Raw genomic sequence first — 144,179 nt, 5'->3', positions numbered from 1 at the left:
GTATGGGTGGACAGAGGACACAGAGACTCGACCGACGCACTAAACCCGACCTCTCTACGACTATTCGTTCAAAACTTACGAGTGATCAAAGTTTTTGGGAGGGGGTGGGCTAACTTCTTACCCCTTGACCCCAGGACCACCAAAACTTGGTACACGTATTCTATACCTCCAAAATCGACAGGGTGGCCGTATGGGGGTGTTTTTCGATATATTTTTTCGATAACTCTTACCATTTTCGAGATATTTGCAATTCAAGATTTTTTTAACGCTGGACATACCTGAAAATTATATTCACAGTAGATTGATTTTTTTTTTTGAGTTTTGTAATCACCTGAAGAAATTCTATATAAAATAACATACCTGAAAATTGTATTCACAGTAGATTGAATTCTTGAGTTTTTGTATTCGCACACAAGAAATTCTATATAAATAACATACCTGAAATTCTATTTACAGTAGATTGAATTTTTGAGTTTTGTAATCACTCCAAGAAATTCTATATAAAATAACATACCTGAAAATTGTATCGCTATATACTAGACTTTTTGATTTCTGTGATTTTGGAGAAAGCAATGGCATCCACCACCAGTTTCAATAATAAAAATGATAAAACTGAATGTGTTACTTGCGAAAAATTAATATCTAAAACTAATATTAGCAAACACAGGGCAAGATGTAGCTAAACAGGTTCGAGAATTAATCGTTCCTTACCTTCTAAGCCTTGTGCTCGATGCGGAAAGATGATCAGCATTGCACATTTAAGTAAACACCTCAAAATTTGCAAACCATGGACCGGACAAGCATCGAAAAGGAAAATCGATAATGCAGAAACGGAAGCTTCCACTTCCAAGCAAATTAAATTATCTAATGAACGCAAACCAATTAGATCTGCATTCAACGACCAACTCCAGGATTTTTCAATTAAGTCAGAACCAAGTCGTGACATCCTTAGTTTCTTGCATGAAACGAAAACATCTGTACTAAATATTTTGAAAGATAAACTTGAAAACAACTCTATAAAAGTATACGTTGTTCTGTTTTCCGAATACGAGAAAGTTGATGGCTCAACGAGTATTTTTTATCATCGTACAAAAAACCAGACTCTTTATTTTGCTGACGTCGAAAATTTAGACAACTTTTATTATAAAGTTTCCAACGAGCTGGTTAAGAAACACGACGATTTCGAGGCTAAAGGGTCGGGATGGTCTCTGTGTGGAAGTCCTCACACGTTAACTGTTTACGTGAACCGATTCTCGCCTCTTCGCGCTTCCAGCTACGTTCCTCTTCCACCGAACATTTAACACAAGAGAGCTGTGTTAAATATACAGAACAGCGATAAAAAATGTTTCCTTTGGTGTATATTGGCTGCACTGCATCCTGTTTATTGCAAAAATAATCCACAGTGGGTTGGACATTACAAACAATACGAGTCCGACTTTGAAAGTGTAATGTCTGACATTGAATACCCGGTGACATTGTCGGATATAACAAAGTTCGAAAATCGTGCAGGAAAACGCATCGCTATTAATGTATATTCCTTCACGTCAGATAAACATGTCGTGCATCCAGTCAGGATAAGCGATATCGACGATGACGATGCTTGTGTAATAAATCTCCTTCTCATTTCCAACGAGGATGTTCATCACTACACGCTAATTCGTTCTCTATCACGGTTGGTCAGAAGTCAAACTACCAAGTATAAACATTGCATCGAAGTTTGCCCGAGATGCCTAACCACGTTCGACGATCGTGACCGACGTGATCATCAAAATCTTCATAGTCGTCAAATTGCTATCGATAAACTTGCCGAACATAAAATTTATTGCGGTGACAACAGACCGGCTAGAATGTTGATGCCCGAAACGAACGAAGTCGAAGAATTCAAAATGCACAAGGCATTGTTAGAACATCCCGCAATCATCGTCGCAGATTTCGAGTCTTTCCTGAAACCACTCTCCTACTGCGAACCGGATCCTGAAATTTCCTCCACAACGCCGTACCAGCTTCATCAACCTAATAGTTTCGGCTATGTTGTTGTGCGACGTGATAAAATAAATGAAGCATATATATACCGCGGGCCAAATGTAATCGAACACTTCCTGGAAAAAATGGTGGAGGAGGTTGAGGTAATTGGTAGCGTACTGCTTACATCAAAACCGATGGCACCTTTAACTGAAAATGAACTTCAAAATTACAATTCCACTGAGGTGTGTCCGGTATGTGATCAAAGTTTCACTGATGAGAACAAAAAAATATTCCACCACGATCATTTCAGCGGAAACTACATAGGTGGAATTTGCAACACGTGCAATCTTAAAATCCAGAAACCTAAATTCATCCCCATATTCTTTCACAACGGAAGCGGATATGATTTTCACAACCTGGTGAGACATCTTGGCTACAATCCGAAACGTATAGGTGTCTTGGCCGAGAATGAAGAACGCTATATTAGTCTCAGCAAGCAAGTGTCGATTCCGGGAACGAAAAATACAATCGAGATGCGCTTCCTGGATTCGTATAGATTTCTCTCTGCAAGTCTGGATGCTTTAGCGAACAAACTCACCGACGATCAATTTAAAATAACTAGAGCTAGTTTTCCCAACGTAGACATAGAACTCGTTAGACGTAAAGGGGTTTATCCTTACGAATATGTTAGTGATGGTTCTAAATTTAACGACGACGCTCTTCCACTTCCAAGAGAATTTTACAGCAGACTCACAGAGAAAGGAATCACGGACGAAGAATACCAACACGCGCAACTCATGTGGGAGAAATTAGAATGTAGGACACTCGGAGACTACCACGACGCATACTTAAAATTAGACGTGACGATACTCGCGGATGTTTTTCAAGCGTTCAGGAAAACGGCAACGAATATTTATAAATTAGATCCAGCGTATTTCTACAGTCTACCGGGATTAGCGTGGTCGGCAATGTTATTCCAGACAAAGGTCAAGCTGGAACTGATATCGGACGTTGACATGTTGCTATTTATCGAAAGAGGGATACGAGGTGGAATGGTGCAATGCGTACAGAGACATGCAAAAGCTAATAACGTACACATGAAAGAAGATTACGATTCAAATCGAGCATCGAATTACATCTTCTACGCCGACGTTAATAATCTCTACGGACATGCCATGGTTCAGAAACTTCCTTACGGGGGATTCGAATGGTTAGATCCCACTTCGATAGACATTATTCATTTCGACGATAGCGAGTGTGGTTTCTTCGCAGAGGTAGATCTCCAATTCTCCGACCACCTGCACGACACGTTTTCGGATTTGCCTCCGACTCCCGAAATCAAATGTCCACCCGACTCGGTTCAAGACAAGCTTTTGTTAACATTGGACCCTAAACAGAGATACGTCGTCCACTACAAGAATCTCCGGTTTTTGATTGGGAAGGGTGTTCAGATAGTAAATGTTAGAAGAATACTAAAGTTTAAACATTCCACGTGGTTAAGACCTTACATAGAAACTAACACACAACATAGAACAGCTGCCACTTCCGATTTAGACAAGGACTTCTTTAAATTAATGAACAATGCGGTGTACGGAAAGACCATGGAGAATGTTAGAAAGCACGTAGACGTGAAATTAATTTCCGATAAGAATAAATGTCGGAAGTGGATAGCCGATCCTAGATTCAAGTCGAGAAAAATTTACAACGAGAATTTGGCACTTTTCAATCTAGATATAAAATTGATGAAATTCAGAAAACCAATTTACGTTGGCGCAACGGTTCTCGACTTGTCGAAACTTTACATGTTTGAATTTCATTATGACGTGATGAAACCCTTCTACAATGATAAAATATCACTTTTGTACACGGACACCGACAGCTTTATTTACAGCATACAAACACCTAACCTATAAGAAGACATAAAAAATCCTTCCATGCTTGAGTATTTCGATACTTCTGCGTATCCTCAACCCAACAGATTTGGAATTCCATCTCGTAACAAAAAAGTCCTAGGTAAACTGAAAGATGAATGTAACGGTGATATTATTGTCGAGTTCGCGGGTTTGCGTTCGAAGATGTATGCCATGAGAACAGAGAGTAGCGTCACGAAGAGAGCAAAAGGTGTGTGCAAGAATACGGTGGAGAACAAACTCACCTTCCACGATTACATCGATTGCCTTTACTCACAATCGACGATACTAAGTATAGAACAAAGAATCCAAAGTGTAGACCACGTGATTACAACAAACAATGTTAGGAAAGTAGCATTAGATCTGCATGACGATAAAAGATGTATTTTGCTTTTTTGGAATCCACACGTTGCCTTGGGGACACTATCGTTTAGAAATTAGTAAAAATTGTAGGCATTTAGTATTCTTCTAACATTTACTATCTGAACACCCTTCCCAATCAAAAACCGGAGATTCTTGTAGTGGACGACGTATCTCTGTTTAGGGTCCAATGTTAACAAAAGCTTGTCTTGAACCGAGTCGGGTGGACATTTGATTTCGGGAGTCGGAGGCAAATCCGAAAACGTGTCGTGCAGGTGGTCGGAGAATTGGAGATCTACCTCTGCGAAGAAACCACACTCGCTATCGTCGAAATGAATAATGTCTATCGAAGTGGGATCTAACCATTCGAATCCCCCGTAAGGAAGTTTCTGAACCATGGCATGTCCGTAGAGATTATTAACGTCGGCGTAGAAGATGTAATTCGATGCTCGATTTGAATCGTAATCTTCTTTCATGTGTACGTTATTAGCTTTTGCATGTCTCTGTACGCATTGCACCATTCCACCTCGTATCCCTCTTTCGATAAATAGCAACATGTCAACGTCCGATATCAGTTCCAGCTTGACCTTTGTCTGGAATAACATTGCCGACCACGCTAATCCCGGTAGACTGTAGAAATACGCTGGATCTAATTTATAAATATTCGTTGCCGTTTTCCTGAACGCTTGAAAAACATCCGCGAGTATCGTCACGTCTAATTTTAAGTATGCGTCGTGGTAGTCTCCGAGTGTCCTACATTCTAATTTCTCCCACATGAGTTGCGCGTGTTGGTATTCTTCGTCCGTGATTCCTTTCTCTGTGAGTCTGCTGTAAAATTCTCTTGGAAGTGGAAGAGCGTCGTCGTTAAATTTAGAACCATCACTAACATATTCGTAAGGATAAACCCCTTTACGTCTAACGAGTTCTATGTCTACGTTGGGAAAACTAGCTCTAGTTATTTTAAATTGATCGTCGGTGAGTTTGTTCGCTAAAGCATCCAGACTTGCAGAGAGAAATCTATACGAATCCAGGAAGCGCATCTCGATTGTATTTTTCGTTCCCGGAATCGACACTTGCTTGCTGAGACTAATATAGCGTTCTTCATTCTCGGCCAAGACACCTATACGTTTCGGATTGTAGCCAAGATGTCTCACCAGGTTGTGAAAATCATATCCGCTTCCGTTGTGAAAGAATATGGGGATGAATTTAGGTTTCTGGATTTTAAGATTGCACGTGTTGCAAATTCCACCTATGTAGTTTCCGCTGAAATGATCGTGGTGGAATATTTTTTTGTTCTCATCAGTGAAACTTTGATCACATACCGGACACACCTCAGTGGAATTGTAATTTTGAAGTTCATTTTCAGTTAAAGGTGCCATCGGTTTTGATGTAAGCAGTACGCTACCAATTACCTCAACCTCCTCCACCATTTTTTCCAGGAAGTGTTCGATTACATTTGGCCCGCGGTATATATATGCTTCATTTATTTTATCACGTCGCACAACAACATAGCCGAAACTATTAGGTTGATGAAGCTGGTACGGCGTTGTGGAGGAAATTTCAGGATCCGGTTCGCAGTAGGAGAGTGGTTTCAGGAAAGACTCGAAATCTGCGACGATGATTGCGGGATGTTCTAACAATGCCTTGTGCATTTTGAATTCTTCGACTTCGTTCGTTTCGGGCATCAACATTCTAGCCGGTCTGTTGTCACCGCAATAAATTTTATGTTCGGCAAGTTTATCGATAGCAATTTGACGACTATGAAGATTTTGATGATCACGTCGGTCACGATCGTCGAACGTGGTTAGGCATCTCGGGCAAACTTCGATGCAATGTTTATACTTGGTAGTTTGACTTCTGACCAACCGTGATAGAGAACGAATTAGCGTGTAGTGATGAACATCCTCGTTGGAAATGAGAAGGAGATTTATTACACAAGCATCGTCATCGTCGATATCGCTTATCCTGACTGGATGCACGACATGTTTATCTGACGTGAAGGAATATACATTAATAGCGATGCGTTTTCCTGCACGATTTTCGAACTTTGTTATATCCGACAATGTCACCGGGTATTCAATGTCAGACATTACACTTTCAAAGTCGGACTCGTATTGTTTGTAATGTCCAACCCACTGTGGATTATTTTTGCAATAAACAGGATGCAGTGCAGCCAATATACACCAAAGGAAACATTTTTTATCGCTGTTCTGTATATTTAACACAGCTCTCTTGTGTTAAATGTTCGGTGGAAGAGGAACGTAGCTGGAAGCGCGAAGAGGCGAGAATCGGTTCACGTAAACAGTTAACGTGTGAGGACTTCCACACAGAGACCATCCCGACCCTTTAGCCTCGAAATCGTCGTGTTTCTTAACCAGCTCGTTGGAAACTTTATAATAAAAGTTGTCTAAATTTTCGACGTCAGCAAAATAAAGAGTCTGGTTTTTTGTACGATGATAAAAAATACTCGTTGTGCCATCAACTTTCTCGTATTCGGAAAACAGAACAACGTATACTTTTATAGAGTTGTTTTCAAGTTTATCTTTCAAAATATTTAGTACAGATGTTTTCGTTTCATGCAAGAAACTAAGGATGTCACGACTTGGTTCTGACTTAATTGAAAAATCCTGGAGTTGGTCGTTGAATGCAGATCTAATTGGTTTGCGTTCATTAGATAATTTAATTTGCTTGGAAGTGGAAGCTTCCGTTTCTGCATTATCGATTTTCCTTTTCGATGCTTGTCCGGTCCATGGTTTGCAAATTTTGAGGTGTTTACTTAAATGTGCAATGCTGATCATCTTTCCGCATCGAGCACAAGGCTTAGAAGGTAAGGAACGATTAATTCTCGAACCTGTTTCGCTACATCTTGCCCTGTGTTTGCTAATATTAGTTTTAGATATTAATTTTTCGCAAGTAACACATTCAGTTTTATCATTTTTATTATTGAAACTGGTGGTGGATGCCATTGCTTTCTCCAAAATCACAGAAATCAAAAAGTCTAGTATATAGCGATACAATTTTCAGGTATGTTATTTTATATAGAATTTCTTGGAGTGATTACAAAACTCAAAAATTCAATCTACTGTAAATAGAATTTCAGGTATGTTATTTATATAGAATTTCTTGTGTGCGAATACAAAAACTCAAGAATTCAATCTACTGTGAATACAATTTTCAGGTATGTTATTTTATATAGAATTTCTTCAGGTGATTACAAAACTCAAAAAAAAAAAATCAATCTACTGTGAATATAATTTTCAGGTATGTTATTTTATATAGAATTTTCTCAGGGCGAATACAAAACTCAAAAATCCGAGACAGTTCAGTTTTAACGTGTTCATATTTGAAAAAAAAATGCAAAATACGCCTTGGAGATTTCAACCAATCCACTTTACTAGAATGGGGAAACTCTAACTATTGTTATTTGGAACCTTTAACCTTTTTTTTGGTGACGTAGAGTACGCGTAGAGAGTTTGGGTTTAGTGTGTCGGTCGAGTCTCGGTGTCCTCTGTCCACCCATACCAAAATAAACATAGGTCGTCATGGAACCAATTTTTTTCATCAATCGAAAATTTTCTAAGTCCTGCGTTAAATTGCAAATATCTCGAAAATGGTAAGAGTTATCGAAAAAATATATCGAAAAACACCCCCATACGGCATCGTTAGATGTCCCCCTGTCGATTTTGGAGGTGTAGAATACGTGTACCAAGTTTTGGTGGTCCTGGGGTCAAGGGGTAAGAAGTTAGCCCACCCCCTCCCAAAAGTCCTGCGTTAAATTGCAAATATCTCGAATTTTTGACAAACAGAGGTGTCCCATAGGACCTTTGAGAAAATAAAACACGTGAAACTCTACAGAGGTGTGGTTATCTAACCGCAGCCCTTAGAATTTTTTTTTTTTTTTGTTGGGGCACCACGCACATTGGCGAGGTTATAGGGGCCAGGGATCCTAAAAAAACAACAATTATTATTTCTTTGTTTGCGTCACAATACGGAAATAATGAGAGGCACGCGCGCGCGTGTGTGGCACATCGTTCCCCCGAGAGGTTTACAAAGGTCACGATATATAAACATTGGTCCCGGACTTGGACAATTACGATAAGGTGCATTCATCCTTCAAAGGATGAGAGGATGAGAGAGTGAATTTCACTCATCACTGCTTTTCTGCGCCGTGAAACATCGTCAGCGCAATAAATGAGGCGCGGAACGTGGAGAGAAAGTGAGTTTTTGAGGTTTTGGTGGTCGTGGGGTCAAGAAATCAGAGTTGCAGTCAAAGGCATATTTGTGACACTACTAACCTATGTTCGGAAATCGAAAATAGCGACCGGAAGTGGGGTTATCTTGGAAACGGTAAGACTTAGAAAAAATCTGTTTGCGGATTCGTCATGTACACCTATACGTGAGAAAAAGTATGAATAGAACTTATGTTCGGAAATCCAAAATGGCGACCGGAAGTGGGTTTATCTTGGAAACGGTAAGACTTAGGAGAAATCTGTTTGCGGATTCATCATGTACGCCTATATGTAAGTAAAATATGAATAGAACCTATGCTCGGAAATCCAAAATGGCGACCGGAAGTGGTGTTATCTTGGAAACGGTAAGACTTAGGAAAAATCTGTTTGCGGATTCATCACGTACGCCTATATGTAAGTAAAATATCAATAGAACCTATAATCGGAAATCCAAAATGGCGTCCGGAAGTGGGGTTATCTTGGAAACGGTAAGACTTAGGAAAAATCTGTTTGGGGATACATCATGTACACCTATACGTGAGTAAAAGTGTGAATAGAACCTATGTTCGGAAATCCAAAATGGCGACCGGAAGTGGGGTTATCTTGGAAACTGTAAGACTTAGAAAAAATCTGTTTGCAGATTCATCATGTACACCTATACGTGAGAAAAAGTATGAATAGAACCTATGCTCGGAAATCCAAAATGGCGACCGGAAGTGGGATTATCTTGGAAACGGTAAGACTTAGGAAAAATCTGTTTGGGGATTCATCATGTACACCTATACGTAAGAAAAAGTATGAATATAACCAATAGTGTCCGGAAGTCATGCGGGTTTGGACGTGACGACGCAGTTCAATAACATAGGTTAGACCAAGGAAAAAACCTTGGTGATTTTATTTCGAGTAAGGTGTTGGCAACACTGCGAGAAAATAAGGCTTATGCCTTACAAGAGCAAACCATTAAGTCGAGCCTCACCGAGCCTCACTCCGAGCCTCATTTTCGGTTTGTGAACTGTCTATTTGGGTCTACTACAAGTAGGTCAAAGCATGTAGAGGCTCTCGTGTAGTTTAGCACAAAAAAAAATGAATAGGTTAAGTTATATCACGTAAGATCGTGGCATTCGTACCAAGTGTGAGGTGGGAAAAATGGGAAATTTTGCTAAAACATCGCTAAGCGCTAAAACATCGACAAAAAATTGTCAATATATGTCAAAAAGTGATATTCAATTGATAAAAAAAGAGGCTAAAAAAGGGCTCGTACCAAGTGTTATTTTGAAACGCTCCAATTACACTACTGACATATGAAAATAGCGGGAGTGATATGCATGTGAGGAAAATTTGGTCCAAACAAACCATGATCCTTGTAGGGGGGGAAAGTTAATGGCGTACAAATGAGCCCCCGCACAGGGACCCCCTGGGGGGCAGGGGGGGCACGTTGTGTTTTTCAAATAGGAACCCCCGAATTGTATTTCATTTTGGGATTCGCGGAGTCAAAATAAATAATAATTATGCTTGACATGGGTGCAACAACATGCGAAATAAAAAAGATATGGCCATGTGTATGTTTGGAAGCACGTAAATGTCGTGCATGGAAAAACAGTAACAGGCCCCTACGAGAATACGAAGAATGGCGTGTGCAGAAGAAAATTTCATTGCTGTCGATGGTGTCATTGAAGAGTGGAAGAAGTACCAAAAGAAGAGTGCGGAGGGGATAGGGGGAGGGGGCAGCATGCAAGGAACAAAGTGGAAATACATCTGCTGGATTAATGCAGATGGCATCGAGATGAGGGAAACACAAAAACGTATTCAGGAATGCCAGAAAAGTGTAGGAGATGGGAAGGATGTAATGCAAATACTATTACCCTCGAACCTGTGGGGTGCTTGTTTCAAGGGAGTTTCCTTGCTTCTCACCTGTGGGTTGCTTGTTTCACGTGAGTCCCCTTGCCTCTCACGTGTGGGGTGCTTGTTTCAAGTGAGTCCCCTTGCCTCTCACCTGTGGGGTGCTTGTTTCACGTGAGTCTCCTTGCCTCTCACGTGTGGGGTGCTTGTTTCACGTGAGTCCCCTTGCCTTTCACCTGTGGGGGTGGGGTGGTGCGTGGGCATACATGCCTTACCCAAGCAAATTCTCGAAATGGTGACCATGAACGTCGATGCATTTATTTATTCTTGCATGAAATGACTGTTCAGAACGCAAGTGTGGCGGCATCAATTTGTGTGCAAGCATTTCGTATTCGTTGCATCATGTCGTTGCGCGTTGTGGGTACAGTTTGATACACCATTCCTTTAAGAAAACCCCACAAAAAGAAATCTGGTGCAGTAAGGTCTGGTGATGTAGCCGGCCAATTGACAGGACCACGTCGTCCGATCCAGCAATGATGGAACTTGCGCGTTAATACTTCCCGAGCTATGGCAGCATAATGCGCCGGACAACCATCATGCTGATACCACATGGCCTGTCGCTGTGCAAGGCTTAGATCCTCCAGCAATATCGGTAGTTGGTCCTGCAAGAGATTGCGATACTTTCGCCCATTCAATGTACCGTCAATGAAAAACGGACCAATGAGTTTGTCACCCATGATGCCACACCATACGTTCACTGACCACGAGCGTTGATGTTCAACTTCACGCAACCAGTGTGGGTTGTCGGCACTCCAGTAGTGCATGTTATGCCGGTTAACCTGGCCATGGTTTGTGAATGTTGCTTCGTCGGAGAACAGAACGTCCCGAAAGAATGCCGGATTTAGATGTATTTGTCCACGTGCCCATTCACAAAACACCATCCGTGCACAGAAATCATCACCATGAAGTTCCTGGTGCAGGGACACATGGTACGGGTGAAACTTGTGCCTCTTGAGTATGTTCCAAACACTGACATGGGACATCCCACTCTGGCGAGCTATGTTACGCGTGCTGGAATGGGGATCATACACCACTGCAGCTAATACAGCGATTTCATTATTTTCCCCAGTGACAGTTCTTCGACGCCGTCTTTGTTGCGGATACACGCTTCCTACTGTTGCAAATTGCTTGACAACCCTGGCGAAAGTCGACCGCGAACGCACTCTGTTCGGATAGCGTCTGGCATATTCGGTGACAGCATTGTCCACATTCCGTCGACATTCACCTACATGAATATCATTTCAATTCTGTCTTCCACAGATACACGCTCTATCGTCCTAGGTATACCTGCACTTTTACCCTGCACTCACTTCGAACACGGGCACGTCAACTAACCTTCTGAAGCACTCACGACCAATAACCACCTATTTCCCCAAGCAAACACGGGCACAGAGAGCTGACTTCAGCGCAAGGTCAAATGGCCTAGTTTGTACCTTACGTGTGGCTGGCGTCTGATAACACAGCTGATCCGACAACGTCGGTGGCGATAACATACTCTTCGCGTGAGTTCTGGAAACACGATTTACATCCCCTACCCCTTCACTTTTCTGGCACAGGCACAGTTCGTTATTCTGTTTCCCTCATATCCTTGGCATCTGCATTAATCCAGCAGATGTATTTCCATTTTGTTCGTTGCATGCTGCCCCCTCCCCCTATCCCCTCCGCACTCTTCTTTTGGTACTTCTTCCACTCTTCAATGACACCATCGACAGCAATGAAATTTTCCTCTGCACACGCCATTCTTCGTATTTTCGTGCAGGCCTGTTACCGTTTTTCCATGCACGACATTTACGTGCTTCCAAACATACACATGGCCATATCTTTTTTATTTCGCATGTTGTTGCACCCATGTCAAGCATAATTATTATTTATTTTGACTCCGCGAATCCCAAAATGAAACAAAATTCGGGGGTTCCTATTTGAAAAACACAACGTGCCCCCCTGCCCCCCAGGGGGTCCCTGTGCGGGGGCTCATTTGTACGCCATTAACTTTCCCCCCCGACAAGGATCATGGTTTGTTTGGACCAAATTTTCCTCACATGCATATCACTCCCGCTATTTTCATATGTCAAGTTAAAATTAACACCCTGATATATATAATATACATGCATACACACATATATATAGTGTGTGCGCGCGTGCGCGATTTGCAATTAATGAATACACTTACAAGGGAGGTCTAAGTCTCGCCCTCCGATTTCCATGAAACTTGGCAGGTGTATGGAGGGGCCCAATGGAAGAAATACGTATTTTTGTGTTTCAGCTAAAAAAAACTGTTTTAGGGGCCAAAACCCTCAAAAGTCAAAATGAAGACAAATTGACGCGGCTATCTGACCCCTGTGTGCCACTCCGATTCCCATGAAATTTGGCAGGTGTATGGAGGGGCCCAAAGGAAGAAGTACGTGTTTTTGTGTTTCAGCTAAAAAACCGTTTTGGGGGAACCCCCCTCAAATGTCAAGATGAGAAGAAATTGAATTTGCAAAACTGTAACTGCAGAAAAATTGTATAATTTTTGTATAACATTTCTATCTTGTTCTATGTGTTAAAGGTTTCATATTGGAATGGAATGTCTCACATTTATGTGTGTTTCCATTTCCAATGCATTCGAATGATTACATATTCGTTTCAATGGCATTTACAAAATCACCTAACATTTTATGTTAAACAAGTAAGACTATTTTTTTGCAGCCGATGCGTAGCAAGTATTTTAGGAACAACACTTGAAAAAAAAATATTGTAGGACTAACTAATGAGAAATTTCTTTGTAATCGAAGATCATACCTTTTAAGGTGTGGTAATATTATAATGGGATTGAGATACGAAACTCTCGGATCCGGATCCGGATTTTCGGATCCGGAACTTTCGTATCCGGATCCAGATCCGTAACTTTTGGCCATCCCTAGTCCAAACTATAACATATGGCAGAGTTGGATGTCTCCCCATCGTCTGGTGTTAAGCATGGCTCCAACAATCAAGTTGGACATATCCTTGCCGTCTGGTATTAAGCATGGCCATGACAACCAAGTTGGACGTCTCGTAGTCATCTGGTATTAAGCATGGCTCCAACAACCAAGATGGACGTCTCCTAGTCGTCTGGTATTAAGCATGGCTCCAACAACCAAGTTGGACGCCTCCTAGTCGTCTGGCGTTAAGCATGGCTCCAACGACCAAGTTGGACGTTTTCAAGTCGTCCGGTGTTAAGCATAGCTCCAACGTCAAAGTTGGACGTCTCCCCATCGTCCAGTGTTAAGCATGGCTCCAACAATTAAGTTGGACGTCTCCTAGTCGTCCGATATTAAGCATGGTTCCAACGACCAAGTTGGACGTCTCCTAGTCGTCTGGTGTTAAGCATGGCTCCAACGACCAAGTTGGACGTCTCCTAGTCGTCTGGTGTTAAGCATATCTCCAACAACCAAGTTGGATGTCTGTCTCCTAGTCGTCAGGTGTTAAGTATGGCTCCAACAATCAAGTTGGATGTCTCCTAGTCGTCTGGTATTAAGCATGGCTATAACAACCAAGTTGGATGTGTCCTAGTCATCTGGTATTAAGCATGGCTCCACCAACCAAGGTGGACGTCTCCTAGTCGTCTGGTGTTAAGCATGGCTCCAATGTCAAAGTTGGACATCTCCCCATCGTCCGGTGTTAAGCATGGCTTCAACGACCAAGTTGGACATCTCCTAGTCGTCCGGTGTTAAGCATGGCTCCAACGACCAAGTTGGACGTCTCCTAGTCGTCCGGTGTTAAGCATGGCTCCAACAACCAAGTTGGACGTCTCCTAGTCGTCTGGTATTAAGCATGGCTTCTAACAACCAAGTTGGACGACTCCTAGTCTGGTATTAAGCATGTCTCCAACAACCAAGTTGGACGTCTCCTAGTCTGGTATTAAGCATGTCTCCAACAACCAAGTTGGACATCTCCTAATCGTCCGGTGTTAAGCATGGCTCCAACGAGCAAGTTGGAAGTCTCCTAGTCCGGGCATGGCTCCAACAACCAAGTTTGACGTCTCACAGTCATATAAATAAATATTGTGTTCATCTTGTACCCACCCTCCCCCAATATTTATATGAAGTTGCCGCCTCTGGGCAAAAACCTTGATGAAAGTTCAGTCGGGAAGGAAAAACCTCATTCCATCTGACCGTTTTACTGTATTGATGGGTACGTACGAAACAGAGCTGTAGGAGAACCCGGGACAAAAAGGCTACAAATTTAGGCACATTTCCTTTGAACATTGACAGACATTAAAATAGAAATTACACAGAAAGAAGCATTACACACAAAGAAAACTGGAAAAAATGTATACATGGAAAGTGGTCCCAGAATGTGAAATATTATATAATTGGTGAACATTCGTTTAGAAATGATATTATGTGGTAATTATCTTTCTCACATTCAAAATAAGTTTTTATTGTGTGCAAAGTTCACAAACTAAAATTGTTTCATCATCGTCATTATCTATTCCAGCGCAGGAGTTGTGTGCCCGCTTATAGCAGCTTGCACAGGATACTAATTCTTCGATGGACTTCGAATAAAAGTCATTGCAGTAGAAACATTGTGTGTCACTTGTGTCATCCTCACTTGATGACACTGTTGTTTTCCTTGTTGATGGTCTGCATTGAGTTGTTGATCCTGTACTCTTCCTCGTAGGAATGAACCTCCTTTTTGCCGTCAAGGTTGCTTTTTTTGTTTTTGTTTGCAAACTGGCAACTGAAATCTCCAGATCTTTCTTGTATGGAGAGAACGTAAGGATAACTGCTCGCCCGCTTTTCCTTGTCGTCTTCCGCTTTTCCTGTGCCACTACTTTTGGAATAGCAAGAATTATTCCCGGAGATGCACACGGAAATGCAGTGGAAGTCGATGGAACGAACAGCTATGGCTACTGAAGTCATGTCCCGTTTGCTTGTTGCTGCTATTGCAGACATTTGGCTTGTTGGTGTGGAAGGACCTACGATTTGTGTTCTTTGTTCTGGCGTACCAGGTCTAACCAGGATGTCAGTGAGGCTTGAAGGCAAGAAATCAACATCTGAGAAAATATCCATGTTAACAGGCCAAATTCCAGTTGCTTCAAAACCTTTGAGTGCAGTGCGCATAGTTGCTGCTTTGACAAATGCCCTACCGAAGAGAGTGGAAACTTGAAAAAGAGTGATAACTTTCCAAGGATTTGTTCGTAGCCAAGCTCTTGTTTCATGTTCGTCATGGGTGCTGATTGGTTTCATCAGGGACACATCAAGAGGCTGTAAGCGATGTGAAGCATGTACGGGTAGGCATAGCAATACAACACCATTGTCTCTGGCGAAGTCAATGACGTCAATGTTTTTGGTGTGGGTGGAGTGCTCATTCTTTGATGCTTTAGAAAACAGCACAAACTTCCTAAACCACCTTGAAAATATTTCCGATGTCATACAACCAGTCTCATGAACTTCTGCCCATGAAGCAGGAAGCAAACCTTGTTGAAACTCCTGTTGCATCCTTTTCCTCGGAAACACTAACATGGGAGGCATATATGCGCCAGTTCCGGAAAAAACATAATTCCGCTGTTACTGTTTTCCCACGCTCACCGGAGGTCAACACTTCAATCTCTTGTTGCCTCTGGTGGCCAATATTTTGGTGTGTCCTTTAGGATTAATAGAAATGCCAGTTTCATCACAGTTGTAGATTTTATCAGCAGTTAATTTATGTTTATCTACAATGTCAGTGAGAAGTTCGAAAAATTTACTGGCATTAGGTCTGTTAAATCCAATGGCTCGGACACCTGACGTAGCTTAAGTAGACAGTTCTGGGTCCTTTTCAAGAAGAGTTTCATCCAGTCTCTGGAAATCTCGAATTCTACACGTCATTTTCACTTTAAGTGATTGTTTTTGCATTTCTAGTACAAAAAGTAACAATTTTCGAAAAGTTCCAGGCATTTACAAAGCAGAAAACGTCGAGAATTAACGACTTTTTAAAATGACCATTCGGTGTTTCCCCACTGCTCGGGATCCCGAAAAGTCGGGAAGTCATTTTCCGAAGTCGGGATCGGGACGGAAATTTTTTTTTCCGATTCCGGTTCCGACTTTTCGGGATCCCGCACACCCCTAGTCTTGTCGATTAAGCCTACCAGAGTTTCATTGCGTTCATACTTTTTTACATATCGTTGCAACTTTGTTTTTGGTACACTATACTGTTTTGCAGCCTTTTTGAGTCCTATCACTTTCCAAACTACTGTTTCTACTGCCTTCTGCATGTTTTCCTCCAGCCATTGTTGACGCGTTGTTTTCCTTTTATAATCTCTCACCATCTGTGGCAAAATAATAAAATGAATAATATTAGATGTGACGGTACTTATATTTATTAATATACACATGCACGCGTATGTAAACACACATCAGACAACGGTAGCTATAAACGGAATAATGCAACAACATACCAACATGGGAGAGAATGGAACCCTACTCCGTTCTGCACCGTCATACATTGTTAAGCTACATGAGGTTATGGCGGAAAATGCCAGGGAAATATTCAACTGTTAATATACAACACTGTAGTACCCACCACGTCTTTATCATGCAAACTAGGGAAACCATGCATTACATGTGAAAATGTATCTTACCTTGAGAGTCGAGACGTCCAAAAGTTACAAGACAACCTCAAAAATCCACCAAAACCTCGTCAACATGACATTGATCACTCAACATGGTGTGAAACTACCTACCAACACCTCGCTATGGATAGTTGATTAGTTCCAGAGACTTCCGCTAGCTTGCGCCACCTTACGCAGAAATTAAGAGGGGGGGGGGGATTCCGTTCTGCTCCGTGGTTCCATTCCGCCCCGGGTTCCCCTATATAGTGTGTGTCCGGACCAAGCGAAAATCCCCTTAGTGTAATTCTAGGCGCGTTATAGTTCAATTATGCATGAAATAATGCATACACCTCCCTCGTATCGTTTAATAACGGCGATAAGATAGGTTCCTCTACGCTAAATATCTAGGTGATAGTATATAGGGCATGGACATCATGAAGAGGTGGCCACATCTCCCCCTGGAAAATGAATGTTAACCTAAAAATACATATTTCACACACATGATTTGATTTCAGTCAGTAAGTGAGGGCTAAAAGTGGTAAACGTTGTAAGTGCCAAAAGCGAAAGTGTTGGAAAATCTCATCGTTCCGCACATAAGCCCGTAAGAACGTTCACACTAGTGACCTCTTTACACGCCCTTTGAACTACTTAGAGGGCTACCAGCCACTTTTCACGTTTACCACATTATAAAGCATGGCACACTTTACAGATTAACGTGGAAAACGGTGTTTGAATTATTGTGGCGTTTACCAATTTTAGTCTTCAATTTACATTAATTATTCTAATGACGATGCAGGAACGTGATAATTTCAAACTCATTTTTTTTTAGAGGGCACACTATTATGAGTGCAATATGCCTCCTTACCCCCTCTGGAAAAAATGCCTTCCTTGCCCCTCAATGGAAGAAATCTGCGGATGTCCATGATTAGGGGGGAGGCAATTGCCACTCCTTGCCCTCCCGTGCACACGCCTATGAGTGCTGCTTGAGGGCTGTCTATCGAAACGTTGAAGACACAATCAATTGACTTGTTTGAGTAGTACAGGCTCTAATAATACAAAAGATCTTGGGGATCAGCCATATGGTCGCGATTGATCAAGTGCAATTCAGTAACTCACTGTCTATTTCGGTTATTTTACGTCGCTTTTCAAACTCTTGGGTTGACCGCCATGGTGCGAATGAACATATTAAATGTATGAATGGAACAAACACAATGACACAGCCATGCCTAAGTCAGGATTAAAATTCGGGATCTCTGCTTTCACAATGCACAGTGGCGGCGAATGGGTTCCATAATTGGGAAGGCAAGATGTCAAACTCGAGGTGCAAGGACAGTTCACTTCCCCATGGTACTTAAGGTTTAACATAGTGCGAGGGCAAAAGTTGCAAGAAAGTGGGGTGACAACTGCCCCATCCCCACCCCTAATCGCCGACACTGCTTGACGAGGACCACTCTGCTACAGAAGCGGGCCTCATATTGTTAACAGTGCATACAACAATGTTTTTGGGTTTGCTATTTCTTTAGTTTTTAAGAATCATCAACAATGATGTAACCAATTGTTATAATATTCCGTTGCTATGTTCTCTGTACAAAAATACAAGGATCCTGAAGTGATATGTTTATCCATCTGTTGGTTACACAAAGTAGAATTTCCTCAGTTGTGAGTAGTTTGGATTGTGGACTGTCAGCTTTACGGCGTGAGTTATAAAACTTTATAATATTGCCTTGAATTAAGCGCTGCTTTATATCTGTATTGTTCGGCGTTGTCCGGGTATTTATTTAACCCATTCTTCTATTAGACAGGAAAATGATGAATTATAACTATAGTGTAAAATGAAGTTGGAGTTGAACGACATTGAGAGTGTCACTATTCATCTTAGTGACCCCGAAAACTATGGATTCCACACTAATATCGTTCGTTTTCGATTATTTTTACATGTCGCCCCTTCCCATCCCCACCCCTAGGGGTGCCAGGAGTGTCTTACACCCACAGTATTTCTTTCGAGATTGCAAATGATGCGTGTAGCAAGTTTGGTTGAAATCGCTCCAGACGTTCGAGAGTTATTGCTGAACAAACAAACAAACACACACATACATGTATTTTTATATATAGAGAGAAATGTAAGTGCATTATTGTGGCAGAATATAACAGATAAACAGCTTCTTGGTGCTTCTCTTCAGTCCCTCCAGATGAATGCTAGAATGAGGCCTTTCATCTTCCTTTTTCTTCATTCTCAATCTCAACATAATGACAAGAGTGCAGATTTTTGCCAATTTTATTCCTTTATATTAAAATATTGGCGTAGCGAGTTTTAGGTCTACAATTAGGGAAATTTATTTTTCGGTGTTATTTTTTACTTTACCCTGTTATTTTTTTTAATTCGCGTTTTTATATTAGCACATTTTTCTGACATATACCTAACATTATACCATTATTGTGATTTTATTTTAAATTATATGTCACAAGGCCTACGTCCGTTCGTAAGAGTTTGATACCTTGAAAATGATTTTTGGGGAAGTTATTTTCCATTATTTCGCTTCCGACCAACACTGGTGTGCGCGCGCTCAATCTCAGCCAAAATCTCGCCGCTTCGCTCGGTAACGAAAAACTTTTCTCGCCCGACAAATTCCGATGCTACAGAATCCTGCTCTGCGATACAAAGCGTTCCGGTAGACGGTGAAAATTGATACAAAAAAATTACGTATGATTTCGTGTTCCTGTCGGAATTATCCATCGTATAACAAACATAGTTTTCTCTGGAATAAATCGGTGGAAAACGTGATCGTTAAACGATCACCTGCATAAAGATGGTATTTTTGTAAAGCCTAAAACAGAAGAATATTGAGTATTCCCGATATTTTCATTGTATAAGCAGAAAATGTGTTGGCACTCGGTTGACGGTTCACATTGTGTTCAGTACATGTCACAACACATTCATAATTACTATTTTGGTAACAGTTCGGTATATCGGAAACACATTTCTTCATATTTACAGGAGAAACTACTTACGGAAATGAGTTTCTGCAAGCTTTCCGACGTTCGTCGAGGCATTTTCTTTCATCGTGGAATATATTTGACCCGGAAATCATGTATTTTTCAAGAGAAATATCTCACCGACGCACAATTGCCATTGCTTTCGCTACGTGAACTGCATGCTGCATACGTTTGATGCGTAAGCCCCCGTCAGTTTTTCCAACCCCTTTTTCACTATGGTTGCCTAACCTAACCTAACCTTTTCGGAAATTGTTCGTGGGGCTATCCGTGAATGGTTCGTGGGGCTATCCGTCAGCTACTGTGCATAATGGTTCGTGGGGCTATCCGTAAATGGTTCGTGGGGCTATCCATAAATGGTTCGTGGGGCTATCCGTCAGCTACCCGTGCACAATGTACAATTTCCACCGGTGAGGAACACGATAGTAGGTATTTTTCGGTGAAGAAGGTTGGAAATACTGCATACCTACAACATGAGTCAAGATGTGGCTGCCATAATATGTTACGGAAGCGAAGAAAGGAATAAAAAAATCACTCTGAATGTGAAAAATTGTGTTTGTTTTCGTGTAAAAAGCATAATGGCACCTTGAACTATGTTCCACAATACGCAATTGGTAAGTACGAACCATGCGAAACACAAAATATCCGATTTTAATGTGTTTCCGATATACCGAACTGGTACCACTATTTTTTGCAGCAATTAACACGTGTCGGTTTTGTCGCTTTTGCAAAAAATCAAGGTCCTGTTTGTAGCACATATCTACTTACTTACTTACTTATCCGGCACTTCAGTTCTGGATGAACCTTGGCCTCCATTCTTCTCTATTCTTTACAGCATTTCTCCAATTTCTAACTCCCAGGGGTTTTTCAGATCACTCTCCACTTCATCTAGCCAGCAGTTTCGTGGTCTTCCTCTTTTTCTTCTGTCTTCCATCTTGGCACGGTGAATAGCTCTTTGGATCCTTCCTTCCTCATTCTCTCAACATGTCCAATCCATCTTAATCGATTTCATTTTACAAATCTCACAATATCAATATACGAGTATGTTGTCTATTTCCATGTTATTGCGTATTCTCCAGATATTTCCATCTTTGGCAGATCCATAAATTCTTCGTATTATGTAGCACATATCTACAGTGACTGTAAATGCATATTCTACATAGACTAGCCTATAATTTGTATTTACCTGCTACCTTTGGCTGCTGTGGAAAGTAATTCCTCGTTTTGCGAATATCGCCTCATAGGATTCATTTAATCACCATTCGTCGCAATTATACCCCATGAGGTCTTAAAAAAGATCGCTTCGCTGGCTTGCAACAGACGACAATATGGAGGTTTGTCTGCGAGAACCAATCAGGTCCGTGAATGAGCGAGCCCGGTTGCCACAGCTACGTAGCTCGCTGCACCCTTCTGGAAGGGTGAATGACCTCTGCCTCTTGCTACCTTGGTCTATTTGTTCGGCTGAGGAGCACACGACACGAGAGTATCGGCAATAGTGTGCGAGCTACGTCTGCTGTTAGACCGCGAAGCGCTCTTTCTAAGGCCTCCTGCAGTATAGTAAAAAGTAATAGGAGAGTAATGTTGTGTGGGATGAAACATGAGCAGTGCTTGGAGAGGGTGCGGTCAGCCGCTGGGTAACATTTTGAATATACTATTAAGGATGAAAATGGAGGATAATTAATTGTATCGAATTCTTTTATTCTAAAATAAGTTATTCCCTCCTTTCGTAATCCTCCATTCGGTTCACCCTGCAAGCAAGCCTCGCTACACGTATATACTTTTTTTCTTCTTAGCGTTTAGTAAAAAATATATATTAAAAATAACAGTAAAATCGAAAGAAACGCTCCAATTCCGAAATTATTGCATTTCTTAAAAAGCAGCAACATTTATTTATTTGTTTCGATTTTTACTTGCATGGTAAAGTTAAGGCTACAGGGTAAAGTTTTCTTTTAACTGTATTATGAACTTTACTACTGAGGAAGATGGCGCTTCTAGCTTTATAATTATAAGGCTGGGATCTTGAATGTGTGAAGCCCATTCACCTGTGTGCCTTCATGGCACCTTGCAATGAACACCTTTGCCTTATAATCATAAGAATAGGAGGAGAAAAACCCAGAGGAGGTGTGAGGCTTTATTAAGTCCCTAGTTTATGGTAACAGAAAGGCAAGGTGATTAGTGTTGCAGGTTTTCATATGACTTTGGTTCGAATCCCACCTTCGCCCCTCTTGGGTTTCGCCGCAGGTTTCCGTCTCTCCCGTTGGAGATGTAGTGATTGGCTGCAGGACACGAGTGTGTCTCGCGCAGTGTTGCCATATCTCCGACTGAAGTGATGGAAACCTTAGGGCAGTGGAGAGCGCAAACTTTACTTCCTTCAAAAGGGGAGTCAGAAAACGACAAGTGGAAACTTCCATTGAAGAATTGTTGCTGAAGATTTGTAGGATTAAAACCTTCGCACAATAGTTTGGGAACACTCACAGAAAAATGAGAAATGAAGAGATTGGAATAATCTAAGGATGCAAAGATTGCCTGCTCTGACATCAGACGCGGGATATGATGAAGCAAAGACAACAGCACTGATCAGCTTGGCAGATTATATGTATTTTCCACTGAGCACAGTTATCTATTGAAAGGGTCATGTCGAAATCTGGGCAACGCCACTCTGGAAACCGAGTGAAGAGGACGCATTTTGTTTAGCAGAGACGTCACAGCAACGGAAGTTTCCATTCATCATCTAAGAACGCAATCTAGCTGCTGCCATAATGCGCTCTCTACAAAAATACTCGTATTACTAGGAAGAAAATCGTAATGAATGATCTTCTGCACTTAATTTATCTGAATTAAGAATAGAAGAAAATGCGCCATCTACCCAGTTACTAAATACAAGTAAAGTAAACTTCCAGGAATTGTAATTTTGATTTTGCTGTATCACGTACAATATTTTGTTAATATATATTTTGAAAATAATATCTAAATGATACCTAAACGTTTTTATTCAATCAGAATTTCAGAATTAGCGAAGGAGGTACCATCTCTAGTTGAAAATTTAAGTTTCTATTCAAACATATGAACAAAAAGAAGAAAAACACCTTAAGATTTCATACAATTTGCTTCTAATGACCAGAAAATTTGACATTTTTTGGAAATATTGTACTATATTAGGGATAAGCTTTAAAAACGTGAATTATGATATTGTGAGTGTAGGCATATACTAATGGAAAACCTGACATACCCCGAAGACTAAGTTTGGGCAGTATGTTCGTGTAGATTACATCTACAGATGGCCACTTCACCTTTTGCAGTGTTCGTAGTCTCTTATATGTTGTTGATACAGAGAGAGCCAAAATATAAAATGCTACTGGCTAATCAATGGTCATTAACTTATTACTTTTTTGGGTGTTTATCTCCGTAATTTTTACAATAACTTAGCAGATGCTTTTTCTTGTATCCGGTCTAATTCGTCGTTCTCAAGTATCAAGTGCGGTACGACGCTAGGGGTCCCGGGTTCTAATCCTGGCCTGGGCATGGATATTTGTGAGTGTCCATTCATCAATTTCTTCATATCATCACTAATCCCTATCTTCGCAATTTAGCCAAAAAGGCACAAAAAAAGCGAAGTAAAATAAAGCAAATCAATCAATCTAGTATCAAGTTTCGGAGAAAGTACTGCGTCGATCTTATTTGTATTTTTTGTAGTTTATCGCCACTTTTCTGCCACTTTTGGCTAATCGCGACGATGCAGATGTGTGTTGCTGTACAAAGAACATAGCAACGGAATATTATAACAATTGGTTACATCATTGTTGATGATTCTTAAAAACTAAAGAAATAGCAAACCCAAAAACATTGTTGCCTGCGCAGTTAACAATATGAGGCCCGCTTCCGTAACGGAGTGGTCCTCATCAAGCAGTGTCGGCGATTTGGGGGTGGGGATGGGGAAGTTGTCACCCCGTTTTCTTGCAACTTTTGCTCTCGCACTATGCTAAACCTTAATTACCAAGCGGGGGGGTCCCCGATGGCGCAGTGGTAGCGTCGTCGCCTTGTAATCAAGAGGTCCCGGGTTCGATACCCGGTTGTCACGGGCTGCTAATTTAATAATAACTAAATAATTAACTCAACTAACTCAACTGAGCTAGCCGGGCTTAGCAACGCAACAACGAAGAATCTCTCGCCTCACCTGCTGGGCGAATTAAACATTACATGAAATATAATACGGTCAGGATAAGTGCCTAACAGTCGGAGTTACCGAGAATAAACCTAGGAGGATTTGATTTTAAATACCTGAAATGACGTTACATAATACTACGGTGTTTCTGAATATACACATATATTAAAGCACAGATAAAAACACAGTACATCTTGCCCTCTTTCACTCGTTCTCACATTCATACTCTCATTCCATGGCATATGGCGACAATATGACAATTACAAAGGTTAGATTAATTACTACTTTGACCATACTCTTGTTATGTCTGGCTACATTGCCTTTTACAATTTATCGTTTAGGATTTTAAGCATAAAGTGAATAATTGTTCCTTGTGCGAACCCCTTCTATCTTTTCTGAAGGTATAAATATATTTCATGAACTGTCGTTTGCGGCTAACATTAACTCTCATCTTTAACATTTGATTACTCCGCCGGAAAACAGATGTCTAGGGATGCCATAGCACTGATTTAAGTTAAGCAATGATTTGATTTACGCAGATTCGCGGTAGATTGTCGTCATCTCTCTCACACACGCACATGGTTGGATCTTACCTTCGCTGCATTCCCTCTGACCTGGGTTGGGTGAAAGTGGTCCTACAGTTTTGGAAGGCCTCCCCACACTCCATCGTTGCACCTCGCGGTTATCCTGGTTGGCGAAAGTGGATCAGTCGGCGGCTCCATCTGGCCTCATCGGATCCTGGCTTCACTCGTTCACTGTCGACTCCATACACAACTTGCGCAATAATAGGTCAGTTCTTCGCGGTCACTCGTAAGTACAGATACGTGACTTGGGCGATGAGACGAACATACGCGATGAGCCATTCGCGGTTTCACATGGATATCAAATGTTATTAACTTTCACTACTTAGGACGTTGTTTCGGACGATTGACACGGGTGGACGTGTCTGGCGTTATTCTCACATAACCACACGTATGTGCACGGATGCGTTGACGGCAAGGGGGAGTAACGACCCCCTGGTTCTATTCTGCTCTACTCCATGGCTCTGAAACACTCACTCGAGGAAAAACAAATCCAGACCTCGAGTCTGCTTGCAACTCGCAGCTCGGTCGCGCGTAGCTCACACTCCGGTGGCGATTCTAGGCAAAAACTGTGCAAAACTGTTTCAAATCATCCCTTTTATTCCAGATTTGAACATAGTGACGCGCTACCCTCTATGATCAGGTGCTTGTTTATTGTTTCTGGTGCTTTGACCGTTGTCCTCCTATCCTGGTCAATGATCACTCCGGTCCTTAACCTTTGGTAGCAGCCCCTCGCGCAGAGATTAGGCTAACTCTTTCTCCATTGTAGTCAGTCACGAAAAGCAAGGACATCTCAGTAGGGTAGCTTCTCCCTTTCAATTCAGCGATGAATCTTTAATAATTCATAACTCCCGTAGTTCTGTTCTGATTAGGCTCAAATCTTGGAATCAGTACTTTCATGATGTGTTCTTCCGCTGGTTAAAATCTCATCCAATTCGGTCCATTGGTTTAGAAGTTGCATTTTTCTTGTTATTCCCATAACAATGCATGTAAATCCGAATTCGGGCTAAAAACGGTGGTTGAGCAATCTAGTGTTGGCTAAGGCAGTTCGCTAGACACCTGTATTCGCGACGGATATTAATATTACCAATTGCAATTAATTCCTACTAACGGGCAATTAGATTAATTACTTGTCACTCAATATTTGACCGTTATACGGTGGAGGCACATAGTGGTTCGGATCCCACTTTAAAACTCTAGGTCCAGTCCCAATTAGCCTTACTGTGCATAAAGTGGACTTAAAACACCAAATCAATCAATCAATCAATCAATCAATTACCATGGGGAAGTGAACTGTCCTTGAACCTCGAGTTTGACATCTTGCCTTCCCAATTATGGAACCCAATCGCCGCCACGGTGCGTTGCGAAAGCAGATCCCGAGTTTCAATCCTGACTTAGGCATGGCTGTGTCATTGTGTTTGTTCCATTCATACATTTCATATGTTCATTCGCATCATGGCGAGATCGAAAGCCTGCCACTTAACGTGCCGGTCCGTTGCGCTTTGTCTTTAACGGAGCTTTAACCCATACTGCGATCGAAGGAAGATGCATACCTTTAATGTTTTCTCATCTTTGATACGGTGTTGGTTATAATAGAACAATACTGATGATGTTTTCATTCTTGTTTCTCGATGGGTTGAGTTCTTCGACGCATCTTGGGATCAGACCGGATTACGAGCTCCGCATTGTGAATGATCTTCAGGAGGGAACAGTGGTGCCAACAGCAAGATGCCCGACAACCGAAGAGATGCATTCACAAATTCATCAAAATCAGGAACAGGGAAGAGGAAGTTGGGCTCAGGACAGCCTCCTTGTGAAGCAGCCTTTTTCGATTCTTCAGTGGAAATCTCTACTTCCCAGTATTGGAAAGTTATTGTTTCATGTAGCTAACCCACTTCTAAGAGATGTATTAAAACTTAGCATGTTCAGATACGACTTACCTAATTCTCATTAATTTATTTGCAACCTATGGGGCTAATGAAGTATATGATTTATCGTACTTGTAAGGAATATATTACAGTAGTATCCTGCCTTTTGTTATTAAGATGTAATTAGATTTCTTACATATGAAACAGCGCAGTCATCTTGTAATTAAATCAAGTGTTCAGTCTTCTTTGGAGGCAGTGGCCGGATCTGTCTTAAACTATAGGGCCAGTTCCGATTAACTTACTTGTGCACAAAATAGGCTTAAACAAACCAAACGCTAACTTTAGCATCCAGAGGAGACATGTGTTGAATGTGATACCGTGCCGTGCAATTTTTTGTGCATTTTCTACCAACATCCAAACTGCTTCTTCTTATATAGATAGTGAACTGTAGAAGCCTATAGCGTATTCACTGAGAGGTGCACGGGCCCACGGAACCCTTCCATAAAAGATAACTAAGTATTATAAAAAGTATTGATAGCATCATATTACAACGAACAAAGATAACATTCCAGGAATATTTTCTTCAGTCAGTGGAAAAATTAAACAAAATTTAGCACAAATACAAGTAGGTAATATTAGCCTATAAAACAGTCATCATTTGAAGAGTTTTCATCTTATGAAGAAGAGTGTGGCCTAATTGTTAGGAGCATTCTGATTGGCCGAAAATTTAACCAGGGCACAGTGAGCCAGAATTCTGAAAATGGTGACAAAAATTGAAATTCCTACTTTAAAGCACAGACTTTAAACCATTTGTTCCCTGTAGAAGAATGATGGGACTGTCTCAAAGCGCAAATAGTTTCATCCAGGTGTTAACATAAATGAGGATTTAAGGTGGGCAAAACCCATGCATTTGCCAAATGCCATTTCACAAACGTCTCGGACACAAGTTTCACCCATTGAGACTTGTGTTGAATTATAAAAACAATATCTGTGTGGGCTTCTGTTCCACATATTCTACATATCGTCAAGGTGGGTGGAGTGTGAATTGATTTACTGAATTTTGGGTATTGTTATACGAGCAGGTTCATATGTTGCTGTTTTCAGATGAGTTGCAATAACGTATGTTTCTTCCCTTTGACTTTCAAAATTTGTGGGATGTGGTGGGATGAAGATGTTTTTGCCGAATGATTCAATAGGTCTTCCAAATGCAACAAAGAGAGAACTGGCTGCCAACTCGTGCCTATCCGCAGATACGAATTGAAAAAAGAATTTCAGTTGCATGCGGCTTCACTCTGACAAATAAGCCTGCATTGAAATAAGAGTTGCATGAGAATGTAATATTTAACGTAAACCGAGCAGAATCGGAGTACATTGGATACCAGATACAGCATCCTAGTACAACATACCTCTCAGCTGACATTCAGGATGATCTTGACAGTTATCCACATATTAGTTTGCAACAAAGTGAGCGGTACGTCATATACTCAAGTGTGTTACATTTGTGGCGCTTGGCCGACAGAGATGAAGAATTTTGACGAGGGCACTCAAAGAGCAGCAAATACTCAGTTCTGACTGTCAATCCTATGCGTACGGATTCAGTTCTTTGAGTTATTCCTTCACATGTCGTATCGACTCAAATTCAAGAGGGGCAGTCTCGTGGAGAAGTCAAAGCAAAAACGAAAGCCTGAAAAACAGATATCGAGATATCCAAGAAAAATTCCAATGCTCCATGGGCTTTGCCGTTGACAAGCCTAAACATGGTTGTAGTGGCACCTCCAATGATGGCAACACAACACACCAATTGTTTCAGGATCCTAAAAATCACAGACATCAACGTGTTAATGAAACGACGCAGCTATTTTGTAAACACTATCGTCAAGTCTCTGTACTAATGTTTCAGTGAATATGCGATGGAAACTGCGAAACTTCTTGTAGCAGAATATTTCTGGTATTATACGCCCGATGGCCTACACAAGATCTTGGTGCACGTTCCAGGTGCCATAGCAGCAGCTGTTCTTCCAGTTGGAAGCTCTCTGAGGCTCTCAAGAAGCAAGAATCAAGAACATTAAGAGAGTGACTTTTCCACGAGAGCTCACAAACTTCTGTCAGCGAAGGTCTTACGTACCATCTGATCTCCTAATTCACTAATATCAAGTCTTCGGCTTTTGCCTGCTAAGAAATCATGAACGCTATCAGAAAAGGACACTTGTATGCTCGACAGTACAGATTCCAGATCAACCCCAACAATCTGCCTGACCAATGAAAATCTTTGTCTACTGAAAGTCTATTGGTGAAGGTTAAGGTGATTAGGGCCCGTTTCGTCTTATTGCGTTTTCACCTCCCCAATACAATTTCGCCTGATTTATGTGACACTAACTTTCTAAGGCGAAACGGGACATCGCCTTACACACAGAAAAATTCCCACCAGGGAATATTGTCGATATCAAGGGTCATCATTATTAATGCATTATTAACCCAACCTAACCGACAGGACAATGGGAGCCAAGGTAAGCAACATCACAAGCTCTGCGCTCCCATTATGAATTACCCTTCAAGTCGATAAGATTCCCAGGCGGGAAATTTTTTGTGTAAGGCGAAACAGGATAAGGCGAAATGGGATGTCCCGTTTCGCCTTAGAAAGTTCGTGTCACATAAATCATTTGAAATTCTATTGGGGGAGGTGAAAACGCAATAAGGCGAAACGGGAGGACACGCATGAAGGAAAATAGGGGACTGTGGAGGCTCCATAAATTCACGATCTCTGCCATTTGTGGAGGTAATATACTTCCCCATCCCCGCCCCTCTGCCCGGCTTGCCTCCAGGTACCCATTTATTACATACTGTGTAAACCTCAGGTCCATTTTTATGTAGAAAAAAGGCCGAAAAATTCCGTTCGTAGATAACCCAATTCTAGAATTGAACCCAAGTCCCCGCTTGGCAGTCAGACGCTCTACCAACTGGACCACCGCGACTGCATTTGGTGGTGTGTTCACGTCAACAAGCACAGGAATTAACTGACTTCGTGCGAAACTTCAAACTGCAGTTTTTATCAGTAGTATTACATGAGCACAGGGATTTCTACATTTGGCGTTACTTCATTATTTTGTACTGTCATCATGTGAATAACAACATAATTTGAATCATTTTATGTTTTTTATGTATTGTTTTCTGTTTTTTGAAATACGGAGATCGTAAAGTATTCACCAATTCAGATTTTTGTTCCCATTTTCAGAATTCTGGCCCACTGTGCAGGGACGTGGCTAATAAATTATGTGATGTCATAAAACACCCTGATTGGTCAGAAAGCACGTCAAGGTGGGCGTAACCCATATTGAACGTGGTGTTCTGGTTGATTTCTGAGGTTGGTCCTCATGACACCATAAACACTCTGATTGGCTGAAGAAAAAATGGCGTCAATCCGTGTTTAAGAAGGTTTAAAGTACGAGGGCTATTTTTTTAACCTCCGATAGGGCATGCATGAAATCAAATCCACAGTGAATAGCAAAATGGGTTTATTGACAAATGTTACGTATGCGTATCATCTACTTTTCAAGTAAGTCCCAAGAGGATTGAGAAATTTATCGTATCGCAGCAACATGTTGTCGGGAATTGTCATGAAGCAAGACAATGCCTGAAGACAGCATAGCATCCTTCTCGGTTTGTTCTGGATGGCTCTGTGTAGTCTGCGCAATGTCTCACAGTATGTAGCCACATTCATTGGGGGTCGCCGGTTCCATAAAGTCAAACAGTAACACACCTCGCACTTGGCTGGAGAGTCCATTGTAGCAGACATCTTTACGCGCCCGTCATTCAGCTCCAACTGAAGCGTTGGCCTTGGCAGTGGTGGTGTGGTAGTGGCAGGGGAGACACCAATCACGCTGCGTGACGCCCCGCTTCCTAGCGCTTCACGAGCCACCTGGCCGCGCCATCGGAGGTTGAAAAAAATAGCCCTCGTACATTCGGCTATGCTTCCAGAAGCTCCAAACACATTTCATCTACGTATAACCGATTCGGAGATAATAGTAGGTAATATTGGCCGGTTCAACAGTCATCACAAATACGATGAGGCTCAGAGCCTGTGTTGTGGGAAGCCCTAGCTGTAGACTTTTACAAGCTCTTTTTTTTATTTTTTATTATGGGGACCATTTGCCAGTCCAGTTACGTAACCAGTTCATTTACAAAAAGGTTCGGTGGGCTTGACTCGGAGACCCACGTACAAAAATAAATTCCTTACCTTAAGATTTTTTTAAAGAAAGTATTTATCACAATACTATTCTTGCTTGTCAGTGGTGTTGCTAAATTCTTGTTATATAAGAAAAATTTAGCGTACTGGAAACCAATGGTTGTAAGTAACGCGTTACTTGTAGCTAGCTACAAAATTTGTAGCTGTAACAGTAGCTTTGCTATAAAATTCCTGTAGCTTGTATCTAAAATTTCATATTTGTGTACTAAAAATTGAATAACTATTCTCAATAACATATGTTGATAGAAGAAACATAAATAATTCTACCTAGTTATATTTCTGTATAGTTGTAAATCCCACAAATCCATGTGAGGATGTGTGTGTATGCGGACTTGCTGGAGTAGGTAGGTTGACGAGAGACTGACGTCACTTTTAGTGTTATCCATCGAAAACGAAACAGCGCATGAAGTTGACTTTTCAGAGGCTTGGCCACTGTTTGCCATGTCAAAGCGCGGAGGGCTCCATATTTAACGAAGTAAGCCTAGCCAATCAGAATTTTTCGTCACTTTTTTTTTCCTGTTCAAGGTGTTATGTTCCCTATTCCAGAAAGTCCTTATGCACACACACACACCAAAAAAACTGTTGATACCATCTGTGTTTGTGGTTCTGGTGGAAATATAATTAGCACTTTTGAGAAAAATCGGGGGGCACCTCCTTCAACCCTCGCCCAGGGCGGCATTTACACTAAGGCCAGCCATGCATCCAGATATCTGATTTTTACCTCATACACCTGTGCCTTCAGAATAACCCAGAGGGGAAGTCTAGTTGGTTCAGGTCAGGTGACCGTGGAGTCCATTCCACCGATCCTCTCCTGCCTATCCATTTTCCAGGAAAAGTTTCGTCAAGCCAGTGACGTACTGAGAGGGCATAGTGTGCGAGAGCGCAGTCTTGCTTAAACCACTTTAAATGAACATCTATTGAATCGAGGGCCGGAATCATTTCATTTCCTAACATGTAGAGGTAATTGTCTCCAATTACGGGTGTTTCAAAGAATAATGGACCAATGACGTGGACATCTATAGTCCGCACAATAGCATAACTTTCTTAGCTCCATGTTCTTTGTTGTAGGTGTGCCAGTGTGGATTTTTGTCAGACCAGAATTTACAATTTTGCTTATTATCTTCAACGTTGGAGTAAAAGTTTGCTTAGTCCAAGAACATCACTCACAGCAAGATGGAGTTTATTTTACACTGAAACGATTCACGCATTTCCACGCGGCAATCAGTGTCGTCTTCATACAGGTAGTGGAGCAACTGTATCTTGTACGGATGGAACTTATCTTCTTTCAGAATTTTCCAAATTCTGGTAATTGCCACTCCGATTTATGTGCTGGGATTTAGTAAGGCCCGCATTAAACTTAAGGCCGAATTACACGGAACCGGATTTCCAGTAGGAATACCTTAGTTGGCGCTGGACTTACTGTCTATCTGGCTAGAAATGATGGCTGCCTGCCTGGTTGGCTGCTAGACTGGTTTTGGCGACTAGACCGTGTTCTCATTGCAACTGACTTCTCTGCTAGATGCTGTGGTAACAGCCAATCAGAGAGAAAGTTTGGTCATGTAAGGATAATCTATCATGGCGAGGTTAAAAGATTTTATGTGATTTACAAGTGTTGTTTTTGTCCGCTGCTCGATAGAAGACAAATTAACAAATGAGGTGCATTCCTGTTCATTAATATTTAGGAATTCAGCCATAGCTATGAGATTTGTACACGACAGATGTGATTAGCAGACAATGAAAATTATATTACCACTGTAAACCAAATGTATGTTTTTAATAAATGAAAATGCTAAGAAAATTATAAGCATTATAAGTATTCTATCTTACACAATAAATGGATAAACAGTTTATTCTTTACCTTTAATAAAACATCAGAAAGAAAGCTCTATGCACTGCCACTTAGTCTCCCGCTCTAGCCAATTCGAGAGGAGTTGCATCATTCACAGAGCGGCCATTTCTCTCAAGTTATTTCTGCGGGACTGTAGGAAGCACATCGTAAATCTAGCTCCTTGAAAGTCAGTTTTAACTCCATTTAAGGTTAAATTTAGCTCTTTTATGCGCACCAGGTTTGGCAACACTGCCAGGAGGCAAGGAGAAATGCATTTGGCATATGGGAGTATTTTTTGATTTGTTATCTTGGGAATATCAAACTTCCGATGGAATAGAAAATGATATCAACAGGAAGAGGTCAGTTTGAAGAAGTGATTGCCCAGCAGAAAAGTCGAAACTCCCATTTGATTAACCGTAACTTGATGTTGAAATTGATTCCCCATAAGGAATACATGGGATTCAGAAAATTCTTATTCGTCATATTTTTTACAAGTCGTATGTAGCTTAATAATCAACTTTGAAAATCGCTTCGACCTGCCACATGTGGGGAAATTCATACTCTCTTGTACCCCCACGTTTCTCTTCAGTATCATTAGTGATGTGCGTCTACGCGTAAACAACGATAGTCTACATTCCACACGTAGACAATTTTATACACGTAGATTACGTAATCTATGTAAACAACATGGCGAAAGGTGAATTAAAAGAAAATTATACTGCGTATCAGTTGCTGATGTGTAAGAATAACTTTTCATACTCTTTCTTCCAAATTCGAACAATTTCTCATCTAGGAAGAAACCTAATATAGGAAATATTCTAGTGTTTTATGGGAAAAATACCACTCTTTGCTCACGACTGCCATCTGTTGTTTTTATTGCATACTATTTATCTTCCATAGTTGATGATGGAAGAGAAGAGAAATTTTGTTGTAAATAGGATTCTTTTCAGTTCGTTAGGAACCAATATAGTTGAAAATGTCACTTTCCTTTCATGAAAGCCTTGAAAATTAATTTTAATGCAATTTAGATTGTCTACGTAGTCTATGTAAACTACAACCCAATGTAATCTACGCGTAGATTACGTGTAGACAACGCATATAGACGTAAACTTATAGTCTACGGCACACCACTGAGCATTGCCCATTCCGACGATATTCAAATAAATGAACACATGGTGCGTAAATGTATCTCCTCGCCTTAAACGGCCAGCATAATTTAGACAGATCACGCTCTGCAACCAGTGGCGGCGAGTGGGTCCCAAAAGTAGGATGACAAGGTGCTAATACTAGGGGGGGGGGTTAAGACAGTTTACTTTTCCTTCGCAGATAAGGTTTAGCTTAGTGGGTAGCTATGTGTTCAGTTTGATTGATTTCATGTCTTAAAATACATATCTCAAACGATCGGTTATAATTTTGGAAAAGTGCTGCACTTTAAAATCCGTTCTCTATAAATAACAGTTGATACCTCATGTAAATTTGAGTTGTATACAGTTTGTTCTACAGTTTTTATTGGACTTTTTATGGTTTTCATTTGACTGTTGTGATATCTTACGCTTGACCACCTGGCATTAATGAAGAGGGTAAGTCTCTTCCGGAGCGAGTGAGTGAATGAACATTATCTACGATACGCGTGGGGAAATGCAGTTTCCAGTGTCTTCAAGCAAGTGAGCCGATGGAACAATGAATACAATGCGATGCTCGCGAAATCAGTATTGATGCGTTGTTTCCCATTGAACTAATTTCATCTAAGAGCAACGAGGCGCCTTTAATAAAAGCCACCCGCCTTTGGGGGATAATCCCTCACGCTAAAATACACCCCGTGCGCCGCTGCTAATTGCATAGTAATCGCGTCCAACTGCCAACTGTTGCTAGGGCAACCCACCAACCTGCTTTCCGAATGGTCCACGGGAGACGACGTCACGATGGGGTAGGGAGAGTGAAGTGGGATGGCCGTGATGGTACAGGAAGCATCAATGTGATTCTTTGCATTGAAGCCGAGCGCCAGGGTATGAAATTTGAGGATGTGGAATTTACAATGGAGCTAAATTGAGAACAAATGGCGAGAGGAGGATAGACCGTGGCAGGGAAACTTGTCCCGGTCGGCATATTGTCTTTTGTGTGAACCTGATCCGCAGCAAAAATAGAAATAAAGATCTAGAGATACTTTTGGGAGATTTTGCGGATTTTAGCACTATACCAACGAACCGAAAAAGACTAACCCGAAACGGTGTTTGAAGAGCGAATGAGTCCCCCTGTAGTCAAGGTCCTTTGACCTGCTTCCCGCCCGCTTTTGGGGAAAAGTAGACAACCTTCTTCTGTGGTTGCTAATGTTTTTGCCCTTTAGGGGGAGTGGTATGGATGGGATTTTTCGAATGTCTCGCCTTATGCTTCAGGAGCAGTTAACTTTTTTTAATTTTATTTATTTTATTTTACTTCGCGTTTTGTGCCTCTTGGCTAATTTGCAAAGATGGGGATGGGTGATGAAATGATGAAATTGATGAATAGACATTCACAAACAACCTTGCCCGAGCGGGATTCGAACCCGGGACCCTTGGCGTCGCAGCGCGATGTGATAACCACTCAGCCACAGGGTCCGGCAGGAGCAGTTAACTGAAAAAAATTCCTCCCACTTGAAATTTTTCAAGTAGCGCAATGAGCTCTCCTCCCTCACTAGATTAGCGACAGAAAGTGATATCGAAAGTGAACATCGCAGCACGCGACCGTGTACAATTCTGAAAGCCCAAGTGAGAAAAACGGGGCTGGGAGGGGCCAAGTTACCAAATTTCAATTAAAAAAAAAACTGGCGTTCGCCCCCTCTTCTCCCATTATTTTGGTAAAAGGGCGCAGACTTTTACATTGTATTCAAAGAATAGACCTTTTGCAACGAAGGGAAACTTTTCTCAAGTCTCTAGTCCTCATACAGGCTGAAATATGACGGAATATGTACAATCCTGCTAATTTGCATATTAGAGAAAGGCGGAAGGGGGGGGGTTCTTCCACATGACATTTCAAAGTCTTATCTCAACATCTGTCAGCGTTTACAACCTCACATACATGTATGAAGGTCCTAAAAGCACGTGCATGTTGTAATCGGCACCATGGGTCATATATGACCAATTGGCTGTTTTCGCCTATACTTTCTATGGGTCATATGTGACCCATTGGCTGTTTTGTTCCCATGATTAACGAACCTTATTTGTTCTCACCACACAATGAGTAAATTATTTGGAGATTTATCTCACTATCCGGAATAACATTTTCTGATTCTCCCACTTCTGACTTTTGTTAGCAGATATCCCACATTATTTTTACGAGACGAGACGTTACAAAACGAGACGAGACGAGACGGGACGAGACAGAAGCCTTCGAGACGAGACACGGGACGGGACAAACGAATATTTTCGAGACGAGACACGAGACGGGACAGCACTTTCACGAGACGGGACGAGACAGACCAATGTCTCGTCTCGTCTCGTCTCGTGGGCAACACTAGCCCTGTGTAAAAGAGAAACAGAAATAATGGAATTAAGTTGGTGCATGTGTGTGTGTGTGTGTGTGTGTGTGTGTGTGTGAGAGAGAGAGAGAGAGAGAGAGAGAGAGAGAGAGAGAGAAATAGAGAGAAATAGAAGGTTGAGAAAGAGAAAGGGAGAGATGAAGAAGAAATAATCAGATATAGAAATTGAGAGAAAGCGATAGAAATATAGGAGAAAACGGAAGAAGAGAAGTAAAGAAAGATACACAAAGGACGAAAGAGAAAGAAAGTTACTGAAAAGGATAGAAGAGGGAATGATAGAAGTAAGCAAAGAGAAACAGAGGAGGGAACGAGGAGAGTAAGAATTAGCTAAACGATAAAGCGAAAAAGAGAGTGAGACAGAAAGAGTGCAATAGCAACCGTAACCATCAAAGTTGGGTTCACCTGAAAAAATATTTCGTCTACCCTTGACCATGAACATTCTCTGACAGCCCGCTGGCAACTAAACTCACAAAGCACTACGGTGCGAGTGTTTCTGCTTGTTCTAAAAACGAAGGGAAGCCCGTACTAGGTGGGGATACTCCGGTTTAATAGCTACAGCAACCTGTTGCATCGTCCTAGCCGACACAGCAAAAGTTTGATCAATGCCATTCCCTTAGCAACGAGGCTTGTTGATCCGCAATAATCTTCGCTGGGGGAATCATCGACTGGCTTTTGCATACACGTTAAACACCATGGCGGAAGCTTACCTTTCTCAAACGCACCAGAAGCCAAGCATCAGCAGCACCATCAATACAGAAATTAGCAGGTAAGGAAGGCTTAGCCATTAAAAACTAAGCATAAAAAAAAAACTGCATTTGTAGCCTTTACAAAACCACCGATTCTAAATTTTTCCTCTGTAGTGACTTCTTCAAAAACATTTCCCATTTCAAAGCACTATTATTGTATTTTAAATTCTGGAAAAAGTTTATCGTATATCCAGTGGCGTGTCCAAGGGAAGTGGTGGGGATCATACCCGTTTGGACCATCATTAAAAATAAATGATGGGCACGCCACTGTGTAGATTAGTATTCCCGGTGTTCGAATCTAAAGGGGAGGGATCGCTTCTTTTCGCAGCCTCTATATTTCTAATTTCCCAATTTGAAACCGACATCTCCACCAAGCATTATGGTCCTTCGTTCTTATCTCTGGCTTGTAATCAAGGGGCCCCAGATTCGATACCCAGTGGGGACACATAGTGGTTCGGATCCCACTTTAATCTGTAGGTCCAGTTCCGATTAGCCTTCCCGTGCATAAAGTGAAGCCATCGGGAAGGCTCATTAACAATGAAAATAAGAAAACACGTAAAGTCTCACCGAAAATATTACAGTAATTATCACATTGAAATTGATCAATTCAGTAACTAACAACAACTAATTTTATTACAACAAATGACCATCTCTGCTGTTAAATTATTTTATAGGTTGTGTTAGTAAGTTCCCTTTGGCGTTTGTTTGTATAATGAGAATTATTTATTATTAATTCTCTGATTGTGTCTATGTTAGAGATTCCCCCTTTTGGTTGGTTGATTCATTGATTTGCTTTATTTTACTTCTCCTTTTGTGCCAGGGGTGTAAGGGGTGACTTCCTACGTAGTACACCCAATTGTCAACCTCACTTCCACGTTGTACACCCTGGACTGCAGACTAACGAGGCTTTAGCGACTGGTCCCATGGCCAGTGTTATTATGTGTCGTTCTGTATTTTGTCCTTATTTGTGCTGAGTGCCCCCTTTTAGCCTCAGCTTTTAACCAAGGTAAGCAGTGGCGTCTCGTCCCTTGGGGCTTCCGGGGCTTAGCCCCTAAAGACAAACGGACGTATTCACGTAATTATCAATCACCACAACGCATAACTATCACACAGTCTTTTAAAAGGCGATTTTTACCCACGTAAATTCATCGTCTGTTGCAATGGATACGACAGCGCTCCTAGCGGCATTGATGTGAATTATCGTTTTTCGGGGCACGTCGCAAAGGAAGGCGTGGCATACACCCACCTACGCTACAGTGAAGGTCACGTGCTAGCAGAGAGAGAGAAGGGAAGAGTGCAATGGATTTGAGTGCTGATTCGGGGCTACTTCCGTTGCGTCGCGTTCGATCTCGTGTGTTGTTCTGTAGTGTTTTGTTGGCTTTCATTCGCTATGTTTGAGTGAGTTTGGCAGGGTTGATGTTCGAACACAAATTGATGAAGGACATAGGCTGTCAATTACAAGACACAATGAATTTGTCCGGAAAAATAGGCATATATTAAACATAATTATTGATTCCTTAAAATTCTGTGGTCGACATGAACTTGCTCTACGAGGACATAATGAAAGAGAACAATCTTTAAACAGAGGCATCTTCCCAGATTTATTATCCCTTCATAGAAGAGGGAAAACTAAAGAGGGAACTTCGTGTTCTTTATTGTAGTGAAGAGTTGAAAAACATAAACTCTATCAGTAGATTGCATTCATTTTTTATTTAAAATTATTTAGAGGGTACCTTTTCAGAAACAGTAAAAATGACAAACATAGTTTTAATAACTCCAGTGGCAACAGCTGAATCTGAACGATGTTTCAGCACATTGAAGCGTATTACAACCTGCTTAAGAAATGCAATGGGACAAGACAGACCAAATGCCTTGGCACTTGCTTACAATAGAGATAGAATACATTTCAAACATAGAGGGCTTCAACGAAAAAGTAATAACAAAATTTGCTGAGCCGAAGAACAGGAGTCAACGTTCGTAGAAAGGTATGTTTCACAACAATACCTGTTTGTTTTTTTTGTAATCATGTGAATTGTCATTATATTTTAAATTCTTTTAAAAAAATAAGTCCAGTTTTGTAGTTTAGAAGAAGATAAATACCCGTTTTTTGTAATTCATGTAATTTGTCATTACATTTTAAATTCTTTCAAAAAAGTAAGTCCAGTTTTGTAGTCTAGAAGAAAAAAACACCTATTTTTTGTAATTCTTGTGAATTGTCATTATATTTTAAATTCTTTAAAAAATAAGCCCCGGCCAAATTTGAGGCCACGAGACGTCACTGAAGGTAAGGAAATTTTAGTTCTCAGACACGCTTTTATTTTTGTTATGATAAGGGGCTGGACCCCATATATTGTGACGGGTGTAAAATAGACGAACCCAAAGTTTTTTATTCAAATTAAACAAACAAACAAATACAGCCTCAGCTTTTAACAGAAGTCACACTCACAAACAACCATGCCCAGGCCGGAATTCGAACCTGGGACCCCTGGCGTCGTTGCGCGATGTGCTAACCACTCCGACACGGGGGCTGGCTCCTATTGGCTGAATTTACGAAAACCATCACCATTATATGCAGATAATTCCTTCTGTTGACAAGTCCGTCATGTTGGGTGTCCCAGTTGACAAGTAACAACGTGTACTGCCGGTTGCGCTTATCGCACGTACGTCAAACACCTTCTCGGTCAACCGCCGTATTTAAACCTAACAAGTCTAACCTAACTACGATCAATTTATTCAAACAATAATACCATAATCAAGGCTATTGAAAGCCAACACATTGAGGCTTTAACCTGTGGCGCAAAAGGCCGTGAGGGCCAGGGCCTACCTACCGACTGCTGGCATCACCAGTTACGAGGTGACGTGTAAGCACGACGAACCCTCTGTCATTATTGTAGGTTTCCGTGACCGGGTTATGCTACTCATTCGTAGCTCCCCAATTTCCTCACGAAGGTGGGTGGCCACCGATCCCATACACAGGAGAAAAGTTGTTACGCTTCCCTCAGGAGACTCGAACCTGCGATCGTCCCGTAGCCGGTGTCCACAGCATGACGACCGCAAGGCCACACTACGGGACGTTGAGGCTACAATTTCAAAACATAATTACATTAAGTTAAACATGTAGCATTTACAAGACACTACTTTATAAGACGACATGTAACATACTTGACATCCTTCGCAGACTCCAAAACAAGATTTTTCTTTCTTGACATACTAGTTTGCACACGAAAATGAGCTTTGATATCAGAACATTCTTCACTGCCTGTTATCTGACCTCAAAATGTTTGACACCTAAAAACTGTCTTAACAAAAGTGTGGTGCAATGTTATAAGTGAGATAAAGCTCTTTATAGAGATCGAATTAACTGAGATAAGTGTCGATCTTTTCTTTGTTATTATTGGTAACCACATAGCAACAGAGAATAATAGAATGTCTGGCCTAGCTTAAGGGTCCCCTTGATTAGCGCCAAAACCTTATTTCTAATTACATAAGTGTAGCAATTAATTTTTAGTTAATTTTTAAGTCCACTTTATGTACAAAAAGGGTAATCGGGACGGAACGTATAGTTTACAGTGGAATCTGAACCATTATGTGCCTTTACCCGGTAAAAAAGGTAAAGTGCTCCCCTGTGCTTAGCACCATGCCATGAAGGCGTATAGGGGGTGTGGGGGTAACGCCTCACACTTTCTTGATCCGGTCGTGATAAGTTACACGTGTCGCTTGTGCGTCGCTCAAACTGGGCCATTTCCTCAATAGCATGCAACATGTTGCCGTGGTTTGTTGTTCGCGCATGCGCGATGCAATGAGTGTCTTGCTTTTGGGAAATTCCGCACCAAATCGACAAGGGGCACGCGACACTTATCGCTTGAGGATTTCACCAACCGAACGCTGGCCTGTGCTTCCCGTCATGCCGCTACGATGTGAAATGTTGCTCTTGATTGGCTCGTTTCCAAGCAACATGTGTCGCTTCGGTGAAAGTTGCCTTGGACCAAAGGACCCGTGTCGCTTTGGTGTGAAATACTCGTATCGTTTGCCGCGTGTCGCTTTGGTGTAAAACGCCTTGAGGAAACGGTGCAGTCAGAGCTTGTGTCCCTACGGTTCGAAAGGCTGCATTGATTACGGACTGCTCGCTTCCAAACGATACTTGTGGTTTGTCGCCTCGGTATGAAATATCTCTCAGGATACTATTTATATTCTAATAACAAAGAAAAATAAAACTCTAGTTTTAATTTTATTTTACTTTTCTTTCCAAATTAATGTCATTTCGTGACTGCAAATCACTCCACAAATATAACTGTTTCCATCAATTCACGTACCGCCTTTCAAGACAAATAAATCTACATAATATATTCCAAAAACTAACAAAGCCGCATTACTTTCATAAGAAAATTAGCACCGACATTGATCACACTGCCATCTATGTTTCTCATCCGTCTGGGGAACCAGTTTCTTGGGTCGTTTTCCACACTACGTTATTCAAGGCGCTGTACTAATGCCAATAAAATAACTCATTGAGATTTCTTTTTTGGTAATGCAACATAGAATTTTATTTTCCTAAGCAGTATACAAGATATGGTTACATAGAACGATTATTATTTTATGTATACGGATAAAAGTAGTCAAACTACTTTCGGAGGTATGCGCTTATGCCCTGCTACCTGAAAATTAACCCAGGCCGTCAGTTCCGCGAATTTTTTACGGATTCCCCCGCTTTTCTTTGATTCATCCTTTATTTACCATTTTTTTATTACAATAATTCACTGTGACATTGGCAAGATGGCCCCAGTGTGAAGAACCAAATTTGTTCGGTTTTCCTGAACAAAGTTGGTTTTACATCATTCTACAAGGTAAGAAGATTAAGATAAAGGTTAGAAATAGTAGGAAGTAAATAAGTGTTAGTGTTTAACATTAATATTATTTATGATCACAGATACGAAATTACATAAGTGTGTAATTGGGTGGGTAATGTTTTCTTAGGATAAGTTTTATTGTGTGTCGTGTGCATTAGTGTTGATGGATGAGATGAGGGATAGACATTAACACGATTCTATGAATGTTAAGCAGGGTCTATGTTCTAGTATGTTATGTTTGAGAGTATTATTGAGAGTATTATTGGCTTTGAGATGTAAGTATTAATAGTAGGAAGGGATATGAAAGAACGAGTGGTACCTGATGCATGGAGACTTGCGGGAGACCAGCAAGAGTTGGTCGGACTGGGATGAACATCGGTACGACGGTTGGTACCCTGGACATCATCAGGAAGGAAAGAAGTAGGGAGATTTCCTGGGAAGTATCGAGTACATTAGTACGTTCGGTAGTGGAAATATGGAGAATTGTCAAGAATCAGTGAGAGAAGTTTCCAGAGTGTTTAGTAACGAGAATAAAGAAGGGGGTGTAAGATTACAGTTTAAGAAAGAAACGAAAAATCAAAATTTGGGTTAAATTCTGTTGGTTCCTGGGTCGAATCCTTGCAGTGTTATCCTTTACCTTTCTCCGGGGAGGCGTAACCTTTTTTTTCGTTTGGGCGTATCACTGTCTTGTGTATTAGTGTGTCCTTCTTGATGTTCCTGTGGGAGATTCTGCTTCATTATCCTCTTGGAGATCTTAGTTCGAAGGAGGGATGTCCTGTTGTTGAGTTTGTCGAAGGTGGATTCTTTGTGATCTCCTGTTGGGTATATTAGATTCCGGAGGTAGGGGTTGAATGGGGAGGTGAGTGATGCCGGATTTGAAGAGGGAATGTTCCTCTTTCGACACCAGGTTTGTTAAGTCGTTTAGTAACGTAAAGTGCTCGGGATTTCTTATTAACTGGTACGTGTTGATGTTTGGTAGCTTTTGTCTTAAATCTTCGATTTGTTTGTTTGATGTCTGGCAAAAGAAGGCTTTATGTTCCGGTGTGTCCGTCTCGGTTGTACATTTCAGGCATTTATCAGTCTGTCTGAGGTTGTGCTTATTAAGTGTTGACCGTAGGGACCGTGTCCCGTTAGGAAATGTATGAGACCTCTCGTGGGATGGAAATGGTCCATCGAAAGTCGTTCTTTTATGTTTGGAAGGAAGCTGTGAAGTCTCCTTCCTTGCGTAGCTTGTGTCCATTCCTGTTGCCAGACGCTAAACAAGTGATGGTAAATTTCTGGTACCGTGGCAGGGCGTATTCCATTTAGTTTATAGATTTCGTCCTCTTGTCCATTTCTAAAGTAATATTTTGATGCTCTAGTTTTAATAACGATTTCAATAGGCTGTAGGCCCGCAATCATGAGAAGAGCCAGGGTTGAGGTTGTTCTGAATGCGCCCGTAAGGCGAAGTATCACTTTGCGTTGTGAAGATCTCATTCTGTTTTTAATATACCGTTTACTGGGTTCCATGGCCCACAGGGGCGAGCCATAGGAAATAATAGCATTATATATGTGAGATGTAGGCAAATATCGAAAAACACAAACAGACCACTTAAAAGAAGAAACAATGCTTAACAATAATAATGATGAAAGAAAAGACAGCGGCCTCTTATCTTTATAGAGACTGCCGACAGTACAGGAAAATATATGCGGCTTCTCTTTCAATGCTTGGATGTTGTATACAATAACAGTCGTCTCACTACAATACCTAACATGCGGGCGCTCAATGTGGCTACGACATATGACACTGTAAGAGATAATGTTTTCAACATAGTTTTTCAATAGGGCGTGCTGAAGGGATGCGGAAAGAATAGGGTGTGTGCAAGCACCCCTTCGCGTCCCCCTGGCGCCGCCTCTGTTCTCGAACCAAACAATAGTATTTTATGTTTTATTAAGTTAGGAAATGTTTGTTAGAAGACTTTAGACGAACTAAACACTTAAAATACTATTTTTTAGATTTATAAATTTACCTTAAATAACATTTTAAAGAGAAATAGGATGGAAAGAAACACACACAATCATTGTAATTGATGACACGAAAATAGTGAAAATTATTTAGAAAATATGTTGTTATGAATTTTTATAAGATCGTGTCCTTTCTTTGATCAGATCTCAAAATCGTATCCTTCACATTCGCATAATGTAGTGGAGGCATGATTTTCCATTCAAAACTTGGAACGTCCAGTGAACTGTTTACTTGCGGCGTATTTTATGACTTCTCTGTAGCTATTACCAGCACGTAGAGAGTTATCCGAGAAGCACTGTCGCTCTGTACTCCTCTATCATAAATCAAGAGAGCTGGGTTGAATGAAAGCAAGGACACTTGCAACAGAGATACCAACCCTGTGGCTATAAGTGCTGGAGGTTCTTTCATGATACAGAATTTTATTATTCCAACATCCTCATGTTGAAAAAGTGGATAAAATAGCCCATTCTAACCATGTCAAAACTAGTAAAAACTATTGGAATGTTTCCCAATAGCTACATATTTCCTGAAGGCCTTACGATCCAAACACTTTTATCTTCATAAATTTTTACAAGAAACTAAAAGTTAAAATAAACAAAACAGTAATTTTGTCTATTATATGGATGTGAAACTTGCTCCATAACATTGAAAGAGGAACATAAATTAAGAGTATTTGAAAATAAAATCCATAGAAAAAAAATTAGACCTAAAAGAGATGAGGAGACAGGTGAGTGGAGAATACTACAGTATGTATTCCTGTGCAGATATTATTAGAATAATTAAATCAAGAAGACTTAGATGGGCAGGCCATGTGGCACGAATGGGAGAGGAAAGAAGAGTTTACAGGATTCTTGTTGGGAAACCTGATGGTAAGAGACCTGTAGGAAGGCCAAGACGAAGATTGAGGAAAAACGCTGAGATGTACCTAAAGTAAATCGGTAAGGATGGAAAAAATTGAATTGATCTTGCCCAGGATAGGGACAGATGGAAGGATTGTGTTGCTGCAGACATAAACCTTCTGGTTTAGAAATGCTAGAGAGTGAGTGAGTGACTTAAGCTCAGAACCTTTCAGCCTTCAAGATCGATGAGTTACGAACTTGAAAGTAATGAACCGCCTGGCGTTGACATGTTATGAACTGTGCTCGAGCAGATGAGTTGATAGCAATCACACTGTGCAACATAGTTTGGATACCACTTCAAAATTCAACTCATCCACGTGGTGTAACAGCACTGCTGCTTTTGTTTCTTGATGACTAAATAAGTCGCAATGATGTGACATGGGTCTGACGTCACTCAAAAAATCGTAAATCTTCCGAAACCACGACAGTTCCAATTATTACATGGGACCAACCAATATTCAAGATATCGAACTGGATCCAGTGGTTCTGGGCTAGCCTTATGGAGACGATAAGAGAGTCATCATGTTGGGAGGCTCCACGTTGAAATGACCGGCTTTAAATACATGGTGATGTTCTTGCTGGAAGAGGCTAGATACAAACTCTGAAGCAAACCAAAATTCGTTCCTTTTTGGTAAAAGGGATTAATTTCGTAAAGGTTTACATGTGAGGAAAGCAGCACGTGCTCAACAGACTACAACGTGTGTAGTCAACAAACTGCATAAGGATGTAAATCTGAGCAAAGAAGCTGACTCAAGATATCTCAATTTTGAAGATTAGTGCAAGATAGGAACTAAAAAATCCCAAAACTCCCAGTGTGACAACTTAAATGAGACAGAACTTCAAACTTTCACCTGGGAAAGAGCTTTCATGAAATAAACCGCTCTTTATACATCAAATCTCTGTGCAATCTGCAGTACCTTTTTTTCACGCTCAAGCTCACTAAAACCAATCACGAGGTACTATACTCTGTTCCGGGAATTTATGGAGCAAGCGAAAGAAAGGGTCTCTGCGCAAGTACGAATTCCAGAGGACTCGACCAATAAAAATTTGCGAGAAAACGGGATTCCATGGAGGCGAAAAGGCACTGCAGTTACCGACTGTTTGCATAGCGTGTACAGTCACGGACACTTCTGAATTCTAACGATTCCATTCAACGCAAGTGTCTGTGACTGTACGTACACCATTACTCCGCTCACTGGCTTTCTCCTCTTCTCTACCGTTATCCGTGGCCTTGATCCAGAGATGTAGTCACGGTCATGCTACTTAGTATTGATATTTCTGTCCATCTTGTGTCAAACAACTTGAGAATGTTACGATGTTTACCTGGTTTTCTTGCACTGCGTTTAAAAACAAATTTCTTTAAGAAGACTCGAGGCAAAAAATATACCTGATTTGACAGTCCCAATACAGTTTCTTATCGCAGAAATTCAGAAACTATCTGGAAATTGCAGTGTGTGGAATCACGTAATTTCCTTCCCATTCGTATCCCGTCCTATACGTCTTGAATTTAGGAGAATAAATCCGAAGACATTTTTATGAACAAGCGGATAGAACAGGTAACCTGGTAATTTTACTAAACCAAAAAAGAGGGGAGGAGGGTTTGGACCCGTTGAACACCCCGTCCTTAAATACGCCCACGCATACACACACACACACACACACACACACACACACACACACACACAGGTCAGGTCATTCCTGACGGGATTCCTTTCGGGAGAGGGGGCTGAACACCATTTTTTAAAGGGGTATAGATAGAACCTCACAATTGTATGTTTAAGGTCAGTGGTGGCAATTTGTTCCAAAACGGGCGCGGGGGTGGGGGGGCGGTGTAAGGAAAGTTTACTTTCTCTTGGTAGACAAGGCTTAGCATTAAGAGGCCATAGTGTGGAGGCAAAAAAATGGGGAGCAACTATCCTCTAAATCGTCGGCACGGTCTAAGGCTGATATTTCAATCAGAACGTGAAATCCGGACTTTTTTACCACTCTGCTCCTCAGTTTCCATGCACTAACTTTGTGGGCAGGATCAATCTCAGTATGTGTGCTTGTCCATTTCTTATCATCAGGCATCAAACCATTTGTGTACCAGAAGGGTTTTTACGAAGCTGTTACACATGCATGGGATAGACAATCCACTCGACAACGCGAAATTCAAACTGTGGGCTGCGAACTGGACACAGACAGTTCTCTATTTCTCTCTGATTCGAGCCTGAACACCACTAATGTGTCTTATCCTCCCATGTTTGCAGCTCTTATAAAAGCCGAAACCCACCAAATTATACATATTCAGGCCTTAGCATTCGCAAGTGTTCAAAATTGTCTGTCACAGCTTCCGCAGTCTTGTCACACGTCAGCACGAAACAAAGGAAGTCTTCTAGAATACAGCTGGATCGCGAAACAATTAATGCACCTTGAAAACCCAAGGGAGAGTTCGTGGGGTCATAATCCCTTTTGACCCAGTATTACTTAAAAAAAAGAAAAAAGAGAGAACGTCAAAGACAGGAAAAGATGGCAAAATGAGTACTGGCCACCAAAAATAGTATGCGTAACCCCCCTTCCTTCCAAAAATCCTGGAAACGACAATCTTTATCTCGGACACATTTTTTAATATCAAGTCACTAGAAGTTTTTATCATTTCGTATTGGAGACTGAAGTAAAGCGTCTTGTACAGTGTCTCTCAAAAGTTTTAGGACAACGACATTTTAAACTAGGCAACCCAATTTACACAAGGCGTTGGTGGGTTGCATGTAGAGTTAGGCTCAATTTCAGGGTTGCCACATGCACATTAGGTATTTATAAAATACGCGAAAGAAAGATATCCAAATATTATTGCATAAAACTAGAAAAAATCAATATTACATTTGTTGCAATACTCTCAGAAAGAAACAACATCGATTTTATAGTATTTCATTGTTGATGAGTCTTCACAAAGGAAAAGTGGAGAGAGGAAACGAAAGGGAACAAAGGAGAGGAGAAAAGAGAAAGCAAAAGGAGAAGAGGAAAAGTAAGGAAGGGAAGAAAATTGAGGACAGAGGAAGTGGATAGGAGAAGTAATGAGGAGAAAGGAAAAAGATGCGAGGAGAGATGAGGAAAATGGAGCAAAGAGGAGAGAAGAGAGGAAGGAAAGCGAGGTGATAGAAGAGGAGGAAAGGAGTTTGGAGAGGAGAGGAGTAGACGATAAGAGGGGAGTGGAGAGTAGAGTAAAGGAGAGAAAAAGAGAAGAACGAAAAGAAGAGGAGAAGAGTGCAATGGAGTCGGAAATATAAGACAGGAGAGGAGATAAGAGGAGTGGAGAAGAGTGGGATGGAGACAAGAGGCGAGAAAAGTAGGGAAGGCGGTATGAGATAAAAATAGAGGAGAAGGACGGAAGAGAAGAAGGAGAAGTTAAGAACAGAAGGGACTCAAGACGAGAGGTGAGAAGGGGTAGTTGCAGAAAATACGTCTCGGCGTCAAGAACTGATGCATTGATAAAATTATCGACATGAAACATTCATTAACATTTTATAATGTATTGGAGAATGTATTAGATCGGTGCGAAATTCCTTTTGGAAGAGTTCAGAGCAAGATAAAATCTTCCACGTAAGATCTTTGATTTTACCTGCGATTATACCACTAAAAACATGAATGTAATTTTCATATTTATCCAATTTTTCTCCTCTTCTCGGTTCGTTGAAATTTTGTTATTTAACACTTCCCCTCCCCCCATCGTTAATTCCAATCTAAATCATTCCGTTTCATACGGCGTGGATTATGAACGCAATGGGGTATGTCTAAAACGTACGAAAAGTTTCTGCCACCGAAGGGGTTTGAACCTACGACCATCAGATTATCAATCCTTAACGCTAACCACTACCCCACAAGCTTTCGCTCCTGAACACAGGTAGAAGGAGCTGACCAATGTGAAATGCAGATCCAACCCCCCTCCTACATGTCATGTGCAAAGAATACTTGTTTGTAACAAAGAAAACGAAGGTAATACGACTGGGCGAAAACATTTAATGGAGAATTCCACATGATGGAAACTTTTCAGTCGATATTTGTGAAGGTGTCTTTGCATTGAACTCGAGTGGAAAAAGGGGTAATATTAGTGTGTCCTGAATTGCCACAAATATAAATGGTTATTTCATTAATATTTGTCAATGTCTTTGAAGCAGAACACAATTATCGTTAGAGTATTATAATTCAAGATCTGATACGTGAAAATATCCCTTTAATCGTGTGTCAGTTCATTTATTTGTTTAATTTTTTTTTAGTAAATTCCAGTTTTAGGACAATCTAGCCACTATACACTATTATTACAAATAATGTTGCCATGCTCTTGTTTAATAGAAGGAGAATTAAATAAAAGAGAACACCTCGTAAGGAGGATCAAACCTCGGACCGCTTACAATGCTCTCAAGAACTCTAACCAATACACTACGTCCTTAATTATTCTTTCGCCTCAATATTATAAACGTTATCCTGCAAAAAAAAAAAAAAAAAGTTCAATACTCTCATATTGCTCTATACTTCTATAATTACTTTATACACATGTATTTGAAATCTTACTCTGAATTTATTTCTTCGTATTAGTATATCTAAGGTTGTGAATATATTTTATTTGTAATTTTATAACGGTTACATGAACATCTACGAAATAGTTCCTTATAACTTGGTATCTGTAAAGAGATACATTCAAGTTTTCAAATGATTTTATACCACTATATCCGTGTCCAGTCATCATTGCTCAAACAATCGTTTGGAAACTCTGTGGAATTTTCATTCTGAGATAAGTTGCCTTACTTGCTACATGTATGCGAACTACACTCTGTCCCACTTATCTCTGGAGCAGTTGAACAAAACAAGTATCTGAGCAGCGATGAACACATGAGAGGAACGGAATTGCGTGGAGGAAGGAGATCCACTGCAGTTGCCAGCCTTTCCAGCAGCGTGTACTGCCTCGCTCTTTCCACTCGATCCCCTTCCCCTCTTCCCCTTCTCTTCCGCTATGCTTTGCTCCAGACATGCTGGGACAGGGCACAGTTAATTGTTTTCGCAAGAAGTATCTCTGTGTGCCACACATTTAATTCTTAGTCACATGAAGAAGAAAAAACATGTTGTCAATTTGCATTCAGAGGGTAGTTTCACAGTTACAAACTATTTTGGCCTTGATAATAAGTTTAGTGTAAATAGTAATTTTGTTTATATTTTTTTTAAAAAAAATTGAGGTCTATGGTTGAAATCCTCATATTTAGGGCTTGAACTCGTCACCTAAGAGGTTGAAGACCCGTCCTGTTCTTTGTGCGTGACCTTCTTTTTATTTTTCTATTCATTATTCATCCTCATCCTCGCGATTAGCCAAAAGTAAAATAAGAAAAGTCCTCCTCCATGATCGTGCGGTCTAAGGCGCTGTGATTTGGACTCCGACTGCGGGATGGCATGTGTTCGAGTCCGCCTGGGTTCAGTCTCTGTGTTCTCGGCCTGTATATAGGACCGGTGGCAACCCACTATCGTGAGGAAATTGGGGAGCTACGAGTGAGTAGCGTAACACGGTCTCGTAAATCTCCTATGGGGGATGTTCCTGGGTAAACGAAAAATAGTCGATCAGACAATTCGATTATCGAAGGCGATAAAATAACTTCAAATACAGATTGTCTTCGAGCTTACTTTGTTAAAAAGGAGCGGATACAAAATGGATCACTTGAAATTTTTAAGTGACAGAGAATTAAAGATACCTCGAAGAAATTGACCAGTTCCCGGAGTCATTGGATGGTGATTTATGGAACAATAGAAATCTTTACTGAGACAATGTTGATCCTCTATACCAATGGTTTCGTTTTTTGTTTTTTTTGTTTTGAGTTGATGTTTTAAGTTCACTTTGTGCACAGTAAGGCTAATCGGGACTGGATCTACAGTTTAAAGTGTAATCCGAACCACTATGTGCCTCCACCGAGTATCGAACCCAATGGTTTCGTTGGTATATACATTAAACAAGAACGTTCATTCGCCTATAAATTAAGCTACAGATTTTTTATATTAAAGAAGAAGTAAATAATAATAAATTATTAAAGGTAAAAGGAAGATCAAATACACCTATGAAAAACAAAGATATTCTACTTAACCTAATAGTTAGAAAGTGCACATTTTATTTCTCATTAATAAAACCACAGATCAATTTTTACATAAACGTGTATTTTAAGTTGGTTCTAATTTATGTTTGGCCACTTCTCATTCTTTATAATTATCATTCTAATTAATCATTAACATATATAGCTACGCCAGTTGATTTTTAATTCCACGAAAAAGAAAAAAAACAGGCAATTCCACACATGATAGGAATATGCAGGAAGTTGGAGGATTCGGCAGGTTGAAATAAAGCTTACATTATTTATAAACATTCAAATACTTCGAAACCTCTCGATGGCGTAGCTGTAACGTCGCTACCTTGTAATCAAGGTGTTCCAGGATTCGATATCTGGTGGAGGCACAATGTGACTTAAACTCTAGGTTGAGTCCCGAATAGCCGTACTGTGCATAAAGTGTACTTAAAACAAAAACAAAAAAAATGAAATGTACTCTGATTATATCAGAATGGATAATTTTTCGACATTGTGTATCTACTAGAACACAGCTCTTTTAATTGTTCTTTCTTCCACAGATAATAACATGCATGGTTGTAAAAATTTACGTTTTAAATTTGTTATGCCAACATATGTTCGTTAGAAAATTATAATTTAAAAACACTTAAATATTTCATTTGGTTTATTTAACGGCGATGAAGTGACGTGTCTAGGGCGTAGTTTCTCATGTCGTGGTTCGTAGTCTTTTTGCATTACTGCTTGAATACACTGAGTTTTCGTATCTGGTGTGTCGAAAAAAGATTCACAGATACTTGAGAAAAATTATTCGTTCTGGACTTCATATTGCAACCAACAGCCACGCAATGATTGTCGTCTTTTCTGCAAGATATTACCCTTACATCTTTATAATCCATGTTACTCTTTCAAAACCAGAAGTATGGTCCCGACCGTGCCGAACAGGAACCAAAATGTAAACATCAGGTGAATAACCACCATAATGGTTGAGGGTTCGACGTGCTGATCCCACGTCACCCATCTGGTTGAAGTTCACTAGGAAGGATTGTGTGAGGGAGACTGGCAGTCGGGAGATAGGCCAAGGCCCTTCGAGAGTTCTTGAGCCATGCGTTATTCTTATTATTAAAATAAGAAAAACAAGGGAATGAGGAAAAATTAATAAAGAAAATATTTATCTATATTAAACCAACCATTCAATTTTATTTTGTTTTTCATGGATCGGTTGCCCTACTACGCGGTAATCCCAATAAGTATCTTACATGTTACACGATAAAGCACATATTACTATCCGAATACTCATTCAATAAGCATTTTTGTTTGCAGGAATCATTACTTATTGCATGTTGAGATAGTGCCCACGTAGCCGTCTCTGATGAAATCTATTATTCTTCAGATTTTCTTTAAAATTCGACTCTTTGCTGGGTGTAGACGCTGGGCATCGACGCACAATGTTTTGCGATAAGAAGCGGCTTTGTGAAGCGTGACTCATGAACGCGAACAAGCTAGGTTACCAAGCTTATCTGCCTTTGAATACCAAGTCATTTTTTAACCTTTCCCGAACGCGATTGCTACTGTAGAAGTATATATATATTATCTCAAAAGAGCAAGAATCGAAATTCAACCAATGTTCTCCCGTCGTATAAAACTAAATATTATCTATTAAACGAAAAGTTCACGATTGTCAATAAACGGTTTAACCTATCTGAGCTTTCAGGAACTTTGCACGCATAATTCCACTGTCTAGGCCAATGACAGAAAAGCAAGCAATACTTTTATTTATTTTTTAAATCAATTAAAGGAATGTGTAAGAATTTAAAAGAAATAAAGAGCGGAACGGAATGACTGTTGTTCTACCTTAAAAATTGTTGTTCTTCGAAATAGTAAAATAAGAAGAATTTAATCCAACATCTTAACACACTGTTCCACGAGTCTCTATTGACTAACACTGTCAAATGTGATGTGATTTTATGAATACAATTTTCCTCCTGTTTACGTATAACGTCTCGCACATTTAGCAGTTCGCAAACGTCTTTGCAAACGCTGTAATTATTTCATGTTACCATACGTAACAGTAAATACATTTCATAAGACTGTTCTGGACACGAGACTTGCGTCAGAAAACAATCATTTCATATGTTGCAGTATCACAAAAAGAGAACATCGACCTGCAATGTTCAAGGCTCAAGATATTTTTCATTAATAATGTCTAATCAACATAATAAGTTAGAAGAAGTAACTAGCATTTTCACAACAACTACCAATATTCTTGTTTTTCTTCATCACTTCCAAAATATATTCTTCAAGATAGCTGACCAAGAAACAATTTAAAATTAAAGTAAAATTCAACTACATGTACCCAAGGACATTTACAATATTGGAGGAACAGAATACTTAAACATTGTTGATTCAACAGAAGGTAAGGGCGTGGTGTAGTGGTGTCGGCCCCCGTGGTGGAGTGGTTAGCACATCGCACTACAACGCCGGGGGTCCCGGGTTCGAATCCCGGCTCGGGCATTGATGTTTGTGATTGTCTGTCCTGAAAAGTCCTGAAATTCAGAATTGAATGAAATTATATAGGCTGCTAGCGGTCCCAGGTTCGATCCTCCTTACGAGGTGTTCTCTTTTATTTAATTCTCCTTCTATTAAACAAGAGCATGGCAACATTATTTGTAATAATAGTGTATAGTGGCTAGATTGTCCTAAAACTGGAATTTACCAAAAAAATTAAACAAATAAATGAATTGACACACGATTAAAGGGATATTTTCACGTATCAGATCTTGAATTATGATACTCTAACAATAATTGTGTTCTGCTTCAAAGACATTGACAAATATTAATGAAATAACCATTTATATTTGTGGCAAATCAGGACACACTAATATTACCCCTTTTTCCACTCGAGTTCAATGCAAAGATACCTTCACAAATATCGACTGAAAAGTTTCCATCATGTGGAATTCTCCATTAAATGTTTTCGCCCAGTCGTATTACCTTCGTTTTCTTTGTTACAAACAAGTATTCTTTGCACATGACATGTAGGAGGGGGGTTGGATCTGCATTTCACATTGGTCAGCTCCTTCTACCTGTGTTCAGGAGCGAAAGCTTGTGGGGTAATGGTTAGCGTTAAGGATTGATAATCTGATGGTCGTAGGTTCAAACCCCTTCGGTGACAGAAACTTTTCGTACGTTTTAGACATACCCCATTGCGTTCATAATCCACGCCGTGTGAAACGGAATGATTTAGATTGGAATTAACGATGGGGGGAGGGGAAGTGTTAAATAACAAAATTTCAACGAACCGAGAAGAGGAGAAAAATTGGATAAATATGAAAATTACATTCATGTTTTTAGTGGTATAATCGCAGGTAAAATCAAAGATCTTACGTGGAAGATTTTATCTTGCTCTGAACTCTTCCAAAAGGAATTTCGCACCGATCTAATACATTCTCCAATACATTATAAAATGTTAATGAATGTTTCATGTCGATAATTTTATCAATGCATCAGTTCTTGACGCCGAGACGTATTTTCTGCAACTACCCCTTCTCACCTCTCGTCTCCAGTCCCTTCTGTTCTTAACTTCTCCTTCTTCTCTTCCGTCCTTCTCCTCTATTTTTATCTCATACCGCCTTCCCTACTTTTCTCGCCTCTTGTCTCCATCCCACTCTTCTCCACTCCTCTTATCTCCTCTCCTGTCTTATATTTCCGACTCCATTGCACTCTTCTCCTCTTCTTTTCGTTCTTCTCTTTTTCTCTCCTTTACTCTACTCTCCACTCCCCTCTTATCGTCTACTCCTCTCCTCTCCAAACTCCTTTCCTCCTCTTCTATCACCTCGCTTTCCTTCCTCTCTTCTCTCCTCTTTGCTCCATTTTCCTCATCTCTCCTCGCATCTTTTTCCTTTCTCCTCATTACTTCTCCTATCCACTTCCTCTGTCCTCAATTTTCTTCCCTTCCTTACTTTTCCTCTTCTCCTTTTGCTTTCTCTTTTCTCCTCCCCTTTGTTCCCTTTCGTTTCCTCTCTCCACTTTTCCTTTGTGAAGACTCATCAACAATGAAATACTATAAAATCGATGTTGTTTCTTTCTGAGAGTATTGCAACAAATGTAATATTGATTTTTTCTAGTTTTATGCAATAATATTTGGATATCTTTCTTTCGCGTATTTTATAAATACCTAATGTGCATGTGGCAACCCTGAAATTGAGCCTAACTCTACATGCAACCCACCAACGCCTTGTGTAAATTGGGTTGCCTAGTTTAAAATGTCGTTGTCCTAAAACTTTTGAGAGACACTGTACACGATCAAATCAATCATGAAGAAGTCCTTGAAGCGAACGCTTAAAAGGAAATGATGTCCGAGAAAACGCCATTTTTCTCATTGGATCATTGGATCGGTCAAAGAATATCTATTTAGGAATGGTTCTAATTAACGCGTATTTATATCCTCATTATATTCTAGAACATTCCGTAGATAAACGATTCATAAATATTGCCAATAGTTCGACTCCTCTTATTCAAGCCAGCCCCTGTGGCGGAGTGGTTAGCACATCGCGGTATGACGCCAGGGGTCCCGGGTTCGAATCCTGGCCTGGGCATGGATATTTGTGAGTGTCCATTCACCAATTTCATCATATCATCACTCATCCCCATCTTCGTAAATTAGCCAAAAGTGGCACAAAAAGCGAAGTCAAATAAAGCCAAAAAAATTATCTTTTTCAAGAACATTCCTCTCGCGCCTTCCAGAGATTAGAAATTACAACGAATCGCCCTACGTGTGGAGCTACCTTTGTTGTGCAGCTTCCAAATGCTGACAAGTCTCTACATAGTGCTCAGGTTCGCTGCGACAACACTGAAAGCTCTATAAAAGTTTACGTGCAATCGTTTTCGGGGGGTTCATTCATAATTGTTCCCATGGGCGTCGCCAGAAATTTGAATAATAGAAATAATAACAATAAATATTCAATAATAATTAAAATGTCATAATAATAAAACTATTTTATCCCATAATAATGCTAATTATTATTATTATTATTATTATTATTAACATTGTTATATCCTTGAGAGGGTTTACTCAATCCAGCAGATGAGTGAATATCCAGCACAAGGTCTCTCTTTTGTTTTCTTCCTTTACGTTTCATATAGTGTGTACTGAAATGCACAATCATTATACTTTGTAATTAAATTTTAGATACTTTCAAGAAAAAGCTGTAAAAGTTAGATGGAAATTTTAGTCATAAAGTTTTTGTTGTTTGACCTTAAAACTCAATTTTTGGAATTTTGAAAAGTGTGGAACCAGTTACATTTTTTTAAACTTTGCCTGTTGCATGGATTGTAACCTCAACGTAACGCGCTACGAAACTGGAGATTCTAGGTTTGAACTCCTATCAAGGAGGATTTTCGACTTTTACGGATAGGGAATTTTGGGACAATCATAAGGGAATTTTCAGTCTATATTCATTGTGACGGTACAGTACCGCAGGAACAACACTGGAAAGAGGACAGCAGAAGTGAAAATCGAGAGGTTGCAGGTGGGCTGCAATTCCGAGAATAAATTCCGTTTCATTCAAGTTTCAGAATTCCAATTGTATGAAAATTCTAGCTCGATCGTTTCAACATTGTCTCCTTGTATTTTTGTGATGCTTCGAAAAAAAATTGAAAATTAGTTACAGATTTTGGTTTCTGAACTTCCATTAATCCAACATGTCAGAAGTTTCGGGGGGGGGGTTTGAACCCTAGAAACCCCCCTCTAAATACGGCCATGCTCCCACGTATGTTATTCCTACATTCCGTTCATAACAAACTGGAATCAACACTGGGGCAAAAGACCATCAGCAACGCGGTGAATTGGCAACACAGCAACGTGCAGAACGAAGTTAGCGCTGCAGCTTCCTCCCGCAACTGCGTAACTCTCGGCTCCACCGCTAGGTGGTCTGTTCTCTGGTTGGTCAGCGGCATGTTCCCCGCTCCCCACTTCCCCTGCCAGGTTCTAGAGCGCACGACGTAAGAACTGAAAAGAGCTATATTGAAACACTATTAATGGAATTCGAAAATGCTGCTCTCTTTTTTTCTTGATAAATTTGTTTTTGTACAACGATGAAAAATCTTAGTGTTCACGCGAGTTTTTAGCGGAGTTCATTGAACTCTACAAGAAATTTCCGTGTTTGTAGCGTGTAAAATCAAAGAAATAAGTGACCAGGACAAGAAAGCTTAATACAAAAATACAAAGAGGTTGACGCTTCAGCGAAAAGTACAGCAGTAAAATCAGTTCGTTCTGACGCTGGGGATGATGATGTTTACAAGTCAATGTTAAGGTAATTTTATTTGTATTTGGATTTTTGATTGATCAAGAAACTACGAGAGCGTACGAATTATTTTTTGCCTTTTCCAGGCTAATCGCAACGATAGGATTGAATGTTGATTTTATTGAACGAATGACACAATGGTAACTCTGTCGCCATGTAATCAAGGGGCCCCGAATGCAATTATAGATCAAGTCCAGATTAGCCTATATTAGTGTCTGTGGTAGTCGTTATCACATCTCGCTCTGACGCCAGAGGTCCCAGGTTTGGATCCCGACCTGGGCATGGGTGTTTGTGTGTCCATCATACATTACCCATCCCCATCTTCGTAATTAGCCAAAAATAGCGTGAAAGCGAAGTGGAATAAAAAAAACACAAATGGTAACAAGGTGGTACTTTTTTCAACCCCGCCGGAATTGTGTTTTAAAAACTTATCTTACCTACTCCATGGCAATACTGTCTGAGTAAGGCTCTAGAAAACCAGATGTCCCACGTTCGAATCACAGTCATGTGCGTGTATATCACTCTGTTCGTAGCATCACTATTTTAATCACTTCGTCATCCATTATCATCGTCGCGATATATAAAAGAGGTAAAAGACCGACATGAAGTAATGAAAATATAAATAACTTGTACATTGTAATTAATTTGTTATTTTAATGGAAATATTTTAAGCAAGCTGAATTGTAAATACATTTTTCATAAGAGAATCATCAAGAAAGGGTATTTATGTTAACTTTCTTTTTTTGAACATTGTAAAGTATTTTATGGAATTAGAAAAACTAATCTTAGTGAACTATTGGAATAGTCTTTTAGGTAGTGCTAATATGTATAATATTATACATTTACAATGGAGGTTTATTTATTCACTTATTTATAAGAGGACATAGGTGATAAGTAAACAAGCACAATGTTTCTCACCACGCAATTCACGAAGTAACGTTACGTGAGAAAATTTCTGCATTTTCAGTAGCCAATGCCTGTACTATCCAGTTTTGCCACAATATGAGGGCACAATTTCCCTTTCCAAGGGGCAAAATTTCCCTTTTTGGACCAATTTTTCCCTTCACCTAAACAAATTATACAATAATAATAATAATTAGTAGTAGTAGTAGCAGCATTATTAATGGTGGTGGTGGAAGCAGTAGTAGTACGTACTTAAGTATTCCGTTGGTCCATGTTCGATGAATAAAAAAGATATATATTTTTTAAAAATTCACATTTTAATTTCACTTCCTGGCCAGATGTCCCAGGTTTGAATCCTGGTCAGGAATCCATTTAAAAATCGTTAATCCTCATCGTTACTATTTATCCAAAGATGCATAAAAGCAACGTACAATAAACTTATAGGAGCAGAAACAAGTAGGAATAGCAAAATAAATAAATAACATAAAAATATGGATATGAAAATCGAAATTAACATAAATTGTAATAATGTAGTCAGATGACCTTAAAATTTCCCTGCAATTGTGGCATTTTTCATCGATATTCCATTTTCCCTTTTGGCTCAAATTTCGGTCCGAATTTCCTTGCAAAAGGGAAATTTCCCTTCATGTGGCAACACTGGTACCATCCTGAACGCCTCGTACTCTTAAGATGTTTAATTTATCTTCTCTTTGGAAGACAAACTGCGAAAATTGACTAGAGTAGCACTTCCTCTATGATGGACAGCGCGGAATTGAGTTGGAAAAAATGTACAGCAAGACGAAGCGTGTGGACGCGTCAGAACTGCAACATCTCTACCTGCACAGTTTTGAACTGCGCAAGCAAGACGTACTGTAAGACGTAGCGCGTGGACCGGCCTTTATGCGCATCCAGAATGTAAGTTTCCCACTCGCCCACAGGTGGCAGGTCATGCGTATTGAAACCGGTTTTGCGCATGCGTGAGAGGCACATGCCCTGGCTGTGAATGTCCTTGAAGACGCCTAGCGTCAGCGATGAAAGATGGCAGCTCTTATTCCATCTTCCGCAGCGTGCGAGGTTCGTTCGGTGATCAAGTTCTTGAACGCACAAAACATACAGCCGACCGAAATTCATCGTCATGTGTGCCAGGTGTATAGGCCAGACGTCATGAGCAAGCAGATTGTGTGTAGTTGGCGCAGGACATTTACTGAAGGCCGGCAAAATGTGCATAACGACGAGCGCAGTGGGCGGCCATCGACCGTTATGCACGAGCTTGTGGAGCAGGTGCAGCAGCGCATATTGGACGATCGTCGCGTCACGATCACGGAACTCAGCAGCCATTTCCCACAGATTTCTCGGTCGTTGTTTCACGACATTGTTATCAAACGCCTCTTGTTCCGGAAATTGTGTGCCGAAACAACTGACGCCCGAGCACAAAGGAAAATGCATGGGCACGGCGCTGACATTTCTGCAGCGTTACCATGATGATGACGATTTTCTCAACCAGATCATCACAGGGGATGAAATGTGGGTTGCATACAGCACCCCAGAAAGCAAGCAGCAGTCCATGCATTGGAGTCACAGTGGATCTCCATGCAGGACGAAGTTCAAACAGACTGTGTCGGCGCAAAAAGTGATGTGCACGGTGTTCTGGGACAGACAAGGCATTCTGCTCATCATGTTTCTGCCCAGAGGTGAGACTGTGAACGCTAACCGTTACTATGAAACACTGGGGACATGCGACGAGCCATTCAGAACAAGCGACGTGGTAAGCCCAGTGCCCGGGGTGATCTTTCTGCACGAGAATGCGAAGCCGCATATGGCTAGGCGCACTGCAGTCCTTCTGGACAGGTTCGGTTGGGAAGTGTTTGATCATGCATCGTACAGCCCGGATCTCGCTCCCAGTGATTACCACCTGTTCTTGCACCTGCAAAAGTTCCTGTCCAGTCATCATTTTCACAGCGACGTAAAGGTTCAGACGGCTGTCACACAGTGGTTCGGCGCCCAGTCGGCGGACTTCTACGACGCAGGTATACAGAAGTTGGTCCCACGCTATGACAAGTGCCTGAATTCCGTCGGGAATCATGTTGACAAGTAACTGGACAAGTTCTGTATCTGGGGAATAAATCATTGAATGAAATAATGTTTCCTTTTTGCACGACCCCAGGGAAACTTACTTTCTGGATGCGCCTAATATTAGTCACATTATCCAAGAAGCTAGAAGCCTAATTTTATCTAATGTAAACTGAAAAATTTCCTGGAGGGAGGGGGATCAAGCACCCTGTACACCACCTTGAATGCATGCTATTATCAATAACGGGGTTACAGAAAATTCTCCGTCTTGCCTTGATAATTATTTCTCTCCTTAAATTATCATTACATTATCTTATTTCACACCACAAGAAACCAAAAACCTCATTTCATCTAGTGTAAACCGAAAACTTTCGGGGGGGTTCGAGCTCCCTAAGCCCCCCACCCTGTATACGTGCCTGGGCCTGGTTGCATCTCCTATTTCATCATCATTCATCCTCGTCGATATAGAAAAGCTTTATTTATTTATTTATAACCGAAATATAAATAATTTGAAACTTACCTGACGGCGAATAACGAATCGATTTTCCAGAAGCCCCTACGAATTCATTGATCTATATCCGACGAAAAAGTTCTTATTTTTTTGCCGGTTTTCCAGCATCGAAGAAGATGATCTGGAGGTGGACGTACTGCAGAAGCTGGACGGAGGAGATTTGCTGGAACTCAGGAAGCGATTCTTCAATCCTCCGGAATGGAAGAATCAGGGGGATCTTCGTTTGAGTCCGACTGGAGGCAGAAGCAGGCCAGAGAGTGGCTGTGGCAGCCTCAACTCTGAGGTTGTGACTCCCAGAAGAACGGGGAACGATAAGTGCCCGGAAGAGTGCAGCTGCTGTGGATTTCCATTGAGCAAGAGAGAGTTCGTGGAGGCCATAGACAAGATCAAAGGTTCGTACTGCATTTATTTTCATTCTACCATCTAGTGTGCGATATTGTAACAGTGGCGTACAATCGGGTATCAAGTTACAATAGGAAATATTTGGCCAAATTTTCCTAAAGGTAACAGAAAGTTCTGGTCTTCCCGGTGGCGTAATGGTAACGTCATCGCTTAGTAATGACGGGATCCTGAGTTCGATATCCAGACGAGGCACATAGTGGTTCGTATCACACTTTAAACTGTAGGTTCAGTCACGATTAGCCTATCTGTGCATAAAGTGGACTCAAACTCACACAAAGTGGAAAAAGTTCAATGCAGGAACAATAATTTAAATATATTACTGGCTGGTGAAAAAAACACAGTCTTTTAGGATCATTTACCCTTAAAACATTTCGTACAGACCACTCTATTCTTACATGTGCCTCTTAGTGAAAAATTTAAATAAAACATTGATGATCAAGAAATCCATTATTATCTACAAATCGATCCTGTGACACTTAAACATCCAGGCTGTTTTCCAGAGTTGCATATTTTCAGAGCAAAATTTGAAAGTGTATACTGCTTTAAATAAAATGTAATATCTTGGGAACTACGAATGGTAGAGGTATAAATCATACATCGTTTCTGTTCAGAACAGTTGAGTTTGTTTTTTAAGTCCACTTTATGCACAACCTCCGAGGCCCCCCTGGTTACGTGCCTGCCCTAAGGGTATTACTGAAATATTGGGATCCTTTGTTCCCAGCCGGATGTTAAAAGGTTAGCTTCCATTTTGTTAATGAGAGGCTACCAAATTATATCTCAGTAGCAAGAAAAGGAACAAATGCACTGAGAATATTGTTGGAAATATTTTGTTATGTTCCATTTTTAAGCTTACGATCAGCTTGTAACTGATTTTCTACAACGCTAGAAGTTCTATGTTCGAGTCATGCGCAAGGCAAGGATAGGTATATGTTCCATCATCTATTTAATTTGATATTCATTCCCATCGTGACGATGTAACTTCGTTAATGATGCTAAAAATAGTGAAATCTCATATTATGGTCTCCGTAGGCTACATATAGTTAAACCATGTTCCCGTCTATCTTTTTAAGTGAAGTTGCTCACTTAGCATTTTGTTTCCAGGTCACAACAGGTTTTCCCTAAGCGCTGCCAAGCTCTTTGATGACATCGACGAGTTGAAAAGAGGAGTAGTTTGGTGGGAGGAGTTCTTGGACGAGGTCATCAGTCGCCTTGGCTCTCAAGGGGACGACAAAGAGCAAGACCCTGTGAACTGCGACGTCACGTTCCAAACGGCATCACATTGTCAGGTTATTATTAATTTTGCTTTTAAGTTTGGTGCCAAAGAGCAGAAATAACTTTATGTATATTATAAGTACTTACATACTCATGGACAGTTAGTGATATCATGAATTTAATCACGCACTCCCAACATACCCATAATTTTTCACCATATCATTGTAAAATATATTGCAAGAGGCAATATACTTTTACACTCCTCTAAAAGGAAAATCCCGTAGTGATATAAGGGACTCAAGACGAAAGCATATTCGACACTGTGTTTTTCCAACAAGACGATGCGCCAGCCCATTTCGCCATCAGTAAGCCATTTTACCAGACTAGTTAAATTGGTCCGGGATCCGAGAACTGTGCTTCATCTTTGGCATGGCCAACGTGAAGTCCGATTCTAAACCACGTCAGGCAGTTTTTAAGGGGAACCATAAAGGAAGATGTTTGCAAAAGTCTTTACGTTTCAAGCGATCAGTTGCAACATCACAAATGCCACGGAAAATGAGAACCGAACGCATCCATCTGTGCAGAGAACAGGAAACAGTTCACTTAACACTGTAAACGAAATTTGTTGACAATTATAACAATAACTAACAAATTATAATATGTCTTCAACATTTAGCTAAAATGAACTATTATAATTGATGGAGTTGAAATTTTTGGGTGCTTGGACACTTATCGCCATTTTACACCCTCCTAAATATACGATGAATCTACCCTTATCTAAAACCTTCACATTAAAGTTAAAAAAATGATGCAAAGAGTTCCTTGCCTTGAGAGAGGTTAAAAGTATAAGTTGTAAAGGGACCTGCACAGGACAAACACAACACATTAAAACATGTAAGGATAGTCTAAAAACATCCTCAGAAACAGTGTAAAAGGCCCGCGCTTCTCAAAAAGTTAAAAACATTGATTTAAACACTGTCTTTATCTCCCAATATGGATGATAGATCGTTGGGAAGTTTAAACCACTGTCTGGGGAAATTAAAATCGGCACATTAGAGAAGAACGACTATTATTGTGATGAGTATGATGATATAATAATACCATGAGTCGTCAAAGGAAAAATGAAAATGCTTCTTATTTTATAGTTTCGAATAAGTTTGGCGTGTATTTGCCCATAAGGCAAGGGAGCATTTGCACCTTGGCTCCACCCTGTTGTAATATTTTCGATCTTTTGAACTGCATACTATTCAAAACATACACAAGAGAATACAAAATGCCCATGTGTAACTATTGTTGCTGCATTTGGTAAAGAAATGACAACTGTTGATTAAATCCATTACGAAACTGTAAGTACATATTGTCTTGCTATTATTAATCAATTACTTAGTAGAAAAGTTTCTAAGGCCTGCTTTAGACGAAATTATTTTTCTTAGCATTTTTCTTAACATTTATGCCATGACCAAAATTCTACCGTGTAAAGTGAGAGATGTTATGGCATTTCAGATGCCATGGCATATTTCATGGCATTTCTCAAGGTTAAAACTGGCTCTATTTCCGTAGAATTTTTCGTAGCATAACCAATCAGAAGCGACCTCTAGGTCACGAGAGCAGTTGTAATGGCGGCCGCGTGAGATGTAAACAACGTATCACTTCACACTTTTAAAATAAGATAACTATTCAACCGAGAGAAATATCGCTTCGTATTAAATGGTTTTAGGTAGAGAAGCATGGCGCTGATTAAATACATACTTTACAACCTTTACTGTACACGTAAGGATGAATATTTTAGCTTTTTCAATTGTAAACACCGTGCACTCACCATAGACGGTGTAACTCGACGTGCCATTCGTGCTGTATGTATCATACATTGTAATTGCAACAGCTAACAGAAATGTTCCATAAAATGCTTTGGTGTAAAGTACGATCTGTTATAAGATTTTTGGAAGTATTTACGTAGCATTTATGCTAGCAAAAATGTTAATGGAAATGTTTTCGTCTAAAGTTGGCTTAATGCTGAATCGAAACTAAGAAAATTGTTGTAACTGTAAATTAGATAAAAATGTTAACAACAACTAATTGAAATTTTCCAAAAAAATAATGTATTTTCTAAAGTACAATAAATGTAAATAAATGTAGAAGCTACATCAAAAGAACGAAAAATAAAGCATAAGGCGAAAAAATGAATGGATAATCCACAGTGACACAGAAGAGTGTGTACTTGCCCATAAGACAATTGTTCACTAACATATAGTTAATTCTTCACTTAGGTTTGGGGCCTCACATGCCCTTTTGCCCTGGCCCAACTAGTTGAGCCAGCACTCTACAGGAATAATTAGAGATGTTATTTGTATTCACTAAAAATGACTACATTTGTTGTTTTTATAAGCACCACACACATACAACGTACATATTTTTTTTCATTTTTATAGTATTCGGATTCTCTTCTGGCTATTCTTAAATAAATATATCGGCTATTTTGCCGTGTGTGTGTGTGTGTGTGTGTGTGTGTATATATATATATATATATATATATATATATATATATATATATACCTAAAATCGTTTAATTTTCCATTATCGATTGAGCACTTACTTCGGGAGAAATGAGGATAAGTCAGATGGTGTTTACTGTTTACTGGGCAAAACAAATAAGAGTAGGAGGAGAAGGGTAGGTGGCTGAGGGATGCGCCAGCACTTACCTCTGCTTTCTCAACGATGCACTATTATAGTTCTTTCTAAAAAGGATGGCTGTTACAGGGCATCCTTAGCTTATTTAATGAAGTACATCAGGAAGCAAACGTTCTGCACACGCATCCCTAGCCATCTACAATACTGTATATACATATAAACTATTACTTGTTTCTAACTTGTGAAATATTATTTAAATAATAAACCTTTATACTTTCAGAGAGAAACTATTGTCAAAGTTGTGACCATTTTGTCGGAAAATATATTTTCTTATACCATTACCTCAAGGTATGGCAAAGTTGGAGTATACAACGACAACCTGCAGCTAAACCACAGTTACAGAATCAATGACAAAGGCCACGATCAAAATATCACTGTTAAGAATAATACTTCAAGGCCAGCCTATGTTACTGACGCCATATATCTTCAAGACGCAAAGGCCTTATTTTACATGACATCCGACAGATGCCTGTTTATCTATGATATAAAAGGATTTGTTCACACTCCTTTGTACACCGTTGAGAGGCTGAAAAACATGGGTCTCTGCTTGGCGTACGCTACAGATCTGGACAATCACAGTGTAGGAAGTAGTAAGGACGACCACGTGACAGGCATGGGCCTTCAATCGCTGCTTTTCATTGGAGACGATTGCGGCGACGTCACGACTTTCTGCTTCCGGCACCCACGGACTTGCCTGTTCGAAAAGAACGACTCCGAGAAAATTTCAAAAATTTATTTGTCGGTGAGTATAATTTTTATACTTTGGTTTAATTTCTGTTGCTCTTGTACATTTCTCTTATTATCGACGATACGTATATGATGAATTGATGAAAGATATATACAGAGCATTCCCTGACATTCGCTACGAGACTCGGCGGCAAGCTGCCTGGCATCAGCGCTTGTCTTTCCCGGTGAACGGGTCAGCGACAGTCGCTAGAGTCGGCTATTAAAATTACAGTTTTCATATTGTGTACTAACCTTCACTACAGAAGGTGTTAAAAATGATGTCCCTCTGCTGCAACACATTCCTGGCATTGGCATTGGCATTTACATTTACACGTGCAAGTTCGTCTACTGTAATTCTCCCGATTTTTCGTACAATACTCTCTTTTAACTCACGGATGGTGTGCGGAATGTCTTTGTATACTTTATTTCCATATTTTTCTTTCCACTTTTATTCAGAACTGACCCTCTTACTCTAAACTTTTTTACGAGGTTTAATATAGTGGTCCTATGTGGAACGGGAACACCAGGAAATTTCGTTGCAAAACGTCGTCGCACTTCTCCACAATTCCTCTTTACGAAGTAACACTCGACAAGATAAATCCTTTGTTGTAATGTAAACTTTTGTGGTGCCATATTAAGCCACAATCTTCAACACGCGGACACGACACAACACAACTTCCGAGGGAGGATTATACTGGCGTCAGTCTGCAACGTCAACAGAAAGGGGAAGAGAGCGAAGGCAGGGAGAGCGAGAAAAAACAAACTGTAGCGGACCCGTTCACCGGGAAAGACAAGCGCTGATGCCGGACTGCTTGCCGCCGAGTCTCGTAGCGAATGTCAGGGAATGATCTGTAGAAGGTTAGATAAAAAAATTCTATGCTTAATAAAAAATATCAGTTAGGTTCAGCAGTGTGTTTTTGAATATTTTGTGTGTGTGTGTGTGTGTGGGTGTGTATATGGGTGGGTGTGGGTGTGTATGTGGGTGGGTGTGGGTGTGTATGTGGGTGGGTGTGGTCAAGGTCAAAGTCAAGATCATCTCAAGGTCAAGGTCAAAATAATCGAAAAAATAATCGAAAAATAATCGGAAAAATAATCGAAAAATAATCGAAAAAATAATCGAAAAAAATAATCGAAAAAATAATCGAAAAAATAATCGAAAAAATAATCGAAAAAATAGTGAAGATCAAGGTCAAGGTCATTGTGTGTGTGTGTGTGTGTGTGTTAATACGTTTGGCGTAGTTTTAGGTGTGGGCAAAAAATATCAAGAGGGGCATATTTTTGACAGGTTTATGGACAACAATCTCACAGAAGTGCCTTTTATAAGTGTAGGCAAATCAATCTGAGGGGGGTCATACTTTCTCAGGAAATTCCCGAGGGCATTTTTACAAAAATCTTGGATTAGACGGGGTTCCACACTTGAGCAAAAAGCTCATATAGGCATGTTGAGCTTGTTTTAAGTGTAGCCAAATCTGCATGAGGGGGATTCATACTTTCCGGCACTGGTTTTATCATCAATTACACTACTTACATAGTGGTTCGGATCCCACTTTAAACTGTAGGTCCAGTCCCGATTAGCCTTACTGTGCATAAAGTAGACTTCAAACACAAACTCAATCAATCAAACTCAATCAAATATGGGGATTAGTGACGATATGATGAAATTGATGAATGGACACTCACAAATCCATGTCCAGGCCAGGATTCGAATGCGGGACGCCTGGCGTCGTAGCGTGATGTGCTAACCACTCTGCCACTGGGGCCGGAATCTATTTTCGAAGCGTGGGTAATATTTAAGAGCTTATTGTGTTCGTTCATTTTTTCTGGTCACTCCAACATTCGTCCTTATCGATGAAAGTAAACAAGAGGGATATAATATGGTCTTAAAAATAGCAAAGTTATCAGATGCCTGTTACGTGCCGAGAGAAACGACCTTCTTTGCTCGTTTTCTTTTTATATTTGTTTTAGAGCTAATGACAAAAGAGAGAAAAGAAACGAAAAAATGAACAACCTATTTTCATTCATGAAGGAAATAAATCGCCAGCTCAGAACCTGATTTCTTGAAAGCTCAAAAAAGGACACGAAATATTTCTTCCGAGGCCGAATAACCACGGAAAGAAACGCTGTGCTAATTCCTTGATGAATCATGGTTAACATTGCTCTTCTGACAGCTGTGCAGCTCTTCCTTATCTTGCATAGGGTTTCGGCATTGAAGCTGGAGTGTTTCCAATTCAATATCGGTTTTTGTTTGTTCCTTCCAATCTAACTGAGAGGAGGGAGACCTTTTTTTTAAGTTCGCCAGTGTACCATCTGTATGTCGTTAAGTCTTGTATTATGGAAAGGGTATGGTTCAGTGTAGAGTTAGATTGTTTTGTAAAATGATCATTTTAAAATTACGGCCACGCATTTAAATATAAAAAAAAGTTCAGGAAAGTATAGTCTAAATAATTTCTTTTCCCAGTCGATTCCAGGACATTTATGCATCCTGAAGAAACTATTCGCAACACCGGGACAAATGATACCATTCCAAGATTGTCCCTGAAAATCCGGGACGTATAGCGTCCCTAGGTATGATCTGGCTATCAGAATCCACTCTGGCACCACGTGAAAGGTCACACATTTATTAAATTAAGTCTATCTACGAACTTCTAACTTTTCTACATAAAATGAACAGAAAATGCTTTTGAAAAAGCTAATCGCAGTTTCTCTTTAAAAAAGAAATACAATGTTGGAATTTGTCTTTTCTTCCTTGCTACAAAATTGAAAATAACATCATCGGTGTTATTTTAATATTCGTATGTATGTACACTTAACAGTGCAGGGTCCATTAGCCGAGGATCTCCCGTTGAATTGCGAGGGCATTATTTCAACCTCCTTAATGTTAAACACATCCTCTCGGGTGTTGAAGATGAAATTTGCAGTGTAGCCAAGCCAAGATCACCAACAATTTGGACATATTTGAGTACAAGAGCTTGTCACAATTTTCTATTGCCTACAATGCAGACCCTGGACATGTCTTTTCAATTACTGTTTGCCACATGTTTTATTCAGATTTGAAAATGTAAAAAATATCAACCTGGCCATCCAACATTTTGACACACTGTTCCAATGAATGAGGAATAGGCATTTCATAGTGGAATAAGTTGTTGCAATGTTTCAATGTCTTGACTGTGTTCAGAGAAACTTGGGTTCATTTCTACTACAAAATGGTCTAAAAACGGACAACAGTAAAGTTTCTACTATTCATGTATACGATTTCACAAGTCACCCTAGTGAGTATTGATACTTTTCTGTCCATTTTGTGTCAAACAACTTGAGAACGTTAGAGAACTTCCCTAGCTATCTTGCACTGCATTTTTTACAACCACATTATTTCAAGAAGATTGATTGATTTATTTGCATTATTTAATTCGCGTTTTGTGCCACTTTTGGCTAATTTCGGAAGATCGGGATGACTGATGATATGATGAAATTGATGAATGGTTACCACCTACAAACGCCCATGCCCATTCCAGGTTTAGAACCCGGGACCCACGATGTGCTAACCAGGGGGAGCTAGCTGCTCCTTTGAGAAGACTAGAGGTAAATAAATTATAACTGATTTGACAGTCTCAGTATCGTGGAAATTCCACATAAATGGGCAATAGCTAGGCTTAAAATATGTGCTGAACAATGTACAAAAATTGCTTTTGAACACTTCTCTGAAATTATCTATCTATCTCACCCCTTAATTCTACCACCCATTACATCAACACCATCATATTCTTCATCAACTATTTTTTTTTCTAAATCCATACCCACTCAACCCAGAGAGAGTAGAAGTACTAATAGCTGAAGCTAACCCAGATGCAGTTACAATCTTCAATAGGGACAAGTTTCCCATTCCGATCTACAGTTTGAAAAATGCTTTATCGACTTTCGGGATTATCAAACAGTTGGGAAATTTCAAATTATTAAGAAATTTGAACCGGAGAAATACTTAAATCTTGAATCGTAACAATCCATATATGAAATAAAAAAAATTGCGCTATAAGTTCACAAGCAGCTGCTTCGGGCAGAAATTACATGTGGCATTATAGAATTTGTGAAATGTCAGGAATTTTATGAGAATTTTCCAGATAAATTCCGAAACTATCAGGAAATTGCAGACATTTGCATAGTTGGACCCGTTTAACCCCCCCTTAAATACGCCCATGTTGGCATGCCTTTGCCTCGAAATTGATTGCTGCTGTGTGGAACAATTAACAAACAACAGGGAAAGAGATTAAGGTGGAGAAATAAAGAAGTGAGAGACAGAGAGAGTAAAAGGGATAGAAGAAAATGACAAAAAAATGTGAGAGACAGATATAGGAGGAGAACGTAGGGGAAAAAATAAGGATAGAAAATGTAATTTCTTATTTTACGATTACTTTCTGCATATACAGACTAATTAATGACAGTGAGGATGAGTGATAATGATAAAATTGATGAAAAAGTACTGGCAAATGAACATCCATACGTAGATTACTCGAACTGTGTATCATTGGTGGAGAGATACCACAGAGGTGATTGAGAGGAGAGGACTGAGAAGAAAGAGAAAGAGAGAGAGAGAGAGAGAGAGAGGAAGAGGGAGAAAGAAAGTGAGAGATAGAGGGGAAAGGGGAGTGTGTATTTGTGTGTGTGTGAGAGAGAAGACATTAAAAGATGACCAACAGATAGAGATAATAGTAAAAAAGTAAATTAGACGGAAACTAGTAGGGAAAACAAAGATAAAGAAACGATCATATAACGAAGAAGATAATTCGGAAGTAACGTTGTTTAAATAATGAACATTGTTTTAAAAGTGCATAATGTTTTTTTTATCTTGTGAATTAGTGACATGTGTGTTAATATGGTACAAAAACGTATACGCTTAACGTTATATAAAACAAATTTGAAATCACCAATGTTTACGAGAAAGCGAGAGTTGTGTTCGAGACATGGCTGATTTTAAGAATTAATATTAAAGTTATCTCTTTATGTACAACATTTATTTACACTTCTACCCTTCGCCGTTTATACATATTTTTATTACAAATCCAATATCAACTGCTCTTGGTTGCTTTTTGCCCCAAAACACAGAGAATTGCACTTCTCAGGACTTCACTCTACGAGCGCACTATTTACCATAGCGCTAACCCGCCCTTGCTGTTTATCACGCAGAGGTTCGTATACATATGGCGCTCACTCTCTGTACATCTCTATGCATCCATAAAACTGCCTCAATCCATCGGGGCTTCTATCGGAGCATCTGAGAACCGGCAACTTCCTGCGATATGAGAATATGAGAGCTAGTGATGGGTCGTTCGTGAACGAGTCGTTCAAAAGTAACGACTCTCTCTTGTGAGCGGTGAACGACTCGTTCACCAGAATTGAACGACACGTTCAAAGAGTCGTATGTGTGCCACGACTCCTCCGCCCGCCAAGCAACTATTATTCCATTATTCCCTCTCCTTTCCACGAATTTTGCGAGGAAGGCGCATGCGCAAGTGTATACTCGCCTGGCGGCCGGAATTTTTGAAAGAAAGCAAGTCGATTCTGCGGGCAGCAAATGGGGACTGGAGAAGAGAGGGAGGGGGGGTCCTCTCTGTTCCTTTTCCCTACCCCTAGTTGAGTAAAGCTGGCTGAAACGTGCCGTGTACGATGAGAGGGGAAGGAGCATGCTCGCGAGTCGACTCTTTCCTTCGTTCAAAGAGTCGTGGCACACTTTAGCGACTCTTTGAACGAAGGAAAGAGTCGACTCGCGAGCTCGCGACTCGCGAGTGTTGTTTGCTGAGAGAGAGAGCGCGCAACCTCAGCCCATGACGGGCAGCGAAGAACAGCCAACAAATTTGTCCTGTAGTTTCAAGTTCGGCCAAACCATTAGCGCTAAAATTACAAGAAATTAAATGTTAGTAAAAAATATTAGGGGAGTCTTGTAAAGATTTTGGGAAGGTGTTAGGCACAGACCTCTTGATTACAATATTCCGATTAGCCTATTTTGAGTTGTTATTGTTTAAGTCCACTTTATGTGCAGATAGGATAGTCGGGACTGGACCTACAGTTTAAAGTGGGATCCGAACCTCCACTTTGTATTGAACACGGTACCCCTTGATTACCGGCGACGTTATAACTACGCCATCGGGGAGACCCGATTAGCCTATTGGAGCATAAAAGTGGACTTATAACAATTTTTGCCAAGCAAACCATTTTAATACACGACAGCGTTAACCACTATGCTATTAAAGTGAATCAGAAAAGGGAGGCAGTAATTTATAATTTGCAACACAAAATACTTAGTGTGGAAAGCGATTGTTACTTTTAATTATTTTCTAAAGCGCCGGCCTCCATGGTGGAGTGGTTAGTACACCTCATTACTCATCCTGATCTTCGCGATTACCCAAAAAAAGTGACAGAAAGGCGAAGTAAAATAAACCAAATCAATCAACCAATCATTATTTTCTAAAGCAAGATCAAAGACAATAAACACCTTTTGTTTTCTGTTACTCCAAATCCAAAAATGACGTAATACAAGCAGCAAGCACAAGTTCAAATGATAAACCTTTAGTGAAAATAACAAACATGTATTAAAACAAAAATTATAACTTACAATTTTTTATATTCAGTTAAGAATTACCTAATAGAACAAACCACATGATAATGAATTAATTATAGGTGGACTCGTGAAATGAAGGTCTTTTTATATTTGAATACTACATTATGTTCTGTTTTTCTGATTTTTTAATATAGAACCTGAGAGACAAACACACGCTCGCACACGCAGTTATACATAATTTCTTATAATCCGATCTATAATAGATATTCAATTTGTTATAACATTAATTTAATATATTTTGTGTAATACAAGGAACAAATTTGAAATTATGCGGGGAACGGTGGGGATTTCCCCTCTAACGATCATATCATGCAATTTCCCTCTCTTTCTCTCTGTATGCATGTGTACATACATATACTTATATATTATACACGTGAGATTAGAAGATTAAAATTTAAATCACATTGAAATGATAACGTTATTAGAGACGAATCACAAATTTACACCAATAGAAACACAGCATTATATACAAAATAAAAGTAAAACACAAATGAAAAGCAAAGATAAATATGAAAATTCAGTGCGCAAAATCATTGCAAAACAAAAATGCAATCAATAAAATTAATATTGACAAAACTAACTCAAGTATTCTATAATGTATGCCGGCGTGGTTAGCACATCAAGGGCTTCGAGAAATATAGTTTAAGGGATGTAAGGGATGATCCTTCCACGTAGTACACCCAATTGTCAACCTCAGTTCCACATAGTACACCCTGGACTGCATTTTGCAGACTAACGAGGCTCTGGCGTCTATACCTACGGCCAGTATAATTTTCGTAGGAATGTTTGTGTGTGTTGTCCTGTGTTTTGTCCTTATGTGTGCAGAGTGCATTTACAGCCTCAGCTTTTAACCGGTCAGATTATTTTAATATTTTAGTTACTACAGGACATTACAGTTATGTTATTTTAGTTCTGGTAAGGGGCTGGATCCCGTATAAAGTGAAGGGTGCAAAATAGCCTAAGTGACGCACACAAAATTTTAAATTCATATTCAATCATAGCCTTTAGTATAAAACAGAGATGTGATGGGGAGGGCCGGCTCCCGTGGCGGAGTGGTTAGCAGATCGCGGCACGAGGGCAGGGAATCCTGAGGCCGATATTCGGTGGAAACACATAGCGGCTCGGGATACCACTTTTGCCCAGGCTTTGCTCTTCTGCCACTTTGGCTAATCGCGAACATGAAAATCAGTGATGATATAATGAAATTGATGAAGTGACACTCAATTCCGAGATTCCTCTTAGCGCACTGTTCTAACCACTCCTCCACAGAGGCGACTGAAATTGTTGGAAGTGAATCAGTTTCACAAGTAGCAGGACATTACAAAATCGCAATGAAAACAGGGCCAACCCTTCCAAAGTTGGTGAGATGATGAGAGACACTCTGTGTAAAATGTACTGTCCGAGAATCTCGTCTCATTGGAGTAACGATACCGATTTATGCTTTGAAATCGATAAGCGAACAAGACCTGACAGGTGTTTTTAACTTGAAATCAAATCACAAACAAGATATGCATTCTCATTCACGAGTTGAAACGATGTGCCAAGTCATCTTGTCTCACCACGATACTCGATCGAGTTGCTCTTCCGCTTCGTGCACATGTAAACCTTTTAATTTGCACGTTCAATTTTATTTATCCAAGAAAACAAATCTGTTAACATGAGAATGAACAGAAGAAATAAGCTACTAGTTATTTTCCCATTAAGGAACAAACAAATTTTAAAATGCTATAATTTCTTATAAATTAGCATGCAGTAATTATATTTTATAATTTATTAATTCAGTTTTAATATTTTAACTGCCTAACACGCTTTGTTGTATTTTATGCATCTTTTATACCTAATTACTTAGTATTGACAGCGAGGATGAATGAATTTTACGTATAGATAAGCTAATCGGGACTGGATCTACAGTTTAAAGTGGGATCCACCAGGTATCGTTACAAGGCAACGACGGAGGATGGATGGTGATTAGAGTAATTGACAAGAGGTTAAATACAGATTACCACTCATCTCTGGGCTGGGGTTCGAACCCGGAACTTTCGGTGTCAATAGGCTTACTTTGAGGAGGGCGACACCACTTATCTGTCACTCCAAGATTATTTCAAGCTGGCCAACATAGAAACCAAGAAACAAAGAACATGCACCATGGAGTATGTTTTATTTATGTTATTCAGCCATCCTTTCATTCCTTGTTAAATCCTGGTAAGGAAATCGCTTTCTGTCTCGGATTCGATCCTCGGTGGAGGCACCTTGCCCAGTGATTTAGACCCCCAGTTTAAAATGTAGCTTCAATCCCGAGCATAAAGTGAACTTTAAACATTGTCTGACAAAATCGTTTTCATATGACGTGAAATATTTCATTAACATTAACGTGTAAATATTTTACTAATGAAAACAGCATTAAAGAATAAATATAGAAGTTTAATCATAAATCTCATCGTACATGATACTGCAAAAAAGCTTTTATTGAATGACTGCAGAATTAGGAACAACTACGTAAGATGTACATGGGTCATGTTCACGAGTGATATAAACAGCTGTTGGCCATCTGCGGTGAGCCTACGTGTTAAGGTGTTTTACTAGTAGAAAGCAACATTAAAAAAAATACATACGTATAATTTGGCCCGCTTTATAGAAATTCGATCATACATTATGATATTGGCAGAAACTTATATTGAATGACTGTAGAACAACAAAAACATGGATATGGGATGGACATGGATAATGTTCAAGAGCGATATATATTTCTTAAACACAGCTGTTAGCCATCCGCGGAGAGCGAGCGGGTGGATCCTACTTTAAACTGTAGATCCAGTCTGCTGGCGAGACTGCCGCCGCCGCGCCTTGTGTAAGAGAGCTCGCGACTCGCGAGCGAACGATGAGTGAGGAGAAGAGTCGCTAAGGCGAGAGAGTCGATAAGGTGCTTAATGACTCTTCGTGCCGACTCGCGAGTCGTGAACGATGAGGGAGGAGAAGAGTCGCTAAGGTGCTTAATGACTCTTCGTGCCGACTCGCGAGTCGTGAACGAATGATGGGGAAAGAGTCGTGGGACTGTGCTGTGACTCTTCGTGCTGTTTCAAGAGTCGTGAACGAGCGATGCTCGTGGAAATGCAAGCATGTGTCGCAGCGCAGATCTGAAGTGCATTTTGTTGCGATATTAAAACCAGTGATCGAATGCAAAAAAGGAAGAATATGTAAATGCACGTTATTACTAATAAAAGGTTGATATAATTATATAGCATTTCTGTGCATGCTATCGTACTGCATAATTTGCATTATCCGCAGCATAACTGAAACAAGATACAAATATAGAAAATCTCACTCATGAGGCAGAGTAATGAAAACAAGTATGTGCAATAAATTTTGTTTGTGTGTGTGTGTTTACTGTTTACACATATATGTATATCCACACACATACAGAATCGTATTTGTATTTTTCTTATTTTATGCCGCTTTTCTTCAAATTTTAAGTAATCGCGACGATGAGGATGATGCGTGATGATATAGATGAAGGGACACTCGTAAAGAATATCCTTGCCCAGACCGGGACTAGATCCCGGGAACGTCTGTGGCAAGATCAAATGTCGATTACTTCAGAATCTTGGCCATCTAGTCGGCTACACGCACACACACATACACAAAAATGCAATACAATTTATTAATCTTGAAGGACGTACGTTGTGTTCGTTTACTTAAATACAATCATCTTCTTCAACACCTCCTACCCCCTTCCCCCTCTTCAGGCATGTGTTTCGAGAAAAAGAAGCTTGGCGACTCTTTTGAACGACTCATTTGAACGACTCTTCTCGGTGAGCGAGCGCTCATGAGTCGACTCGCACAAATGAACGGCTTGAACCCATCACTAATGAGAGCCCGTAACAAGTAGGAACCGGTATTTATACCTCCGACAAACGGCCCGCCCACCAACCACCGGGGCAAGGCCCTATTGTTACCTTTCAAACAGGGAAGCCGTTGAGGGAGCCCAACCATTGGCTTCCCAGGTTACTGGGCAAAAAAGAACATAGGCCAGAGCATTTACAAAGAAATAAATTCGTACATATATACTTTCCAATTTCCAGCTGTGTGTGTAAAAACCACACAGCATAAGATAACATTTTAAGAAATTGTAGTACATTAGGAACAAATATATAGGCGTCAAGCCACGAGAGAAACAACATCTAGATATGTAAATCACACAATTATGGTTTTCAATGTAATCCCACTGCAAATAATAAATGAATACTATTTTTTATTGGTTAAAGTTAGAATATATTCAAAACTTTTATGTTCATAAAAATTAGTGCTTATCGATTGCATGTGTCATGTATTATTGCACATATCGAGTTCTTATAGGATCCTATAAACTTTTGTCCTACTGAATTATTATTGTTTATTTTTATATTCATATTAAAAATACATACATACATTATATATTTACACACACACACACACACACAACCACAAACATATATTCTGACATTGCAACCTACAAAAGTATTCCGATTATGAAAGCAATTGCTTATAAAGATATTAATAAAAATGCTTAAAACTATAATATCAGTGAAAATACTTAGTGTTAGCATTTCTTGTCACCCATTCTCACATTATGGAAATAATGTCTACTGCGTGTACATTCAAATTATAAGTCGTTAAAGTTTGACTATTATTTCTTCTAGGAACTGGAAAGACATTCGGATTTTGTGACAGTTACTACGGACAAAAAAGTGCACAATGATGCCGTGCTGCAGCTTATGTATAACGCTAAGAACAATACAATAGTTTCCTGTAGCCGGGATCCAACAGCCACGATAATTGTCCGCCATGTTGCTAAGAAGAGAACACCTTATATATTTAAAATGGCACGGGTAAGTATGCCGTGATAACTATTCAAATACGCACCTAATATATGAATATAGGCAATTGTGTAAGTGTACTTCTGTTTGGCAAGATTTGTTTAATGGATCATATTCAGGGAACATTTTTCCCCACAATTCATTGCGCCATATTTCGGGCTAACAGATCAGATCCTGCGTTGAAAACCGGAAGTTCCTGGAACTTTAACGACCCTGGCCCTAACAGGTGGTTCTATGTATTGTTACCACATGTAACATTTCCTTACCATCTTGAGTTCTGAGTTTTGTCCACATTTATGGACAGTTAGGCTTATCGGGATGAGACCTACAGTTTAAAGTGCATTCCGAATCGCTATGTGCCTCCACCGGGTATCAAACCCGGGACACCTTGATTACAAGGCGTCGACGTTATTTCTGTAGTTATACCGTGGCCAAAAAATAATGGAATCGAAATAATTAATACTTAATGCTTATAGGTTACTATTTTCTGTCCATTAATAATAATAAAAGGAATGATTGATTGATTTGCTTTATTTCACTCCGCTTTTTGTGCCACTTTTGGCTAATTTGCAAAGATGGGGATGAGTGATGATATGATGAAATTAATGAATGTATAACCACCCTGCCTGAAGCTATCAAACACATTTCGGGTTATACAAATAAAAAAAGTACAGTTGAAGTAAGATATATGTAATAGCTCGCTTTCATACAGCATACACTTACATTTCTGCAAACGCACAAGCAACACCTCGAAGCAACCTTGCACGTAGCTGGCTTCGTACCGAACTATTTCCTTCACTTGACACTGGTACAAACCAGCGTTACCAACCTCTCAGCTGCGAAAAGTGCTGATTGAACAGTGAAATTATGCCAAAACGGTACTCAATGGTGCTAGAACATTTATTATTAAAGAACAAATAAAAAACTGCCACTCTTACTGTACACGAAATCTTGACTTGTTCACACTGGTTCAAAATTGTTTCGTTTCCAGGCAAGTGGTACTTTGTACAGGGATGCGCACCAAAGAGTGTTAGAGGTACTCATGTTTAGAAATTCTTCCAAATATATTTACTAGGGATGGGACCGATTAATCGGTACTCTATCGGTATCGGCCGATATAGGCATATCGGTGTATCCGTTTGTCGGTAAAATTACCGATTATTTTACCGATCCAATATATCGATAAATATCTTATAATTTAGTGCAAAATTCTGCCATTTTGTTGTAATTTTTATGGATAATGTCCATGCCCTACTTTCTCAAAAAGTAAATGTCTAAATATTAAACTTTTTTTGCGTTGCAATCAGCTCGAAACACACATTTATTACGGAGATCAATGAAAATTTCAGGGTCTTCAAGGACCATTTCTAATTTTATATCGGATCGGTAGAATATCGGTTATCGGTATCGGTAAATTTTATATCGGTACTGTATCGGTATCGGCCAAAATTTCATATCGGCCCATCCCTAATATTTACAAACACAAATAAAAAGAATCAGAAAAAAAGAAGCACAGATACACTTAAACTCATGCTAAAAAATACACATGAAAAATTAAAATCGCACACACACAAACAATATTAGCTAAACGTTTTTTTTGCAACTGGCAACGGCACAGAACGGTTTCCGAAGTGGCAAGATGCGAACCGAACCGAACACCAGCAGAAGACAAATTGATTTGCTAACATTCGACTTGAAACAATGTCACAAGGAAAGTCGGCACATTAGCTTTATTTGCGAATCCACCCTTGCGTCGGTGCTGAGAAAGGACAAACCAGAGGGTGGGCCTCCTCCACCTCCACCCTCTTCTACGATTTTACGACAGGAAGATGCGGAAGAGATGAAAGACATTGATGAGTGGTGGGATCTGGACCGGTTTACTCTATTTTGTTGGAAACATGTCCACTTCTGAGATGTGGAGGTACTTTTCTTTTTTACTTCTTCTTCAGAGTTCTTTCCTTTGAATTAAACTTCCACCGCTCAGACTCAGAGCGGTTGTTGATTATGCTAGATTTGGCTGTTATGCCAAACACAGGGTGCTAGGTGCCAATGACGGTTAAATTATGCTAGGTTTAGCACCATTATGCTAGGGTTGGCATCGCTGGTACAAACGAAACAGGTAACCTCTCGCGCATGCGCGATACACAAAATCCTGTACGACAGGAAATGGTCATACATCCCTCTCCTTCAATGAAAAATTTCACGAAGGGAGTAAGTGAAATTTTACACTTTTGACATCTTTCATGAATAGTTATTACATGTATAAGTTCTAAATGTTTCACACTTAGGTAATTCAAAATAAAATTAAATTTCCATGATACACAAAAAATAACTCAAATTTTTGTTTCTTAATTTTTAAAGATGATTGATTAATTCATCAAAAGAATTCAAGTCTTGTATCAACCCAAAAATAAATCATGATTATCATTATAACAAATATCTGTGTTTACAAACAAAATATCAAAATATGTAGAATACATATCTGCATACAACATATTTATCTATACTTTCATTTGAATAAATGCTTGTATAACTCTGCGTTTAACTTTTCTAATTGTTTTAAATAATAATCTCTCTTCTCACTTGAACATTTCCATACTCTCAAGTTATCACTATGATGATTATCACTAATATTACCAGTTTTTAAGTCTATTAACTTGAAGATATTAGTTGCTTTGTTGCAAACTACTAAATGTGGACCTTCATAAATTTCACAATATTTTTTGATACGATTCCCTAGAAGATTACTAAGGTAGCGAGTTTTGATAAATACTAAATCTAAAACTTTAATCTCAGCTCTATTCTCTTGCCTTACATTATATCTTTCATTCCTTTTCTTTTTTATCTCTAAGTCCTTAACAGAAGTCATATATAATTTATTTTTCCATTGTGGAACTTCATTGAGGGGTACTTGAAAGTGATTCAGAGTACATGATTCCAGATTTCTATTAAGTTGTAATTCAGATGGAGCATACCCTAAACAAGTATGTATGCTATCATTGAGTAAACTCACAATTATATCAATATACTTGGGCCAATCTTGATGTTTTTCTTTACAAAATACACGCATTAGTCTGTTTAGTTCACAATGACTGCGTTCAACCAAATTAGAATTTGGATGGTACATAGGAGTGTATGTTAACTTAATACCTAGGTTAGTGTAAGTATTTACATATTTCTTAGGATGAAACACTGCAGCATTATCGCTTACTAACTTATGTGGAATACCAAAGTGTCTTATATATCCTTCTAAGAGGACTTTCACAATGCTATCAGCTGTACTAGATCTCATTGGATAGGCAAATAAATACCTTGTATTAGCATTATGCAATGTTAACAAAAACCTTTCTCCTTTTGAGCTTCTAACCAAAGGACCTTGAATATCTAAAAATAAAACAGTTTCACCTCTGTTATAATGTAACTGAAAAGTTCCTTTAGGCGGATGCCTGTTTGGTTTTGTTATCATACAAATTTCACAGTCTTTAACATAACTCAAAATATCTTTTCTCATACGAGGCCAGTAATAAATTTTCCTCATTCTTCTAAGAACTTTATCACCACCAAAGTGGCCCATGTCATCATGATAATTTCTTAATAATACAGAAATCAAAGATTGAGGTATACATATCTTCCATGAATTTTCAAAATGAAAATCTCTCATTAACAAAACTCCATTACATATTTTATAATATTTATTCCAATTTCTACATTGTCTTGGCAAATTCATATTCAAACCTTCAGAATTGTTTAAATAATTAATGATAGGTTGAAACACTTCATCATTACATTGTTCTTGCACCAGTATTTCTACTGGTATATCCAAAATTTCATTTCTCAAGACCATATTATTGTTAACATGAACCAAAACAGGTTCAGATCCTTCAAAATGTCTTGATAATAGATCTGCGAGATCATTATCAGAACCTCTACAATATTCCACTGTAAATTGGTATTTCTGAAGCTGGAGAGATCATCGCAACAAACGAGGGTTCCAATTCTTTGAGTGATTTAACCAAATAAGACATTTGTGGTCACATACTATTGTGAATTCTCTTCCTAGAAGATATTGGCTACATTTTTCTATACAGAATAATAGACTTAGACACTCTAGTTCTGTTATGGTGTAATGCCTCTCATGATTTCTTAATGTACGACTCATGTAACTTATTACCCTTTTTTCACCATCAACAATTTGAAATAAATAACCTCCAACGCCAAGTAAGGAGGCGTCTCCTTGGACATAAAATCTTTGATGAATATCTGGATGGAAAAGTTTAACATCATTTGAAATTGCTTCTTTCAGTAAATCAAAACTTCTTTGTTCTTTCTCTGTTCACACCCACTTCTTGCCTTTTCTTAATAATTCATACAAGGGAGTACATATAACAGCAAGATTTGGAATAAATTTCCTCATCCATGAGAAACTACCAATGATTTTTTGGAGTGTTTTTATATTTTTTGGATCTGGAAGATCAAGAATAGCTCTTACTCTTTCGGGGTTTACATGAATACCAGTTCTATCAATAATATGACCTAAGTACAGTAATCTTTCTTTACAAAAATATGTCTTTTTCAGGCGTATAGTCATACCAGATTCTTGCAATTTGCAAAGTACTTCTCTTAAATGCTTAAGATGAGCTTCAAATGTACTGCTACGAACACATAAATCGTCAACATATATTATTACATTATCAGAGAGTGAATCTCCAAGCACTCTACTCATTGCCATGGTGAAAGCCTGCACACCATTGCAAGTACCAAACACAAGTGTTTTATATTGATATTGTTTCCCCTCAAAAGAGAATGCAGTATATTTTCTTGATTTTTCAGAGAGTAATACCTGATGGAATCCAGCTGACATATCAATCAGAGTAACATAAGGTTTATCCATAAATCCTTGAACTGCATCTTCAATATTTATAGGTCTAATCTGGCTAATCTAATGATGCTTATTAATATTACGAAAATCTGTACATATGCGTATACTTTTATCTGCCTTAAGTACTACCACAAGAGGATTAAGATATGGGGAATCACACTGTTCAATAATATTCCATTCCAATAACTTATTGATATAATCACGTACAGCTTGTCTGTAGTGATATGGTATAGGATAAGGTTTCGTAACAAGAGGTTCATCTGTATTAAGTTCTATGTCATGGATGTATTTATTACAATGACCTGGTTTATCATCAAATAAACTTTGAAATTCTACTAGTAAATCAAATAATTTCTCCTTTTCATTGTCAGTTAAAATCTCTGCTTGCAAAGTCTTATTCCTTAAATCACTAATACTAGCAACTGTTTCACTCATTTCAGATTTTGTCATTATTCTGAGGCAATCATTTTCTAAATTATTTTCAGATTCAACATAAGTGCATGAAATTGGAATTAACTTAACTAAATGTGAACTTTCTTCTGAATTAAACATCATAGCATTATCTCTGAAGTCAATCTGAGCTTCTATACTATATAAAAAGTCTAAACCTAACAACACATCAACTGATAAATCTCTTACAACAACAAACTGGATTAGAAAATCAATGTTATCCATTTCAAGATTTACACAGAATTTACCTAACACCTTTTGCTTTCTTTTACCAGTATAATCAAGTAAAATTATGTCTCCTACAAGATCAAGTTTAGGACTCTTTACTTCAGACGTTATTTCTCTCCATCTTTTCTCTGACATAAGCGAAATTTCACATCCAGTATCCAATAAACATCTATTCTTTACTCCATTAATGTTCGCAAAAAGAAATGTAGTACCTTTTATCTTATTTCTTAAATTCACAGGTAACACCATATTACTTGAGTTATACTGTGCTTCATTTTCCAATATATCCTCGTAAAAATCAATATCTATCGTACATACAGTTTTCAATTGAGCTTCACTCATCTTCGGTTTAGATATTACATTACAAACCTCCTTTACATGAGTTTCAATGTCAGAATTAATTACAGACACAACACCATTGTCTTCATCTATGCTACTATGTGTCGTCGTAACAGTAGACTCGCATCTTAGTTTAAAGGTTGTGATTGCATGAACAAAGGTGCATTTGCTCTAGGCGAAGAATCTACATTTACTGTTTCTGTGTCTTCAGAACAAGATCTCAGTCCACTAATTTGAGAATTTCCTAATACAGACTCTCTCATAAATCTACTATGACTATTACTACTAACTTGAATATTGTTATACGGTACTGTATTTGTACTACTATTTCGATAACTAGTTCCACTTGCAATTCTCTCATTACTATCATGTCTAATAATGTCATCATTACTAACATCGTAACTATATCTACTTCTTCTACTTATATTTGAATCATTCCCACTTCTATTAGGTAGTCTATAACTTGATTGAGGACGGTTAGGTCTTTGAACCCATGACCTTTGTCTTACATTCCCATTTCGGTTAGACATGTTTTGATCTCTATCAACATTGCCACTATTTTCATTCACATAATTTCTTTGAAAAGAGTTTGTTATAGGTAGTTTATTCCTAACTGTATCACCTTGTACAATTTTCACTTGTCTTACACTTACAAATCTACCATCTCTTTTTGTTTCTTGTTCATACCATGTATATAATGCTTCATATCTAGCTACAAGCTCAGCTGCTACATTCAAACTTATGTATGGCTGATTTAAAATAGCTTCGTTTACTTTTACAGGTAACTGTTGAGCTACTAGAATTATCTTTTGTTGATCACTCATATCAGGCTGTATTGTGTTTAACAGATTAATCTGAGACCAAAAGTAACTCAAAAGAGACTGTTTTAACTCTTTAGAATACCTTTTACACTAAATATTAGCCAAAAGAGTCGATTTCCATGAAGAACTCTCGAATACATTTAAAAACATAAGCTTAAATTCATCATAACCACACATTTGTGCTTTCTCTTGTAAGTACCAGTTTTTAGCAACTCCTTCTAATAACAATGGAATGTATCTCATGATTTCATTTCTCGACACATTCAACATTTCAAACCTATCTTCCACTTCCTGTAGGAACTGGGAAGCTAAATAATCGGTTCTTGTTGCATTAAACTTAAGAAATCTATCTACATCAGAATATTTTAATATTCCTTGCTTTAATTTTTTTTCTGACCTTCTAAGCCTTTGTTCTGAATCACTATCAGAACTATTATACTCTGTTACATTTACTTTACTTAACCTACTATCACGTTTACTTTCAGTGTTTTTGCCATATGGAAATCCTACATTTATATCAGCCTTATCTTTATTTCCTTTCACTTTTGCTTGATATTCAGAACCTGAAGAAATACTTTCAGGATTATATTCCTTTTCAACGTAATTTTGTTTTTTTTCTGTACGTAATATGTTCAGATACTTTACTCGGAAAAGATACCTTATTTTCATTCTTAGATTTCGATAAAGAACTTACATCTATTCTGGATTCTCTATCTACGTATGTGTTACAAGGAACATTCATACTAGACGAAATGTTATTTAAACTAAGTTTCAACATGCCTATTTCATTGCTCAAATATCTTAATTGATATTCCATGCCAACGCATTTCCCTTCTATTACGTCAATTTTATGTGTAATATCAGAAATTTTCTGAACACAGCCTTTTACAGTAGTATCACATTCTGTAATTTTACATTTGGTAGACTGCACACTTTGATTCAAATCTTGAAAAGTATGACCTACTTTTGTATTTAATTCGTTCAATTCTTTAGCAAGATCTTGTAAATGAACATCATAATTATCTGACCTTACTTTTAATTCTTTGGCACTATATTCATTACTCTTAACAAGATCGAACAAACTAGCAAACTTAGCCTGATCTTTATCCATTGCTTTCTTTATTTCAACAAACACAGTTTCGTTTTGCTTTACTTGATTGTCAAAAACTTCTCGTAATTTAATGTTTTGTGCATTGCAATTATCTGCAACCTCATTAATTTTACCTTCTAAATGATTACGTAATTCTAAAACTTGTTGTTTGAACACACCTGTACATTCTTTCATATTTGCTTTATCGTCGGCTATTTTATTTTCTATTCTATTTTCCAACGACACAAAATATTCTTGAAGTAATTCAACCTTTGCATTCAGGTTACATTCAATTCTCACTATTTCACTTTTTACGACATCAATTTCTTGCTTCAACGAGGTTTCAACTTTGCACACACTTGAATTAATTCTTTCTTCAACGTGTTTAGTTTGCTGGATTAACGTCTTACCTTGTTCTCGTAATTGTTCCTGCATCTCGTTGCTCTTCTCTTGTAGTTTTTCGAACATACGAGTTTCCATTTGCTTTAAAAGCTGCTCCATTTCTTTCGCCTTTCCTGACATGATTACTGCACTGCAACGTCTTCGCACACAGCTGGCGAGGAAAAAAACTGAATCGCAAAGGTCACGTGGTCGCTACACTGCAAGTCGCTCTCTATCTTAACAGTCCATACGCGCTGAGTAATGCTCGTTCGTTTCGAGTCCCTGTGACGGGTACGCCAAGCTTTGTATAACCACCCTGCCTGAAGCTATCAAACACATTTCGGGTTATACAAATAAAAAAAATACAGTTGAAGTAAGATATATATGTAATAGCTCGCTTTCATACAGCATACACTTACATTTCTGCAAACGCACAAGCAACACTTCGAAGCAACCTTGCACGTAGCTGGCTTCGTACCGAACTATTTCCTTCACTTGACACTGGTACAAACGAAACAGGTAACCTCTCGCGCATGCGCGATACACAAAATCCTGTACGACAGGAAATGGTCATAAATGTACACTCATAAACATCCATGCCCAGGCCGGGATTCAAACCCGGGACTCCTGGCTTCGTAGCGCGATGTGATAACCACAGGAATAAATGACCTACTATACGAATTCCTAGTTACACACGTCAAGGACTGTAACTGAAACTTGAGTATATTAATATAGGCAGAATGTGCTACAGGGGAGGGGAGAGAGAGAGAGAGAGAGAGAGAGGAGAGGAGAGAGAGAGAGTATGTGTGTGTGTGTGTGTGTGTGTGGGGGTGGGTGTGTGTGTGTGTGTGTGTGTGCGCGCGCGCATATATGGACAAATTACTACAGCGGACCATTCATGAACTTGGCAATCTCGGATCGCAATTAAATTAATTTTTTATTTTGGATAATTTTAGATAGTTTTAGGTTAATTACCACGATGAAGATGAATGGAGAATTAATGAAATAGTTCAAGTAACAAACCCAATCGAAGGTGTATATTTTGCCCAGGATTCGATCCTACAACCCACTGGAACTATACTAGGAATTTGTGTTACATTACGATTAAAATGTCATTTTCTATCTATACCTTTAACTTGGCTCTATTAAATCAATGTTTTCTTATTCTGTGTTGATATTTCGATTACATTGAAGCGTTTAACAACTCTTAGTATTTGCCTACATCAGTAAAAATGTCATATTGATCTTCTTTCAGGGTGTTACCTGCTTCGATATTGACTACCACCGAAAAATTTTAGTTTCTGGCAGCGGCGACTGCGTTGTCCGTGTGTGGAACTGTGTGGTGACGAAGAAGCCAGTTGCATCTTTATTTGGCCACAAAACGGCCATTGTGGATATTCGAATCCTGCAAGATTTGTTTGCAGTTTTAAGTTATTCTAAAGACGGGGTAAATATCTTAATCTAATTTCATCAAGTTCTTACCATTATTAATAAAATCCGTCCCGCAGATTTTAGTGTAGTTTAGTGTCGATTCCCAACCCCGAATCATATCATATCCTTTAATTTCGAGGTGGAGAATCGAGTGTTCTCAGTAATGATGCATTTACGAACTACACATGTCTCACACGGTGGTTAAGAAGGTCCCCACTTACCTAAACACCTCCGACTCGAAACTACCATAAGATTTTTTACTTCACTTTGCGAAGGCAGCAAAAGGAGTCTCACACGATCCTTAAAATTGCATCTTCAAAAATGGCGACTGCACAAACACGGTATATTACATCGCAAGTTTAGATGCTAATAACTGCTGAAGATTTGGGAGAATAATGTTTTCTCTTAAAGGAATAAGAGAATGACATTGGTACTGTACAAAAATGTAGCACATGTAACCCGTGGCAGTGAATGTGAATATACAACATATGTTATTTCAGGTTGATATACCACTTTACGGACACACTAGCATAAAGTTGCATTACCCGTATATTACGATAGAAGTTGCATAGTCTAATGAAACCCTTCTCGTACGGTTTTGAAATATATTACCTAAACGAACTAGTCAATTAAATTACATAAACTTCACGACATTCGAAGTGCGAAAACTGTGGTTTTTACGTTAAGTTACCATATTATATTTATATTTCATTGACACTTCTTTGCTCCTAAAATACTTATTGTGAAATTTACTTTGAAGTCCATGAAAAACTTATTACAATTCATAACTTATATATCTTTACAACACTAGCAGATTAATTTACTGCGGTGCTACAAGCAGCAGTGTCTATTTATTACAACCAGCAAACCAGAGAGTAAATACATACGTATGTGTCTGTTGAGTGTTTACTTCAAAATAGTACGTATTCGCGTAGGTTGTGAAAGTAAAACAACAGTATCACAGTAAGAAATTTAGACATACGAACTATTTATTTAAAACAATAATAATTAGTAGACTCTTCACTCAACAAATAAAATATTCGCCCCAATCATTTACATATCTGTATTGGTCGAATCTTTTTTCTTCTTTAAGCTGCCTTGAATAAACAATCGAGCATCTATTGCCTTTCTTCTTCTTTTAGTTCCTACTTCAGTTACTCCTACTACAGTGTGCTTCTCAATTCCGATTGGTAGTTCTATGGTATTAACGATAGATATAGAGACTGTTTCTAATTCTGTCGGGAACTGAATAAGATAACGCTCTCACACGATCGTTACGTTAAGTAACGAAGCTAGAAGTCGATGGCGAAGTGAGGACGTAATTAACTGCCGTGTGAGACTGGCTTTATAGTTTCGAATTGGATTATAAATTGTATAAAACGATTGATACTTGAGATACTTGGAAAGTACCGGTATTTTATCCGATAGATCTCTTAATTTCAAGCAAATTTGTAGGAACCATTTTTTTTCCTTTTTAGTACAGGACATGAGGTTCCAACGGGTTCTGAAAAACTGATTTTTAGTTGATTCGCAAGCTTAAATTTGTAAGAAATTATTATTCTGGATTTGAAAGAGAGAAGTTATAAAATATTAATTATTTTCTAGTTTTGTAGTACCAGTCTATTCTTCTACATGTACACGAAGTGTTCATAAAATTTTCTTCACATTAAAATTACAATAATGTGAACAGCATTTTGGAGTAAAACTTCATCACGTCCACATTGTTAAATTTCTCCCTTAATTTCGTATTACAATGCAATTCGATACGTTTCATTTGCATGTTACCTGGAGCATCTTCTATTGCTACACTGAAAGGCGGTGGAGAATATCTTGTGGTCTTGATATCTTGTGATGAATTCATATCTTAATTCTGAGACAGCTACTTTTAGACAAGCTGCGCTTCAGTAATTTCTGTTGTACACGAGTGACTTTTTGACGTCACAGAATCCACTAGGTTCTTATGAAAAGAGGATTGCTGTTCTCATTCGACGCTCCACAAGTATCTGCACAGTATAGCTAGAGGTCCAGCGAATTCTGTGCAAACTCGCTAGAACTAAAAGTGGCTCTTATGCACGAGGTAAAAGAGTAATAGCATGAATAAAGGTCCGAAACAAGCTTTTACATTGCCATCAGTAATAAAAGCGGTTATTTGCTTGCATTTTTCTACAGAAATCCTTATGGTCATGTCCTTGCTTTCTACCATGACCAGATTTGATTATTTCTAATTATTTTGTTCATTTGTACTTTTGCAGGAACTGAAAATTTGGGATATAGAGGACCACTGCTGCCTCCAGACGCTGCGACTGGAATTTCCACCATTTTCTCTACTGGGCAAACAGATAGAGTTTGGTACACGCTCGCTGTATGACTTGACTGCAGCTACAAATACTCTTCTGGTCATCTGTTGCGAATACCTTACCTTACTCTCTCTTAACCCAAGGGCAACTCACAAATACTTACCCTCGGAGACTAGCTCTAATGCCACCACGTGCATGTCTTCCGAGTCACTTCATTCGTTCACTGTCGCCATTCCTATATTTCACCCAGAAGAAGGAAGAGTCCAATCATACAGAAGTTCTCGCTCGGGACGGCACGAATTAGAGAAACAGTCTTGGTCTAAAAGAAAAGAAGATGTAGCACCAGAAGCTAGACAAGTATTGAAATCTCCTGAGCATAATTTACTTCAACTTCAGTCTGCGATAGACTGCGGAAGAGATGAAGATGAGCTCAGTTTGGCTTCGCTTCCACAAGGTGAAGAGAAACATCAGCTAGAGTTTTCAACTCCAGGAGACAAGCTGATCACCAAACGATTTGATCCTTCAAGATATCAACGGATGACAGACATTAACTCTCGAAGGCATCTGTTGCGTCGGAACGTACCACACATGAAAGAAATGGTGAAACATTGTGCTCCTCATCTAGGTCTTCAACTTTATGACCTTGAAGACATTAAGTTTTCACTTCCTACATCTGTGATCGACTGGATGGACAACCTTGGCATAGACGTGTCTTCTCCGGAGACTCTTGTGAAAGCAAAGTTAAGATATGGAACCCCAAGAACTCCATCTACTGCATCAGTTCGATCCAGTTATGGTTCAAACTTGACTATATCTGCTAGGAGAAAGAAAACAAACGCCAGTAGATTTGGTTCCCGAAGAAGTAGTGTGTCGTCGTTTAGCATCAAGTCAGAAAAAGAACAAAAAAGTGGTACTGGAAAATCTGCAAAGAATCTTTTATCTCCTAATTGGATCAGCAGAAAACCTTTGCCAAAAGACTTGAAACTCAATCTTCGATAACTTGCAAACCAAATATTATACATGATAAGGATACACTCACTCTATCTTTACTTCGGGTTTTCTAAATTTTCGGATATACCTAGATCTTTCATCACGGATAAAAAATCTGTTATAATTTTCAGATCTACCTAGATCTTTCATCAAAGATTAAAATACTTTTATAAGTTACAGACCTACCTATTTTTAGATCTTTCATGATGGATGAAAAGGCTTATAAGAAAGACGTTGTTTCAGGCAAGGACACACATTTTTACCTTAAATAAGGTCTTAGTGCTAAGCTCAAAGATCAAAGTAGATTCGAGTTTGAGTTTGAGTTTGAGTTGCTGTTTTAAGTCCACTTTATGCACAGTAAGGCTAATCGGGACTGGACCTACAGTTTAAAGTGGGATCCGAACCACTTGTGCCTCCACCGGGTATCGAACCCGGGACCCCTTGATTACAAGGCAATGACGCTACCACTACGCCATGGGGGAGGCCCAAAGTAGATTCGAAAATAAAACACTGAACGTAGGTGATGTGACTTTGTCAAGATTAATTTTGCGATCTTGACAACACTTGTTGTCCAATATCAATTTATTTATGATTCAAACTAAAGTAGATACAAAAATTATGAGCATTTGTAATGATTGATTGTTCCACGTATCCGTGTAAATAAGTTTCAGAACATTCTAATGTTCGCATATTGTTTTTCTGTAGTTCTAGTAGGTATTCGAGATGAGAATTAAAAGGTCAGAAAATACGTCCTTTGAACGAGGACTCGAAATGCTTACTTTTCCATACTTAACGGAGTTATTTTTTAACTCCAATTAAAAGATATAGTAACACATAGATTTATGTTGGAACTTTCGTTTCACTTTCAAACATCAAATTATGCTTCTGGGGGAGACGTATATTTCATTCGGTAATATTGATGTTGACCTCTAACGTACGTATACTACAAGGGTTGGATAAAAAGTAATGGCAACACTGCTGTCCCGTGAAAGGGGTGAGTCACAGCGCCACAAGCGTTTCGTGGCTGATAAAGGAATGTCAGACGAGGAAGTATAGTGAGTGGGAGCGATTGTATGTTATTCAGTCAAAAAGAGAAGTGCTCTGAAGCAGAGGACGAGAGTGAAAGCGTTCTAACAATATGTTTAGGCAAGAAGAACAACGTCTCTCAGGCAGACGGTCAACGCAGCCTACTTCTGCACCTTCTTGCAACACCACCTTCGTCTCGCATTAAGAAGGAAGCGACGGCACGGGGTCCCATCATCCTGCTTGACAATGCAAGGTGTCACACTGCGAATAATGTGACGGCGCTCCTGCATAACTGGTAGTGGGAGGTACTGGAACATCCGCCGTATTCACCGGTATGAGACCGTGTGATTACGACCGTTTTGTCAAAATGAAGGAACCACTGGGCGGGAAGCACTACGACACGCGCGAAGCCATCATACGTGCTATAGGGCGGTCACTGCGGGACATCGACAGAGATGGACGCGCTGACGGTGTACGACGCCTTCCATACTTGTGACAGAAGGTCATAGAGATGAGGGGCGATTACTTTGAAGGAATGTAACACGTGCTCCTCTGCCAATACAGTCAAGTACCAATTATACCAGTGTTGCCATTACTTTTTATCCAACCCTTGTATTTTACTGAGCGATTCCGTGTTTAATTTCCGGCTTTGACATCGTGAGGACAATGGGGAAACTATACTTATACTCTATCTCGACACGTTCGTTGGTCGAGTGCTGTCGAGTCAGTACTTGCGCAGAGACTTGTTTTCGCTCGCTTGCTCCGTAGATTCCTGGAACAGAGTGTAGAAGCAAAATGAACGGACTCGGTCTCGACAGCTAGAAAACAGAGGCGATGATCTGACCGCACACCATCTAAGGAAAGTCACCTGGTAGGCCTTGGTCCTTACTGGGCTGTTTCTTATTAAGTTTACTTACATGTAGTATTTTCGTTATTTTCTTTTTATAATTTCAAATCATTATAATGTAACGCACACATAAATGGATGTGCATTTTAACTGCTGTAAGTGAAATGTAAAATAATGCCATGAGATGTCAGAAATATTGTTAAGTTGGACGTTGAAAAATTTATGTATTTGCATCTTTTTTCCTTAGGAATTCATGCTTATTCCCTCATCTTCTTTTTCCGAACCATGTTGTTGTACTACAATAAACAAATAAAATCAATGGTGCTGTTTCATTAGTTCTTGTACTTGAATTCTTAAACATAAGATTTCCCTTCGGTTATTTCGTGCTTGCCTGATATGTATTTAGGCATGTGCTGAGTTCTGGGGATGATCATAATGAACTCCTAAACTAGTGATTCTTGTTCGAATATCAAGTAAAACTGCCAGGACATTGAACGACAGAGCTACAAATCTATATTTTCATGTGCATTATTGAAATAGCCACACTGAAAATCAACCAGTGAGTCTTTTAAAAAGGGTACACTGAACGTGCCAGACTAAATTTAATTTTTCTCTCATTCTCATGTAACTGCGTCACAAGTGCAGTTCATAGGGTGCGAGTCTCAAAGCAATCGAGCGGCTAGTACAGTGGCTGCGCAATGCAAACTATGGTGCTACTGGCAGGATATGTAAATTGGAGAGTGAATCTTATACATTTTCTTCTTCTTGGTTAGATATTGATTCTCGTATAGTTAAATCGAAGTTTTTTCATATGGAAACACATATCTCGAATATAATTAACTAAATGTAAATCTAGATCCAATAGAACCATTATCTATTTTTTTCCCTTAGAGGTGCTGCTATAAATTTCAGTTAATGCATAAATCTATCAAGTTAACATTTCTTCGAGTTTATAAGTGAACTGTAAGTTTGTTAGAACGTGCCCGGTAACAATATATTTACTTGGCCTACGTTTCAATTGTTGAAAAGATAGTCCGTGCTGTGATTGTTGAAACTCGTTGCATGGAAGCGTCCATGTCAGTTGATTGAAGCTAAATCGCTGGTATTTGGAGTGATATTTCAAGATTATGCGGATATCAATGTTGCAAAACGTGCAGGAAGCTGACCAACTAGCACTAGAGATGTCGGTGAAAGATGTGAAAGGATTAACACCATCTGTCGCAGAAGAACCACGTGCAGAGTTACATCACTGCTCTAGGGACGAAAGGGACGCCAACTTGGGCACAACATCAGAACCACCACTGCATGTATGGAAATTGGGCCATGAGAGCAGAGAGGAAAGTGTGAAGGAGAAGATCTACATTGAAGAATGGAAAGTGGCTGATACACTAGACGTGCCAAGAATATGGAGAAGAAACGGAACAGCATGCGCAGAGAATAAAGACTCTGTCTGCAATAGCAAAGAGCTCTTCCTCAAGTGGAAGTTGAATTCAGTGAGCACAAAATTACAGGAGACTTTGCTCAGGTAGACTCGCGAGGAAACCTCTTCCTGCCTGAAGAAAATCAGAAAAATGAATTTGGACTGGAAGTTGGAAAGTGACTTGATCAAGAAGACACACTCTGGAAATGACGTTAAGGCAAAATTTGATGAACATTTGTGTGGATTGGAAACCTCGGCTGAAGCGTTTGTTCTAGCAAATCTAATTTCCAAGGGAGATGACTTGGAGAATTTCGCAGAGCAGAAGCAATTGGAAGCAAAGAAGGAGTGCAGCAGATTGGAAAAATTGTTTCGAATGGAGCCATTGTGGCCGCTTGTACTCAGAAGAGATCGAAATTTGAAGCATTTTATTCTGCAATTTTGAACTTCATTTCTTGCGTTCGGTGACGATAGAAACAAACTCTCTGATGTCGAGGGAATTTACCTGATGTGACATTATATACCCCGAGTGAGACTTAAGCCGCTTCATGCGGCATCTACCAGGATGAGAGATTTAACTAGTTAGGTTAAAGTTTGTAAATAGTTGAGTTAATGACTGTATATAGTTAGATTAAGGGTTATAAATATTAGTTTAACTTACATTACATGGCCGTAGGCAGGAAAAAAATTCGGGGGGGGTTAATCCATAATTGTTCCCATGGGCGTCGCCAGAAATTTGAATAATAGAAATAATAACAATAATTGTACAATAATAATTAAAATTTCATAATAATAAAACAATTTCATTCCATAATAATAATACTAATAATAATTATTATTATATTATTGTTATATCCTTGAGTGGGCTTACTCAATCCAGCAGATGACTGAATATCCAGCACAAGTTTCTTTTTGTTTTTTTTTACGTTTCATACAGTGTGTACTGAAATGCACAATTATTATAGTAGAGAGGCAGCACTTCGTTCCTACGCGTCAGCAAAAATTCGATGCGACTGGTGTTATGTTACATCCGGTGTAGCGGGGTACGAGCTGTTTTATTGTTGAGTCAGCAGAACGTGTCTGATCACGTTGAAGACATCGGAAGCGGTGGGGGGAGGGGGTCAATGGATTTGTCACGTTGTTTCTTGATGTATGCTAAACTAACACGTGCGTATGTTTGTGTGTGTGTGGAGGAAATGCGCGCGCAACCATTGCGTATGATTCAAAGACATGAAGAAATGATTTAAAGATGGCGCCGAAGGTGTTTTACCCCGAAAGCTTAGCGGCTAAGGTTATTGCTCTGTAAAACAAGAGGCGTCGAGGGTTCGATTCCTGGTAGAGTCAATATTGATTGATTGATAGATTGAGTTAGTTTTTTTAAGTTCGTTTTATGCACGGCAAAACTAATCAGGATTGGAGCTACAGTTGAAAAGTGGTGATTCGGACCACTATGTGCCTCCACCGAGTATCGAACCTGGGACCCCTTGATTACAAGGCGACGATGTCAATATTGAATGGTCTCGATTAGCCTGTGTGTAAATAAAGGCAACAAAATGGTTGAGTTCGAAAATCGAGTTGGGTTAGTGGTTAATGTTGTCACCTGGCAATGAAGAGGTCGCGGGTTCGATTCTCTAGGTAGTTAAATTTAGGCCAATTGTTTAGTCCCGCCATTATAGGTCCCCGATTAGTCCATCTGTGCATAAATAGTGTTCGAATAAAATCAATATGGCGGCCATTTGTTAGTGGTTATTGTTGTCGCCTGGTAATGAAGAGGTCGCGGGTTCGATTTTCTAGGTAGTTAAATGAGGCCAATTGTTTTGTCCCGCCATTATAGGTCCCGATTAGTCCATCTGTGCATAAATAGTATTTGAATAAAATCAATATGGCGGCCGCGTTTTGTGTTCAGCGGCGGCGGCGGCGGCGCGGCGCGGGGGGTGTTTTTTATTCCGCGAGATGTTTTAACCAAGTGGTTGAGGGTTCGATTCCCAATGTTGGTGAAAATTGGATATTCAATTGTATTTGTTTAAAAGTTCCGATTAGCTTTTTTGTGCACAAAGAGAAAATGAACTAATTGGAAATAGGATGTTTATGCTGTAATGAAAAGGTCCACGGGTTCGAGGCGCGGCGAAGCGCGGCGTGGGGTGTTTCTTATTCTGCGAGATGTTTTAACCAAGTCGTTGAGGGTTCGATTCCCAATGTTGGTGAAAATTGGATATTCAATAGTATTTGTTTAAAAGTTCCGATTAGCTTTTTGTGCACAAAAGAGAAAATGAACTAATTGGAAATAGGATGTTTATGCTGTAATGAAAAGGTCCCGGGTTCGATTCACAATGTCAAATTGGCTGATAATGATGTTGTTTTTAAAATAAAAAAAAAGAAGTGTGTTGAGTCCCCATTAGTATTTATGCAGGAACAGATATTAAAAATCAAAACAAAATGGCTGTGACTGGTGTTTAGTATTCGAAAGGTTCCAAGTTCGAGTCCAAATGTTGGCTAATTTTTAATTTAATAGTTATAAATTTTTTTTAGTTTACAGAATTCTTCCCCATTTATTGCATTTTGGCGAACATGTCCCCCCCTTTGTGGCATTTGGACATGATGGAGATATACATAGAAATTGTTGTCAAAGTGCCTAATAATGATTTTCTGTTTAAATAAAAAAAAGTGTGTTATCAGTCCCGATTAGCATGAACAGATATTCAAAAACAAAACAAAATAGCTGATATTGTTGTTTAGTATTCAAAAGGTGTTGGGTTCCAATGCTGGAAAATTGCAGAATAACATTGATTTGTTTAAAAAGTGAGTTACTATTCCCGATTATCCTTGATACACAAATAGAAAATGGGGGTGATTTTGGAGTTTTGCAACCAACGGGGGTCGAGGGTTCGATTTTCACTAGGGGCTAATGTTGGCGTTTTTTACGCAGTCCCGATTAACCGTAATGCATAAAGCTGTTTCAACGAATATCGAACCTGGAACCTTTTGATTACAATGCAAAGATTTTACCACTAATGTATGCTATGTTTTAAAACCAAAAATAAATAATAGTATCGATTTTTTTAAAAGATGCGTTACCACTCTCGATTAACCATTATGCACAAAGAGATGTGTTTTGAAACTAATGGGGTCGAGGGTTCGATTCCAACTGGGTATGTGTGTTGAGGAAACTAAAGGTCAACAGGCATGGAAAGTTTTTACTCGCCATCTCAAAATAAGTTTTTGGGCTTGGTACAGTTAGCTTTTTGTAGAAAGCCCCACAACGGCATCAACGTGGCTACCATCTGTGGGGGCCTCTTTTTTTTTAAGTTGGAGAGGGGCACAAGGCCGCTTGTACCATACAACCTTACACCGAAGAACCAACTTGTCAACTAGTCACTCTCTCCATCATTAAAGTGCACAACATAATATCAGATTTGCACTGATAGTAAGCAAAGAATTATAGCGGCTGCATAATTATATTTCAATGACAGCAAATGGTTTCAAATGAATGGTTTTCATTTTATTTTTTACTAAGTAACAGATTTGGTAAGGAAAAGCTTTAACATTTGCATATAATATGAGATTTCTTTTGGTATCCAATTTGTATGTTGACCAAATCACAGATATACTATTACTAAGGATAGCATTAACTTAATCTAAGAAAAATATATTCCAGTGCATTACAAAATTAACTCATTCTGTTTTCTGTTGTTTGAATCCATATGGTAAAGTCTCGAAACTTGATGCACATCTTTTTCTTTTGGTATATACCACCTGAAAAACCCTTATTTCCGGCTTACTAACAACGGAATGTCTTTTTGTGCGTACGATTTTGTTCGAGTTGAGTAAAGTTAAAGAGGAGGTGTTGTTGAGAATAGCATTGGTGAGTGATTCGAAATTGATTGTGCTGCTGTTTTTATGGTTTAGACATATGCCTTTCAACTTGCAAACAGTAGTAACGTTAGTATTGTCTGGATTTACTACCTCAAATGCATAACTTTTCGGCCCACTGGATGAAAATGCTCTGATATAAGCATTTTTCCCATAGAGTTCTAGTTCATTTGTTAACTCCCCTAGGTAGTCTCCAACAGGCAGATCAACATCACCTGGCCTTTGAATATAAATGACACTATCGGTATCATAGTACAATACATTTTCGCCTAATGTATCCAAATATTCATAAAGCTCCAATCGTGCATAGGTTGTAGTGTATGCTGCAATAACTACATTTATAGTCGATAATGGAAGTGCAGATTCTTCGAGATATTGCCAGTGAACTATCAACATATCTTCATTTATAGGTATAACTTGATGTACTTCAACATTGGGACTTTCTAGTTTATCGAAAAAATCCTTAGGATTGTTGATAATACTAACTTGACCAGGGTTTTCTCTCTGTCCAAATTTACCCCAAAATGAATTCAGCATAAGTTTTGCTAAGCTTCGTAATCCAGGATTAGCACATATTCTGTTTTCATCCAACAACACACCCTCCTTTTCAAAATAGTCAGCTATGTATTTTTTTTTTTGGATTCTTCATCAATACACCACAATGGCCAGCCGCTTGCTTCAACTTTTGCTTTGAGAAATGTATTGATGTACTCTGCAAAAACACCACCTGATTTTTTTGCAGGATCATATTGTTCAACATTATATTCCCATACCTCATGTAATTCTAAAATTTTGTATTTCTTTTGAACTGCCTTCTGAACTTCATCCACAACCCAGGTTCCAGTTATAGCTCTTTCCCTAGCAGTATGGTTACATTCCGCCTGGTTTATTTCATCGGCACAAGTTCTACATAGAGGGAAAGTTAATTTTGAATTGGTTCGATATGGTAACACAGGATGGTACAGATCTCTCGGTGGAAGTATTGTTGCTTTGACAAGCCCTTCAAAAGAATAAATATCGGGGCATTCTTCCCCCACATAAATTTTCACCGGATGGCCAACTGGAAACTTTTTAACTTTGCAACAATAAGGGTACAGGCTACATACATCCTTATATTGAATTGTTTCATTTTCTTTCACAGTGTAATGTAGTTTGGTAGCATTAGTTCTACCACCATAAAACGCCTCCCGGGGAATTATGGGGGCTTTAATTGATAACGGATGTTTTTCAACATAATGTTTCATGGTTTTGTTATTTCTCAACTGCTGATGAAATTCGCACCCCCACATCTCATGGACAATGTAGTTAAGTGCTTTTAATCTGGTAATTTTATTTTCTGTTCTTTCATACCGAAAAGACAAAGTATCATATGGGTCATCATGAAGAGGTTCTGTACGTGAAGTAGGGAAAAATTTGACACAACCATGTGTTCTGCATCCTTGATATTCAAATACATGCTCTTGCCCCTTTTGATCTTTAAAATATCCATCTACTTTCAAGTTTCCTCCAACTTTTACTTCTGGTCCTCTGGCTGCATGTTGGATTTCGATTTTATGTTTTTTTTTCCTCCCATACCAACCTTTGAATAGCCTCTATAGACTGAATATCACACCATCTGTATCCGTTTTTAGGAATAATTCCTATATGTTCTGCTTTCAAAAATCTTTTACGGAATACTTTATTACAAGCTGAAGCGATGGTGATGGCTTCCAATAATAGGTTCACTGTTGTTTCTTTTTCAAAAGTGGTCATGAATTTCAAACAGGCAGCACGTAGTACATTAACATCTTCTACACAGTACTTTCTCAACTCCTTCTGCATATCGAAAACTACCCCTGTTTTCTGTTGTCCACTATGCCATTCCAAAAAACTGGTTCTCTGATTCTCCATCATAGAATCAACAGCATAAAATTCAGTACCGGGGACACATCCGACATATTCTTTATTTTTCAAAGTATTAAAAAAATGAGGAAAATACCCTTTGGACATTGGGAGATCAAATGCTTTCGGTAATTTGTTGAGCGCCATTGGAATAAAGTTGAGAGAATCTATGAAATGGATATTATGCATCTTCAAAGATAATATTTTGGCTCCATTCATGATAACAGACGGCGTCCATTTCATTTTTTCGATCATAGTTTGCAGTACAAAGTGCGAATCATACCCTCTACTATTGTGTGCAATACACACAATATTGTTAATTTTGGTGCGGTGAGCTGAAACAAATTGCAGAAAATTGTAAACAGGTTCTGTACTATCAAAAATGTGCCTTTTTTTCCCGCATACACTGCACCATTGAGACATATCTTTGTTCTCAATGCAATTATAGCATACATTTTGGCATACCAAAAGATTTGGAATATGCAGAAAATTGTTTTCAGTGCCTTCTAGTTTTGTGTCCTGCCTCGATTCAATATCGTAGAAAACAAGCATTGTTTTTTTTTGATATAACAAAAGATATTTGTTTGCCATAAATTTTTTGGATGTGACATAGATGTTCAGATGGTACCATATTTTTACAGCTGACACAGAATTTCTCCCCACATATATGAGGATTTCTGTTTGTACGGATAGCATACGCTTTCATGCATTTTTCACAACATTTTACTGTCTGAGAAAGAGAGTTTTTTCTATTGTAACATGTTTTATGATTATTGTAACACTTTTGACCATAGAAAAATCTGTTACAATCAGTGCACTTTATTTTGGTTTCTGAAACAGTACATTTGGGCTTTTCTTGGCATTGTGAACAAACAGCTGTACAGGATCCTAGGTGTCTAGAAACATGATCATATTTCTTATGGCAAGTTTCACAATAGAAATTAGCGGAGAATGCAGCTGTAAGAGATGTTATAACATTAAAATGGTTGTTTATGTACACCAAATTTAAAGTTTCGCGCCTAGGTAATAAAGGACCTTCATATATCACATCACTCCCGGAAAATCCATTATATACGGTAATTTTGAAATCAGATAAATAGTCCTGAAATTTTTGAATTTCGGTAGTTCCTCCACCACCACTCAAATTTTCCCCAGCTTCTCTGCACAGTTTATCCACTTCTTCTTCCATAACACATTTATGTTGTCTAACATACTGATAACGTTTTTTAGGTTCATTTTTGTAAACATTAATACCTCTTGCCACAACCAACGCACAAGCCAAACACCTGCTATCGGAATTTTTAATAGTTATAATTCCTTTTTTTAGTTTACAGAATTGTTCCCCATTCATTGCATTTTGGCGAACACATGGATTTTTGCTGACGCGTAGGAATGAATAATTTCTACGCCATTCCTACGCGTCAGCAAAAATTCGATGCGACTGGTGTTATGTTACATCCTGTCGTAGCGGGGTAGGAGCGGTTTTAATGTTGAGTCAGCAGAACATTCTACCCCCTCTACCTCTACTGCTATTAACAGCAATCAATCCAGACCCTCTGTCTCTATTTCTAGTGAGACCAACCAACATGTTGAAATGTTTCCTAACAAGTATAACAACCAGGACACAGGGATATTTGGGTGTATTGGAACAACCGATGAAAAATGTGGAGATATTTTCCATTTAGAATCTGTTTTAGAGACTAAAGAATTGGAGCAATGTACAAATCATATTTCGCCAGTGTTATACCAAATGGTTCTTCGGGATTGTATTCAGGAAGCGGAAGTGTGCAGATAGGTAGGCGGTGGCGATGATGCAGTGTTACATCATGTTGAAGTTATAGAAGAGACAAGAAGGCGTTACCAAAGATTCAATATGGAAGGGCGAATGGTGCGTGCTCTGTTGCGGGGGGCACCACAGAATGAGAATCCGGTGATATGGGTTCAGGAGGGATTGCAAGAACTGATCCAATATCTTCTACGTGATGTGGCCGAGCATGACCAAGTTGGTATTACTATCAGGAATGAAGATCACCCTGATCTCCCTTTTTGGTTATCTTTTCGGGAAGCACAGGCGATAAATATGGAGATATTGTGGGCAGCATTGGAAAAAGTATTGCAGAGCAATACAACATTTCTTTCTGACAACAATTTCTATGTATATCTAAATCATGTCCAAATGACACGAGGGGGAGGACGTGTTCGCCAAAATGCAATGAATGGGGAACAATTCTGTAAACTAAAAAAAGGAATTATAACTATTAAAAATTCCGATAGCAGGTGTTTGGCTTGTGCGTTGGTTGTGGCAAGAGGTATTAATGTTTACAAAAATGAGCCTAAAAACGTTATCAGTATGTTAGACAACATAAATGTGTTATGGAAGAAGAAGTGGATAAACTGTGCAGAGAAGCTGGGGAAAATTTGAGTGGTGGTGGAGGAACTACCGAAATTCAAAAATTTCAGGACTATTTATCTGATTTCAAAATTACCGTATATAATGGATTTTCCGGGAGTGATGTGATATATGAAGGTCCTTTATTACCTAGGCGCGAAACTTTAAATTTGGTGTACATAAACAACCATTTTAATGTTATAACATCTCTTACAGCTGCATTCTCCGCTAATTTCTATTGTGAAACTTGCCATAAGAAATATGATCATGTTTCTAGACACCTAGGATCCTGTACAGCTGTTTGTTCACAATGCCAAGAAAAGCCCAAATGTACTGTTTCAGAAACCAAAATAAAGTGCACTGATTGTAACAGATTTTTCTATGGTCAAAAGTGTTACAATAATCATAAAACATGTTACAATAGAAAAAACTCTCTTTGTCAGACAGTAAAATGTTGTGAAAAATGCATGAAAGCGTATGCTATCCGTACAAACAGAAATCCTCATATATGTGGGGGAAATTCTGTGTCAGCTGTAATAATATGGTACCATCTGAACATCTATGTCACATCCAAAAAATTTATGGCAAACAAATATCTTTTCTTATATCAAAAAAAGCAATGCTTGTTTTCTACGATATTGAATCGAGGCAGGACACAAAACTAGAAGGCACTGAAAACAATTTTCTGCATATTCCAAATCTTTTGGTATGCCAAAATGTATGCTATAATTGCATTGAGAACAAAGATATGTCTCAATGGTGCAGTGTATGCGGGAAAAAACAGCACATTTTTGATAGTACAGAACCTGTTTACAATTTTCTGCAATTTGTTTCAGCTCACCGCACCAAAATTAACAATATTGTGTGTATTGCACACAATAGTAGAGGGTATGATTCGCACTTTGTACTGCAAACTATGATCGAAAAAATGAAATGGACGCCGTCTGTTATCATGAATGGAGCCAAAATATTATCTTTGAAGATGCATAATATCCATTTCATAGATTCTCTCAACTTTATTCCAATGGCGCTCAACAAATTACCGAAAGCATTTGATCTCCCAATGTCCAAAGGGTATTTTCCTCATTTTTTTAATACTTTGAAAAATAAAGAATATGTCGGATGTGTCCCCGGTACTGAATTTTATGCTGTTGATTCTATGATGGAGAATCAGAGAACCAGTTTTTTGGAATGGCATAGTGGACAACAGAAAACAGGGGTAGTTTTCGATATGCAGAAGGAGTTGAGAAAGTACTGTGTAGAAGATGTTAATGTACTACGTGCTGCCTGTTTGAAATTCATGACCACTTTTGAAAAAGAAACAACAGTGAACCCATTATTGGAAGCCATCACCATCGCTTCAGCTTGTAATAAAGTATTCCGTAAAAGATTTTTGAAAGCAGAACATATAGGAATTATTCCTAAAAACGGATACAGATGGTGTGATATTCAGTCTATAGAGGCTATTCAAAGGTTGGTATGGGAGGAAAAAAAAACATAAAATCGAAATCCAACATGCAGCCAGAGGACCAGAAGTAAAAGTTGGAGGAAACTTGAAAGTAGATGGATATTTTAAAGATCAAAAGGGGCAAGAGCACGTATTTGAATATCAAGGATGCAGAACACATGGTTGTGTCAAATTTTTCCCTACTTCACGTACAGAACCTCTTCATGATGACCCATATGATACTTTGTCTTTTCGGTATGAAAGAACAGAAAATAAAATTACCAGATTAAAAGCACTTAACTACATTGTCCATGAGATGTGGGGGTGCGAATTTCATCAGCAGTTGAGAAATAACAAAACCATGAAACATTATGTTGAAAAACATCCGTTATCAATTAAAGCCCCCATAATTCCCCGGGAGGCGTTTTATGGTGGTAGAACTAATGCTACCAAACTACATTACACTGTGAAAGAAAATGAAACAATTCAATATAAGGATGTATGTAGCCTGTACCCTTATTGTTGCAAAGTTAGAAAGTTTCCAGTTGGCCATCCGGTGAAAATTTATGTGGGGGAAGAATGCCCCCATATTTATTCTTTTGAAGGGCTTGTCAAAGCAACAATACTTCCACCGAGAGATCTGTACCATCCTGTGTTACCATATCGAACCAATTCAAAATTAACTTTCCCTCTATGTAGAACTTGTGCCGATGAAATAAACCAGGCGGAATGTAACCATACTGCTAGGGAAAGAGCTATAACTGGAACCTGGGTTGTGGATGAAGTTCAGAAGGCAGTTCAAAAGAAATACAAAATTTTAGAATTACATGAGGTATGGGAATATAATGTTGAACAATATGATCCTGCAAAAAAATCAGGTGGTGTTTTTGCAGAGTACATCAATACATTTCTCAAAGCAAAAGTTGAAGCAAGCGGCTGGCCATTGTGGTGTATTGATGAAGAATCCAAAAAAAAAAAATACATAGCTGACTATTTTGAAAAGGAGGGTGTGTTGTTGGATGAAAACAGAATATGTGCTAATCCTGGATTACGAAGCTTAGCAAAACTTATGCTGAATTCATTTTGGGGTAAATTTGGACAGAGAGAAAACCCTGGTCAAGTTAGTATTATCAACAATCCTAAGGATTTTTTCGATAAACTAGAAAGTCCCAATGTTGAAGTACATCAAGTTATACCTATAAATGAAGATATGTTGATAGTTCACTGGCAATATCTCGAAGAATCTGCACTTCCATTATCGACTATAAATGTAGTTATTGCAGCATACACTACAACCTATGCACGATTGGAGCTTTATGAATATTTGGATACATTAGGCGAAAATGTATTGTACTATGATACCGATAGTGTCATTTATATTCAAAGGCCAGGTGATGTTGATCTGCCTGTTGGAGACTACCTAGGGGAGTTAACAAATGAACTAGAACTCTATGGGAAAAATGCTTATATCAGAGCATTTTCATCCAGTGGGCCGAAAAGTTATGCATTTGAGGTAGTAAATCCAGACAATACTAACGTTACTACTGTTTGCAAGTTGAAAGGCATATGTCTAAACCATAAAAACAGCAGCACAATCAATTTCGAATCACTCACCAATGCTATTCTCAACAACACCTTCTCTTTAACTTTACTCAACTCGAACAAAATCGTACGCACAAAAAGACATTCCGTTGTTAGTAAGCCGGAAATAAGGGTTTTTCAGGTGGTATATACCAAAAGAAAAAGATGTGCATCAAGTTTCGAGACTTTACCATATGGATTCAAACAACAGAAAACAGAATGAGTTAATTTTGTAATGCACTGGAATATATTTTTCTTAGATTAAGTTAATGCTATCCTTAGTAATAGTATATCTGTGATTTGGTCAACATACAAATTGGATACCAAAAGAAATCTCATATTATATGCAAATGTTAAAGCTTTTCCTTACCAAATCTGTTACTTAGTAAAAAATAAAATGAAAACCATTCATTTGAAACCATTTGCTGTCATTGAAATATAATTATGCAGCCGCTATAATTCTTTGCTTACTATCAGTGCAAATCTGATATTATGTTGTGCACTTTAATGATGGAGAGAGTGACTAGTTGACAAGTTGGTTCTTCGGTGCAAGGTTGTATGGTACAAGCGGCCTTGTGCCCCTCTCCAACTTAAAAAAAAAGAGGCCCCCACAGATGGTAGCCACGTTGATGCCGTTGTGGGGCTTTCTACAAAAAGCTACCTGTACCAAGCCCAAAAACTTATTTTGAGATGGCGAGTAAAAACTTTCCATGCCTGTTGACCTTTAGTTTCCTCAACACACATACCCAGTTGGAATCGAACCCTCGACCCCATTAGTTTCAAAACACATCTCTTTGTGCATAATGGTTAATCGAGAGTGGTAACGCATCTTTTAAAAAAATCGATACTATTATTTATTTTTGGTTTTAAAACATAGCATACATTAGTGGTAAAATCTTTGCATTGTAATCAAAAGGTTCCAGGTTCGATATTCGTTGAAACAGCTTTATGCATTACGGTTAATCGGGACTGCGTAAAAAACGCCAACATTAGCCCCTAGTGAAAATCGAACCCTCGACCCCCGTTGGTTGCAAAACTCCAAAATCACCCCCATTTTCTATTTGTGTATCAAGGATAATCGGGAATAGTAACTCACTTTTTAAACAAATCAATGTTATTCTGCAATTTTCCAGCATTGGAACCCAACACCTTTTGAATACTAAACAACAATATCAGCTATTTTGTTTTGTTTTTGAATATCTGTTCATGCTAATCGGGACTGATAACACACTTTTTTTTATTTAAACAGAAAATCATTATTAGGCACTTTGACAACAATTTCTATGTATATCTCCATCATGTCCAAATGCCACAAAGGGGGGGACATGTTCGCCAAAATGCAATAAATGGGGAAGAATTCTGTAAACTAAAAAAAATTTATAACTATTAAATTAAAAATTAGCCAACATTTGGACTCGAACTTGGAACCTTTCGAATACTAAACACCAGTCACAGCCATTTTGTTTTGATTTTTAATATCTGTTCCTGCATAAATACTAATGGGGACTCAACACACTTCTTTTTTTTTATTTTAAAAACAACATCATTATCAGCCAATTTGACATTGTGAATCGAACCCGGGACCTTTTCATTACAGCATAAACATCCTATTTCCAATTAGTTCATTTTCTCTTTTGTGCACAAAAAGCTAATCGGAACTTTTAAACAAATACTATTGAATATCCAATTTTCACCAACATTGGGAATCGAACCCTCAACCACTTGGTTAAAACATCTCGCGGAATAAAAAACACCCCCCGCGCCGCGCCGCCGCCGCCGCCGCTGAACACAAAACGCGGCCGCCATATTGATTTTATTCAAATACTATTTATGCACAGATGGACTAATCGGGACCTATAATGGCGGGACAAAACAATTGGCCTCATTTAACTACCTAGAAAATCGAACCCGCGACCTCTTCATTACCAGGCGACAACAATAACCACTAACAAATGGCCGCCATATTGATTTTATTCGAACACTATTTATGCACAGATGGACTAATCGGGGACCTATAATGGCGGGACTAAACAATTGGCCTAAATTTAACTACCTAGAGAATCGAACCCGCGACCTCTTCATTGCCAGGTGACAACATTAACCACTAACCCAACTCGATTTTCGAACTCAACCATTTTGTTGCCTTTATTTACACACAGGCTAATCGAGACCATTCAATATTGACATCGTCGCCTTGTAATCAAGGGGTCCCAGGTTCGATACTCGGTGGAGGCACATAGTGGTCCGAATCACCACTTTTCAACTGTAGCTCCAATCCTGATTAGTTTTGCCGTGCATAAAACGAACTTAAAAAAACTAACTCAATCTATCAATCAATCAATATTGACTCTACCAGGAATCGAACCCTCGACGCCTCTTGTTTTACAGAGCAATAACCTTAGCCGCTAAGCTTTCGGGGTAAAGCACCTTCGGCGCCATCTTTAAATCATTTCTTCATGTCTTTGAATCATACGCAATGGTTGCGCGCGCATTTCCTCCACACACACACAAACATACGCACGTGTTAGTTTAGCATACATCAAGAAACAACGTGACAAATTCATTGACCCCCTCCCCCCACCGCTTCCGATGTCTTCAACGTGATCAGACACGTTCTGCTGACTCAACAATAAAACAGCTCGTACCCCGCTACACCGGATGTAACATAACACCAGTCGCATCGAATTTTTGCTGACGCGTAGGAACGAAGTGCTGCCTCTCTACTATTATACTTCGTCCTTAAACTTTAGATACCTTCAAGAGAAAAGCTTTAAAAGTTAGATGGAAATTTTAGTCATAAAGCTTTTGTTGTTTGACTTTAAAATTAAATTTTTGGAATTTTGAAAAGTGTGGAACCAGTTATTCTTTTTAAAAACTAAGCCTGGTGCATGGATTGTAACCTCAATCGCGAACGTAATACGCTACAAAACTGGAGATCCTAGGTTTGAACTCCTATCAAGGGGGATTTTCGACTTGATCGGACAGGGAATTTAAAAGCTGGAAAGGGAATTTTGGGACAATCATAAGGGAATCTTCAGTCTATATTCCTTGTGACGAAGATGACAACAGAAGTGATAATGCAGGGGTCGCGGGTGGGCTACGATTCTGAGAATAAATCCTGTTTCACTCAAGTTTCAGAATTCCAAATGTATGAAAGTTCTAGCTCGATCGTTTCAACATTGTCTCCATGTATTTTTGAGATGCTTCGAAAAAAAAAATTGAAAATTTGTTACAGATTTTGGTTTCTGAACTTCCATTAATCCAACATGTAGGAAGTTTCGGGGGGGGGGGTTTGAACCCTAGAAACCCCCCCTCTAAATACGGCCATGCTACGTTAGGAACAATCAAGGCAGTGTGCCGCTTAATCCTGAATTATGACCAATTGTAAGTCTTTATAGAACTTGAAACTAAACAAATACTTGATATGCATTTCTTTCGCTTCAATGAAGGCAGAACACTGGTGCAATAGTGCAAACCGTGAAGTGACCGTTGATGGAGTGATTTTACTTTTTAGTTGAAAGGTGTATAGAATGATAGGAGATAAAACGACAAGAAGATGACAACTGAAGTTTAAAACAGTTTTATAATTATGAGTGGCATATTTACTATTATGTATGTTATACTTCAGTATACTGAAAACAGAGTGAATAAAAGTGAAAGAGACATTTGAAGATTAATACCATAGTGTATTAGTCACCATGCAAAGAACCGAACGCTAAATAAAATTACTCTGTAGTGGAAATCTGATAACTGCACCTCATTGAGGTAACATTTTATATTTCACAATACCTGCTCACACAATTACAAAATAGCCACCTTTGTTAGCCGATCTCGCCACCAAAGGTTCCGGGTTCAAGTCCTCGACTGGGTATGTATTTATTTTTGTGTGTCTGTTGGTTACTGTAATTTTACCATCATTTATCTTCATTCTCCGTAGGTAAGTGGCAGAAAAGTGAAGCAAAGTAAGAAATCTAAATTCATCCCAAGTGTCATGATTAGACAGAGTGAAATAAAACCACGCAAAATGAAGAAATTATTATTACCAATCCACACTTGATACTCGTGTCTTCCCGAAACTGTACGCGCTTTGCGTACAGTTTAAATAGAGAACACAAACGTTAAATTGGCGGATGTGAGGGATGGAGAAAGTGTGTGTGTGTTGTGTGTGTGTGTGTGTGAGAGAGAGAGAGAGAGAGAGAGAGAGAGAGAGAGAATTAAAGGGAGAGATTGAGAGAGAGATAGTGAGTGAGGGAGGGAGAGAGACAGTGTGTGTGTGTCATAGATAGAGGCAGAGTGTGTGTGTGTGTGTGAGAGAGAGAGAGAGAGTGAGAGAGTGACTAAAAGAGTGTGAGTGAGACAGTAAGAGAGAATGAGAGTTTGGTAAGTGAGAGAGATAGTGAGATTGTAAGTATGTGAGTGAGAAACTAAGAGAAAGTGAGAGAGAATATGTGCGAGAGAGTGAGTGAAAGAGAGATTAATAGAGAATGAATGATAGAGATAAGTATGTGCGAGTGAGAGTGAGTGAGAGAGTGATGAATTTTCCTTCTGCGCATTTACGACACCAGAAGAAACAGAGTGTGAGGGAAGAGAGGAAATGCGTATAGAAATTTTTCTACCACGGAATACAATACCATCCAAAAATATTAGTTTTAGGCTCGTTTTATTCTTGAAGTGCTTTAATGTGTTTTCTCCTATTCTCGTAATCTACATAATCGTACGCGTATCCACTTCCCCTCCTAAACACACACACATACGAACACATAAGGAAAAATAACTCATTGGTCTAGGTTCGAATGATGAGTGAGGTGTGTATGTTTTATTGTTCTAAGCTATTTCATCCACTTCATAAATTCGCCATTCATCCTCGTCGTCGCGATTAACATGGCGACGTAAATATAGACTAAAATAATCAAAAGGAATACCAAAAATACATCCATATTGAAACATTAACATTAATGTACCTCTTCGGTGGCGTAGTGGTAACGCCTTCGCTTTATATTCAGTTCCCGGTGGAGGCACATAGTGGTTCGGATCTTACTATAAACTGTAGGACGAGTCCCGATTAGCCTTTGTGTGCATAAAGTGGACTACAAAAACAAACAAACTAGCATTACGTTCTTGTTTGGTGTGTATGTTCGTGATTTTTAATGTTAGTTAGTTTGCTTGGTAAAGGGACAAAGTTGTAGAACATCTTGAAAAATTAGCAGTGCATTTCAATATATTCCAAATACACACACCTTACTTCCTTGTTCGCTGTACTTACGTTCACGAGATTAAAGGCTACTGGGATAGGTAGATTCTAAGTAGACGAATACTGTTAGATCCAAACAAGTGTTCTCGGATTACCAAGCAGGTTAAGTCGGCGTTTACTTCCAACGTTTTCAGTTCATATATTACTCTCATCATCACACATTGCCTGTGTCCGAAAGGTACTGCAAAGAGCAAACTTGAAGTATGGTCTTGCCGGAAGTGACGTCACCTGGTGCAGTTCGAAAGCGCCAGCAATCGAGGGTCGAGACCACAGCGCGGAGCACGGATTGTTGCAGGCTTGAGTACTTGGCTCGTGCACTCGTTGTTCATTTGTTTGAAATCACGGAGGTAGAAAGCCAGCAAGTTGTTGGTTGAAGTTCTTCTATTGTGTGGAAATGTAAGTATAAGAACATTTTAAAATGCTATGTGATTTCCATGATGAAAAACGACTGTTAAAACGCGGGGAAAACAACGTGTTCTCAGTTTTATCTACTGATCGTATTTGGCGCTGCAGTCGAAGTGCAATTCGAGAGACTTTCGATGCCAGTCTAATGCTTCAAGACCAGGAAACCTACAATAACTATACCGTTACGTATATTTTTTAACTTTGCCAATTGCTAGGCTACGCATTTTATACTCTTAACTGAGAAAACAATGTTATTGTTCCTACTTAAACACGCACTAAAGCAATCCTCCAATCGTAGATCGTTGAAGGTAGATCAACTAGATGTGATATCATTGGCGTTAGAAACAAGACTAATCGCCACACCTTCCTGAGATAACGTTAGATTAACTTGTAAGCTATAGATCTATTTGTCGAAGCATGACAAGGCGTGAATAGATTTCTTATTCTGGATCGTCAAGTGACTACACTACAATCTACACGTGAAAGAAAATGATGACAGTGTTTTTTAGCAAATGTTTTTAGCTTTTTGAGAAGAGCCGGTCTTTTGCACTGTCTGCAAGACAGCTCTTAGCGTATTCTTATATTTTTAATTGTGTTGTGTTTGTCCCTTTGAAGGTCCCTTTACAACTTTAGCCTTGTAACTTTTCTCAAGGTGCCTTTTACACCTCTTTTTTAAACTCTTAGGTAAGGATTTTAGATAAGAGGATTTTCCCCTCTTACGCTTTAAACCGTGTGGCCTCCCGGTTAGCCTTTCTGTGCATAAAGTGGACTTAAAAACAAACTCAAACAAACATTCAAGTGTGAAAAATAGACACATGTGCCGACATACCCAAAACTTTTAATTAATTAATTCATTCATTCAGGACCGAGGGTTACTCAAACATCATTACTTCTATCCACCAATGGCAGGGATTAGGGGCAGTTACCCCCCACTTTTTGCAATTCTTGCCCCCCAAACTATGCTAAACCTTATCTACCAAGGGAAAGTAAACTGTCCATTGCCCCCACCCCACCCTAGTTTTGGAACCCAATCGTATATTTCAAACCTTAACTGATTTGTTAATTGGAATATTAACTTATTTGATATTTACTATTTGATATTGGGCTAGAGGGGTGTTACCGTGCACTCGTAGGAATCTATAAGAGCGGTGCCAGTTTGTTCGTTAAAATATCCTCTACAAGGTAGGTAGATCATGTAAAAATAAAAATTTTGGAATGCACTGTTTTTTAGGACAAAGTCTAATTGTACAATATTTTAGTTGAGAAGCGTTCCGCCTTGTAATTCGTAAATGATAGTAAGTTGAATTACGGAAATTGGCATACTGGAAGACTTTAGATCAAGATTCTACATCGGTTGAGTCCTGAGATACACTAGCAAAATTCCCAATGTGTACATATTTTTTATGAAATGGTTACAATCATTGCCTGTGCACAATCTAAATTCGTCAACGACAGATCGAAGCCCATATGATGCTCTGCGTTGGATTTATTTGTTCCCAAAGTTTTCCATACGCCAATTAATAAGAGAGGTATGCAAAGATATGCAAACACATGAAAAGTCAATTTATGGCAACTATTCAATTTTTTCAGAGGCCTTAAGGCTTCAAATTAAATCAATTATACCATACAGGAAGACAAAACTTTTCACCTTGATAGATCTTGTACGTCTAAAGTAGGTTACATCATGTTCCTACGTTGACAAGTCCTGAGCTAAGTGCAAGTTGTAAAAAATACAGTTCGTTGTCTGCCTACATTTGCCAGAAACGAACTAAACGCATATCAGATATTCCTGTGGATTGAGACAGACAGACAATATCCTGGCGTCTTTTATTAAATGAGTTTCAGTTCTTGGTTGGACTCTGACTCAAATTTGTTTGTATTAATCATTATAGCAGGTCTGGAATCTTCTTTATGATTTCTTTATTCCTCCCCGCAACTGTTGCGGATTGGAGTCTTTCAGTGTCCCTTTCATGGCGGTTAGTGAGTAGAAAGATTTGTGCAACTTTTCACTGGTTGTACGAAGCTTGTATGAATTTGCCTTTGTCATTGGCCGTCTATCCTGTGGAGTTGTAGACGTGACGTCTAGGATTCCTCTGTCCTATTTCGCTGATTGTCGGGTTGGAGTGATGCGATAGGAGTGCCCAAAATTTCAATCTGTTTTTCAGCATGAATTCATTAAGAGTTTCCTCATCCAAGACGTCATGTATTTCAACGTTTGGCGTGAATTTGTCAGCTGCTGCTGTAATTCTGAGCACTTTGTTCTGCACTGCACGAGTCCTGTAATGTAGCTGGGGCAGGGGTGCCCACTGGGCGGCCGGGGGGGGGGGGTTATGGCGCAGGCTGCGCCATCGAGATTTTTTGGGGGGATTTTTTCCCCTTCAAATAATATAAAATTCAACATTTATATATTTTTCCAAAATATATGTAAGAATTTTACACCTTAAATGCACCATATTTAATCCATTAGATGAAAAAAATAAAGTGTTTAAGGGTATTATGGAGGGAGGGGGAGAAATATCCAACTCTTACATTTTTTGTCTTAATTGACACGTGGGTTCTGGGGCGGATTCTGAATTAAAGGTTGGGGGTGGGGACAGTATCCAACTGTAGGTCTTAGATTATGGCGGGTCTTTTAGATAAATGAGGGATTGAGCATTAAATTGAGGGGGTATCGAATTCTTGGGTATTACTATTGTCTTAGATTGTTCCGGAAATTCTGGTGTGGAAACAGAATTAATTTTTTGGAAGCGGCAATATCCACTGTTCAATACCAACATTAAGTCTAAAATTGGCATGGAAATTTTGGTGGTAGGATTGAGTATTAATTTAAAGGGGGAGATAGGAAGCTCTTGATAAAGTGTTAAATCTTAGATTGTCAAGGGATTTCTGTAGTGGAGAGAGAGTTCGAACATTAAATTTTGGAGACTGTATTTAGCGATATGGTATCCACACATTTTCGACCCCGAACGTGCCAAAAGAGAAGCTGGAAAAGACTAAATCCTAAGAAAGTATTGACACCCTATTAAATTAATATTCTTCAAAGCATGGAAAGAAATGGATGCAGAAATTTTCTTCCTCGCTTCGCTCGCAATAATATGTTGCTAGAAAGCGTGATTGGCGCTTTACTGATGTGAATGTGAAGTTTTATACTATAGCTGAATTACAAGACATAAGCTATATTCTCGATATTCATTAATAACATCACTTCTCAAAATTAAATGCTTAGAGTTGGTATACTGCTTAATTTAAACCAGGTGTAACATTTGGAACAAAAATATATCGAATCCGCATTCCTAACATCTTGTCACTGGAAAATTTTACTTTAACAAGTTAAATTTGCACTGAAGATAACATCCACATAATTATTGTTATGGGTTACTAAAGTAATTATATTTACCTCAAGAAAACAGGGGTGGGGGTTGAGTTCTTTGAAAGAGGAATCGTATTATACAGAACATTCCCTGACATTCGCTACGAGACGCGGTGGCAAGCTGCCTGGCATCAGCGCTTGTCTTTCCCAGTGAACGGGTCCGCGACAGTGGCTTAATTTTAAACCTCGTAAAAAAGTTTACAGTAAGAGGATCAGTTCTGAATAAAAGTGGAAAGAAAAATGTGGAAATAAAATATACAAAGACAATCCGCACACCATCCGTGAGTTAAAAGAGAGTATTGTACGAAAAATCGGGAGAATTACAGTAGACGAACTTGCACGTGTAAATGCCAATTTCCTTCGGAGATGCCAGGAATGTGTTGCAGCAGAGGGACATAATTTTCAACACCTTCTGTAGTCAAGGTTAGTACACACTACGAAAACTGTAATGTTAATAACAGACTCTACCGACTGTCGCTGACCCGTTCACCGGGAAAGACAAGCGCTGATGCCAGGCAGCTTGCCGCCAAGTCTCGTAGCGAATGTCAGGGAATGCTCTGTATTATCGCCCTGAGCTTAAAATTTTCTAGCTATGGTTCTGTAATGTCTCGTGAAACAATAATAATTGAATCGGTCATACGGCTGGAGCATGTTATTTGGTTTGCCAAGGTTAAATTTTCTATCTTTATCTTAACTCGTGTAACAATTTGTGTTAAATACTAAAATTGAGAGTTTTATAAACCCACTCACAAACACTATTTATACGCGTATTTACATAATTTCATAATTTAATTTACTACATTTAACCAATCAATATGCTAGTTTCAATTTTTTTTTCGAAAATCGATCAATAAAAAATATGGACAGTTTAACATGGTATTTCATTCAAATAGACATCAATTATTACATACTAATCCAAACTATTTTGGAGGATTATATGGACGATTTTAGGGGCGGTCTTGAGTGTTGGGCATCCCTGTTTAGGGAGGAGGGGCAGATTAAGTATAGTGTTCAGTAAAGCTAAGGGAAAAAGTTACTTTCGGTAGACACGCTGTCATAATCAAATACTTTGTGGGGATTACGATATGGTTTGAAGGTACGAATGATATGATTTGGGGGGGAGGCGTATGATATGATTTTGGGGACACATGACATGATTTTAGGTGGGATGCCCCATTGGAATGGGGGATGGGAACCCCTAAGCTGGGGGCACCATGCATCCATACCACACAGGCGTATGTCAGAAGAGCCGCAACTATAACATGGTATATGTTCAATCTATGTTGCAAAGACATTGCCTGCGTGCGCAGCACAGGATAGATTTGACCCAATCTTCTGTTTCCACGATCTGCCAGATCAAAGATGGGGATTCACAACTTAATAAATTTAAACATATTTTTCACGTGGTAAATGAAAACAGATGTATCCAAGTAAATACGAAAAATTTTCACAATCAGTACTGTTGCTAAGCAATTATGACTTCGTTGTTGCCAACAGTGGAAGAGAAAGAGATTTATCAGACAAAACAGATAGTGAACAAAACCTCATGCTATAAAGTCTAGATTCCCCCTCTCCATCACTGAGAAATAAATCCTTTATCTCAGAATTTCATAATTTCTTGAAAACTCTTCCCACAAACCAGAGGAGCAACCACGAATTTTTGTCTGGGCGGGGGGGCAAGTACCAGGATAAACGTACCAATAATAATAATAATAATAACAACAATAATAATGACATTATTACTATTATTATTATTACTACTACTACTATTATTATTACTAGTGGTAGTAGTAGTAGTAGTAGTATCAAAGACGTTATTATCCTCATAAATTACGCAAAGAGGGGATAGAAGTCTATACTAAAGCATTTGTTACGAACAAACTATTTAAAATATTTTTTCAACACAGTCAATTTCACATTAGCTAATAATGGAAAACAAGGACACAAACTGTATTTTGAATGCCAGAAAATTAATGATAAATGCATTCCGAAGATAATTCGTTTTGTACATATACGTACCATGTATAACTTTCATTTACAACATATGTTTTACATATATGCAACATAGAGCGACATAAAATAAGAAAATACACACGCACGCAACATGCTAACATTAATTGTGTACGTATTCAAAGTTTATTCAACACATATGTACAACACATATTATTTAAATACATTACAGAAAATTACACACAATTACATTGCGAGCGAGGCGGGCAAGAAAATTTTTAGATCCAATTTTTGCAATTGAAAACAATATTGATTTAATTGGGCACAAATAATTTCACTGGACGCCATGAAATTCTCTCTTTTTCATTAAGATCTCTCGGCATCCATGACCGACTCCCGCCGCCCTCTAGCTACGGCTCTAAAACTGACGATACCGAGATAAAACAGGTTTTGCGAGCTAAGTGAGCAAGAAATATTTTGCGAAATGTATTTTAGTATGCATAAGATTTGAAATCGAAGGGGGCAATTGCTCCTCTGTGCACCCGCTGCAGGTGCCTTTGGCCGTCACTGTTTGTCACCCCCCCCCCTATTTCCCCCTAATAGGGTGCAAATAATATAACGGGGCGCTAGGGCATTCTCTCTTTCACAACTTCTTTTCATTTAGATCATTCGGCACCCATGGCCGACTCGCGCCGCCACCTAGCTACGGCTCTGAACTTGACGAAACTGAGAAAAGCAGGCCTTGCGAGCGGGGCGATCAACAAAATTTTACGAAATGTACTTTTATTTGCATAAAATTTGAAATCGAAGGAGACAATTCTCCTCTTTGCCCCCCTGCAGGTGCCCTTGGCCGTTAATATTTGCCCCCTTTCCCCCCCTAGAATTGACTTCCGTCGTAGGTTTGGGGAAAGGCAATGCCCCCTGCCCCTCATGTGGTTGCGCCACTGTCACAAACTTGTAATCAAGATTGTTGGAATCGGTAACAGTCAAATTCACATACTTGAATGGAATTCACATGACAATGAGCCTACACGTATAATCTGAAGTTTTCTAGAAGTAAGGCAAGACAGTAGTATATCACATGGGCAGATATGATTATGTTGTTTCCAAACGAATTACTGTGTGATAGAGGACTATGGATTAAATGTGTCAGGTATGAAGAGTGTTCACAGATAAGGCAGAATAATTCTTAAAGGAAATGTTACCGCATTTACAAAGAACACGCGATATCACTGTTGAAAGCCACGGTCTGGAAGGACACAAGGGGAAGAAAAAAGATTGGTGATTAATACAAATAGGTATTAATACAACAGTGTAGAACGCCAAAGGGATTTCAAGCAGACAATTTAAGTTTTCGAGGAAGTTCAGAAAAATTAGTAGCAAAGCGTACAGAAAAGGGACATACACTTTGCAGATAAGCGGAAAACAAAGACTAGAAGGTGCTGAGAAGGTTGTTGAATATTTACAAAGGGCAGAAAAAATCGGAATTGAGAAACCAGTATGGGAATCTCTGTCTACAGTCTTTGATTGATTGATTGATTGCTTTATTTTACTTCGCTTCTTGTGTCACTTTTGACTATTTTGCGAAGATGAGGATAAGTGATGATATGATGAAATTGATGAACGCACACTCACAAACCAAACGCAGGTGGACAGAACACAACTCCCACAGAGGATAATCCCGATTGTATGTACAGACGCCAGACCCTCCTTAGTCTGCAAGCATGCCATTAACGAGGTCACTGGGACTTCACAACATAGGCACAACCCAAAATTTTCAGGTTTATTAAAATTTACACGTTAAGGTTATTTTTGTTAACCTCCTGAGACTTGAGGAGCAAGTGGAAGAAAGGTTGACATTTGGGTGTATACGAGAAAGCCACCCCTACAACCCAGAAGGCCATGAGGCAGGGCCGCATTTACGCGCAGGCTATCTAGGCTGCATCCTAAGGGCCCGCACCACAAAGGGGCCCGCACCACAAAAAGAAATGAACTGTTTAAAAATTTTCATTTTGAATAGACTAAAATAAAAAATGTATTTGTTTTAATACTGTGGTTTATAATCATAAAAGATGTCGACGCAGTTATTTTGTGTGTTGTCCCCACTACCAGGGATTACTGAAGCTTATAGCAGAGTATGACGACTTTTTAAGCAATCACAAAAGAAACCATGGAAACCGTGGAAGTGGTCACACAAACTACCTATCATCCACGATTTGCGAGGAAGTTGTGCAACTAATTGGCAAGCGAGTTTTCTATGAAGTTATCTCTCAAATCAAGCAGTCAAAGTACGTACTATTCCATATCATTAGACTCAACTCCAGACGAAGGTCATGTTGATCAGCTTAATTTGATTTTCAAATATTAAGAGGAACACATCCCTGTTGAAAGATTTGTAACATTCATACCTAACCAAGGCCACAAAGCTAAAGACATGTTTCAACGCTTGAGCAAGTTTTTGAAAGAGAATGACATAGATATTAAGAACTGCCGTGGTCAGTCTTATGATAACGCTTCTTCAATGTGCGGAAAGTACAATAGGCTTCAAGCTTTGGTACTGGCAGAAAATAATTGAGCAGTATTGGTACCTTGCGCTGGGCATTCACTCAATCTTGCAGTGCAAGCTGCTGACGAGTGCTGTAAGCTTTTTTTTTACTTTTTAGAAGCACTTTATGCATATTTTACAGCTTCAACTAACAGATATAAAGTTCTAACCGATTGCTTGAAAAATCAGAAACTGAAAAAAAAGAAGAAAAAAAAAACATTCTCGTGCCAAAAAGGACAACAACAACACGTTGGTCATGCCGAGAAGATGCTACAAAAGCCCTCTTGCGAGGCTATAAAGAAATTAAAAATGCACTTTTTGAAATTTCAGAGGACAAAGAATATTCAGGACAATCACGTGTTACTGCTCTAAGTTTGCATAAAAAATGTCAAAGATGGAAACGGGGCTCTACACAGCATTTTTGGATGATATCTTGGGACAAGTAAACAAAACTAGTGAAACTCTGCAGAACCCTAGATTGGACGTGAACACAGCCGCCTCAGCACTGACATCGCTAACAAGTTTCATAGGAACAAAGCGGGATAGCTTTGAAGAATATGAGGTGAAAGCTGCTGAGTTAGCTGATTGCACTGAGGATGAGAGTGAAAGTGAAACACAGCGCAAGAGCAAAATAAACGTCCATTTGGCGCCTCTTGACTGTGTCCAAGCACCAGAAGTTGAGCTGACCCCATCAGAAAAATTTCGAATCCAGAGTTTCCTTCCTGTCATAGATCAATTTGAATCTTCATTGCGGCAGAGTCTTGAGACATACAAACTAGTTGATACCCGTTTTGGGTTTCTCAACAAGTTGGATACACTTACTAATGATGAGATAATTGCTGCAGCTCAAAACTTAGTAGAAACATATAACAATGACTTAGACGATCAATTGGGAAATGAACTGATTCAGTTCAAGGCTTTTTACAACGAGTTTCAAAAAGATGATGAGGAAAGTGAAAAAGTCATTAGTCAGGAGAGGTGGATATATAAACTCCTCCTACAAAAAACGTCAAAGATTGTTTTCCTAATAACGAGGTCGCTCTAAGAATGTACCTGCCACTTATGGTCACAAACAGCAGTGGAGAAAGGTCATTTTCAAAATTGAAGTTGATCAAAAACAGGCTTCGAACCTCCATGTTAGAAGACAGACTCAACGTTTTGGCTTTGCTCAGCATTGAAAGCGATATTTTAAGACAACTAAGTTATGAAGATATTATAAGTAGCTTAATTAGTATGAAGTGTAGGCGCAAACCAATTAGCCACTAAGATTATTTGACACTTTCATTTTAAGTCTGATTGTTTGGAAAAGTACTGTATTTGAATTAAATACGTATAAGTAAAATTTGCTTGCTTGTTACATTCCTTTTTTTATCTTGCATTTCCCTAACATGTTTACTTAAAATTACAATATGTTATTTTTTAAATTAAAATATTATTTTCAATTGAAATATTATTTTCAAAAAAATTCCCCCCCGTAGGGCCCGCACCACAAGTTCAGCCTAGGGGTCTACAGATCATAAAAACGGCCCTGCCATGAGGTATATTTTGGCAATTTATTTGCAAGCCACGAATTACTCTCTGAAATGAAAGAACTTGGCTTCAGAAGTTCTGGTGCCATTCGAGAAAATCGAATGAAACTGTATCCACTCATTCCCAGAAAGAAAGTGAAGAAAAAATACAGATGTGATTTTTGATTAATGGTTCAAAATACGGAAAACGAAATTCTTTAAAGCAATAATAGTGCCGTTACTGTAGCTAGCGATTTTGACACTATTTGGCCCACTTTCCACACCATCCGACAACAAAGTCATGGGAGTATTTATCTTCATAGCTGCTGCACACGTATTCGAGAAAATAAATGGTATTGGCCTCTGGTGACACGTGTTCTAGATATGGCACTTGTAAACAGTTGGCTTTTATACAACGAAGTGCATTAGTGCGACTCGCCGCGTGTTTTAGACTACAGATTACCGTGTTACGTATTTCTTTAAGCAAAAGTCGTCCTTTGATTATACACAACAGACGCATTACTTCTATAGCAAACACAGTGCTGGATCTACAAATCTTGCCCCCCCCGCAAAAAATTAACAAAAGCGCCCCTCTATCTACATCCCTTCACACACACACATATGTATAGTATATATGAATGGCTTATTGCAGAAAGGGACCTGAGTCACTTTTGCACAATTCTGAGAAAAACAAGAAAAATCGTATAATATTGATAGTGCAAGAAAGAAATGTACCGCGGTTGGCTCAAATATTCAGCATAAAGAATAGTTAATTTTGCAACCCTCAATGCGCCTCCCCGCAGTATGCTGCTAGAGACAGTGGAGATGAAAAGGTTGTGACTCCGGTAACCTTCTGCAATAAAAGTGATACCATTAACTCCGATACCTCAAAAATGTGACTTAGGTCAATAAAATTATAGATTCAAAGGTTAACTTGCCGGGCCCCGCGACGGAGTGGTTAGCACATCGCTGTACTAATGTGATTATGTAATTATACAACATAATACTTTACATGTAACTTTTGACTGAGAATTTGATTATCATATTCGGTTTATAATACTTATTCCTACAATCCTTTATAGGAGTTTAATATCTTCACACATATTTAGGTAAAAAAGGAAGGCCCAAGATACATTTTTCATCCAGGCGAAGTCTTTTTCTTTTTGTACCTCATCCGTCCACCCTGTCACCCTCGCCTCAACTTCCTACCTTGATCCCACTACTTTCCACCTTCGGCCAATAAAAAAAACATGACCGTGTTGTATATTTAGCGTTTCCATCTTCGCAAATTAGCCAAAAGTGGCACAAAAAGCGAAGTAAAATAAATCAGTATGGCGAACGTTCACTTGGAACACAACAACGTGGTCTCCCCTAAGCCTAACTTGTTTCTATTGTACCCAGCCTAGTTTACTTTTTATAGGGGGTGTTAATGTTAAGGGACTTTTGAATTTCCCTGTGGACCCTTGTATGTGACTGTCATCATGAGATCAAGACCTGCACACACACACATACATTATATGAATGGCTTATTGCAACGATGTCCAAGCTCATACATCAGGCATCTTCTTCTTATGGTGAAACCTTCTAACATCTAACATCTTGGTCCTGGAATAGGATGCAGCTTCTCTCGACTGGTGGACCTCAGGTGGGAGAGAATCTTCCAGGATCTCCTATGACACACTTTTAGAGTTGTCTTCAGTTACTAGATGTCTTTTCATCAAAGTCCTCCAATGGTACTCAACGGACGATGCGGAGGGGGCAGGGAGGGGAATTTCACATACGTCACTGATAATGGGGCTAGCGTCATAGATTATTTTATTATGTCGAGGGACTTAACACAAAACATAACAGAATTTTTGGTGGATGCAAGAACAGAGAGCAAATATCTTCCGTTAATAGCAACTCTGAACTACGGAGGGGGGAAGGAAATATGAACGAGAAGAGCAGGGAAGGGGCAACAGGCGGCGTTGCCCCCGAAGCAGTTCGGAGGTACCGATGGAAGGAGGAGGGCTTTCGGGAATTCTCAGATACATTAATGGACAACATTTCAGAGCTAATGACGAACCAAATGTTGAATTTAGTAACCGAGGGGGGCGTACTTCAAGCATTAAAATTATACTACCATTGCATGGAGAGGGCAGCCAGGCACATGATACAGGATAGGCGGGGAGGAGGGAAAACTCAAAAGGGAGGATGGTATAATGATGCATGCAACATTCAGAAAAAAGTAATGACACAGGCTCTGAAAAAATTCAAAATACTCAGCAACGAGGCAAATAGAGTAACGTATGTGACACAGCGGAAACTATAGGCTACGATTCTAGAGAGGGAAAGGGGGGGAATGGGAGGAGGGAAGGGTTAAGGCGATAGTGGAGGCCGTTCAACAGAGAGACGCAGCGCAGCTATGGAGAATAATCCGGAACTTAAGAGGGAAGGAGTACACGGAGGCGGAGATTACCCCCGAAACGTGGGAACGACACTTTAAGGGAATAATGGGAGCAAGGGAGTGAGAAATAAATACACATGGGAACGATGGAAATTACTTGGGCACCTTCGTACCAATTCTAGATGAAGATATAACAGAAAATGAACACTCTCTAGTAATCAACTCGCTAAAAAACGGGAAGGCGGCAGGCAGGGTTGGCTTAACCGCTGAGATTATAAAGGGCACAAATAAAAACTCACAGATGGCGAAAATGGGCAGGAAAATTATGAATGGGCTCTACCGGAAGGGGCTGTTTCCGGAAAAATGGTCGGATACCATCATTTGCCCCATCTACAAGGGTAAAGGGAAAAAAAGCAATCCCAACAATTACAGGGAGGTCTCATTACTGTCGGTACTGAGCAAAGTGTACTGCCAGATATTATATAGACGCTTACAAAAATGGTGCGAAATTTTTGATGTTCTTTCCCCTCTGCAAGCTGGATTTCGGAAAAATTTTCAGACAATAGACAATGTACTATTTTTGCAGACGTTGATACAAGATAAACTGGGGGTCAAAAGGGGAAAACTATATTGCTGCTACGTGGATTTCGAAAAGGTTTTTGACACGGTTAACAGACAAATTTTGTGGGCAAAATTGTGGGACGTTGGGGTATCCGCCAGAATGATCAGAGCTCTACAAGCGGCATATGAAAAAGTTAAGTTTTGCGTTAAGTGCGGGAATGAGAGCGTTACAGGGGCAAATGAATCAATACTGGGGGTGAAGCAGGCGTGCGTTCTCTCCCCTCTGCTGTGTTGGAGATTTATCTATAAAAGTAACCATGTTTATTCTTTCTTTATATATTTTATATTGCATATAGCTTCAATTGTTTATTTGTGTATTTCAAATGCCTTAAGTAACCTGCACTCCCATTGGCTAATTCAATCTTAGCGCGGTGTCTAGTTGCCGCCATCTTAGCGCGGTAGTTACTTCCAGCCAGTGTGCGTAGAGAGGCCACTCTGGACACAGCCAGAAACCGTCGCGGACAATTATGGATATCGTAAGCCCAACGTGGCTACGTTTCATTAGTGGCGCGTTGTTGTAACCCCAGCTGCAACTTCGTGTAAACAGTTTCCCCTAGACAGGAGTGCATGGGAAGTGTAATCAAGTGTTATGTGCATATACCTTATAATACATAGTTATAGTTATCAGTGTGTGTGCCTGTGTTTTCTTTACAACTACCAAGAGGATCGCGGTGAACTTTGCCCTGTAGCGACACAATCCATACCAGAGAGATGTAAGTGGTACCTACAATTTCACTTACATTTAGATCCTACCGGTTTGGATCATCATTCATTTCTGGTCCTTCACAGCCGGACAGGTTCTACATTCAGTTTTGGTCCTGTACGGTCCGGAACGCAAACATTTTGGTCCTCCGCAGGCCGCGATCTCCTTTGTATTGAACATGAGGTACGTTACCATCAGTGATGTTAGTGACATTGTGTTGTGCAAACATTATTTTCAAGTACAGTAACTACAAGTTATTGAAAGCATTACGTCATTCGTTGTAGCGCTCGAGATATTTTCCACGTGGCTGAAGGACACGCCCGGTACTTCCCCGAACGACAGCGCTCTCGTTGTTCGCTTGTCAGTGACGTTTCACACTCCGCTCCCTTCTCCCCTCCTGCTGTGTGGGGAACAGTCGGCGACCAGTGACATGACGTCATACACCGGTGGTGTGTCCCTGAGTTATTTTTAGATTCCAGTTTTCTGTTCCTTCACGGGACTGGCTTTTCGTTCGTTTTCGTGCGGGAGCGAGGAGAAACGTATCGCGGAGAGTTGCATCAAGCAGCCCACGCGTGCAGACGTGACATCACCATGGGGACCGTGCATCAGCTGTTCCAGTACTCGTCAGTGTCAACGACTACCTGCAGTGTTGCAGCCTAACCAGGATTTCAGATGCCCAGATGGTCCAGTGAATGCCAGATCGGTGAGTACAACAGTGTTTGGTTCAATATTTCCTCATTTTTTCCTTTCATTTCAATACGCATTGCTTGTCCCTCCCACCTTGAGGCATGGCAGACTTAGCACATCTTCTAAAGCAACGTGCCGCCTACAGGGGGCAAATAACGAGATTGCAGTCGTACATTAGCAGTGTTGATCCAGAGGCGCCGAACGTTCAACAGATCAAGGTTCGGCTGGAGCAACTGAACACATTATGGCCCAAGATAGAAGAAATTCAAGATTGAAATTCAAGTCAAGTTGCCATTAATAGAGCTTCCGCATTTCAGTGGAAATTACACCCAATGAGTATCATTCAAAGACACATTTTCTTCGCTCATACATGATAATTCGGATATTTCAGATATTCAGAAATTCCAGTATTTACGTGTCGCACTGAAGGGTGAGGCATTGCAAATCATTGAAAGCATACCAATTACAGCATCCAACTACGGTGTAGGGTGGAAACAACTCCAAGAGCGTTTTGACAACAAGCGTCTCATAGCTGCTTCACACGTCAATGATATTTTGCATATAAAACCAGTGTCGAGAGAAAACGCAGAAGAGTTGCGAGCGTTCACAAACACAGCTATCAGTTCCATCTCAGCGTTAAAATTATTAGCAGGAGATAGTTCACTATCAGATATGGTGTTAGTTCAGCATCTTACTTCTCAGCTTGATGCCACCACACGAAAAGCTTTTGAATTGGAAGTGAATGATTCTGAATTCACCACTCTTGACAGTTTGTTTCAATTTCTAGAGCACAGAACCAAGGCTTTAGAGAAATTCAAACCAATTTCCAATGAAAAATCAACATTCAAACCACAGTTTAGTGGCAACACCAAACAACAAAGTCACAAACCTGCGCATCCTTCTCCTTGAAGATCGTATGTTTCTACTGTATCTCCTTCATGCCTGTATTGCAAGGATACTATGAAGAATAATAAGCATCCGCTGTTTGCGTGCAGTTCTTTCAAAGCAGCTACTATAGCTCAGAAGTACAAATTTCTTCGAGAAAACCAGATCTGTTTCAATTGTCTTGGACAGTCAGATCACCAGGGATTTAGGTCAGGATGCAAGGAAGGATCTTGCAAATATTGCGGCGAGAAACATAATTCCCTTCTTCATGAAGATAAGAACAACAGAGAACGTCAAACACAGAAGCAGTCCAGTAAATCCAGAAGTAAATCGGCAGTAGGCGATGATACTCGTTTTCAGGATAATGATGCCCAGACTAAAGCAACATATTGTTCTGTCAAGAACAGAGAAACTTCGCAAGTTCTCCTAGCCACAGCAGTCATAAAAATCAAGAACGCATACGGCGAGTGGCTCCCATGTCGTGCACTTTTGGATGGAGCCTCGCAGAGTAATATTATGACAGAGCATCTTGCTCAGCAGCTACGCATCAAGAAACAAAAACGCCGAATACCTATCCAAGGGATAAATGAAGCTACAGTCCAAGCCTTTCACACCATGGAGACGCAGATTAAATCCAGCATAAGTGGATTCACCATGAATATATCTTGTTCCATCTTGCCAAACATCACAGGTTCGATGCCAGCGCACAGGCTCGAAACTTCCACATGGGGAATTCCGAGTGACATACATTTAGCAGATCCTAGCTACCATACACCTGGCAACATTGATCTACTTCTGTCTGCAGATGTGTTCTACACGATTCTCAAGCCAGAAAAACTTTCAAGACCAGGAAACTATCCAGCGTTGCAAAACACTGAATTTGGATGGATTGTAGCCGGAAGGATTCCCAATGTACCATCTACGAACGGACCTTCGAAGTCATTCTTTGTTCGCAAAGAAGATACAGTCAATTTCCATTTACAGAGATTTTGGGATTTAGAGGAATTCCATGATAAGTTGCCTTCACCAGAAGAAATCGCCTGTGAAAAACATTTCCAGGAAACTACATCTCGTGATCGAGAAGGTCGATACACAGTCAAGCTACCCTTGAAGAAGGACAGATCCGTTCTTGGGGATTCTCTGCAAACAGCGATTTCACGATTTAACCAATTAGAAAAAAGACTTGATCGGAACGTGGAATTGAAAAGAGAGTACACAGAATTCATGGTCGAGTACCAACAACTCAAACACATGCAACCAATTGGGACATTGGAAGATGCATCCAGAGACAAGGAGACAAGGTACTACATTCCACATAACTGTGTGATCAAGGAATCAAGCAAAACTACACGTTTAAGAGTGGTTTTTGATGGAAGCTCGCCCACAACTACGGGGGAATCGTTGAACAGTATTCAAATGATTGGTCCCACGATACAAGAAGAATTGTTTTCAATCCTGCTCAGATTTCGTAGTCACAAAATCGCACTGACTGCAGACACGGCTAAAATGTATAGGCAAATTAACATGCATTCAGAAGACAGACCACTTCAATGCATCTTATGGAGAGCATCACGTGACGAACCAATTCATTTTTACAGTTTGAACACAGTCACTTATGGATTAACTTCAAGTTCATTCTTGGCAACAAGATGCCTCAAGCAGTTGGCAGAAGATGAATCATCAAATTTCACAGTAGCCACTCATGTCTTGACACATGACTTCTACGTTGACGATTTTCTGGGAGGAAATCATTGCATTGAAGGTGCAATAAAGCTGCGTGAAAATCTCACAGAATTACTCCAGAAGGGAGTATTCAATCTACGTAAATGGTGCTCCAATAGCAAGGCAGTGTTGCAATCTATTCCAGAAGAATTGAAGGCAGTACAGGATCTAGTGCAATTCGACACAGAAGGCACAAAAACATTGGGAATTTCATGGCGCCCATCCACGGACGAATTTCTCATGGACAGCAAGGTCTCCACAACAGTGGATGTAGGCTCGTTGAAGATCTTCTCAAAGCGCCAAGTTGCCAGCATAATTGCACAAGTGTTCGATCCAATCAGACTAATATCGCCAGTGGTGATAACATACAAGTCATTCCTGCAGCAGTTATGGCTCCACAATGTAGGATGGGATGATCCGCTTCCTATAGATTTGCAGAAAACATGGCGTCGTCTTCATTCGCAGCTCACATGTATTAACGAAGTAAAAGTACCACGCTTCGTTTTGGCTCCAGGAGACATCCATAAAGTTCAAATTCACGGTTTCTCTGATGCATCAGAGAGAAACTATGGCAGTGTTCTCTTCGTAAGATCAATTGATTCAGAGGGTCACATAAGTGTGAACTTATTGTGTTCAAAGTCCAAGGTGGCTCCGGTGAAGAGAACCACTCTTCCACGTTTGGAATTATGTTCGGCAGTTCTACTAGCCAAACTTGTACACAAAGCATTGTCCATACTGCGTCTATGTATAGACACCATTCACCTATGGACCGACTCAAAAATCGTCCTAGCTTGGCTGGCGTCACCAGCCAGTAAATGGAAACCTTTTGTTGCCAACCGGGTTGCTATGGTACAGGAACTCACACAGGTCAGTGATTGGAAGCACATTCCGTCAAAAGACAATCCTGCAGATCTGATTTCACGAGGAGTCGATGCAAAAACTATCAGATCACTTCAGCTTTGGTGGCACGGACCCACCTGGCTCCAAGAAGAGGAGACACAGTGGCCATCATCCAGTTTAGCATTCCGTCCAGACGACAACACTATTCCAGAGCAGCGTAAGGTAGCAGCTACCACATTGGTCACTCATGTAACAACTGAAGAAGAAATCATATCTAGATATTCAACTTTATCCAAGCTACTGAGAGTAGTGTCACTCTGCAAAAGGTTCATCAGCAATTGCAGAAACTCAAGAGAGAAAAGGAGTGAAGACCTTACCACCTTTGAAATTCAAGGCGCCACACTTGCCTGCATCAAGATAACACAACGCGCATTCTTCTCTCAGGAAATCAAAGATTTGTCTGACAAGCAGCAAGTACACAACAAAAGCATTTTGAGGAACCTTCATCCATTTCTCGATAATGAAAAAGTAATTCGTGTCGGAGGAAGATTGGAAAACAGTGAACTGGAATTCCAAAGCAAGCATCAAATTATTCTTCATCCGAAGAGTCATTTCGCGAAAATTCTGATAGCATCAGAACACAAGAGACTTATGCATGCTGGTCCACAGCTTCTCATATCATCACTTCGTGAGAAATACTGGATACCTCGCATACGACAGGTGGTCAAACAGATCATTCATCAGTGCAACATATGCTATCGTTTGAAGGCTTCAGCCGCCCAGCAGCTGATGGGGCAGTTACCCTCCAGTAGAGTGAGACCCAGCAAGGCATTCCATCACGTAGGCGTTGATTACGCAGGGCCATACCACATCAAGACCGGAGCCGCAAGAAGCAGATCCACAAGAAAATGCTACATTGCAGTTTTCACTTGTCTTGCCACAAGGGCAATTCATCTAGAGATTGTCTCAGACTTGACATCACAAGCCTTCATCGCAGCTCTACTACGCTTCACCGCGAGAAGAGGAAAGTGTGCAAGTATTTTTAGCGACAATGCTACGACGTTCCATGGTGCTAAAAATGAATTGCAGGAATTACGTAAACTCTTTCAATCACAAGAGTTCAACAAGGACATCAACAGTTTTGCAGCAGAAGAGAATTTCCAATGGAAGTATTCTCCACCACGCAGTCCATCATTCGGCGGGATTTTTGAAAGTGCAGTGAAGTCTATGAAATGCCATCTTCGCAGAGTAGCAGGAAACGCCGTGCTAACATACGAAGAACTAGTAACTCTGCCATGCCAAATAGAGGCCTGTCTCAACTCCCGTCCTCTTTCCACACTCCCTGATTCTCATGATGAATTCAGCTACATTACCCCTGGTCATTTTCTTATTGGAGGTCCTCTAACCTCATTTCCTGAACCAAACATTACAGATCTGGCTGCCAACAGATTATCCAGATGGCAGCGCATACAGCAGTTCCAGCAGCGAGTATGGAGGAAGTGGTCTCAGGACTACCTGCATAGCCTGCAGCAGCGACAGAAATGGACAGCCGTTCAGTCGAATTTGAAACCTGGCACACCAGTGCTATTAAAGGAGGACAATCTTCCACCACTCTCGTGGAGAGTCGGCGTCATCCAAGAAGTGTTTCCGGGAAGGGATAACCTAGTGCGCGTAGTCACCGTTCGTACTAGAGACGGAGTCTACAAGAGAGCATTAATCAAAATTGTGCCTTTACCACATTGGGAAGAAGACGCTCCATGAGCTAAAACATTGACAATGTATCCCCTAGTGTTAGGTTGGATGTGAACATTCCAACGGGGGGGAGTATGTTGGAGATTTATCTATAAAAGTAACCATGTTTATTCTTTCTTTATATATTTTATATTGCATATAGCTTCAATTGTTTATTTGTGTATTTCAAATGCCTTAAGTAACCTGCACTCCCATTGGCTAATTCAATCTTAGCGCGGTGTCTAGTTGCCGCCATCTTAGCGCGGTAGTTACTTCCAGCCAGTGTGCGTAGAGAGGCCACTCTGGACACAGCCAGAAACCGTCGCGGACAATTATGGATACCGTAAGCCCAACGTGGCTACGTTTCATTAGTGGCGCGTTGTTGTAACCCCAGCTGCAACTTCGTGTAAACAGTTTCCCCTAGACAGGAGTGCATGGGAAGTGTAATCAAGTGTTATGTGCATATACCTTATAATACATAGTTATAGTTATCAGTGTGTGTGCCTGTGTTTTCTTTACAACTACCAAGAGGATCGCGGTGAACTTTGCCCTGTAGCGACACAATCCATACCAGAGAGATGTAAGTGGTACCTACAATTTCACTTACATTTAGATCCTACCGGTTTGGATCATCATTCATTTCTGGTCCTTCACAGCCGGACAGGTTCTACATTCAGTTTTGGTCCTGTACGGTCCGGAACGCAAACATGCTGTTTATCCTCTTCATCAACGATATCGTGGAGGAAATAATAGAGGGACACGGATCCACCAACGATATCCGACGTAAAGGTACTGCTTTTGTTGTACGCAGACGACCTGGTACTGATTTCGAACACAACATCAGGTCTACAGAACGGTCTAGACACATTACACGGATATTGCGAGAAATGGGCCATGCAAGTAAATATGAAGAAGACCAAAATAATGGCATTTAAGAATGGGTATGTATTTGGTAAGGATGAATAATGGAAATATGGAGAGACAAGTGTCGATAGGGTGAAACAGTACGATTATTTAGGCATGATGATGACAATGACGGGCAGGTGGGCAAGGCACGTACACAGGAATAAATGTAAAGCAATTTTTGCGTTAGAAAAATAAGAAAAATAAAATACAAAGTACCAAATATACCAATCAAAATTCTGGAGGGGGTCTACGAGGCCACAATTAAGGCAACACTGTTCTATGGCATCGAACTATGGGTCTGGGAGGGAGGGGAAACCGTAAACGTCGTACAGTCTAGATTCCTAAAACAAGGGCTAGGAATAGGGAGGGGTATGGCAACATGTGGGGCACTTAGGGAAATGGGAAAATTAAGAGAGGAAGTGGATGCCAAAAGGAGGAGCATTAAATACTGGGCAAAACTGATCACCATGGAGGGGGGAAATTTAAAGAAACTCTGTGTACAATCACAGATAAGGGGGGGGTAATGGGAGGCAATGGGTAACAAAAATAAAGACGGAATTATACAGTGTAGGGCTGGGATGGGTGTGGGAAGAGGGAATAGAGGGGAGAATTAATATGCAGATGCTAGGGTCCATTCGTGCCAGACTGGAAGATTTACAAACAGAAAATTTTGGCAGAATGCGACGCAAAAATATCGTTGACATCGGCGAAAATAGTGGATACGGATCGAGAATGGGGAAGGAGGAACTACGTGGATTTGTGTGGGGCAAAAGAAAGGTCAGGATTGGCCTGGTTCAGACTGGGGTGATGGGTACAAGTTAAACTAAAACGGGAGGACGGGAGCGTAGAATGCCCGCTATGCGGCGAAGACGAGACGAAATTTCACATTCTCCTCCAGTGTAAAGAAACAGGGGAGGCAAGACAAAAATATATCAGGGAAATAAATGAAGATAACATTGAGAATATAATGACAAGCGTTATTAGGAGGGAGAGACCGAGGGGCGGGAGGCGCAAATAAGGAATCTGGGAACTTTGCTACACTACGCCTGGGTAAAGAGAGCAAAGAACATTGAGAATATAATGACAAGCGTTATTAGGAGGGAGAGACCGAGGGGCGGGAGGCGCAAATAAGGAATCTGGGAACTTTGCTACACTACGCCTGGGTAAAGAGAGCAAAGAAGCTCAGTGGGAATAGCGAACTTGTGTGAAAGGGGGGAGGGTTACTAAATAAATAAATTAGTAAATAAATGTGAGAAAATTTAGGAATCACTCAGGTAACAGTGCAAGTATAGGGAAAGAGTTGAAATGAAATAGTGTGAATGTGCAAGTAGACTAAGAGGAGGAAGGGTGTAGGGAAAGTGTACTAAAATTTTTTTCACTTGTATGGTATGTATAGCTGTAAAGGCTCATACTTGAAATAAATTCTATTTTATTCCAACACTAATCACAACATCACAACAGAGCACACACCAAAGTCTTCTTCATACTTTACTCCGGACGTCTTCTTCCTCTTAAAGAGGTAATGTAGAATTTTCGTCTATTTATCGAAGTTGGACCATCCTCATAGAATCTTTCCACTCTCTGATCTTCTATCTTGGAGCAGCTCTTTTTCTTTTTTTCTTGAGCGAGTTTCGTAGGTCCTGATGTTCACCAGTTCCATCGGGACACTGACCTGCGGTTTTGTCTTTAGACTGTACTGCGACTCTTCAATATTTGAGATCTCACCTGCGAGTTTATTCAAGATGGAAAATTTGTACCTGTCTCCCAAAACAGTGGTTGCTCTAAATCTACCCAAGTTTCTTCTCAGGCCCAAAATATATTTGGAATTATAATTTTGACATGTAAGAATTTTATGCTCAGGAGTATCCAAGGTTTTACACTGCTTACAATTGTCTTCTGTCCTGAGCTTAAATCTTTTTAAGTACGATCCGTAAGGACCGTGGCCCGTTATGTAATGAACCAATCCTTTGGTCGGGTTTAAGTGTGTCCAAGAATTTCGTATGCTCACGCTCGGAATATAGAGTTTTGAGTGAGCCGATGACTCTTGTTCCCATTCATTCTCAAACCTAGTCTCAAAATAGAGTCTAGCCTCTTTTACACAACTTACATTAATATTTTGTCTTCTTAAATCCTCGAAGCACTTTTTCTTCAGCCAGTAATTTGTTGCTGCGAGCTGCACTTCCAAATCCAGCGGGAGGACTTCCGCTATAGGAATCAGGGATCTAGTTGGAGATGTTTTAAACGCTCCTAATATCCTCAATAGCACGTTGCGTTGTGCTGATCTTAGCTTAGATATTATTCTGTCTTCAAATGCTAGGTGAGCCCACACGCTAGCAGCATACCTCACAATCGAAACAAAAATAGCATTCTAATACAGCAGGGCAGTATTAAAGGGAAGTTTAAAGGCTTTATTACCGAGACTTAACACTCTATGTAGTGTGGTTTTTGCTTTGCTAGTAATGTATTCAACGTGAGATCTAAATTTTAGTTGTGAATCAATATACAGTCCTAGATACTTAAAAGTTTTTTTTCTCGTGTATCGATTGGCCATGGAGATCTGAGGAGTTTGCCTTCCAGCTGTGCAATCACTGTCTTATTTGCTGCTATAGAAAGTTTTGAAACTTGGCACCAGGTATTGAGTTGGTCCAGTATATTTCTCGCCTTTGCTTCAAGATCTTTTTTCTATTATTTGCCCGCGTGATTATCATTATGTCGTCTGAATATGCCACTGCGTCTATGGTGTTGGGATTCTCGGCGAGTTCTGACAATAATGGATCTATTGTCAAGTTCCAAAGTTGTGGACGGAGAACAGATCCTTGTGGACAGCCCTTGTTGACTATTCTTTGGATGAGTCGGCCTTTGCTTCTATAGTTGACTTTCCTATTATTCAGGTAGTCATGCAAGACATTGTATAGGGCGTATGGAAGATTCACGTCCCTAAGGATTCTTAATACATATAGCCACCATACTTATCAAATGCTCCCTGAATATCTACAGCAATTCCAAGTACGTATTTCATAGATGACTCTTGGACCAATTTCTTAACCTTGTTTATAGCATCCTCTGTGGCCCTGCTTTTCTTAAAACCGTACTGGTTTGTGTTTTGATATCTTAGAATAAGTTTCTCCTCGATTCTCTTCACTAAAAGTTTTTCAAACATCTTTCCAAATCCGTCGAGTAGACAGATTGGTCTTTATGACTTGACTTCGCATGGATCTTTGCTTCTGTCTTTTAAGATGAGTGAGAGGTCAGCAGTTTTCCAACATGTAGGAAAAATTCCTTTCACAAGGCATAGGTTGTATATTTGCTGTAGATGGTAGGTTATATGATTTTTCCCAATGTTAATTAATTCATTTGGGATTCCATCTGGTCCTGGTGATTTTTTTAGCTTGAGTTGATCATTGACTAACGCCACTTCCTCAAAACAGAAGGGTACTATCAGGTCTTCTGAAACGTAAGGTAATCCCATAGCATTTCTTATGTTGGACTGCTGTATGTTGTCCTCCTCGGGGACATCTAATGGTAATAGTTGTTCCGTTAGATAATCTTCCCGATTATTTGTAAATTCATTGTTAGATTTCTTGATTGATGTCAATAAAACAGGTGACTTAATTTTTCCAGCATATATCCTGCATGGCAGGCTCCAAGGGTTACGGGCCAACTCACGCCTAGCAAAATCTGCTCAGGTTTTCTGCTTATATTGATTGAGTAGATTAGAAAACCTCCACTTAGAATCTCTATATTTTTCCAAGTATAATTGCTTGTCCATATAAGTGGTCGATTTTTGGTAGGACTTTCTAAATTTTCGCGTAATGTTCCTTCTCTTTAATAAGTAGGCAGGCCATTTGTTGACCTTAATTTTGGTTCCTTGACTGGACTGTCTTAGTCCTTCAGTCATTGCCTGGTTAACTATAGAATACAGGTGCTCAATTCTTTAGGTAATGTTCTCATTTAAATCCTCTTCACTGGATAACAGTGGCCAATGATCATTTGATACTAAGTAATTGGCCAAACTTGCTACGAAATCTGATGCCTGCCTGCTAGGTGGACGTATTCAGTGGCTGTGATATTGTTCTTTCATTGTTGACACATGCAACTAAACGTGTAGCTACAATTATTAGCCTCTACAAATCGTATAACTGTATTTCGGAATAGGTCTAACAGATGTGACAAATGAATTTCTACCAGTAAAATCTAAAGAACGTCATGTTTCTTTTCTATTAGGCCTAGTTCCTCATTCGACAATTGCACGAGTGTTAAATGATGTTTTCTCATTGGTTTCCTTTCATCTATCCTTATTGCTGCAAATATTTGAGAGGGAGAAGTACGATGTTAAAGAATTAAGAATACACAAACTACCTATTTCGTAAATGCTAAGAATTGGAAATATTAAAATTGGGCTCTCACCCGATAAAACTGCTGCCTTGATATCAAGTGATCATGGGTTCGATCCCCGCTGGAGGTAACATTTCAGTAAGTGGTTCGGATTCCACTATAATCTGTAGCTCCCGTCCAGATTAGCCTGTGTGCATATAGTGGACAAATTCCATCAACTAATCATTGCAATACGGTGCGAAAATCATCATGCTTGGGTAATATTATTGCTCCCATCATTTGTGAGGTTAGAAAATATTATTTCTACAGTAACTTCCGTCATAGTGGCCAAATTTGATTCACTGCAGAAGAATCAATCTTTGAAGCACATCTAAAAGTATCGTATCACGCCGCAGACTTGAATCGAACCTAGGACCCGGGCATCATAAATAAATAAGCTAATCACGTTATAAAAAGGGTCCCGCTGAAGCATTGAAAAAAGAGCTTCTTAAAAGCTCATCGCGACAGCGTCCTTCAGCGGAGTTGGAAAAACTCTTCTGACATTGCATTAGAAAATGAAATCAGGAATCAGCGTTCTTCCTCAGGATTGCCGTTGCGAGAGGACGCGATCGAAGCAACCGTCGTAACGGCCGATAGTTCGAATTTCACTTAAATAGGTCGCGTGAGAAAATATCAGTCTTAGTTGTCTTCCGTTTTCCGTCAGATGAAGTAGTTACAAAAGAACTCCGTTTCTACTTGTTTTCAGTTTACGTTGAAGCCGGTTATCGCGAGAGAGCTCCACAGACATCACAAGTTTAGAAAAAGGAGCGAACGAACGATCGGGAAGTTCAAGTTATCGTCTAGAATATCGGTGTACGAAAGTACAGAGTTTGGAGCCCGGAGTTGCTCCCTCGTCCGTTTTCTTACAGAGTAGGGCCACGTCACAACGAGGACCAGCGGAGAAGAGATCGCCGTAGAACTTCAGGTAACGAACATTCCTTATGTCTTTCCTCCCCCTGCCTGTTCAGTTAAAGGTAGTGTTTTTAAATATATGTCCGTGTCTTCTTATTACGGGGCTAGTCCCCTTGCAGTTTGAGTGTCGACGTTGCCCTTCAGAGCTACCCCCTTTCTCTTACAACGATCCTCTCGCTTAGCAAGCGAGTGGCTAAAGGCTGTCATAGCCCATCAACGATCCCCAAATATTTAGACTTTAAACGTGGTGGAGGTTTTGCGCGGCATTTTTTTTTCATACATTTCCCCCCGCGAAATGCATGAACAAGATTAGTGTTGTTATTTTTTTAGCTTATTTTTTAAAATTGCGTAACTTTACCTTTTTTGTTGTTGTTCGACTTTTATTCCTTTTAGTATGTTGCATGTCGTTCAACGAGGTAGACGACCCTCTTAATCACACCTTTCGTTCTCTTCCCTTCCCGGACGAATTACATGTAGATGAGACGCTCGATCATCTCGCGATTCTAGCCGAAAACGCTGTCGGCTTTCGTCTTAACGACACAGGCCCTACGGCCGCATCAACTCCAATTCGAAGCCCCATCTTGCATAATCGTCACACGTGGGAGAGTCCCGCGAGTACCTTGGCTCGAGTCCCACAGCGCCGCCCAAGGATGGCCTTTCCGGGTTTCTGAACCCGTTTATGCTTGACGGCGTTCAGTTTAACGGCACGACCGGCGAGGACGTTCGCCGCTTTTTTGACCTTGTCGAGAGCCTCGCCACCCTTAACGATTGGGATACGCCGACGAAACTCAAAATGGTTCCGGCGCTGTTGGCGGATCCGGCGCTTCGTTTATTCGAAACCTGGAAAACAGCGCAGGCCGGTAGGGTGTTTACCTACGATCAGCTGAAAACACAGCTGATTACGGAATTTACTGGCTCCGTAGATAAGTTGCAATTGGAGGATCAAATTAAAGCTCGCCTCCACAAGGACGGAGAAGCCGTCACGGACTACATCCGTGACAAGCACCTAATGTTGTACCGGCTCGATCCCGAGATGTCTCCCGCCACCCCAATTTAACACCTCATCTTAGGCCTTCAGCCCGAGCTTATCCAGGAGACATAAAAAGGAATATGCTTCCGTCCCGGATTTTGAACAGGATCTTAAGGCTTTCGAGAAATTGCAATTTCTTATTCGGAAGAGCAAAATCCAGGATTTATTGTCGGAAGCGAACACAGACTCCCTCCTCGCCCAGCTGCGAGCGCCGCCTTACAGCACGCACGTGAGACCAGAAGCGCCTGTGCCGGTGACTTCTACCACCCCCCCCCCCCCCCAATAATTATCGCGGTCAGACAAACAGAAGATTCTATAATAATAATAATAATAGATCATTTTCTGGTCGCGGCCAAGGCCAATACCGTCCCCGGTCTAATAACTTCAATAGGTCTGACCGAAATGACCAGCGCCAACAGTGGCGGCGGGGTAACTCGCGGTCGTCATCTCCCAGTTTTCAATCATCTGCGTCGCGACGCGGACGGGTGGAGCAAGGGGAACGCCGCGAAGGAGTCCGCTGTAACCGGTGTTCGTACCCCTATCACACTTCGGATGTATGTCAGGCCACCGATAGTGATTTAAACGGCCAGTAGCTACTTGGAGACGAGACGTCCAGGTAGCCCCCAACATTAAATGTCTCTCCGTCAAGACCTTTCCCCACTCGGAGTTAATTTACGTCAGTGCAGGGCTGGACGGGCAATCACAGAAGTTCATTCTTGATATCGGATCTATGATTTCTGTAATTGGTGCTCAGGACGTTCCAGACAGTGCGAAACGTTTCCAAATTCCCACTCTAATACAGGGTGAGTCCAACACACCCCTTGCAGTAAAGGAGATCGCGCTCTTGACGGTTTCCTTAGGTGGCTATCAATTCGGACATCCCTTTCGCGTTCTTGCACATTTTCAACAGGGTGTAATTAAGGGGAACGACTTTTTAACGAAACAGAGGGCTAATTTGGACTTCCATAGAAATCGTCTCACCCTGTATCGCTTTGGATCTCCAGTAAAATCTTATCTTCGGGCTACTACCCACAGGGCTTTCGACGTGTCTCTCAAACTGGCGCACATGATCCAGGCTAATCTTACTCCCGAATTTGTCGCTGTGCGGAAGATAATAGTGAACCCTCGCTCCCACCTTTGTATTCCTGTGCGTTTGGTGAATGGTATCGCCGATTCCGACACGTTATTGGAACCTGACGTGCCGTTTCAACAGAAATCTGGCTTATTAATACCTCGGGCTATTTTAAATACTCAAACCAACCTTCTCTGGATTAGCAATCCATTGACGCATAGAAATACAATTCCCAAAGGTCGGCGCTGCTGAAGCGTGGGAACTCCCCGTCCCGGTTTCCTACACCGGGGCATCGGTCGCCCCGACCGGGGAATGTGCGAGTGACATCGCCGAGATATTTCCCACCCCGGCTCAGGTGAATGTCACGACAGAAACTGAAGATGCAAGTCACGCATCACGGAGTGAACCTCAAGTTCGCGCCCACGGCGTGTCCTATTCCGCTGGGCCTCCAAGAAAAAGGACATTTTTCCTTGCAGCAGATTCTTAAAAACTTTGTAAATAATGCTCACACGAATTGGGACATGTATCTTGGCCCACCCTATTTTCATATAATACGGCCCGCCAACAGAACTTGAGTTTTTCGGCATTTTATCTATTGCATGGTTTCGAACCTCGCACTCCTTGGTCTGCAATGTTACACAGGAGCGTCTGTGCAAGCGTGGAGAATGAAACGAGACTTAAAATCCTAGACATAGCGCGTGGCGCGGCCGCGGAACACCTCCAAGCGCGCTATCAAGCCGTTAAGCCAGCTTATGACCGACGACATTCTCAAATCTCGTTTAATAAGGGCGATGAAGTCCTTATTTTTGATGCCACCCAGCGCATCGGAACGTCTACAGCCGGGAAGAAATAACCTGGCAGTAACGTCACTCCCTGCTAAGTCAGCGTTGCTGGTTGCAGGTTCCTATGAAAGGAACCATAGCACGAGTAAGAGTACGAGCAGCAAGGATCGCGGTGCAAACTACCAATCTTCAATTTAATGTTAGCACTGCTAGATGTTTATTTTATGTTTGTTTATTTTAATTATTTCATATAATTCGGCTTTCAGCAAACCTTCTGCATGCGGAATATTGTGAGATGATAGCCACGACTTCATTTCATCCTTCTGCTGTTTGATGTTGGGATTTTTTTCAGTAACTTGTTGTGGTATGGAGGATTGTCACACACAATAACAAGTTTGGGGGCAGATTGGAAAGAAGCTGTTCTTCGAACCACAACATAAAATGGTTAGCGTTCATCTCCCCATGACAGTCACCAGAAGTTGTTTTTGAAAGGAACACTAACTTCGCCCCTCCACAAATCCACTTTCACCAACGGCATGCACAATAATAAACCTGGGACCCTTTCCTGTTGGCACTTTTAACCCCCCCCCCCCCCCGAATCTTTGGAATCCAGCCAAACTTTGGGGACAGTGTGGTGTGTGTTCACGAAACTTTCATCCATATAAATGAAAGACCGGCGGTTTGCTCTGTGCGCAGTTCTTTAACTTCACGCAACGCAACGATGCTGTTTCGTTCAAGGAGTAGCTTCCTGCTGTTTACGCTGTGCTTTTTTAAATCTGAATCCTAATTTTCTTATGATCATACGCAACGACCAACGCGAAACCTTAAAATTAACATTTTCTTGCAGTTCCTTCATCAGTTTATGTATGGTGACAACAATGCCTTTCGTGTATTAAACAATGGATTGTTTGGCGCACGACTGCTTCATCAAAAGAATCCAGATTTGTGACACGTTGCTGGGCGTTCGGTCGGTTTTTGCCCGCCGTTGCCCGCTCGCAATCGCAACACTTTTGTGTTTCTTCTTCAAAATTCTCCACACAGATCTTTCACTGACACCTGTCGCCACGGGCGTTCTGTGAACAGCTGTGGTTTTGTTTTCATCGCAATCAAAGTACTTATACACATTGAAAACTATTTCTCTTGTATCGCTGTGCAAGGGCTTACCTTTCTTTACTCCACTGCTCATTCTACAACAATGACAAAACCAACCAAAAAACCCTCCCTAACAAAGAAACAAAATAGCCTGCAATCCCTCGCTCGTACACTGTAAAAAAAAATACACTTCTTGTACACTTTTGGTACACTTCCTTGCATATAATATGCACAAGATGTGTACTGAAGGTGTTGCAAAAGTGTACTTAAAGTGTTCTAGATGTGTGCGACCCGAAATGACGAAATTTTGTACACTTGTTGCACACTTTGGGGACACATTCAAAGTTGTGTGCACTTCTTCAACGCTTTCTGTACACTTTTGTTAAAGTAAGTCTGTACACTTCTTGTACACTTTTGTAACACATGATTTCATTTTGTGTTGTTGGTCATATCGATTGTTATTTTATACTTTTTTGACAAATGAATATCTTATGAACATAAATCAATTTCATTATATAAAGCAGTAACACACTTGAAAGCAAGCAACATTAAACAATAACAAAATATAACTATTTTTTTTCCTGGAACACATGGAAATCGCATTGCATCATGAAACTATCAATACTTTTTTGTTTAATGTACCAATTTGATAATCGGATAAATCTCATTAAAATTGAAGAAGGAGCAAGTTGAATGTTCCGAGGAAATTAATAGATTTTCTTAAATCGAACTATTCATCTTTAAAGCACACCAAAACAGATCGTTAACTTCGGGGGGCTGGTTGTTCCTACACCGGCCGCTAGATGGTTCTGTCAAAATGTGTACAAGAAACATAAGTTTTTGTACAACAAATAATGATACGTTTGATTGTAATCATAGTGAAAAATTGTGCTTTAACACTCTTCAAAAAATATGTGAACATCTAAGATACAAATTAAAGAAGAAAATGTACTGCAGTGAATAAAAGTGAATCTCCCATGAGCAACCTTTTTGATTCTGGACTATATAAGTAGAAGGTGCGGGAGGTAAAGTGAACAAAGGCGATATCTCACACTAACAACAAGGAAGATACTGGACATCGGGCAAGCGAACGTTGCCTGCTGTTACGGAACCACGTGCGAGAAAGAGGAGAGATAGAATCAAGGGGGATAAATAGACTGATCATCGAATAGAAAGAAAAGGAGGTAGAACTGAAAGAGGAAAAATGCGTACAAGAGGTGGTTTATCAAGAGGCAGAGGTCAACAGCGGTGGACAGGCACACGAATGCCCCAGAACGACCCAGAATCAACACCGGACAGACCAACGACGCCTGCAAAAGCGAATGGGATCCAGCCCAAGAACACAGCCAGTGAACATTCCTTCGACCAACAATTAGATGCACTATTACAAGAATGCCAGGAAAAGGTCAACAATAAAGCTAACAGCAAGAACAAAGTGGCATGTGCAGACACAGACAGAGACAATCTACCAACTCCCAGCACGACGAAGACCAATACACGCACACTGGCAAACCAAAAACACGGAAAACCAAGTGAAGCAGAAAGCGATAGCGAATCCAGCACCACAGAAGAGGACGACCCAGAGGAGGGAGAATTCCTGACACCAAGAAAAACAGTGAAGCCGGATATACAAGGAACAGTTGAGCAGGATTTCTTCCACCCAAACAGATTCGCTCCTCTAACACAAGACGAAATACAAACAAGGCCTGACACAAGGAGGACAGGCAAACCACCTCCTGTTTTCATATATGATATAATATCGAAGTACACCTTCATATCTACACTCACGCCAAATCTCGACAACCCGCAAGTACATCCCACAGCGGAGTACATTAAAATATCCTGCCGCAACTACAGCGACTACGACAAGATGATAGCTTTTCTGCGACAAACGGAAAGGTCCTTTTCCACCGGAGTCCCAAAGGCAGATCGGCCGATGAAAGTGGTCATCCGACGCCTACCATACGACACGGACCCAAAGCACATAGAGGAAGCACTCAGAGACGAGAATTTCCCGGTAATCCAAGTAACCCAGATGTCAAAGAAAGACAACTCAAGCAACGAACGGGTAAAAATGCCACTGTTCCTCGCCGCATTCCAACGGTCTCCAATAACCAAGGAGATGTACGACGTCACACGCCATCTGCATATGCCTGTCAAGATAGAAACGTACCAAGCAAGGGATGCCCTGCAGTGCTACAACTGCCAGAGAATAGGCCATGGTCAGCATACTTGCAATGCGACACCAAGATGTGTCAAATGCGCAGACAATCACCATACGAGGGAATGTCCAAAAACAGATCGATCTACACCGGCCAAATGTGCAAACTGCAGCCAGCCACATCCAGCCAACTTTAGAGGATGCAAAGCCTTCCAACAATACAAACAAGCAAAGGCGAACTACAAACCTCCAAACCCCACGACAGAACCAGCAGCCCCTGATCACAACCAACCAGTAAAGAAATTGCCGCCAGTTCCGGCATGGCCAGTCATGAAAAACAAAACAAAAGAAACCCAACCCGATGTACCCCAGCCAACCACGTCAGCGGAGAGCACCACACAAGCTGAACAAAATACTGTAGCTTCCACACCGGCAACGACGTCTACAAAAGGAACCCTCGGCGATGACATAAAGAAAATATTAACTCTCATCAATGGCCTGGATATCCAAAAAATTCTCCAGCACATCAAAAATGGATTCGAAAAACTCCGATCAGCAGACGACACTCCGACCAAAATCACGGTGTGCATTGAAACAGTCATCGCCATGTTCAACGATGGGTGCTTCTAAGAAAACCCAAGTACACCGGCACATGACTCTCCTCTACTGGAATGCGGATGGAGTTTTCAACCAAAGACTGCAACTATTACACTATCTACACCAGCAAAAGATAGACGTCGCTCTAATAAACGAGACCCACCTGAAACCCAAGAACAGATTCACCCTACGAAACTACATCATACACAGGCAAGACAGACCTACCCCAAAAGGCGGCCTAATGATAGCAATAAAGAGAGATTTTCCCACAGAGACAATCACCATCCCACAACTGCAGACCATTGAAGCCTTGGCCATCAAAATCATCACACCAACTGAACCGCTGGTCCTTGTTGCAGCATACAAAAGACCGGAAACGAGGGTAGAGCTTCAAGACCTTCAAACACTACAGTCATTAGGCACCAGAGTACTGATAGCTGGAGATTTGAACTCCAAACATCCAGAGTGGAATTCTAGGGTCACCAATCGAAACGGAGTACAGCTGTTCAACCACATACCATTTATAAACCTTGCGGTAACAGCACCGAAGGATCCGACACACTACCCCAAAAATGGAGCTAGGCCGGATGTCTTAGACATCACACTACACAAAGGAATCAACTTCACCGTAGCGCCGTATGTCGTCGCCGATCTCGACTCGGACCATGAGCCGGTTATATGTGTTGTCGCCCATAGACTACTGACGCATCTCACGACCGCACCAACACGACCGCTGACAAATTGGCAGCAGTACAAAACAACTCTTCACGAAGCAATCCAGCTGCCTCTCCACGTTGCAACCCCGGAAGATATGACACGGCCGTTGAGGAAATTGGTGCCAAGATCACTTCAGCAATTCGAAATAGTACCACCAAACAAAACCGTCAAGAGCAACCAAACACAACGGACCTCAAGCTACACATTCTGTTGCACCTAAAGCGATGGATCAGACGCAAATATCAACAGACACGACATCCACAATACAGGCAGCTCCTCCAGAACTTGAAACGTCGAGTGAGAGGACACCTTCAAAGATCAAGGGAACACCTTTGGGACGAAAAACTGAAGAGCTCGGACAAGCCAAATAACGAATTCTGGAAGCTCGCAAGAAATTTCCGCGGACACACCGCCAGCTCAACGACGCCAGTTCTCCACGACCCACAGGGCAATCTTCTATTTCAACCACAAGAACAAGTTGACGCTATCGCTAACAACCTTGAAGAACAGTTTTCTCCCAATACAGAACCATGCGACGAGGAACAAATAGCAACGGTGGACAACTTCCTGGACACATTCAGAGAGCAGCCGCATGCAGACATACCACACCTAATTACTCCCCGAGCGATTCACACAGTCATACGACGGCTGCCAAACAATAAAGCGCCAGGCCCGGACAAAATACCGACAGAAGCCTTGAAGCAAGCCCCAAGGAAACTCCTGATTGTCCTAACCCAAATATATAACGCCATTCTTCTCACTGGCTACTACCCGAGAGCTTGGAAAACCGCCAGAGTATGTTCAATCCTGAAGAAGGGGAAAAGCCCGCTACACCCACAGAACTATCGGCCAATAAGCTTACTGTCTCACGTCAGCAAGGTCTTCGAGCGCCTCCTCCTGTACCGATTACAAGACCACGTACAACACTTTGATCTACTCCCAGACCACCAATTTGGTTTCAGGCAACACCACAGCACGACCACCCAGCTGGTGAGGGTGGTCGACCATCTCTCGGTACGCTTCAACTGGAAACACCACATACTAGCCATATTCCTCGACATACAGAAGGCCTTCGACAAGGTTTGGCTCGAAGGACTCATATACAAGCTACACAGACTTGGAATACCTGACTGTTACGTACGCTTGCTGGACAGTTACCTACATCAACGCACCTTCTTCGCAGTGTTTCAAGGAGCCATCTCCACCATTCGAACAACCACGGCTGGAGTACCCCAAGGATCCTCCCTCTCCCCGCTGCTGTACGCCCTGTTTACAGCGGATGTACCAACAGCCTTTGGTTGCCTCCCAGCCACTTTCGCAGACGACACCGCATACTTTGCGGCAGCCAAGGATATTCGTGTTTCCTACATCAGAATGCAAGAACAAATGCAACAATACGATCACTGGGCAAAACAATGGAGAGTGCGAGTGAATCCCGACAAGAGCACCGCCATCGTGTTCTCTCGTAGACGCCGTCCGCGCGAATACCATCTCAGACTACAAGGACAACCTGTTCCCCACAAACAAACCACAACATATCTCGGCATGCTACTAGACAGAGGGCTCTATCTCAGAGACCACATAGCCAAAATCGTCAACCAAGGAAACAAA

The 144,179-nt window shown here is 39.9% G+C and overlaps 1 protein-coding gene across 1 annotated transcript; it reads left to right on the top strand.

The window, feature by feature from the left end:
• The first annotated feature begins 36,792 nt into the window (after nt 1-36,792).
• On the top strand, nt 36,793-90,210 carry LOC145988131 (cilia- and flagella-associated protein 337-like). Its single transcript, XM_083122962.1, has 7 exons — nt 36,793-36,872; nt 60,572-60,858; nt 61,970-62,154; nt 64,989-65,510; nt 76,781-76,969; nt 86,401-86,592; nt 88,829-90,210. Exons 1-7 carry the CDS (start codon nt 36,799-36,801, stop codon nt 89,870-89,872), a joined length of 2,493 nt encoding a protein of 830 aa, XP_082979088.1. The 5' UTR covers nt 36,793-36,798; the 3' UTR covers nt 89,873-90,210.
• Nucleotides 90,211-144,179: the final 53,969 nt, after the last annotated feature.

This window comes from Lepisma saccharinum, chromosome 5, assembly GCF_977018435.1.
Source record: "Lepisma saccharinum chromosome 5, izLepSacc3.1, whole genome shotgun sequence".
NCBI classification, from domain to species: Eukaryota; Metazoa; Arthropoda; class Insecta; order Zygentoma; family Lepismatidae; genus Lepisma; species Lepisma saccharinum.
Note: the sequence above shows the minus strand (reverse complement) of the source record. Positions and strands in the feature narration are given on the sequence as shown.

Coding starts and splice junctions, on each gene's coding strand:
- LOC145988131 (XM_083122962.1), top strand. CDS start 36,799: ATGGCGGAAGCTTACCTTTCTCAAACGCACCAGAAGCCAAGCATCAGC. Junction 65,511..76,780: donor TTTCAAAAATTTATTTGTCG/GTGAGTATAATT, acceptor TATTTCTTCTAG/GAACTGGAAAGACATTCGGA. Junction 86,593..88,828: donor TAAGTTATTCTAAAGACGGG/GTAAATATCTTA, acceptor GTACTTTTGCAG/GAACTGAAAATTTGGGATAT.